Here is a 144,179-nt window from a genome sequence, read left to right as displayed (position 1 = left end):
CGGACGTCAGCGCCAGAGGCGATGCCCCTACCCATCTGACATAAAGACGCGCTATAGGTCTGCAGTGTACCACGATGCATACTACCGTCCCCCCTCCCCCCCCCAAAAGGGTTCTGACACACAAACGCTGGCGAAGCTGCCTTCTTCGTATCTCACCGTCACTTGAAATCAGCAGTTCTTAGCATTGCACCACGCAAGCTGTCGTATCAACCACCAACTGTAACTTGCTTTCTTTATTCTTCGGTTATAGTCTTGAATAAAAGTACACTTTTATTTATGTGAAAACAGCTGTGTCAGATGGGGTTGTATGGATTGATTCTGAATGCGACTGCGAGAATGAAAAGTGAATTAAAAAAAAAAAAAAAAAAGCTAACCTTTACCAGTATCATAAGTTACACCGGCTGTTACAGACTGAAATCAAATTTATGTTGTTATTCTAAAATTGTAAGAATAAGAGCAGTTCATTTCTCGAAGTGGAGCCGTGCGGGATCGAACTCGTCACCCTCTGATCCCCAGTCAGGAGCTGATACCATTACGCCACCGCAGCGGTTGTAGTAAGAATGTCAATGTGGCATGCTAACGCGGCTTTTTTTTTTTGTGCAGTTATATTTTCGAATAAAAGTGCACGTGTTCTCTTATTTGTACCTTTTGTGAAAGTGTTTCTTTGATATATGGACTTCAGGCTTCATACGTTATATAGTTTATGCCTACATTTTGTCATTTACTATTAGAATATGAAAAACGTTTCTGTTTTAAAAATGTGCTTGCACAGACTACTATAGAAACGGAACACACATGAAATGCGTGTGTTCCAAATAACACTATATTATTTCCACTCTAAAACTCCACTTCAATCCCAGATAATCAAATCAAGGCAAGCCATGAGCTAGGAGAAATTCGTTCTAAGTCGGTGGGGGGATGGAATAGCTCGCTGCTAGTAGCTTTTGTTTATCAGCACATTTAGATGACAAAGGACTCTGGTGGAGAGGTGCAAACGGATCTAAGACGCGATTTAAGGTGGGACGGATTTACGAGTTTTTTCGTAGGCTCTGGTAATTCTAGTGTTAAAGGCACAGACCCCAGACGAACTGCGTTTAAGAACAGGTCTGTTTCCGCCCGATTGGCCGGTCGTGTACACCGTGAAAAGATAAAAGAAGCTGTTCTGAGTCAAAGTTACATATTCTGTCAGCATGTCAGCCAGAATAAGCAGAAACCTACAGCCTCTCAAGGCCTTACGCCGTTGCTCTTGTCGCCGCCGTAAAATTCTTATAAACGCCTCTTCTGACGATTTAATTAATACTTTGTCCAAAATAGCCTGTAATACTTTAAAAGGTAATATACCTCTTTCGCCCAAACAGTTTAAGCTACTCAAAAAGCATAAAACATCTGTCAGAAAAATAAGTGACAGAGAACTAACCTTAAAAAGAAGAAAGCTATTCTGAACCAGAAAGGAGGCTTTTTGGGAGCTCTTTTAAGCGTCGCCGTGCCATTCATATCCAGTTTACTAGCTTCTAGAGCATAAACATTGAATACGCTCAAAAAATGTATTTGGTCCCGCAGCAACAGATGTCTCTTTTTCAGCAAAAGAGCGCTAACCCGAACGATCTCTTGAGTGCCACGGAAACTGAACTGGACAAAGAAATGAGAAACGTCCTGCAACGCTGTGATATAGGGGCTGACGAGAAGGTGAAGCTTTACACTTCTATCTTGCAGAGATATCTGACGCTAGTTAAAAAGGCCGATAAAGAAACTAGCAGTCTGACTCTCATATTACCAAAAGAAGAAAATGGCGAGGGGGGCCCTGGAACAGTCAAGGTGTCTGAGGACAAGGTTTGGCAAGAGGTTTTGAGAAGCGCGCCTGTAAAAGCAAAGAAAAATGCTGAATTTGTTTTACATAAAATGTCCATTAATCCCCATCACGCGTTTTGGAATAATCGTGGAGAGCTGTTGTTAGAAGGTAAACCTTTGGTCGGATCCAACATGGTGGATTTGGTCCGTAATCTGACCGCTTCTCACACAATACCTGAACATAGGAGACCGCGGGGTGGAAGGAATTTGTAAATGCCATGGCCGGTTTGAACATTCCATTTTCTGTCGTACCTAATGATGAAACGAGAGAACTCCTTGAAAGTTTTAAGCCACCCGCCGCCCCCCTCTCTGCTCATCAAACAGAAGTTAGCCCCTACCGACTGAAACCGAGAAAAAAAAGACTGGAATGGATTGTTAATTAATTTGTAAAATTATTTGTTTATTAAATACAATTTTATCTCATTACAGAGTGTCGTCATCCTTTAACCGTCTACTGAAATATTTATAGGTCTCTGATCTTTGCACACAAGGGTACTGATAAAAACAGAGTCCCTGTGAAGGAAACCAGGAACGAACAAATTTAGAGACCATAGAGTCATTACTGTTCATGTCCTCAGAATACTTTTTTATTACAGAGGTGTATGGGAGACCTTTTCCTCTCTGATGCAGATAGAAGAGGCAGTGTTGACCGCATTTGTCTGAGAACCAACTTTGAAGCTGTCGGTTATTGTAAATGATTTGTTTACAGTTTTTGCTTAAGAAACGGTAAATGTCATTCGGGAAGTAGATAAAGTCCAGAGGATTTCCATAGGAATCAAAAAACTCCCCATTTCCGTCTTCTGTGAGGTAAATCCCCAGCCAGTGTTCTCCGGGTTGGGTTTGACGGTGAGTATTCACTACAAACATGGCCGGCAAGCCGTTATTTTTTTCCGGTAGTTGATCACACGCCAGCACACCGCGGAAATATCTTTCGGTGTAGGGGTCTTGGGACAGTAGTTGTGTTAATTGTTTTGTATTCATGGTGTTTATTAGTAGTCATACAGAACATTACATCTCTGGTTGATTTCGATGATGTTGTCAAAGACCACATATACTATTAGATTGACGGTCCGAGGGAGAGGGACGCGGAAGCGTAATTCAAATCTCATGTTTCCAGTTTTAACTAATGAAAAATGATCACCGCATTCTTGATCGGGGGTTAGATCAAAAGCGAAAAGAGTATATCCTTGCGAGAACTCTGAATGGCTGATAGACAGAGCTTGATCCTTCAAATGCTTACCAGTGGCCAATACCAGGTTATAATATTCTCTGGCACTATTGCCGCTTACAAAGTCTGGTTGAAAAGGTTTGGCGGGAATCTGTTCACCGTCCATGTACAGAGCCAGGAACTCTACATCGTTGTGTTTGAAATTGAACGGGTTCCGTGTATAAGACCCCGAAAAGGCCTCATTATCCACCATGCCAATCACCACATACTTTGGTAGTTGACCCAGAAACAGGTTTTTTTGATTGCATACTCGGATTCCCGCGGGCATACTGAATACTTTCATATTCACCCTTTCCACAGGGTATTTAGCATTGGCTGATGTAAGGGCATGAGCGTGTCCTAATTTCACGGCCGGTGAAACTTTTACTTTTTTTACAAACAGGGAGGCTGATGTTATGATTACTCTGTAACGTTCGGCATCACCGGACATTAAGCAGAATTCATCTTTGTTCCGAACCATTTTAATCTTCACGTCTAGGCCGTTCAATAATAGTTTTTCCTGGAAAAAGAGATCTGTATGTTTGTGCCCCAGAAGTTCAACAGTCCTGTTACCGGCTGTATAGGCGCTTCTGTTATTAAAACCGATGTTTTCTCCGTCGGGGTCTGTCTCTTCCAATTTGTTAAGTGTATCTTTGTAAAAAAGTCCTGTAGCAAACTGAGAATGAAGAGTCTCTTGGCTGTAATTTAGCAGGCCCTCTAAGACCGCTCGGTAAGGATAACAATTTGAACTCTGCGATATTAGGCGGTCCCCCAGGGTGACATCAACTTGGGAAAACAAACTGGCTATAGGGTAGTTGACAAATCCAACCTTTGCACCGGCAGGTATGTTAGTCCCGTCAGCGTTCACTACGCTTTCCGCTTAGGTGTAGAAGAGTGTTATTCAAGTCCAGGTAATCTTCCCCATTTCCGGCTATGAGAAATTCTAGCGGAGCTACTTCAGAGAGGGCTGAGAGTGGTGGGACGTCAACGTATATACTTTTATCTACACTCGTTTGAGTGAAAGGCACCGTAAACAGATCCAGTTCAGATTTGACACACTCTTCGGACATTCTGTGTACGAAAGCCATCTTAAAAAATGTCTCTCTTCTTCTTTTTGCTTGCTTTAGTCTTGTTCCTCTTCTGACGACGTTTAGATAATGCTGTAAAAACAATGCGCATGGCCTTTTCAGCTGGCGGGGCCTGACGCGACCCCGGTGGTCTCTTGCGTTTTGTCTTTCTCATGACCATCAAGCCCGCCCCCTCCTGCTTTTCTAGGACTCCACCTGCAGCACTGGATATAGCCCCTGTGATCACATCTTTTACAATATTTTTAGCCATGGATTTGATATGTGGTTTTGCGATGTCAAAGCTTTTTTTCAGGAGAGGTAAAGCTCTTCTAAACAATCCTCGAAAAATACCTCCAATCCCCCCACCATACATTACAGGGGATCCAGAGAATCCCAGTAAGCCGTTACCCGCTTGGGTCTGATAATATTGGATGTAAGGTGTTGGGTCCTGGTAAGACCTCATTGTTTCAGTCGTGCATACAATGCCTGACGGGTCTGAAATGCAACTTCACTATCACCTTACCAAACTGAAATGGCACGTTTTTGTTCTGGTCCGTCTTTATTTCAATAGTCACTGTGTCAAGATGATTCTTGCTGGCAGGGGCATAATGCGGTTTGTCGTATGTGATGGTTGTAATTTTATTCGCCTGATCCTCTATATGAACACACCTCAAAAGGGGTACGTAGCTGTCTCCGACTCTCTGATGAGATACCATATCCCCGTACACGTACAAAGTGTAAAAGCCGGCCCTCATGTCGGCGGGGAAAGGAGCCTTATAAGTTAAACCCCGAGTCTGATCAGGATGCGCTCCTAATATTCGACCCAGCTGTCCTTTTAAGTGTATAGTTTCATTCTTTTCACCCGGTACCACGTAGGCTCTTCTTTCCACAGCATTATAATTGAATTTCGCAGAGCTCTCAGAAGGGACAAATCCAGCTGCAACATCTGTCAAAGTGGGCAGGCTTAAGGTTGTCGAATTCATAAAAGACAGTAGGTCGTGAATACCTTCGTAATATCCGCATGTAATGTAGTAATGTTTTTTCACCCCCGGAGCTGAAACGTAGAATTCGTTATCTGGTTTGTCTATGGTATTCCACGTATGTGGGTACTGAATTTCGGCTAGACCGACTTCCCAAGAACCTTCTAATTCTATGGGTTTAGCAAGCTTCGTCATGAAATTGGAAATTGTGTTGTTAGGGAAAATGTCTGAGGAAGCGTTGCTCGGTAGAGTCACAAAAAAACTTTTGCACTCCATCGTATACCGCTAGAGAATGAAGAGTCGATTAGGAGCGTTCTGGATTTTATTGAACATCTTGGGCTTGGCTCTCTGGTATCCAGCTGTTAAATTTTTCTGGCCAGCCGAGCCATTTGACTAAAATGAGTCGTTTTTTATTCTTAACTTTCCTAGCCAGTATTTTTTCAATCCTGTAAACATCTGTGGATCCGACTTTAATTTTCTGTAATTCAGGGTCATAAAAGGATCCTACAATCTCTTCACCATCGTAGTCTTTCAGTTTGTACACCGCCGGTTCCCTAGGTACAAGTTCAGATACGGTAAAGATTTCATCTGAAAATGTTTGTTCATAACCTTTCTCAAAAGGATGTCTGGTTTTAGACACCCTAACTGTGTCTCCAACTTTGAACTTAAACAACGGCAGACCCGGGGGGCTGGCTACGCCGTATAAGTTTTTGAAAACTTTCCAGGAATTTAACGTGTTAACATCGGAAGGAGCCATTTTTATGCTTCGATGATAACTTTTGTTGTAAGAGTATACTAGATCCTGCAATTTATCGATGTAGGTTCTCGTGTTATAAGCGCTGAAATATTTCCACATTTTAGATTTTAGTGTGCGGTTAAATCTCTCCACCACAGAGGCCTTTAATTTGTTTCCTGTGGTGAAATGTTTTATTCCGATCTTCTTTAACATCTTTTGAAAATTTCGGTTGAAAAACTCTTTGCCCTTATCGGTCTGGAGCTTCTTTGGAGTACGCCCGGCACTCAGAATGTCTTGGAAGGCTCTTGTCACTTCCTTACCTGTTTTGTTCTTCAGGGGTCGTACCCACGCGTACTTAGAAAGTATGTCGATACAGGTTAACAAATATTTATAACACAGATTATGCTCGGACACATTTGTCATGTCTGCTAAATCCATCTGCCATTGCGAATCTATATCGGATACATAAACCTTATTTCTCCTAAAATGCCTTCTAGCGAGTTTGTGAATTGTATAAGCATATTGACCGGATAACCAATCCGACACCTTTTGGTCATTACTTTTCTGACCCGAAACCTCAAGAGCTCTTTTCAAAGAGTCTTTTCCCCCAAAGCTACCAGGATTTGCCGGGTTATAATAAACTTTTTTCAAGTAACCCTCCATTGCCGACGGTGAAAGAAAAATGTCAATGGTTTAAAAATTAAATGAGGCTTTATTGGTATTTTTCAAAACATTATTAAAATTTCAAAACGGCAGTATTAAAAACATTATTAAAACATTTCATAGCACAGGCACATTGAGTTCAGACACTTCGTCTGATTTTTCTAAGTCGTACGCCCCATAAAACCCCAAAGGTGCATCAGTCATGTTTGGTACAGAAAAATGTCTTTTAGAGAAAGCATCGGCTATTTCACGTATTTTTGAGTAAGAGGGATCGTCCATGTTGTGAAAGGCTTGTACAATAGCTTTGCTAATAGAATGTTCATTTTCCAGTTCGTCGACAGCATTTTGAACAAATGAATGAACCTTGTGAAAAGGCGGAAAGATGTTGAAGCAACCCAGAGTCTTTATGACCAGGCTCCTGAGCCACGGTTTGCGAAAAACAGTCAGAACCTCTTGAAAGCGGCCAACCCAATAAACAGAGTCAGGCTCAAACAGACACGTATGCTGCGTCTGGCTGGGGTGATCTATGAAACAGCCATGACAGGTGCTTTTTAGGTCCCGATCGACTATTATGTCCAGCAGAGCCGCAATCAAACTCTTGACCAGTTTCAGAGTCTTTCGAAGTGTTTGACCCAGGGGCCCGTCAGTTTGTTCAAGGTCCATACCCTCATAATCAGCATCCCGGGACGATGGCTTCCATGCGGACAGAGCATCTACCAGTTCGTCCATGGCCTCTTCTTGCCGCATGGCCTGCACAGTTATCTCCTCAGCGCCCGTTAGGCTCCCCCAAGCATCCTCAGCAGGGACAAAAAGGGCAGGTACTGTACGGTTCTCCAGGAGACTGTCCAGCCAATACATATCATCAGGGGCGGGTAACTGAGGTTCGGGCCAATAGATCTGGTCATTTGAGGGCATCAGAAGATCCGGCCAAGACGGTGGGTCTGAAGGAGAGTTGTTAGGAGCAGAGTACCCGGAGTTAGGTACGATGTCATCGGGCCAAAACAGGCCGTCGCGGGGCGCCGTCTGTTCCATAGACCAACAGGTCTGATCAGGAGCGTAGCCGGCGGGGTGTTGGTTGTCACCCGACCAAAACACATCGTTGTCTGTCAGCATCTGGTCTGCAGCAGAGTAGCGGGGCTGTAGGTTAGTGTCCATCATCTCGTCGGGAGTAGAGTATGTGGTGTTGGCTTGAAGGTTAGCCGGCCAAAACACATCGTTGTCTGTCGGCATCTGGTCTGCAGCAGAGTAGCGGGGCTGTAGGTTAGTGTCGATCATCTCGTTGGGAGTAGAGTATGCGGTGTTGGCTTGAAGGTTAGCCGGCCAAAACAGGTAGTCAGCGGCGGACGTATGTTCCATACCTCCGGAGCTTGGTTCTTCGGAGCGCATCAAAATGTCGAGGACTTCTGCCACCTCAGAAGCCGAGAGAACAGGGAGACAACCGTCCCAGCTGGCACCAGCTTCGGTAGGGTAGGTAGTTGAAGACATCTCGATAGGGTTTTAGGTTAATGTAGACTATGGAAAAGACCTCTGTATTTATCCCCGCTCACTTAGGGGGTGGTTGCCTCCCAGTTTTCTTCCTCCTCCTCCGAGCATGAATTATTCAACATGCTAAACTCCTCCTCCAATTTTCTTTTAATTCTTTTCATCTGGTCAGACAGTTTTCCTTGATAAATAGCTTAATCAATATTTGGCATAAGAGCTTTAAAAAAAGTCCAGTCTTTTATAGAAAAATTAATTTCACTCACTTGCTCCTTTATCACATTTTCTTTATCTTCCTCCTCTTCGTGACCGGCCTCGTTATATTCGGGAAGGATAGGCTCCTTCTTGGAAACAGTGATCGTGAGCTGTCCCTCAGCATTTCTTTTCACCTCTACCCGCCACAAAGCACAGTTAGAATCGTACCAGACAGAGCTGAAGCGTGGTTCCCGTAACTCCCGTAACGTTCTTCTGGACACCCTGTTTGCTTTCAGTTTCTTAGGAGCATTCACAAGACCGTCCATTCTGTTTGCTTTTGTGTGTCGTGGCGTTTTCACTAAATGACTAGCCTCACCCCTAACCCTATAGGCGGATAGAGAGATAAAGGCGTACCTCGGGGGCGTGAGTATTGTTAATGGGGCGTGATAGGTGTCCGGTTTATGAAAGACCCACCCTAAAAGGCGTGGTTTAGAGATGATCAATTATGACAGTGGTCCAACCCCCCAGGGGCGGGGTATAGTTCATATTTTTATAGTTTCATAAATTTTCATATTTTTATATTTACATAAATTATATTTTTTATATTTCATATTTTCATAAATTATGTTTTCATATTTTTATATTTTCATATTTTCATAAATCATATTTTCATATTTGGGGGCAGGGCTTAAAGTCATCAATCAATCTAACACCTCCTTTGACAGATGCTTTCTGTATGTACTACTACTTATATATATATATATACATGCAGTGCATCTGGAAAGTATTCACAGCGCATCACTTTTCCACATTTTGTTATGTTACAGCCTTATTCCAAAATGGATTAAATTCATTTTTTTCCTCAGAATTCTACACACAACACCCCATAATGACAATGTCAAAAAAGTTTACTTGAGGTTTTTGCAAATTTATTAAAAATATAAAAACTGAGAAATCACATGTACATAAGTATTCATAGCCTTTGCTCAATACTTTGTCGATGCACCTTTGGCAGCAATTACACCCTCAAGTCTTTTTGAATATGATGCCACAAGCTTGGCACACCTATCCTTAGCCATTTTTGCCCATTCCTCTTTGCAGCACCTCTCAAGCTCCATCAGGTTGGATGGGAAGCGTCGGTGCACTGCCATTTTAAGATCTCTCCAGAGATGTTCAATCGGATTCAAGTCTGGGCTCTGGCTGGGCCACTCAAGGACATTCACAGAGTTGTCCTGAAGCCACTCCTTTGATATCTTGGCTGTGTGCTTAGGGTCGTTGTCCTGCTGAAACATGAACCGTCGCCCCAGTCTGAGGTCAAGAGCGCTCTGGAGCAGGTTTTCATCCAGGATGTCTCTGTACATTGCTGCAGTCATCTTTGATCATGCTGCCACCACCATGCTTCACTGTAGGGATGGTATTGGCCTGGTGATGAGCAGTGCCTGGTTTCCTCCAAACGTGACGCCTGGCATTCACACCAAAGAGTTCAATCTTTGTCTCATCAGATCAGAGAATTTTCTTTCTCATGGTCTGAGAGTCCTTCAGGTGCCTTTTGGCAAACTCCAGGCAGGCTGCCATGTGCCTTTTACTAAGGAGTGGCTTCCGTCTGGCCACTCTACCATACAGGCCTGATTGGTGGATTGCTGCAGAGATGGTTGTCCTTCTGGAAGATTCTCCTCTCTCCACAGAGGACCTCTGGAGCTCTGACAGAGTGACCATCAGGTTCTTGGTCACCTTCCTGACTAAGGCCCTTCTCCCCCGATCGCTCAGTTTAGATGGCCGGCCAGCTCTAGGAAGACTCCTGGTGGTTTCGAACTTCTTCCACTTACGGATGATGGAGGCCACTGTGCTCATTGGGACCTTCAAAGCAGGAGAAATTTTTCTGTAACCTTCCCCAGATTTGTGCCTCAAGACAATCCTGTCTCGGAGGTCTACCGACAATTCCTTTGACTTCATACTTGGTTTGTGCTCTGACATGAACTGTCAACTGTGGGACTTTATATAGACAGGTGTGTGCCTTTCCAAATCATGTCCAATCAACTGAATTTACCACAGGTGGACTCCAATTAAGCTGCAGAAACATCTCAAGGATCATCAGGGGAAACAGGATGCACCTGAGCTGAATTTTGAGCTTCATGGCAAAGGCTGTGAATACTTATGTACATGTGCTTTCTCAATTTTTTTATTTTTAATAAATTTGCAAAAATCTCAAGTAAACTTTTTTCACGTTGTCATTATGGGGTGTTGTGTGTAGAATTCTGAGGAAAAAAATGAATTTAATCCATTTTGGAATAAGGCTGTAACATAACAAAATGTGGAAAAAGTGATGCGCTGTGAATACTTTCCGGATGCACTGTATATATATATATATATATATATATATATATATTGTGATGGACGACCGGCTATGGACTCCGGGCGCCACCCCCAGGCCGCTAGGAGGAGCCCTCCGGACAGCAGGATGGTGCCCCGACTTCCAGCAGGGCCTCATGGACTCTGTAGTTTATACACACAGCCCTGCTGGATACCTTGGGGGCCACCGGGAGTCGCTGTAGGGGGGCTAGTGGGCTCTTGCGTGCTCTATAACCCGGGATTGCGTCACAGTCATGTGACCGGAGGAAGCGACGTGCTCCCGGGATGAAGAAGAGGACTGTTTGCCCTGACCCGGAAGTAAAACGGGCTTGTGGGTTTGGCCAGGAACCACTTCCGGGTCAGGGGCTATAAAAGGATTGTGGGAAGCCCAGAACACTGAGCTGAGCTGGGAGAGTGGAGGATTGATTATTGTGTATTGTTTATTGATTTATCATTGAGTATTGTGGAGAGGAGGGTGCTTTGTGCACTTTATTATTAAAATAAATATTCATATTTGGACTTTTACCTGGTGTCTGACGTCTAGTCTGAGGGTTCAAGGGGTCTCGGAGACCTCTATCTATCACAATATATATATACTAGCCAACCCGCGGCGTACCATACGCCGCATAATCAGGCCGCTTTTTTAATGATTTTTAAGCACAGGGAAAAAATTAACATTTGAAAAATCCGGAGGAGAGGGGAAGGACACCCATTACGCCCCATCCGTCATGCTAGTCTGCTGATTTCTCGTTCAGTAACCTGTGAGTAGTGATGGGCGGAGTGAAGCCTCACGAAGCATCAACACGTTTGAAGCAATTGTGTCGGAAATCGTATCGAAGCTTCGAAGCATTTGACACTCACCTCTCTCGTGACACCTCCTGGCCATTTTCATTAACGTTACAGAAACGTATGATACACTTCAATGACGTCTGTTAAAACTCGTATTGCTTTTATTTTTTCGTAGCTACAGACTGATAACGAAGAGAAGGGTTCGTCAGCAGCTTCTAATGTGTGATGTCTAAAAAATATAAATATAACTAACGCCGACAGGCAGAATGCACTATACGATAGCAAGAGTTAAACAAAATAAGACACCTCACCTCATGCATTCCCGTCTCTTTCAATTAGTATTTACTTTTGCACTGTATCATTATAATCGCTCCTGTTATTAATATTATAATTAACCCTGATCCTTTCTTGAGATCACATTTAATAGCCTTAAATGTTTTCTTTGGTCTGTCTTAATTAAAACGGAGTAGACAGAAAATAAAGGTTTATCCCTGTACTTTGCCATGATATAGGTAAGCACATTTGAGAAAGAAAATGTGAAATCCTTAAATCACAGATGTTATTATTCGATCAAGTATTAAAATCTGCAGTGCTTCGAAAGCTCGACACAGTGTCGAAACCTGAGTATCGAGCGGCCCATCACTACCTGTGAGTCACGTAGACTTTTCATTGTTGTTTGCGATTCTGGCCGCTTTTCACGTACTGAGTTGTTCCGGAGTCACAGTTGAGAAACAGTTTTTTAATGTCTTTTAAGCACAGGGGAAAAAATTAACATGTGTCCCGGTGCATTCTTTAACTGCCTTGTGGCGGTGTAGTAGTACGGCTGCTTTGCAGTAAGGAGACAGTGGAAGATTGTGGGTTCGCTTCCCGGTTCCTCCCTGTGTGGATAGAAAATTATCCGCGACAAACAAACTGTTTTACACGCTGCAAACCAATCCGCGCTGCTTTTTCAATGTTTTTTAAGCAGAGGGAAAAAAATGAACATTTGCAAAATCCGTAACGCTGCTTTCAGTAAGTACAATGCACATGCGTTTAGTTTGTTGGCCACTTTTTGCCAGCGGTCTTTTCTGGTTTGGGCTGTTTTTGCAGTGTTACCTCTTGTGCATATTAAATCTTGAAATCCTTCGAGTAACTAATTAACTAACACCCACCCACTCAGCTTGTGTGAAAAAAATGCGCCCGTTCTTTCATCATTTTGTTGCAGCAATATACATTGTGTTTTCACTCAGCGCGGAGGCGCGCATTCATCTCGGATTATTACATCCTGCTAATCTGCTACATGACTGCGTTTGAAAAACCGACTTATCCCTGATGAGTTTCACCGGCATTAATGATTAGGAATCTGGTTGGAACAAAACACTGCAGCCACAGGGGTTCACCAGGACCGAGTTTGGGAAACACTGCTGAACACAGACGAAACCGACTCAGGTGAGGAGTTGGGGCGGGCAAAGTAGTTGCAGCTATTGATTATTCAGTGTTGTTTGCCTGGGTGTCTGATCTGCGTTGACAGACATGGCTATTTTCTGCGTATCCCATGGTTGTCTTCCGGCAGTGTGAATGCCTCGAGAGACAGGGCGTCCTTGTGTGGTGAGTTGTTGCAGTTTGTAGAGAGCGAGGGTAGATGCGGGCCGTGAAACAAGGAGTGTTGGTGGGCGTCTTCTGTGTTCCTGCAGGACCATCTAAGAAGACGCATGTTTGTCGCGGCGAATTGCTGTATGTAGCGTGTAAAACAGTTTGCTATAGTGCACGTGGTCATGCCTCGTAACTGAAAATGCGTGTTTGTCACGGATGCGAATTGCTGTATGTAGCGTGTAAAACAGTTTGCTATGGTGCACGCGGTCATGCCTCGTAACCGAAAAGTCAACGTGGCTCAGAGGTGCATGTGTACTGTAGCCCAGCCGAACATAAATGATGTCGTTTTTTCAGAGTTGTCGCGTCCGAGTTGGTGGGCGTGGCTCTGCGAGTTGTCGTCGTATCCAATGGTCTTGAGCGTCTTACTTGTCGGCGGCTTAGTGAATCCACGCCCCTTCCGGCGTGCTTTCCATGGGTGGCTACTTGTCTTCCGGCTTAGTGAATTATATATATACTAGCCAACCCGCGGCGTAACATACGCCGCATAATTATATATTGATTGGTGAACACTTGCTGAACGACACAGTTGTCCAAATGGGGTGGGTTTGTGGATACCACTGTGAGTGAATGAAAAGATGGACCTCTGGAGAGAGCAACATACAATTGTCCGTGACTGAAAGCGGGATCGTCTGTGACGATGGAGGCCACGCTGGTGAAAGTTACTTCATCGGTAGGGATAAGTTTCAGCACTTGTTCATTAAGGTGTAGCGAGTCTTCGTTGTTGACGCTTAATATAGCTTGCGTACTGAGTTGTTCCGGAGTCACAGTTGAGAAACACTTTTTTAATGTCTTTTAAGCACAGGGAAAAAAATTAACATGTGAAACATCCGTAATGTAATAAGCCACCAAGAAAAGTAACATTGCAACAATGCACGCTACGATCCGATTGCTGTAAACAGAAGTGAAAGCAAAATCGAGGCCAGTGCATTCTTTAACTGCCTTGTAGCGCAATGGTAGTGCTGCTGTTTTGCAGTAAGGAGTCTGTGGAAGATTTTGGGTTCGCTTCCCGGTTTCTCCCTGTGTGGATAGCGCTTTGAATACTGAAAACACCGGTATATCAATGTAATGAAGTATTATTATTCTTATGCGTCCAGGACTCTCTCTCTCGCGCACCTGTATGCGTGTGTGTGTCGCTCGCTCTCTCTCGCTCGCTGCACGTGTTCCTGCAGGCATACCAGTAAGTGAATGAAAAGATGGAACTCTGGAGAGAGCAACATACAACTGTCCGTGACTGAAAACTGGTTTTGGCAGATACATTCACATCTTTTTGAAAGTTTGGCCCTGTGCCTTATTAATTGTCATTGCAAAGGCAAATCTAACAGGAAATTGTCTTTGCTCAGATGCACGCGCAGGCTCTCTCTCAGCAGCACAGGAGCCTTCCCAGCCCCAATCTCTCTCTCTCTCTCTCTCTCTCTCAGCAGCACGCGAGCTCCCTCCCCCTCTGTCTCTCAGAAGCACGTGAGCCCTCTCTCTCTCTAACATTGCAGCAGTTGTATAAACACTTTTTTTTAAAATGAGTTTTAAGCACAGGGGGAAAAAAAGGAACATTTGAACAAATCCAAACTTTATGTAAAAGCCAACCAAGATAGTAACATTGCAGGAGTTCACCATTTTTAATCAGGCGACTGACAGTAGTGGACTCAGGCACAGAGAAGGTCAGTTGCTGAGAAAGCGTCTCGACTGTTGCAGGGCGGTGAAGCAGGTGAGACGCTAATGAAAAAGAGGCACAGGGCTTATTGGTTTTTAAAGACTGCTTCCTTCATTGTGTTTTAACTTCAGTTTTAAAGGATTGCGCGGCTCTCTCTTGCGCTGCCTGTGTGTGCCTCTGTCTCTCTGTGGCGCTGCCTCTGTGTGTGTGCGTGGCTCTCTCTCGCGCGCTGCCTGTGTGTGCGCTTGTCTCTCTCTGACGTTGCCTCTGTGTGTGTGCGCAGCTCTCTCTCGCGCTGCCTCTGTGTGTGTGCGTGGCTCTCTCTCGCGCTGCCTCTGTGTGTGTGCGTGGCTCTCTCTCGCGCGCTGCCTGTGTGTGCGCTTGTCTCTCTCTGGCGTTGCCTCTGTGTGTGTGCGCGGCTCTCTCTCTCGCGCTGGCTGTGTATGCCTCTGTCTCTCTCTGGCGTTGCCTCTGTGTGTGTGTGTGCGTGTGTGTGTGTGTGTGTGTGTGTGTGTGTGCCTCTGTCTCTCTCGCGCTGCCTGTGTGTGCCTCTGTCTCTCTCTGGCGCTGCCTCTGTGTGAACCAAGATTCCACTGAGATTGACTAATGAAAAGTCAACGTGGCTCAGAGCTGCAAGTGGACTGTGGCACAGACAAACAGAAATGACGGCATGTTTTTCGAGGCGTCGCGTCCGAGTTGGTGGGCATGGCTGTGATTTTTTCATCGTATCCAATGGTCTAAGAGTTGGTGGGCGTGGCTCCTTCCTGCGTGCGCCATTGGCGTCTTACTTGTCGGCGGTTTAGTGAATCCATGCCCCTTCCGCCGTGCTTTCCATGGTCGGCTACTTGTCTTCTGGCTTAGTGAATTATATATATATATATATATATATATATATATATATATATATATATATATATATATATATATATATATATATTGTCACACATGTGCACTTGTGAGACAACTTACAGGCTTAAATAACTGTGATTATCTGCCGGGCCAGGGGATGACGCTGTGCTCTAATTCTTTCTCTCTTTCTTCCTGTGCAGAGCAGCTGACTGACCCTTCCACAGCTGATATAATTTCTGTTTTCCGTTCTACTGGACCCGACCCTTCAGGTCTATCCCCCAACTCTTCTTTTGTGTTGTTGTGTCTCTCATTCACTATATATATATACATATATACAGTATATATATATATATATATATATATATATATATATATATATATATATATATATATATATATATATATATATATATATATTGTCACGCACAAGCGATTAGAGGGCAGCCAAAAGACCTGATGTGCTGCGCAAACCCGCAAGACAGGGGAGGGAACAGTGCACTAACAACTCTCTCTTTTTTCTCACAGGAAAGACATACCGCAAAAGAGCCCAGTTCCGTGAATTTACCTCTAACCTTCCATTCAGACGGCCGGGCTACTTCCACATACCATCCCTTCCTGATGACGTCACCATCATCCCAGGATTCTCCGCTCCTCCCGACATCCTTTCTGCCGTCCCTTCCTTCATAAATACACCCATCTATCCACCAGAAGGAGGCTTGTAAATGTCTGCATTTAAAAAATCACTGTATAACCTTGACCAAGCTACACTATATGTCGACGGATCCCCAACCCTTAACGCAGTGTTTGTGTGTTTTCCTTACAATATATATATTTATATTTGTGTGTTTTCTTTACAATATATATATTTATGTGTATATATATTTATTGTGATGGATTAGTCACTGTCTTGCATCCCAAAACATAAGGCTGAGTCTCAGTACTTTAGCAAAACCAGCTTTATTCTACTTTAAACAGGAACAGCACAGTTATTTATTGTGGAAGGATCTACCACTCTCCAATAAATACTGTAGACACAGCAAACAAGGTGAGACGGGACCCGGTCAATGGCCAAGTTATACTTTCCTGGCATTTATGATATTTCTTGCATCAGCCATCAACTACAGGGGCATATTTTAGGCAACTGCAATCATCTCATAGTTACTTCCGTGGCGCTATGCTGCTGTGCTGCAAACCTACAGTTGCCTCTACAACAGACAAGCAGCCCTCCACAGATGCGGCAATTGCGGTTTGGTGTGTCGTCCTGTTGTGGGATCTAAAGATAGATAGATAGATAGATAGATAGATAGATAGATAGATAGATAGATAGATAGATAGATAGATAGATAGATAGATAGATAGATAGATAGATAGATAGATAGATAGATAGATAGATAGATAGATAGATAGATACTTTATTAATCCCAGGGGGAAATTCACATACTCCAGCAGCAAAAAATATTAAATTAAAGAGTAATAAAAAATGCAGGTAAAAAACAGACAATAACTTGAATAATGTTCAACGTTTACCCCCTCTGGTGGAATTGAAGAGTCGCATAGTTTGGGGGAGTAATGATCTTCTCAGTCTGTCAGTGTAGCAGGATAGTGACAGCAGTCTGTCGCTGAAACTGCTCCTCTGTCTGGAGATGACATTGTTTAATGGATGTAGTGGATTCTCCATAATTGATAGGAGCCTCTTGAGTGCCCATTGCTCTGCTACGGATGTCAAACCGTCCAGCTCCATGCCAACAATAGAGCCTGCCTTCCTCACCAGTTTGTCCAGACGTGAGGCGTCCTTCTTCTTAATGCTGCCTCCCCAGCACACTACTGCGTAGAAGAGGGCACTCGCCACAACCATCTGATAGAACATCTGCAGCATCTTACTTAAAAGAGTTCAGAAACCTCACTATAATATATATATATTTATATAGTCAACAAGCACTAAGGTGAGTGATCTATCACAAGATGAGGGGTTGGTTTCGGGTACTGACACCGCTCTCTTTCTTTCACCAAACCTAAAGAAGAAACATAAAAATCTCATTCACTTACCTCCACCATTTCCAGGTTCTCAAAATGGCTGTGCAACCTTATTTCCACTTCTGACTCCAGAAGATGACGTCACTTCCGGCCCAACACTGATGATGTCACTTCAGGTTGGGAATTGGACATATCTTCCCCGCATCTTCTCACAAAAGGGAGCAATGGAATGACGATTCCTTGAAATTTGCTAGAAATGCAGTAGTTTCAGTTAATGGACAGATGTCCCAAGATTCTACACCACGAATGCCCTACTTTGTCACTGAAAATGATTCTTGTATTGGGTTGCAGAGCATGAGGGGGAGGTGTTGTTAGTTCTGCTTACTTATTGGTGGCAAGTATGCGAAGTAGCTCATGCCCATCTCCTAGGTGCCCATTTGGGAACCGAAAAAACATTAGAATTAATTAAATTTGGAATTTATTGGCCTGGGATAAATGAGGAGGTCAAACGATTCTGTACTTCATGCCCTGAATGCCAGCTTCATCAGATTCCTAGGAAGGACCGCGCTCCTCTTATTCCTTTACCCCTGATTGATATTCATTAGAACATTAGAACACTCTAGATGGGGACAGGCCATTCAGCCCAACAAAGCCAGTCCTATCCACTTATTTCTTACAAAAAACATCAAGTTGAGTTTTGAAAGTCCCCAATGTCTTACTGTCTACCACACTACTTGGTAGCTTATTCCAAGTGTCTATCGTTCTTTGTGTAAAGAAAAACTTCCTAATGTTTCTACGAAATTTACCCTGAACAAGTTTCCAACTGTGTCCCTGAGTTCTTGATGAATTCATTTTAAAATAAAAGTCTCGATCCACTGTACTAATTCCCTTCATAATTTTAAACACTTCAATCATGTCACCTCTTAATCTTCTTTTGCTTAAACTGTATAGGCTCAGCTCTTTTAAACTTTCCTCATAATTCAACCCCTGTAGCCCTGGAATCAGCCTAGTCACTCTTCTCTGGACCTTTTCTAGTGCTGCTATGTCCTTTTTGTAGCCTGGAGACCAAAACTGCACTAACCTCCTTGGACTTGTACTCTACACATCATGCTATATAACCTAACATTCTGTTAGCCTTCTTAATGGCTTCTGAACACTGTTGGGGAGTCGATAGCATAGAGTCCACTATGACTCCTAAATCCTTCTCATAAGGTATACTCTCAATTTTCCGACAGCCCATTGTGTATTCAAACCTAACATTTGTACTTCCTATGTGTAATACTTTACATTTACTGACATTAAATTTCATCTGCCACAAATCTGCGAAAGCCTGTATGCTATCCAAGTCCTTCTGTAATGATATAACGGATTCCAAATTGTCTGCTAATCCACCTATCTTGGTATCATCTGCAAACTTAACCAGCTTGTTACTTGTATTCCTATCTAAATCATTTATATATATTAAAAATTGCAGCGGCCCTAGCACTGACCCCTGTGGAACACCACTTTTAATATCGTCCAGTTCTGATGAGGTTCCTTGCACCATCACCCTCTGCTTCCTGTGTCTGAGCCAATTCTGCACCCATCTAAAAACATCACCCTGAACTCCCACTTCTTTTAATTTGATGCCCAACCTCTCATGTGGCACCTTATCAAATGCTTTCTGAAAGTCAAGATAAATAATATCATATACTTTGATCGTATCCTTTTGTTGCCTCCTCATAGAATTCCAGCATGTTAGAAAAACATGACCTCCCTCTTCCGAACCCATGCTGACTGTTCAGAATAACTCCTGTCCTTGCCAGGTGTTGCTCAATCTTATCCTTAATAATTCCTTCCATTAATTTTCCTGTGATGCATGTTAAGCTTATTGGCCTATAGTTGCTTGGATCTGCCCTGTCACCCTTTTTATATAATGGGATGATATTTGCCATGCTCCAGTCCTTCGGAATCTCTCTAGTGCGCAGTGACTTCCTAAAAATATGTGTCAAGGGTTTATATATGTACTCGCTAGTCTCCTTAAGAACTCGAGGGTAAATATTATCTGGTCCTGGTGATTTGTTTGATTTCATCTTATTTAATCTGAGCAGCACTTCTCCCTCTACAATTTCCAAATCCCTCAGTACCTCCTTAGAAGTCCCGTTTACCTTTGGGAGGTTATCCACTTGCTCACTTGTAAACACCTCAGAAAAATGTAAGTTTGGGGCATCTGCTATTTCACTGTCTGTATCTTTTAATTCCCCTTTACTATTTCTGATGCCAAGACAGCCCTACAACATCCAGAGCCTTGAGGAACTTTGGACGTATCTCATCCACCCCCGGGGCCCTGCCACCAAGGAGTTTTTTTACCACCTCGGTGACCTCAGTCCCAGAGATGGGGGAGCCCACCTCCGAGTCCCCAGGCTCTGCTTCCTCATTGGAAGGCATGTTAGTGGGATTGAGGAGGTCTTCGAACTACTCCCTCCACTGACCCACAACGTCCCGAGTCAAGGTCAGCAGCGCACCATCCCCACCATACACAGTGTTGACACTGCACTGCTTCCCCCTCCTGAGACGCCGGACAGTGGCCCAGAATCTCCTCGAAGCCGTCCGAAAGTCGTTCTCCATGGCCTCCCCAAACTCCTCCCATTCCCGAGTTTTTGCCTCAGCAACCACCGAAGTCGCATTCCGCTTGGCCTGCCGGTACCTATCAGCTGCCTCCAGAGTCCCACAGGACAAAAGTGACCGGTAGGACTCCTTCTTCAGCTTGACGGCATCCTTCACTGCTGGTGTCCACCAATGGGTTCGGGGATTGCTGCCACGACAGGCACCGACCACCTTACGGCCACAGCTCCGGTCAGCTGCCTCAACAATAGAGGCCCATTCGGACTCAATGTCCCCCACCTCCCTCGGGACATGGTCGAAGTTTTGGCGGAGGTGGGAGTTGAAGCTACTTCTGACAGGGGGCTCTGCCAGACGTTCCCAGCAGACCCTCACAACACGTTTGGGCCTACCAGGTCTGACTGGCATCCTCCCCCACCATCGGAGCCAACTCACCACCAGGTGATGATCAGTTGACAGCTCCGCCCCTCTCTTCACCCGAGTGTCCAAGACATGTGGCCGCAAGTCCAACGACACGACCATAAACTCGATCATCGAACTGAGGCCTAGGGTGTCCTGGTGCCAAGTGCACATATGAACACCCCTATGCTTGAACATGGTGTTCGTTATGGACAATCCGTGACGAGCACAGAAGTCCAATAACAAAACACCACTCGGGTTCAGATCGGGGGGGTCATTCCTCCCAATCACGCCCTTCCAGGTCTCACTGTCATTGCCCACATGAGCATTGAAGTCTCCCAGCAGTACGAGGGAGTCCCCAGAAGGTGTGGGACATCAGGGACAGTGCCTCTGGATTGGCAGACTGGGGTGGTGGTCCCCTTCTTTAAAAAGGGGGACCAGAGGATGTGTTCCAACTACAGAGGGATCACACTCCTCAGCCTCCCTGGAAAAGTCTATTCGGGGGTTCTGGAGAGGAGGGTCCGTCAGATAGTCGAACCTCGGATTCAGGAGGAACAGTGTGGTTTTCATCCTGGTCACGGAACAGTGGACCAGCTCTACACCCTTAGCAGGGTCCTGGAGGGTGCATGGGAGTTCGCCCAACCAGTCTACATGTGTTTTGTGGACTTGGAAAAGGCGTTCAACCGTGTCCCTCGGGGAATCTTGTGGGGGGTGCTCCGAGAGTATGGGGTACCGGACCCCCTGATAAGAGCTGTTCGGTCCCTGTACGATCAGTGTCAGAGCTTGGTCCGCATTGCTGGCAGTAAGTCGAACCCGTTTCCAGTGACAGTTGGACTCCGCCAGGGCTGCCCTTTGTCAACGATTCTGTTCATAACTTTTATGGACAGAATTTCTAGGCGCAGCCAGAGTGTTGAGCCTGGTGGACTCAGGATTGGGTCACTGCTTTTTGCAGATGATGTTGTCCTGTTTGCTTCATCAGGCTGTGATCTTCAGCTCTCTCTGGATCGGTTCGCAGCTGAGTGTGAAGCGGCTGGGATGGAATCAGCACCTCCAAATCCGAGACCATGGTCCTCAGCCGGAAAAGGGTGGAGTGCCCTCTCAGGGTTGGGAGCAAGATCCTGCCCCAAGTGGAGGAGTTCAAGTATCTCGGGGTCTTGTTCACGAGTGAGGGAAGAATGGAGCGTGAGATCGACAGGCGGATCAGTACGGCGTCAGCAGTGATGCGGGCTCTGCATCGGTCTGTCGTGGTGAAAAAGGAGCTGAGCCATAAGACAAAGCTCTCAATTTACCAGTTGATCTATGTTCCTACCCTCACCTATGGTCATGAGCTATGGGTAGTGACCGAAAGAACGAGATTGCGAATACAAGCGGCTGAAATGAGTTTTCTCCGGAGGGTGTCTGGGCTCTCCCTTAAAGATAGGGTGAAAAGCTCAATCATCCGGGAGGGGCACAGAGTAGAGCCGCTGCTCCTCCGCATCGAGAGGAGTCAGATGAGGTGGCTCGGGCATCTGATCAGGATGCCTCCTGGACGCCTCCCTGGTGAGGTGTTCCGGGCACGTCCAACCGGGAGGAGGCCCCGGGGAAGACCCAGGACATGCTGGAGGGACTATGTCTCCCGGCTGGCCTGGGAACGCCTTGGGATTCCCCCGGAAGAGCTAGAAGAAGTGGCCGGGGAGAGGGAAGTCTGGGCATCTCTGCTCAAGCTGCTGCCCCTGCGACCCGACCTCGGATAAGTGGAAGAGGATGGATGGATGGATGGATATTTCTGATGCACTTGACCTCCTCCTTGACTGTTCTTTTACTACTAAAATACTGAAAGAATCTCTTAGGGTCGTCTTTTGCCTTATCTTCTATATTCCTCTCCAACTGTCATTTAGCCTCCCTGATATCCTTCTTAATGGTTGCCCTCATGTTCTCATACGCTCTACGATTCACTTTGCAGTCATTAGTCTTATATGCCTTATAAAGCAGTTTTTTTCTTTGCAACTTCTTTTTTAAATCTTTATTAATCCACCGTGGAGTTTTTTTTTAGTTTCCTATTAATTCCAAATTTAGGTATGTATCTGTCCTACATTACATGTAAAACATTTTTAAACCTGTTCCACTGCTCCTCGACTGTCTCTACACTTAAAAGCTTATCCCAGTGTATCCTACTTAGACATTGTCGCATCTGCTCAAAATTAGCCCTACCAAAGTTCAACTTAACAATTTTAGTCTTTGCATCTGTACTCTTACAAAATACTGAGAATTGTATTACATTATGGTCACTTGACCTTAGTGGTTCAATCACCTCTACACCCTCAATTCTATCCAGATTATTACAAAATACTAAATCCAGACAGGCTTCACCCCTTGTTGGTGCTTTAACATGCTGTGTTAAAAAACAGTCACTGATTACTTCTAAAAACTCCTGCTCTTGTGCTCCTCCATATGCAAGTTTATCCCAGTTAATATTTGGATGATTAAAGTCCCCCATGACTATAATATCTCCCTGTAAACTTTCCTTTTTGATATTACTAAAAAGATGTGTGTTGAAATTACTGTCTGAATTGGGTGGTCTATAACACACTCCTAAAATAAGACCTCTTTCCCTAATATTTTCCAGGCGAAGCCACGTGTACTCATTAAGATGGGGCTCATCATCCAACTGAAGAGGACTTACATTTAAATCCTGTTTGGCATAAACAGCAACCCCACCTCCTTTTCTGTTCTGTCTATCCTTCCTAAAAAATGTGTATCCCTCTATGTTACACTCATCTCCATCTTTGTTATTTAGCCAGGTTTCTGTTAATGCTATAATATCATAATTATGCTCTGCTACATACAACTCCAACTCACTTACCTTATTTTTGATACTATTCCCTTTGAACAAGTTGGCATTGACCTTGTAGGTCTGTTAGAACGCTCATTAAATGGCCATAAATATACTGTATATTAGTCATAGTAGATTATGCCACTCGATTTCCAGAGGCTGTTCCTTTGCGTTCAGCTACTTCCAAAATTATTGCACGGGAACTAGTAGGGATATTTGCGCATGTCGGGATCCCCAAAGAGGTGTTAAGTGACCAAGGGACTCCTTTCACTTCAGAGATGTTCAGGAAAGCAGCCAGATTACTACAAATTAAACATCTTAAAACTTCAGCCTACCACCTTCAAACAGACGGGCTGGTGGAACGATTCAATCAAACACTTAAACAGATGTTACACAAGGTAGTTAGCGAGGATGGAAGAAACTGGGATCAGTTACTTCCCCTCAATTACTTTTTCATCGTCCACTGGACATTATACGAGGCATTTGCCAAATTCTTTTTGACTTTGTTGGAGTCAATTATTTCTTCTTACAATATACAGTAAATATACATACTTTTGGAGGGAAGGAGAATACAAATCCTAGCAAACTAAATACATTATTTATTTATTTATTTCTGCGACCACACTTTAAGTCACAATGATCAATTTTGAAACAGCCTGAATAAGAATCCACAAGTACCAAGTTGTGTTGCTTGTCCCATTTAAATATGTTTTATTTTCTTTTATTGAATTTATTAAAAGCATGTACTGTTCCATACAATCAAGTCAACCTTACCAAAACTAAATTCATATTCAACCCTCACCCATGAGAAAGAGAGGAAGGCCAATAGCCAGTGTAAAACTTTGAGAGTAGTAAAAAAGGAAAGAAGCTCTTCTCCCCAATATAAATGCTTATTCTAAAATGTTATTGATTAGATCCTGACAGGTTTTTAAAAAGTTTTGAACAGATCCTCTAAGTGAGAATTTGATTTTTTCCAATTTCAAGTAGTATAGAACATCAGTTACCCACTGACTTAAAAGAGGTGGGCTAGGATTCTTCCATTGAGAAAGATAAGTCTACGTGCTAATAGTGAAGTAACAGCAATTACAGTTTGTTTGTCGTTCTCCACTTTAAGCTCATGTGGGAGTACACCAAACACAGCTGTTAGTGGATTAGGAGGGATTGTGACACCAAGGCTGTCTGATCGTCATTTAAAGATTTTTGTCCAGAATGATGTTAATTTGGTACATGCCCAAAACACGTGGCCTAGTGAGGCTGGAATTTGACTGCAACGTTCGCAGGTTGGATCTTGGTCTGGAAACATTTTGGACAATTTTCAATGAGATAGATGTGTTTGATAAAGATTTTAGGTTGAATAATTGAATGTTTTGTGCATATGGAGCTAGAGTGGATTCTGTGCATGGCTACCTTCCACTCCTTTTCTGAAATGATGAGCGAGAGATCCTTTTCCCACTGTACTCTGAGATCATTAAAAGGAAGGGTCTTTCAAATGGTTTTATATATTATAGAAATGCTGTCTGATTCTTCAAGACTGATCAGTATTTTTCTTTTGAAATAGAAATAGGTGGGAGGTGAGGAAAATTGGACAGATTTGGTTTAGCAAAGTTTCTAATTTGGAGATAGTGGAAAAATTGTATTGATGGAAAGCTACATTTGGAGTGTAATTGTTCGTAGATTGAAAAGACCATGATAAGTTGGGAACGAGAGTTCATCCTTATAGCCAAAAAGTGTTTTTACCTCCTCTGGTGTACTACATTGATATTTGGCCCAGCTTAGCTGTATTAGATGATGGAGGAACTGTAGTGTAGCATCTGTATCAGTGAGGTTCATAGCTGGTGAGGCATTGACTCCTTCAGAGTGAGATTTACAAATATATGAACCCAAAAGTGTAGCTTGTTTACTATTCAATAGGCGGCATGCACATTAACTACTGGTTATGTTTCATATCTCATCAGCATTCTTTCCACACACATAGGTAAGGTACACATTTGGCTAACAAAGAACATTACATATATAGAGGCGAGAGAGCGCGCATTTGCTCTGCACCCTCCATGTGTTTTAAATTTGCCATTGCAATTCCATAATTCATACTCATTCAATACAAATGAAAGTATAGAGAGGTGTACAAAAAATCCATCCATCCATCTTCCAACCCGCTGAATCCGAACACAGGGTCACGGGGGTCTGCTGGAGCCAATCCCAGCCAACAAAGGGCACAAGGCAAGAACCAATCCTGGGCAGGGTGCCAACCCACCGCAGGACACACACAAACACACCCACACACCAAGCACACACTAGGGCCAATTTAGAATCACCAATCCACCTAACCTGCATGTCTTTGGACTGTGGGAGGAAACCGGAGCGCTCAGAGGAAACCCACGCAGGCACAGGGAGAACATGCAAACTCCACGCAGGGAGGACCCGGGAAGCGAACCCGGGTCTCCTAACTGCGAGGCAGCAGCACTACCACTGCGCCACCGTGTACAAAAAATGAATTTCAATATTATATGTTGATTGGAATATTTAGTTGTTTTTAAAAGCTTTTAATTCTGATGCATCAATAAATCGCAATACAGACTGTTCAACAAAAGGATAACAAAAAAAACAAAAGAATATTTTACTTAAGGTCAAAATTTAGTCTTTAAATATTGGATTGCTTTTTTTTCTTAGTCTGATCCCATTTTTTATAAAATTGAAAACTGTTTATGGTCTGGTATGGTTCTGTGCGGCACGGTACTGTCTGCCTCACCTTGTGCCTTTTCACTGCGGTTTTATGTCCAATCAGAAAGGCTAAATATGTCACACACATTCATTAAAGATATTAGCCAGAGTGTGGAAAGTCAGAGTGTATAATAAACGTGTCTGCAAACATTATATTGGTGACATACAGAAAGACAGCAACAGGCATGTGCCAATTGCATGCATCAACCCCGTCTGTGAGGGAGAGCGCAGTCTGAGGTGAGGTTGGGCTCGTCGCTGCCACACCTTGCGTTTCTCCCCTGTATCTGAACAGGAAATGCGCAAATTTAATTATTGGAACCATACAGAAAACAAATTTATAGCACAGACCAGTGGACACATTTATTTTATGTTACCATTATTAGTTTTTTTACTTTTCATGATGTCAGGTGAGGCTCTGCCTCCCCTGACCGCACGTCCCTGGTGTCAGTGTGCTCTCAGAGCTCTTTCAGTTGTTGTTTTGAAATGGGCTGTATTGACATCCGTTCAAAGTCACACTTTCTGCTATGTGCAGGGTCATTTCCTTTTTTGGGGAACGTGAAAGACTGCTAGGATGCTAGTTTTAGGTGTTTCTTTCTTTTATAAACTAGGCTGAGATTGAAATTCTATGGTTTCAGCATAATTTGCTGCAGGCGAGTAGTATCTCTATGGAATGGTGTGTTGTGGATGTTTTCACTTTTACAGGTTTTCCAAAGATGTAATCATAAAATCTATGATGTGCACAAGCAACTGCTATCAACTCTTTTTCAATCCGAGCATACTGTTTATCTGTTTTTGTTAGGGTGGACAGTGCACATTCTTCTGGTTTACCATCTTGCAGATGGTCTGGCTGTTCCCAGACCAAACAGAGGTGCATCACAAGTGAAAGTTGCTGTCTTGCTGACATCATAATATAGTTGTACAAATGGGCTTGTAATAAGAACTTTCAGTTTTTGAAAAGGTTTTTACTGGTGCTCTGTCTAATTCCAGGAGAAGTCTTTGTGAAGAAGCTGACAAAGAGGTGTAGCAACCTCACTGAAATTGGGAATGAATTTGCCTTGGTAAATTGTCATGCAGAGGAAATGCTGCAGGGAAAGCTTATTCTCTGGTGTGGGCATTTTGCTGATGGCTGTGAGTTTCATGTTCCTTGTCTGTGAAAACATCCATCCATCCATCCTCCAACCCGCTGAATCCGAACACAGGGTCACGGGGGTCTGCCGGAGCCAATCCCAGCCAACACAGGGCACAAGGCAGGAACCAATCCCGGGCAGGGTGCCAACCCACCACAGGACACACCCACACACCAAGCACACACTAGGGCCAATTTAGAATCACCAATCCACCTAACCTGCATGTCTTTGGACTGTGGGAGGAAACCGGAGCGCCCGGAGGAAACCCACGCAGACATGGGGAGAACATGCAAACTCCACGCAGGGTGGACCCGGGAAGCGAACCCAGGTCCCCAGGTCTCCCAACTGCGAGGCAGCAGCGCTACCCACTGCGCCACCATGCCGCCCCTGTGAAAACATGACCTATATTATTTACTTCCTTAATCCTAAACTTGCATTTAGATGGAGTTTAAGTTTTACCTGCTTTGCTCTCTTGAACACTTTTCTGAAAATGCCATCAAGTTTTTCCACAGTTTTGCCTCCAAGCAGAATGTCATCCATGGTGATGGTACACAGGTATCCAGCAAAAAGTTGTTCCATAGATCTACAAAAAACTTGAGACAATATAGCATGTGTAATAATTTGAATCTACCCAAGGGTGTGGTAAACTGTTCTGTCAAGTTTAATTTGCCAAAAGGAGCTTTTTGCATCAATCACCGAAAATACAGGGGCACCTGACATTTGTGCTATCTCTTACTGTACTATACACATAGAATGGTGAGGATGCATGAGTGCGTTATTCAGATGTCATGGATCCATGCAGAAACAGACTCCATCTATCTTTTTCTTATGTGTGGCTAACATGTTGGAAGCAGCCATTCTGTCTAATAAAGTCTTCTCCCTGCCTTGCATCACTAGAGGAAGATGTCTTGGTGGACAAAAAACTTTCTGTATTGTAAGGTCAGCTTTCATAGAATAAATAGCAGGCAGATTGCCAATTTCATCAGTAAACAGTTCTGCAAATTCTGAATAAATGGATTTGGAGAAGCTATTTTTCCCTACCAAATAAATGTTGAGTACTTCTTTGCTAAATGTGACCATCTTCATTTTTAAACTGCCACTGAGTCCTAAAATTGACCGAACAGGTTTGTTTACGACCAGGAATTTCATTGAGCGTGACTGCTTCTCACTCTGGCAGATAAGTGTTACACTTCCAATTGGGACAGTTTCTTCACTCCAAAAAGCAACAAGTCTGAATCTCTTTTGCAGTATCCTGAGCTGATCGTCTTAAGACTTTACGTCTGTCAAGAGCAATGACACTGCAGCAAGTTCCAGTGTCAGTTTTTAGCTTTAGGTTTCTTTAATTCATTTAGATCACAACTTTTCTGTGTTTTATTAATATGGGCTAGGGGTATCATCTTCAAGCACATTCAGGCCATTAATATTGTTCCTTCAATGTCACTGCCAGTGTCTGATCCACCAATTACTGTTTTAACTTTCTTCTGTGAACATCTGTACTTTAAAGATTTACAATTCTTTAAAATGCTTTAATTTTTTGCAATCATGGTATTGTACAAAACTAGGCACTGTTCATATTTAGCTTGGTGGCTGTCTCCACAATATCTGTAATTCACCATGGACTTTAATGAATTAGTATGTTGCTTCATGTCCTGTTTCACATAATGTTTAGTTGCACTGCGGCATATCTGTGAATGGAGAATACTTTGCTATGTTGCTCAGTGATCTAGCAGATTCTGAATGCCCTGGATAGCGTAAGGTCCATTTTTCTTAATAGGATGTGTCTGACATTGTAACTTGAAATACTATTTGCACTAATTCAGGGAAATCCAAATGGACAGAAAAGGGTAAAAAGTTCAAGCTCCATGTGAGCTGCCTCAGCTAATGTTCATCTGCCACCAATAGTCCCTCGTACTATATTCAAAGATACAATAAATATTCTAAAGTTAGCAATGTTTCTGCAATTTAGCTTAACCTTAAACATTTTCACATCAATTCACATATTTAGGAGTTAAAGACAATTGTATTCAGCATTGCTAATCTGATCAAATGTGCTAAACAAGCTCTCTCTAGTTGGTGATATCTTCGTATAATAGCAACAATGAAATCAATTATTATTAAAATTAATATTCTAAATAAAGCTGTACTTGATCCAGTGCATTCTAATTTTTAATAAATAACCCTTCTTTTAAATTTTGGATACAAGTATAACATCCTGTATTTGATATGCAATGAAATCACAAAAACTTGTTAGAGACATTGTATTGATCTTTAATATATGCATTGTAAAAATATTTAAAGCAACTAAATAAAGGGGAAAAGAGATGTGACTTCCAAAACGTATCATGAATCATAAAGAAGGATGATGCCTTAACTTGCACAATGGCACTGTTGGAAATTCACCTGTAAGGAATTTTGTTAGCTTTTCAGAAGGCGTGGAAGACAGCTTCAAATCTTGATGAAAACAGGCTATGTTGAAGTGTTTTGTCAGAACTGTGAGTGCTCATGAAATTAGATTTGTAAGCATAGCTAATGATTGTAAGCATAGTTAATGATTAACATCTCTCAGGCCAAAGGTTCTTTGTTAGCATTGTGGCTGCAAAATATTGCTAAGTCTAATTTGCAAAGAGTCTTGTAAAGTAGAAATCGTGAAATACTTATATAAGTGTAAACCTTTATATAGGTATCCCCAAGACAAAAATACATTGAAGGCAGAAGAGCAGCTTCAGGTGGGTCTAAACAAACTGCTGCCTTTACTGGTTAAACTTTATATTTTGTGTCAAAGCAAGAGCTACTGTACTTAGCTGTCTGTCTGTTAATGATTTTTAATTAGGTTTATTGTTTGTTAATTTTCTTCACTTGCATTGTGGACCACTATTATGTGTGTTCTACTCTTTTGGTAACTTAAGTTTTTAATTTGAAAGGTTTAGCTTATGATATATTTAATGTATCTTTGGTGACTTTGTTAAGAGTACTCAATCTAAATACTTTTTAAGATGGTTCCCACCTTTTTGTGGTTGCAGGTAATGAGCTCTGCAGAAGAACAGATCAATCTTTGTGAATTATACATTATACTGTACATGTCAGCATTTAAGTTCAATGATTTGCTTCACCACAACGAACTATTCATCAAACATCGACGCACACAGATTGATCCTGTTGGAGCTGCCAGCCGGCTGTCACATGTTGAGAGTAAACAACGATGCTGACGTCATGTACCAAAACTTGCATACACACGACACCCATATTTTTGCTGGTACTGCAACTTGTGCACGCATCGCTTTAGGGCCCGTTTATACTTCACTCTCAGAGCGCATACACGTATGCATCATGCCTGCCACACATTCCCAGTGTTCCTTTGATGCATCCTCTCAGCACGTCCTCAGAAAATAACTCCCTTTGTCTGACTCTAATCAATGTGTTTTATAAAATAATCAACCCTGTTTGTTGACATCTGATGTATTTTTTCAGGTGCAGATAGATGCCAAAAGGGTATTCTGCTTTTCACAATGTTTACATTAAGACATTTTTTCAAAATGCTTTCCATGGATAGAGCTTTGTCCCCTAATTGAAGTATACTGGGGCCACACTATCAGTCACTATTACCATTTTTGTTAATAGATCGCTCTCAGTGATGAAGGAATTCAACACTCTTGCTGCTGACATCTGTGTTTCACTTTTCATTATCCTTCTAGGTCTGAAAGCTGTGCCTTGGTAAACATCAATGACTGAAATGCACAAAACCAGAAGAGTGGGGATTGTTGGATATGGCCATCTTGGTAAATATACTATGCATATATGCGCCACAGTGTTTGTATTGCTTGTACTGTAGGTACGTGTTTTGTCTGCCTTGGTGATACTGTGTTGTTGTGTTGAGGACACAATGTTGTAGACTATAGCATTCCGTTAATATACTGTACAGTAACATCTTATTTTTTTTACATTTATGTCTACAGCTTTAACTGTAGGGTTCAAAACTTTAATGTCTTGTTGTATACTTTAGTTATCTGTAGTGTGGCTTCTGAGTAAAAGATGTATTTTGTTGTTGTTAGTCATCTGCCAGAGCATAGGATTTCTATTTATAGTGGTACTAACTTCTTGTTACGAATCATCTCTTCAATCTAGTGATCAATAGATTACAGCATCAGAATCATTGCCATTCATTTAACAAATATTATTTTGATATCAATGCTTTATTAAAATATTTTTTAAACAAGGCTTAATTAGAAATTAATTTGATTTTAAATTAGAAATTTATGTTGAAAAGGACCTGATACAGAAAAGTAAATGCCTGCCTTAAGCTTTGTTTTGGTTGAAGGGCCTACATTTACTGTATATTCTGTACAAGTGGAACATAGTAAGTTTATAGAGGGCTGCCTGAATGGCAAAGTATTACCTGGGAGGCCTGTGTCTGTCTGGAGAATAAAAGGAAGCGACAAATAAGGCATTTTTAATATTGGTGCTGACATCAGGGTCTGTTTTAAGTCACCAAATGCAGCCTCTGTTATATCAGTCCATACCACAATGTTAGGGGCCCTCTCTGAAAACCAAGGTACAATCTGGCGGTAATACCCAGTTAAACCGAGAAATGCTTGGACTTGCCGACAGAGCACTTTATCCACCAGACGCTGGAAACTTGCAGGTGCCCCATGTAACCCGAATGGAAGGACACGATATTGCCAGTCTCCACTAGGGGTGCTAAACACGGTCTTGGCCTTCGTGGAGTCTGTTAAAGGAACTTGCCAGCACCCCCTCATCATGTCAAGTGTGGTCAAATAATTTGCCTGTCCAAGCCTCTCAAGGAGGTCATCCACTCGAGGCATTGGATAAGCATCAAATTGGGAGACCTGATTAAGTCGACGGAAGTCATTGCAAAATCTTTAACTTTCATCCGGCTTACTAACCAAGACTACTGGACTGGATCAGGGACTGTAACTCTTCTCTATAACTCCTAAGTCCAGCATGCGCTTGATTTCAAGCTCCACTTCTGCATTTTTTGCCTCGGGAAGACGATAGGGTCATTCTTGGACTATATCCCCGGTTTCTGTCACAATGTCATGGGCGATCAGAGAGGTCCTTCTGGTTTTTTTGTCTACCACCTCTGGGAAGGACAAGATAACTGCTTCGAGCTCCCGTCTCCGTCTAGGGTCTAATTCAGTACCAAAGTTAAGTACAGTGGAACCTCGGTTCACGAACGTCTCGGTACACGTACAAATCGGTTCACAACCAAAAAGTTTGCCAAACTTTTGCCTCGGTTCACGACCACACACTCGGTATACGAACAAGCCAGTTTCCCTTTTGGTTTGTACATGTTCAGTCTCTCCCTGTGCATTTTCTGTGCAGCGAGCAAGAGAGAGAGAGCGAGAGAGCGCGACACACACACACAGGCAACGTGAGAGAGAGACAGACGCACACACACACAGGCAGCGCGAGAGAGAGAGAGATGCGCACACACACACATGCAGCACGAGAGAGAGACAGACGCACACACACAGGCAGCGCGAGAGAGAGGGGGCTGGACGCATAAGGTAGAAAGGTAGTTAAAGAATGCTCATGGCTTGATTTTGTTTTCACTTCTATTTACAGCGATTGGTTTGTAGCGTGCATTGTTGCAATGTTACTTTTCTTGGTGGTAATTATTATTTTTTCCCTGTGCTTAAAACTCATTAAAAAAAGTGTTTTTAGCCAGCGGTTGGTAGCGCTATAGTGCGAACTATTGCAGTGTTAGTTTTCTCTGTTGTTCAAGGTTTTCTCAGTGTTATTCAATGTTTTTACATTTAGTTTACTATTACACTGTGCATTCTATGGTTTAATTAACTATATTTGTGCTTAAAAACTTTAAAAAATATATATTTACATACAGTTCGTATGGTCTGGAACGGATTAATTGTATTTACATACAATCCTATGGGGGAAATTGCTTCGGTTCACGACTAAATCGGTTTACGACTAGAGTTTTGGAATGAATTATGGTCGTGAACCGAGGTTCCACTGTATATTAGTCTGAGCAAAGAATGAGTGGGGCTGATCGGAGTAGGGATCAGGATCCCTTTCCTTCCACGGTTTCAGCAAGTCCACATGATGTATCTGCTCACTTGGTCGACGATTAGGTTGTTTCACCAAATAATCGACACGCCCTTTCCTCTTCTTAATTTCGTAAGGGCCTAGCCAAAAGGCTAGCAATTTGGATTGGGAGGTGCGAACCAACACCATGACACAATCCCCCAGATGGAACTCTCTGAGTGTCATGCCATGGTCATAATAGTGGGCCTGTGCTGCTTGTGCCTCCTCCATGTGACTCTTTAGTATAGGTCGGATTTTCCCAAATCTATCGCGTAACTGCGCAATATACAGTAATCCCTCACTACTTCGCGGTTCACTTTTCGCGGATTCACGACTTCACGGGTTTTTAAATACAAGTGATTGCCCGCCTATCGCGGAAGTTATGTTCCAGACCCATCAGCAACAGGAGAAAATCCGCGATATAGAAAGACCATATAAATAAACATTTTTATAGTTTAAGCCTTAAAATTCCCATCCCACATGCTTTAAACACATGTAAACTTATAAAACACACTTTGTTAACACATATGATATGTGGATGTCGGGCTAAGGATATGAGTAACATCTCACTATTATAAAACATTTTAACTTCACGCAAGACAAGACAGTGAGACAGGAAAATACAAGGCTTTAAAATTATTGACAGGCAGAGCGACAAGCAGCACAAAGCCAGCACAAAGTCCACTTCTCCTTAGCGTTCATTCAGCTCCCCACCCCCTTGACAATGCGAACTGGCAGGAGCCTACTGCGCCTCCGGGGAGGGGGGGTTTGAGCAAACGTGCGTTCAGCCCTCACACACCTCCACTCCACCCCCTCCTTCTGAACGCGCAGAGCGACAAGCAGGCATTTTGGCAGAAGCAGCACAAAGTCCATTTCTGCTCAGCATGAGTTCAGCTGCCCCCCTTCACAAAGCGAGTGCAGACACATCGACGTCTGATCGCTGCGTGCAGTGTTGGTCTGCAGTGTTTAAGAATGCAGAAAGTGTTTAAGAGCATAGGAAGTGTTTATAAGAGTGTGGGAAGGGTTTATAAAGCCTTAAAATATGTATAAATAATAAAATAAATATAGGTCGCTACTTCGCGGATTTTCACCTATCGCGGGTGGCTCTGGAACGTAAGGGTGAGGGATTACTGTATTCCAATATATTTGTAGTGGGAAGAGCCTCTCCTTCCCATCCTTCTTTTAAAATATCCAATATACCCCGGGTTCTCGTCCATATAATAATTCAAAAGGTGAGAACCCTCTAGAAGCTTAAGGGACTTCCCGATAGGCAAAGAGAACGAGGGAGAGGAGTTGATCCCAGTTGATCCCAGTTGCTCCCGTCCCCACTAACTACCTTGCGAAGCATCTGTTTGAGATTCTGATTGAACCTCTCGATGAGATCGTTGGTTTGAGGATGATACACCACGGTCTTTAAGTGCTTTATTTTAAGTAACTTGGCCGTCTCCTTAAATATCTGTGAGGTAAACAGTGTCCCTTGATCCGTAAGCACTTCCTTAGGGATCCCGACTTACGCAAAGACCCCTAATAGTTCCCGTGCAATAGCCTTAGACATAACTGAGCGCAAAGGAACAGCGACTTGGGAATCGGGTTGCATAACCCAGAAGAACTAATATATATTTATGTCCTCGGGCTGAGGGCTCTAGGGGCCCTACTATATTGACCCAAATTCTTTCAAATTGGACATCAGTCAAGGGATGGGGAACAAGAGGAGCATGGTCCCTCCTAGGAATTTGCCGTAGTTGACACTCTGGGTAAGAGATACAAAAAAGGTGAACCTCCTCATTAATTCCTGGCCAATAGAATCGGAGCTTGATACACTCTAATGTCTTTTCAGTGCCCAAATGGCCTCTTAGGAGGTGGGTGTGTGCTAATTCACAGTCCTGCCGCTGGTAGGTACGTGGGATTAACAACAACTTCCATACCTCCCCGTCATGCTCTGTGACCCGATATAATCGATCATTTTCTATTGCAAAGTGAGGACCCCATGGCATGGGCGGATGTGTGCGTTGGCCATTGATGAGTACGACAGCATTCTCAGCAAATTTCAGGGAATCGTCATTCCATTGCTCCTTCTTAAATGAAGCCGGTGTCTCTCTAAATTGGAATTGTATTTCAGAAAGAGGGTCCAGTTTGACCTCAAGGGGTGGGGAGCCATCCCGATTCTTTGAGGCACAGATTGATGACGTAATGGCCTTCAACAGTCCTGGAACCTCCCCATCCGCCTGTTGGTTTCCCATATCTCTCTGTGCCGGCTGAGTACACAGCATGAAGACATCTTGAGATGGGTCATTCCCATCTATTAATAGGCCTAAATTAGGTTGGGAAGTATTTAGTACTACACTGCATTTATTATTAGAGCAGTCCCGCCCCAGAATCACAGCAAAAGGTGGATTCGGGAGGACCTCTACGGGCAATTTTTTAAGTGATCCTCCATAACTGATGAAACATAGGCAAGTTGTATAGTGTCAGATTTCTCAATGAATACAAGTTATACTGGTCTTTATTTTTATCCATTGTCGCGGGAGTACATACCGGCAATCAACAATGGAAATGTTGATGCCGGAATCAAAGAGGGCTTCCACTTTAAACCCGTTGAGGATTATTACTCCCATATGGAATACCGGCAGGGGGTTTGAAAGTGCACACAACCCTCCTCTCTCTCCACTTACATCCCACCTTATCCCTGGGTGACTTGCATGCCCGCAGATCCAGGGACTTGGGTACAGGATCCAGTTCATATAGAGGAGGCACATTATGTGGGACATAGTCCCCATAGTGTCTGTTAAAGGACTGTTCTGCTCTCCCAGATTGAGAAGCTGTCTTTGATGACTCAACGAGATTGAATAACTCATTCATATGTTGGAAATCTCCCCAGACCAGCTGGGTGAAATGGTCGGGAAGATTCGCTACTAGTAACAAACAGGCTACTTTTTAGACTATTTTAAAGGTGGTACAATCAAATGGCCTTAGCCATGAAGCCACCATTTCTCAGAGAGCAAAGGCTTGCCCCTGGGTCGGCCATTCTGGGTCGAATTTCCAAGCCTTTAACGTTTTCACCTGCTGGTCTGTGGATGCCCCACATTTATCTGGGACCTTGGCCCCAGTGGGGAGGACAGCTCTTTCCTCCAAGAGAGCATAATAAGTCCCTGACGCTTCCCCCATAGAAACCAGCCCACTTCTGTGTGTCTCCTCCCCTCTCTAACTTAGTAATTTTACTGACCCAGATAAATATATAGGGAGCAGAGCCTGCACCGGGTCTCTCTGAACCACAGGGCGAACCTCCCACTTGGAAACTCGGCCCGGTACTCTCCCACCTGGTTATGATTCAGGTCCGGTTCCACTTACTTCTGGGCTTTCTCCGTCCTGTCGGCTATGCCACTGTCACAAATATCACACAAAGACATCAAGAAGGTTTGGGGCAGCCACCCGTATATTATGTCCTGGCTGTAAAAGATCGAAAATAAATCACAGATCTTTATAGATCGGAGTCCACAACTGAACTGATGATGTGGAGGTAAGATGGCGACTTTAAAGAACAGTGGAGGAAGTGACGTCATCAAGGCTAGAACTGGAAGTGACATCATCAGAGGCCGTGGAACCAGAAGTAGCATCATCAATAGTGGCGGAGCCGGAAGTGACATCATCAGAGGCACCAGAAAACAGGCTGAATTTTCCGAGAATGGTCAGCAAATGATTGAGAGAGACAGTTAGTGCACCTCACTGCCCCCTGGTCTGACATGGAATTACTGTTATTCAGGCCCTTTAGCTATCTCCTGTGTGACAGTGGTTAAATCTGGTCAAACACATTTTTCTCTCTCATTCTGTCTTTGAAATTATGCTAAATGATATAAGGTTTAAAGCATCAGCTGAAAGCAGTTATTTATTTATTAATTTTTGTAATTTTATGCGTAGTTCAATTTATTACATAACTAAGAAGTCTTTATCACACTTATTAATCTTGATTGATACTTAAGTGGAAGTAAATTCTTTTACACATAAGTATTCATTTTAACAAATATCATAACCTATGTTAATATCTTAATCCATTTCTGTATGTACAAAAAGATATTCTTTTGGGACATAAGTAAGGTGATGGGTGACCATGCTGCTTCTTTGCTCTGGTGCTTCCAATACTACTCCATTTGAGCCTGCAACTTTACTTGTCTTCATCCTTTTCCTCAATTGAAAACTTGCAATCTAGTCCCGTTTTCTCACAAAGAATATAATTTCACAAGTAGTTGTTCTCATTCAGCTAATCCTTAATCTTATTACTATTAATCACAGCTTTTCAAGTGATTTACACATGTTCTGTTTTCCTCTTGTTTTTTTTTCTTTTCTTATTTACTTCATGATTTTGAACATGTTCTTTTCTTCTTCATTCTTCATCTCAATTGCTAACTCCTGTCTCTTAGCTTCTTGTGCTCTCCCAACTACTTTTCCAGCATTTTGGTTGGCTTACACATTGAGCTTCTTCTTCTTCTTCTTCTTTCGGCTGCTCCCGTTAGGGGTTGCCACAGCAGATCATCTTCTTCCATACTGTTCTGTCCTCTGCATCTTGTTCTGTTACACCCATCACCTGCATGTCCTCTCTCACTACATCCATAAACCTTCGCTTAGGCCTTCCTCTTTTCCTCTTCCCTGGCAGCTCTATCCTTAGCATCCTTCTCCCAATATACCCAGCATCTCTCCTCTGCACATGTCCAAACCAACGCAATCTGGCCTCTCTGACTTTGTCTCCCAACTGTCCAACTTCAGCTGACCCTCTAATGTACTCATTTCTAATCCTATCCATCCTCGTCACACCCAGTGCAAATCTTAGCATCTTTAACTCTGCTACCTCCAGCTCTGTCTTCTGCTTTCTGGTCGGTGCCACCATCTCCAACCCATATAACATAGCTGGTCTCACTACCGTCCTGTAGACCTCCCCTTTCACTCTTGCTGATAACCGTCTGTCACAAATTACTCCTGACACTCTTCTCCACCCATTCCACCCTGCCTGCACTCTCTTTTTCACCTCTATTCCACAATCCCCATTACTCTGTACTGTTGATCCCAAGTATTTAAACTCATCCACCTTCGCCAACTCTACTCCCTGCATCCTCACCATTCCACTGACCTCCCTCTCATTTACACACATGTATTCTGTCTTGTTCCTACTGACCTTCATTCCTCTCCTCTCTAGAGCATATCTCCACCTCTCCAAGGTCTCCTCAACCTGCTCCCTACTATCGCTTCTTCTTCTTTTGGCTGCTCCCGTTAGGGGTTGCCACAGCGGATCATCTTCTTCCATATGTTTCTGTCCTCTGCATCTTGTTCTGTTACACCCATCACCTGCATGTCCTCTCTTACCACATCCATAAACCTTCTCTTAGGCCTTCCTCTTTTCCTTTTCCCTGGCAGCTCTAACCTTAGCATCCATCTCCCAATATATTCAGCATCTCTCCTCTGCACATGTCCAAACCAACGCAACCTCGCCTCTCTGACTTTGTCTCCCAACCGTCCAACTTGAACTGACCCTCTAATGTACTCATTTCTAATCCTCCTCAACCTGCTCCCTACTATCACTGCAGATCACAATGTCATCAGCAAACATCATAGTCCATGGGGACTCCTGTCTAATCTCGTCTGTCAACCTGTCCATTTCCATTGCAAATAAGAAACGGCACAGAGCCGATCCCAGATGTAATCCCACCTCCACCTTGAATGCATCCGTCACTCCTACTGCAGACCACTTCCCTCATACATATCCTGTACAACTTTTAATAATAATAATAATAATAATAATAATAATTCATTACATTTATATAGCGCTTTTCTCAGTACTCAAAGCGCTATCCACACAGGGAGGATACATACTTCTCTGCCACTCCCGACTTCCTCATACAATACCACAACTCCTCTCAAGGCACCCTGTCAAATGCTTTTTCCAGGTCCAAAAAGATGCAATGCAACTCCTTCTGGCCTTCTCTATATTTCTCCATCAACACCCTCAGAGCAAACATTGCATCTGTGGTGCTCTTTCTTGGCATGAAACCATACTGCTGCTCACTAATCATCACCTCACTTCTTAACCTAGCTTCCACTACTCTTTCCCATAACTTCATGCTGTGGCTCATCAATTTAATCCCCCTGTAGTTACTACAGTCCTGCACATCCCCCTTATTCTTAAATATCGGCAGCAGTACACTTCTTCTCCACTCCTCAGGCATCCTCTCACTTTCCAAGATTCCATTAAACAATCTGGTTAAAAACTCCACTACCATCTCTCCTAAACACCTCCATGCTTCCACAGGTATGTCATCTGGACCAACAGCTTTTCCATTCTTCATCCTTTTCATAGCTATCCTTACTTCCTCCATGCTAATCTGTTGCACTTCCTGATTCACTATCTCCACATCATCCAACCTCTTCTCTCTCTCATTCTCTTCATTCATCAGCCACTCAAAGTACTCTTTCCATGTTCTCAACACACTCTGCTCACTTGTGAGTACGTTTCCATCTTTATCCTTTATTACCCTAACCTGCTGCACATCTTTCCCAGCTCAGTCCATCTGTCTTTACCATCCTCTTCCCCTGTATACTCTCCTGTACTTCCCCATTCTATCACCAGGTTTGTTTTTCCTCCTTCCTCTGTCCAGATGTCACACCAAGCCCCCTTCTTGCTGTCACTCTTACTACATCTGCTGTAGTTTCCCAACTGTCTGGTAATTCTTCACTACCACCCAGTTCCTGTCTCACCTTTTCCCTAAACTTAACCTTGCAGTCTTCCTTTTTCGACTTCCATTATTTGATCCTTGGCTCTGCCCTCACTCTCTTCCTCTTCTTGATCTCCAACGTCATCCTACAGACCACTGTCCTATGCTGCTTAACTACACTTTCCCCTGCCACCACTTTGCAGTCTTCAATCTCCTTCAGATTGACTCTTCTGCGTAGCTAGGGTTTTCAACGCCCGGGGACAACTGAAGATTTCACGCCCCCTCCTGTTTGTCAAAATGCAATGAGGAAGGGAAAGAAACATCAATTTGGCGCCCCCTGGATGCTTCGCCTGGGGACAGATGTCCCCACTTGCACCCCCCTAGCTACGCCACTGTTCTGCATAGGATGTAATCTACCTGTGTGCATCTTCCTCCACTCTTGTACGTCACCCTATGTTCCTCCCTCTTCTTAAAATATATATTCACCACAGCCATGTCCATCCTTTTGGCAAAATCCACTATCCTCTGACCTTCTTCATTCCTCTCCTTGACACCATACCTACCCATCACCTCCTCATCTCCTCTGTTCCCTTCACCAACATGTCCATTGAAATCCGCTCCAATCACCACTTTCTGTCCCCTGGGTACACTGTTCATCATCCAACTCACTCCAAAAATCTTCTTTCTCATCCATTGCACACCCAATTTGCGGGGCATATGCACTAACAACATTCATTATCACACCTCCAATTTCCAGCTTCAAAATCATTACTCTGACACTCTTTTCACCTCCAGAACACTCTTGACACGCTGTTCCTTCAGAATAACCCCTACTCCATTTCTCCTCCTATCCACACCATGATCTAACAATTTGAATCCACCTCTGATCCACCTGACCTTACTCCCCTTCCATTTAGTCTCTTGCATGCACAATATTTAAACCTTCCTTCTCTCCATCATATCAGCTAACTCTCTCCCCTTACCAGTCATACTGCCAACATGCAAAGTTCCTACCCTCAGTTCCACTCTCTTTACCTACCTCCTCTCCTCCTGCCTCCGGACACATCTCCCCCCTCTTCTTCTCCTTCTTCTTCTTTGGCCAACAGTAGCCCAATTTCCACCAGCACCCTGTTGACTAACAGTACTGGAGGCGGTCGTTGTTAACCCAGGACTCGACCGATCTAGTATGGAAATTTGTATTGTTGTCCGCATATTGATTTGGCAAAATTTTACACTGGATGCCATTCCTGACGTAACCCTCCCCATTTATCCGGGCTTGGGACCGGCACGAAGAAGCACACTGGTTTGTGCATTCCCTGAGGCTTACATATTAAGCTTAATTGAAATAAATCCTGAAAGTCTTTGTAGATGTTACAGATAGTATAGTTATGCAATAAATAACCGGAGATACATTTTCCATGTACATTTAAAACCAAATCTCTGTTCACTGTCCATAATGAAAATGAATCTCTATTTGTTTATTTAGGTCAGTATCTTGTTGAGAAAATAAAGCAAGATGGTGATTCATTAGGCCTGGAAATTGCTTTTGTATGGAATCGAAGTGTACAGAAACTTGATGGAAAGATTCCAGACTCACTACAGCTGAAAAACCTGGAAGACTTCGAAGGCAGGTATTATGTTTGAGCATCACATTCCCTTTCAGTTAGTGCATTTTTCATTTGTTATTTCTGTACTTATTTAGTGCCACTCCAGTTACTTTTTAATCCTTAATGGCTCCTCCCAAATGTTATTCTGTTTTGTGCTTTATCGTTTGTTGTCTCATATTGCAATTTGTTAATTTGTGATTTTGTGTTCTTTGTAGAGGGTCTTGTGACTGTCACACCAATATTATACTTCTCAGTGCTATTTTATGTTTGTAAAATATTTTATTGTCTTTTAATTTATTTTTCACATACTCCACCAATGTATGCTGTTTTACAAAGACATGCACATGTCATTTACAATTGATGACAAAATATGATTAACATTATTAAGTAAAGTCACTAGTGCAGTAGTTATTTATAGTGGTGACATGCAGTTCACATTATCCTAGCTTTGGGATTACAAAAATGACAACAGAGTTTACCAGACAGTTCTTTTTGAGGCTTGGAACAAGTTACTTCTCGATTGGTTTAGGACTTCAGGCAGTTTTTTATTACATTGTTTTGAATTCCCAGTAAAGCATTTTTGCTAATTTTCCTGACTTTTATTTTGAAACATCCCTTTGGCCTCTCCTTTTCTAATTCTAAATGACAGCCAATTTTCATCATGGCTCTGATTGTGGTATTGTGGTCTGTGAAAGGTGGTAGTTAAATTATTTTTTTAATCTAATTTTGTCTAATATGGAAATCACTTGTACTTCCATTTACATCTATTCATTTAGCAGACACTTTAATCTAAAGTGACTTACAAATGAGATTAACATAATTGAGTCAATATCAGTTAGGGGTTTGTTTTGAAATGTGTTACAAAACTAAGTTACAAAAATTAACCAAAACAAGTTAAACATGTTCTAGATTTTATAAGTAAACAACCATTCTTCTTCTTCTTTCAGCTGCTCCTGTTTGGAGTTGCCACAGCAGATCATTCAAAATTGTTGTCCGCATATTGATTTGGCAACCAGTTTAACCTTAACTACAAAAAGAACTAAATATCAAGCTCACTCATTAGCATGTACTAAGGTTTTCAGGAAACTAGTTACTCTACTGTGGGAGTCAGGTGTTAAGATGTTTGTGGGCAATTCCACCAATGAGAGGCTACTTTTAAGTGTATGCCGTGCAACAAGTGACACCTCAGCACCACACTGGAACAGTGGTGGAGTGCCAGTCCTATGCCTGTGTTTTCCCTGAAAGTTGGAGTGTTTGGACTAAAATTTAATACCATGTGTAGGTGATATCATCAGACATTGCTTATTAGCAGACCTGAGTGGGTGGGAAAGAGCATAGGACCAAATACTCCAAATACAGGTACTGAACCAGTGACTTCCCTGTAGGCAAGTATTACTGAACTGAACTTGATGCATGCTACAAAAGAGAGCCAGATGAGTGACCTGAGAAGTGTTGTGACAGGCAACCATTTTGGCTGGCTGAAAATGAGACAAGCAACTGTATTTTGAAGCATCTGCAATGGATTGACAGTATAAGGCAGTACCCCTTCCATTTAGGAGTTATACTAGTCAAGGCATGTTATGAACAGTGCCTGCACAACAAGTTTAGTTGAATACCCCATCACGCCTCACAGGTAGTGTAATGGTAGTGCTTCTGCTTTGCAGTAAGGAGACTATGGAAGATTGTGGGTTCTCTTCCCGGTTCCTCCCTGTGTGGATAGCGCTTTGAGTACTGAAAAAAGCGCTATATAAATGTAATGAATTATTATTATTACATATAGTTTAATGTTATACAGTATGAATCTGGATAAATTGTAGACTGCCTCAATGTGATCAACGAAAGTTTGCTGGTCATCATTCATCATCCCAATGTTACGTGCGGCCTTTGTAGTTACTAATGATAAAGATGTTATGTAATGATAGAGATCTTATGTTCAATGAAAGGAATAGCTGGAATGAAAAGGAGCTCAGTCCTTCACAGATTGAGTTGGAGATGGTGTTTCTTCACCCAGGCTGGGATGTCACTGAGATAATATTGTAGCTGAGTCCGCATCTTTAAATGGGAATGACAATTACAGCAGAGTATCATTGTCATTGCAGTGATAAAAGAAGCCATGGGAGGTTTACATGGGGAAGTGGGGAGGTCTCAGCACAAACCCTTTGAGGCAACACCGTGCTTATCCGATGGGTTCTACCCGAGAAGTATCACTCAGACCATATGAGAGAAATCCCAGTGATGCCTATGGTGAAGAATGTCACTGAGAGGATATAATGGTTTATTGTATCAAAAGGCATAAAATAAGTCAAAAGGGTGCTCTATGCAGCTGCAGTGTGTCCTCTTTTTCCTTTGTCAAGTGGCCTTATTATTTATCAGGTGGATCCTCTCTTAGCAAATTGAATAATGAATTGAATTGAATGCATTTAATATGGAATATTGAATTTGTTTAGATCTGTTTGTGAATTCTAGAATTCTATAGGGAATGAGTTAAAGAGATAGAAATTGTACCACATTTTTAATGTGCCTTAAATTTGTTTAGTGTGCAAAATAATTAAAACATATATTCTTCACCTTTGAAAATTATTTCAGCCAAAATTAAACCAATGGAATTAAAAAAAAATTAATCAATTGAAATACTTTGATTAACAATCCAATGTTATTTGTGCAAGCCCTACCCAATATAAATCTGACTTACCAGTCTGTCAATATTTAGATTCTAGAACAGGGATGGCCAAAGTTTGTGGACTAGTGGGCCACAATTAAATTTGCAAAAACAGCTGTAAGACAGTAAATTGACAAAGACCATATGTGTCTGTAGTACATTGATTTTAATCAGTAAAATACACAAGCAAACTGAATAATTAACCACCAGAAAAGCACACAGGGTCTCTCTTTCAGTCTCTATTCAGTTTTAAAAGTGTTCTACTTTGGCAGCTGTACAATGTCTTGTGACATATTTTCCATGCGTTACATGTTATCTTTATCAGGGAATACAGTATATAGTAGCAATTGAAAGATATTTTTAAACAAATTTTATCATGAAACAAATTCCATCAGTACTGCAGTCTGCTGCATTGTACTAAGCTCTGGTATTGCTATCCTGTACAGGAGAATGTTACTACCCTGTATAACTGGCTTTGTTGTAGAAATCTGCTTTACCACAGTACTTGTTCAGGATCTAACTTGATTCCTTCCAGTGCATTATGTAGTTTGAGTGCTGAGGGTGTAGGATGATGGTTGAATAATGAAATCCTAAAACAATTTTAGCTGTAAAAAGCTTTTTAAGATTTTTCAAACTATGCTTTACTGCTTTAGGCATGCAGGCAGCCAAACAGACATTTGTCCAAAATTAGCGTGCTATATAAATAAAATGTATTATTATTATTACACTGCACAACAATTTTTTTGAAAAGTCTTGCTTCCTGAAAAGTTTTTCGCTACTAGGTATGCACAAATATAGTTTTGGTGTTACTGCATCACATAGGAACTCTGAGAAATAGACATTTATATGTTTACTGACAATAACGTATTTAGTCATGTTTATGTTTCGCAAAAGCTATTAAATTCAACAGAATTAAGTGTTTTGCTCCTGATTTTCTTTTGTATTCAATGTGTGGTGCATCACGTTGCAGTGTCCAACAGTTGTCAGCAAGCACTGACAGATTCCAGTCGTAGCAATGTCCTGGTGAAACCTTTCACCGTGTTCGTCACTGTCAGCACCGAGATTTACGGGGAAGAAGTCCATGTGTGAGTGGAGGAAATGAATCTTGAGTGACATGTTGCACTTCATTGTTTTGTATGCTTTGAGAAGTTTGTCTACCAGCTGAATGTAGTTTGGGGCTCTGTAATTGCCCAGAAAATTGTCAACAATGTCTTTGAAGGCTTTCCAGGCAATTTTTTCCGGCCCAACTAACAGATCTTCAAACCGCTTGTCACTCATAACATGTCTGATCTGGGGGCCAACAAAATGCCCTCTTTGATCTTGGCGTTAGTTATCTGTCTTAAATAACAAAAACCTTTGTCTTCCTTGTTCAGTGCTTTCACAAAATTCTTCATGAGTCCCAGTTTTATGTGAAGAGGAGGCAAAAATATCTTTGCCGGGTCGACAAGCGATTCATGTGCCACACTTTGTTGTCCTGGAACTAACTTTTTACGGAGTGGCCCGTTCTGTCCAGAATAGTGCGACTCTTTTGCATGGCTGTCCCATTCACAGATGAAACAACAGTACTTTGTATAGCCGAGTCTGCAGTCCTAGTAACTGAGCAACGATTTTAAGATCTCCGCAGATATTCCAGTTGTACCTGCTATACTGGACGTGCTTCAGCAACAGTTCTATATTCTCATACGTTTCTTTCATGTGTGCTGAATAGCCAACAGGTACTGAAGGATAAACGTTGCCATTGTGTAGCAGAACAGCTTTCAGGCTTAACATTGACAAATCAATGAAGAGACGCCACTCTTCCAAGTGATCACAACCCAAGGCCGAGAACAATCCTTCAATGTCACAAAAGAAACAGAGACTGTCAAAATTTGGTTATATCTTGATGTCGGTCTCAAAACACAGAAATGTTCGTACCTGGTGACAGCAAACACCATTCCTGCAGTCTCAAACCCAGCAGCTCAGCTTTTGCTTTTGACTGTGTTATCAGATGTGGACCGCCTCATGGGCACGGTTCAAAATCCGGGTCAATGTCACTGTCAGTACCCTGCATTGCAGTTTCTTCATCTGGTTTGTCTAAGGTCCATTCCTCTGGTGATTTCAGAATTGGAAGACTGTTGTCATGTGGCACAGGTCTCATTGCTGAAGGCAAATTAGGATATTCAATTGACTTCTTGTTTTTAGCAGAGAAACCAGACACATTAGTCAAACAGAAGTAACAGTCCGTCCCATGGTCTTTCTGTTCTTGCCATATCATCGGAACAGCAAACGGCATCGTCTTTTGAGTGCCTCTGAACCAGGCTCTCAGACTGACGGCACATGTCGCCCAGCAAATGTGAGGTGCCCATTCCTTGTCTTCATCACCAATTTTGCAGCCAAAATACAGATGATAAGCTTTCTTCACAAGAGCACTCATCCAACATCTCTGAGGCACAAGTGTATATTCGCCACAGATATATAGCAGAATGTATCGCGGCTGTTACGACATTGACGAGACATATCACCCGACACCAAAATGTCTATAGCATCAAGCTTACTGTTATATTGCTACAGATACTATATTTTACTATACTGATACTATACATACATACTGACTATCTATATTAATCAAATGAGCAGGATCGGTGTATGCAAGCCACCTTTATAGCATGCTGAGACAGCGTCAAGCTCGTTCAGACCTGCCCAGGATGTCAACTTCCACAGAACAGCTTCCAACCTGGCCTGATTCCATGCCTGGACATGCCCAAGCTGCACAAACCGTTGTTGATAAGTCTCTTTCAGGAGCAAAAATGTTTGGACACAAATATAAGAAAAAATCATGACAAAACTGAAGATTTCTCTGAAACAATACATGATGGGTAAATTTTGATGTGATATTCGTGATCATCACCCAAAAATCTATAAAAAACACCCAACAGTGTTCAAGAAACCAAAACTTTGTTGTGCAATGTTATTAATGTGAAATTAGTATTGGTGGAAGGAACTTAGAAGAGCTTTACTAATGTTAAAAATGTTCTTATAATTATGATATTAAACCAATGAAATGACAAAAGAATTATTTTCAGTTGTCCAGATGAGAAAAGAAAACAGAAATCCATGCAACCAAAAATGTGTGGTTTATCAGGTTATTTGGCCATATGAGACAATTTATAGAAGAGGCTTTTCTGTATTTATATAGCACTTTGAGAAATGTATGCTTCCATGCCTGACACATACTTTGCAGTATGGGTCTGAAGTATGTTCTTTGTGGAAGTAAGATGAAACCTTCTAAAAGTCAGCAGTAGTTTTAAAGGAATCCTTAATAACTCTACATTGTTTCATCTGTTAGCTTTTAGTTATGGTGATGAATTTTTTTCATATTTAATAATGGCCATGGTTTGGGCAAGCCTTTTGTAGATTTAAATTATGACTAGCAAAATACCCGCGCTTCGCAGCGGAGAAGTAGTGTGTTAAAGAGGTTATGTAAACATATATATACATATACATATATACATATATATACATATCTACATATACATATATATACATACATATACACATCCACATATACATATATATATACATATACAAATTTACACATCTACATATATATATACATATGTACATATATATATACATATAAATATATACATATCTACATATATATATATACACACATATATATATATATATATATATATATATATATATATATATATATATATATATATATATATATATATATATGTATATATATATATATATAAATAAATATAGACATACATATATACATACATACATACATTCACATATATATATATATAGCAAAATACCCGACGCTTCGCAGCGGAGAACTAGTGTGTTAAAGAGGTTATGTAAACATATATATACATATACATATATACACATATCTACATATACATATATATACATATATACATACATACATAGTGCATTGTAACACGGGCTGTGATTGTTACATGGGAGGGAGACGACAAATCACAGCTTCCGGCTTTCTAATCGGGCCTGTGATTGGTGCTTTGACTGATGCCCAGATCCCACAGTATCTCCCCTTAGGAGAGGCGTTAGGCAAGTGTAATTGAATAGTGGTGCTGCAAGTTTAGCTTTACACCTGTTTTTAAGGCTTATTGACTGAAAGGGGCTTTCATGAAAAAACTTAGGGCTTTGCTACAGGATACACCCTCCACAAGTTAAGGAAGTAAAAATAAAGGTATACATTTCTGTTTTATTTAAACCTTTTAAGTTTGTATGCGGGCGGCATGGTGGCGCAGTGAAAGGTGCAGGTTAGGAGACCCTGGTTCGCTTCCCTGCATGGAGTTTGAATATTCTCCCCGTGTCTGTCTGGGTTTCCTCTAGGTACTCCGGTTTCCTCCCACAGTCCAAAGACATGCAGGTTAGGTGCATGGGCGATTCTAAATTGTCCCTGGTATGTGGTGTGTGTGGGTGTGTGCGCCCTGCGGTGGGCTGGCACCTTGCCCGGGGTTTGCTTCCTGCCTTGTGCCCTGTGTTGGCAGGGATTGGCTCCTGTATTTAGGATATAGAGGGTTGGATAATGGATGGATGGACATTTGTATGCATAGCCCCATTTGCCCGTTTTCATTTTTTTTCTTTCTTCAGTAATATTTCAGCAAACCTGGATCTTGTCAGTTCAAATCCTGGTACTGACACCACTGTGTGACCCTGAGGAAGTCACTTCACCTGCCTGTGCTGCAAAAAGCAAACGTAATGTAACAAATTGTACCTCAGATGTTGCAAGTTGCTGGAATAAAGGCATAAGTAAAATAGATAAATATGTATTATACACATAGGAACTATTGATTTATTTTCAGTTAAGTCATCTGCAGCAAACCTTTATAAATGAGGGTTTCTCCTTTTTAGATAGTGCAAACTGTTTCTTCTTCATTGACGTTTTCTCTTGGGAGAGCTTTTTTCATTTCATTGAAAATGAAAGCAGCAGCTGCAAAAATATGTAGCTTTCTTATTAATTTTTCAACATTGTGTAAAATAAATTTATAAAGTAACATAAAAGGTTTAAATACTGGTTATCCTTTTACACAAAAATATTACTAAAGAGATACAAAAAAAGTAAAATGCATATGTTGTTTTTCTTTAAGGAGATTAAATATTACTGAAGAAAAAAAAAAACTAAAACAGCCAAATGGGGCTATGCATACGAACTTAAAAGGTTTAAATAAAACAGAAATATACACTTTTATTTTTACTTCCTTAACTTGTGGAGGGTGTATCCTGTAGCAAAGCCCTAACTTTTTTCGTGAAAGCCCGTTTCAGTCAAAAAGTCTTAAAAACAGGTGTAAAGATACTGACAATAAGCTACGCAAACCCACCAAGACATGGAATCGTTTAAATCAAGTATCATTACATCTTCCTTTCTTAAAGAGAAGGCAGTACTTATAAGCTTACATATATATATAGACATACATACATATATATATATATCTATATATATATCTATATCTATATATAGATATATCTATATATATATATATATATATATATATATATATATATATATATATATATATATATATATATATATGTATATATATTCACGGCATTCGAAGTCTGTGTCACAATCTGATTGTATGGGTGGTTACCTACCAGGTAACGCTTGTGGTTGGCCAGCAATCTGCTAACATCCGCCACGGTGCCCTCAGTTTGTGAGGAGCAGATCATAGAATGGTTGAAATAGTTTACTGTCAAATAAATGCAAAGAGTACGCGACACGTGTTTCGCCCTCATTCTGGGCTCATCAGGCGTACACACTCCACTGCACTCCCTCTCAGGAATCGAACCTCGGCGCCAGAGGCGATGCCCCTAACGTTGCGCCACGGTGTGTGGTTCGTTTATTTGACAGCATGTAGATAGGGGTAATTACATTCACGGCATTCGAAGTCTGTGTCACAATCTGATTGTATGGGTGGTTACCTACCAGGTAACGCTTGTGGTTGGCCAGCAATCTGCTAACATCCGCCACGGTGCCCTCAGTTTGTGAGGAGCAGATCATAGAATGGTTGAAATAGTTTACTGTCAAATAAATGCAAAGAGTAGGGGCATTGCCTCTGGCGCTGACGTCCGAGGTTCGATTCCCGAGAGGGAGTGCAGTGGAGTGTGTACGCCTGATGAGCCCAGAATGAGGGCGAAACACGTGTCGCGTACTCTTTGCATTTATTTGACAGTAAACTATTTCAACCATATATATAACTATATCTAAATCCCTGCGAAGTACTGCTTTTAAATTTTTATTAAGAAGAAAAGCTTTTTAAATTGAGGGGAAATATCCCAATAACAATTTGTTAAGGATCTGTGTTTTTGTGAAGCAGTCTTAACACAGCTTTTCCGCTGTTTTATAAACGAACGCCATATAAGGACTTCCTTTTTCGTTGCTTCGCCAAGGAAGGAGCCTTTTTATTAAATCGAAGGGTTCTTCACTCTTTTTTTTTTTTTGTTTATTACGATTGTTATAGTTCTGTTTGTGTACCACGTTGTCAGTTCAGCACTCCGGTTGTAATATGACCAAGCCGTGCAAGCTTACTGTTAAGAATGCAACATATAGTTGTACAGGAGAAAAGCAATCTTGCCTCAAATGAATGGCAACCTTCTGTAGGTCTATGAACTTAACTTAAACTTTAGGTTTACAGGTGCTTTCTTTCCGAAGTACCTGCACTCATGAATATGTCTGTATGCGTCAGTCACTCAAATCCCCGCGCTTCGCACCGGCGAAGTACTGCTTTTAAATTTTTATTAAGAAGAAAAGAAAACCTTTTAAAATCGAGTAAAATATACCAATAACAGTTTGTTAAGGATCTGTTTTTTTGTGAAGCTGCCTTCACTCGAGTGATCACTTCGAGCTGACTTGCTGGCTAACCATAAGCGTTACCTGGTAGGTAACCACCCATACAATCAGATTGTGAATCAGACTACGAATGCCGTGAATGTAATTACCCTGATCTACATGCTGTCAAATAAACGAACCACACGCCGTGGCGCAATTTTAGGGGCTTCGCCTCTAGCGCTGATGTCCGAGGTTCAATTCCCATAAGGGAGTGAAGTGAGTGGGTGGTTACCTACCAGGTAACGCTTATGGTTGGCCAGCAAGTCAGCTAACATCAGCCACGGTGCCTTCATTTGTGAGAAGCAGATCATAGAATGGTTGAAAATAGTTTACTGTCAAATAATGCAAAGAGTACGCGACACGTGTTTCCCCCTTATTCTTGGCTCATCAGGCGTACACACTCACTGCACTCGCTTACGGTAATCGAACCTCGGACGTCAGCACTAGAGGGGCTTCGCAGTGGTGAAGTATTGCTTTTAAATTTTAATTAAGAAGAAAAGAAAACCTTTTTAAATTAAGTCTTAAAAAGAGGTGTAAAGATATTGACAATAAGCTACGCAAACCCACCAAGACATGCAATCGTTTAAATCAAGGCGCGAGTCAAAAAACACTATCCCATAATATTAGTTAACGATTAACACATTTCTATATGTATTGTAAGCATACAATACAACTGATAATATGTTGCGCTTATTTATCTGGTGTACCGACATTTTTGCGCGTTTAACGGCTGAAATCTAACGTGGTTTGTGCCCTTCAGAATGAAAAGAGTTTGCATTTACCTTTTTAATAAAAGGCGAGCTTTTAAGCCTGAGAAATCACCCCGTAAATGCACACGTTTAATTGCACATGTGCTAATATGTATGCTTACACAATATTAAAAGACAGTCAACAATTACACAGTATTAAAAGACACTCAACAATTAACGTCATTTACCTTCATTCCCGCGTTTGACTCGTGCTGTAAATCTCTTCCTCTTTTTCAGTTCACGTGATTACGTAGGAGGCGTAATATGTGATGACGCGATACGTGACTCCGCCTCCTCCATTAGAGTATATGGACAAAAAACAGGTTCCAGTTATGACCATTACGCGTAGAATTTCGAAATGAAACCTGCCTAACTTTTGTAAGTAAGCTGTAAGGAATGAGCCTGCCAAATTTCAGCCTTCTACCTACACGGGAAGTTGGAGAATTAGTGATGAGTGAGTCAGTCAGTCAGTCAGTCAGTGAGTCAGTGAGGGCTTTGCCTTTTATTAGTATAGATGTAACTGAAACAAATTTCTGAAAAACCCCAGAAGAATGTTATTAGCCTATGATGAGTACTTACAATGATAGTTTGACTTACAATGATAGTCTGAGGTCCAAGAAGAAGCAGTAATGGCAGAATAAATAAACTCATGTAGTTACATACTAAAAGGCATGTAAGTTTCACAATATCTTATAACTGCTCTATTTGTCCTCCTGACATGTCATGTTAATAAAGTTGCAGCAAATAATACAATAGTTAAATAAAATTGAGAAAATGGGTGTATTTTATAATTTTCTTTCCATCTGATATTTTATATTTTTTTATAGGAAGGCTCATTTGATTGTAGAAGTGTCTCACCCTCAGATTGCGCAAGACTATGGAGAGTTGTTCTTGAGGCATGCAGATTTTATGGTACAACTTTAGATTTGATTAATGTTTAATCCAGTTTATTTTATAAATATGAAACACTGAACTGGATTACTGGGTTAGAAAATTGATGGGTGGATGCACTTTTAACGTACCTACTTCCTTCTCTACTACTTTTACAGATTGGGTCCCCAACAGCTTTGGCAGATTCCAAGCTAGAAATTACTTTACGGAATACTGCATTTAACTATGAACATACACTTTATGTTCCAACTGGAGCTTTCTGGGGAGGAGAAGATATTCAGAAAATGGCTGATACGGGAACACTTAAGGTAAGAGAACTAACTACTTGGTATTAAATCAGTCCTGAAACTAAATACAAAATAAGTGTATCTGCCTTTACTAAGAATTTCCAAATTGTTCAAATGCAGGTATCAGAAAGGCATTCCAGCACTAGTATGACTCACTATAAATAAAAAACACCACAGCCAAAGTGTCTTTGTTTCAAAGATTTTATTGAATTCAAAGCAAACAGTTCACACAAAAAATAAGGAAAAAGGTTGATAATGAATGCAAAAAAGGAAACGTCTTGTTTATGGTAAGTATCTAGGTTACATTTCTTAAGATTTCTATTTGTTATCACATACCAAGAATACTAAATACATTAGGATCTATACTATAACATACATAATGATGAGAAAACTATATGCCCTTATTACCTATCTGTCTAACAGTTCATGTTTCTTTCTAGCTGTCTAATTTTAATCTAAGGGCTTTTATACTGTAACACAGAGATACCGTATCATTAAGAACATTCCAAGTTATACAGGGTAGATTGAATCTTTCATTATTTATATTAATGCTTCATTTCAAGTTTAGAACTAAGTGGCTAAGGTATAACAAGACACTTTGTGTGAGTAAATATTGCAACCAGAAGGGGGCACCACTGACCCCCACACCTCAAACACAATTTAACCCAGTACAGTCTTAGGCTCAAATAAAGAATTTTTATTACACCAAAATATCTCACCAAGTGTGCATAATCAAGAAGGCCACAATTACAAAACAAATTAATATTCTTTCTCCCCTTCCACTCACTGCAGATGTCCTAATTGGGTTCAGCTCAGAGGAACACTACAACCTGTGCTGTGAGGAAATTAACTGTTCCTGGCATCTACCTTCCCCAAGTCCATCCAATATTCTTTGTTCCTAACCAGGATTAAGATTGCAGGATGTCCTGGTCAGGCTGGGTCTCCAGTCTCACTGTGCATCCATTATGGCATCCTGGCCAGGCAAGAAATGACCCTCCATCCCAGTTGGGAAACCTATTCATTCCTTTTAGCACTATATATTGTCACAATAAGACACAGGAAACATCAAAGGTTTAGGGCAGCCACCCGTATAATATCCCTGGCTGCAAAATTGGTATTTTTTCTATGAGTTGTGCATGGTACAATGTTCAAAACAGAACTGACTTAGGTTGAGTAAAATGCTGGTTTTAAAGGTCATGACAGGAAATGATGTCATCTGGACCTGAACCGGAAGTGATGCCACTGGAACTGGAAGTGGCATCATCAAGAACACTGGAACCGGAAGTGGCATCTTTGGAACCGGAGTGACTTCATCAGTGGCACCAGTATCGGAAGTGACATCATCAAAAGTGCTGGCACCTAGTGGGATTTCCCGAAGATAGTCTGCAGAAGACAGAGAGAAAGAGTTAGTGCAGCTCCTGGTCTGGTGTGGTATTACTATTATTTAAGCCCTCTAGCTGCCTCCCATGCGCACGTGTGTGACAATATATACCTGTAGTTGGCACTACTGATCCCCCAAACCCTCCAACACAAGTCCCGGTTCAAATCCAAATTTATTTTAACACTAGAATTACCAGAGCCTACGAAAAAACTCGTAGATCCGGCCCACCTTAAATCGTTTCTTAAAACTGTTCTCACCTCTCCGCTAGCGTCTTTTGTCATCTAAATGTACTGATAAAGACAAGCTGCCAGCAGCCGGCTATTCCATCTCCCCAACGACTTAGAACGTAAATGAGCTTTTCCCAGCTCATGCCTTGATTGATTATCTGGGAGTGAAGTGGAGTTTTAGAGTAGAAATAATAGATTGTTATTTGGAACACACGCATTTCATATGTGTTGCATTTCTACAGTAATCTGTGTAAACACATTGTTAAAGCAGAAACGTTTTACAATATTCTAGTAGCAAATGACAAAATGTAGGCATAAACTATATAATGTATGAAGCCTGAAGTCCAAATATCAAAGAAACACTTTCACAAAAGGTACAAAAAAAAAAAGCCACCGCCAAAAAAAGCCACCTTAGTGTGCGACATTGACACACATTAGCTATCACTGCTTCTGTGGCGCAACAGTATCAATCGCTGACTGGGAATCCGAAGGTCATGTGTTCGATCCTGAGCAACTCCATTTTGAGAAGTGTTCTTATTTTCACTATTTTGGAATAAAAAGATACATTTGATTTCAGTCTGTAACAGCTGGTGTAATTTATGATATTTGTAAAGGTTAGCTTTATTTTTTTTTTCAATTCACTTTTCATTGTCTCAGTCGCGTTCAGGATCCTTCCCTACCGCCCCCCACCTGACACTGCTGTTTTCACATAAAGACACTCTATAGCTCTGCAGTGTATCACGATACATACGACCATGTGTTTTTTTCCCCCAATATTGCCAGTCCCCACACGTTGCTGTATGCTGTTTCTTTTGTACTCCAGGACATGCAGTGGAAAGCATAGTAAAGAGCAGTAACTTCAGTGCTATATGCAATCATCAGACACTCCCCATCTGATGCTGTTTTCACATAAAGACGTGCTAAAGCTCTGCAGTGTACTTGTGACTGCATTGTCGTACCAATGCTTGCAAACTGAAGTGTCTGCATGCACTTTTCGTGGTATTATACGTGTATTTTTTGAGCATGCCCATGTAGCTCAAACACAGGAACATATGTTGATGTAAAAGTATAACAAAACAAGTGCACTTTTATTCAAGACTATAACCGAAGAAAAAAGAAAGCAAGTTACAGTAGGTTTAATACATGCAGTTTACATGCGTGGTGCAATGCTAAGAACTGCTGATTTCCATTCTGTGCTATATAACTGTTAACATTTGAATCTGATGATTGCATATAGCGCTGTCTTATTCATTGTGCACAAGAACATGCAGGTGGCCAGTTGCTGAGTGCTACAATGCACATTTTAAAAAAAGAAAGAGACAAATATATGTGACGTTTTGAAGAAATCATTTTATGACGCGAATAGTACCAATGAGAAAACATCGTCGAAGTAATGCAATATTATTTGAAAACGAACAGCGTCAGATTGGGTGTGAAGTTATACTGGCACTGTTTGAGTCAGATCAGAAGCTGAATAAGCAGAAAAAGCTCCTGTTCTGACTCTAAGTAAAAAAGCATGAATTAATCAACAGAAATAACCGCGATTGACATTTTAAACTTAACGATTTACAGTGCATACCAATTTATAAATTCAATGTCCGTTTGAGGAAAAAAAAAACCACTTTCTTCAAAGCTGGGAATTGAACTCACGTCTCTGTAGCACGACAGGGCTGCTGTGCCCCAAGTCAGCAAACCATAACGTTAAGCCACGGAAGCTGTTGGATCACCCTTGAACCTTTTGTGAAAGTGTTTATTTGATGTTTGGACTTCAGGCTTCACAGATTCTACAGTTTATGCCTACATTTTGTAACATTTATTACTAAAATATGAAAAAGTTTCTGTTTTAGCAATGTGTTTACACAGATTACTGTAGAAACGGAACACGCATGAAATGCATGTATTCCAAATAGTGATCTATTATTTCCATTCTAAAACTCCAGCAGTTCAGTCACTCCCAGATAATAAAACAAGGCGTGAGCTGGGAAAACTTAGTGAACGTTCTGCAATGGTGGGGGATGGAATAGCCGGCTGCTCGCTGCTCCTCTTAATCGGCATATTTAGAAGACAAAAGAGAGGTGGGCCGGATCTACGAGTTTTTTCGTAGACTCTGGTAATTCTAGTGTTAACAAACACCTTCACAGGTAATGTACAAACACAGCACTGGCACAATTCCTCCTATTCTTTGTTTCTTAATAAAGTTCAATTTAAAATTTAAAAAAAAAAATCTTCCTTCCTTCCTTCCACTCCTCAAGATAGATGAGTGTTTTCCAGTTCCTCTCCTTACTCCAACTCACCTGGATGAGGTCGAGTGGCTTCCTTTATGCCAGACCCAGGAGCACTTATGGCGTTACTGCACCACAGTTTGGATGTACTTTTGTATCAGGTGGAAGTTCCTTAAAGTGGGGACAATCTGTGCCTGCAGCTCCCCCTTGCAGCAACTGTAGAACAATGCAGGATTTGCAAATCCCAGCCTGCCCTCTAGGTATCCATGCAGACACCTTGGCCCAAGAAGATATATAAATATATATATATATATATATATATATATATATATATATATATATATATATATATATATATATATATATATATACTGACCATTTATTAATTATTTATAAAACATTGAGTCTTACTTTAAAACGTACCCGATGGTTATTTAAAATGTACATTGAAATTCACCCGCACATGTGCAAGCATCTGACATGACAATAAATTCTTGACTGTGCATGACTCTGCTGGTATTTTAATCACTTGATCAGGAACATACACAGTTTGGAATAACCTCCCACAAGGTAAATCTGAAGGAGTTAATTAATTTGTAATTAAGGTTGCACAGAATATTTTTCTTTTTTAAATAGGTCATTTTGAAAATTTATAGATGGGAGCTTTTTAAATTAAAAAAATATTTTATAGCACATTTAATTTGAGAAATTTCAATAAAAATGTAGCTTTCCCAATTAATGTCCTTAAAGAATATGTGGGACACAAGTAGTTTTGTGCGGACAGAAGGACAGATATGATAAGAAGTCATTGACCTCCTTGGTGTTTACCCTGTGTTAACTGATACTGATGAGATATGGAGCATTAAACCAGAATAACGCTCAGGACAGTATTCTACTGCCATCTTGTGGATAAAATAACATCATACAGCAAAAAAATCATGAATTTTTCTATGTATTTTGCCACTCTGTGGTATCTCTTGAATAATTATGAGTGGGGCAGAGCCTTCAATAAGAAAACACAATGGCATACAAATGAAAGCTGTAAAACTGTAAAGGCAGTTTTAGAACAAACTGTAACAGAACCATTTCTTGAATCAAGTGATAGTTATGACAATGTGAATTAATAAACGTTGACACAGATGGTAATACCAAGTGATATGCCAGGTAATTTTCTTTCCCATGAAGGTTCACTATGGTGGAAGTAGCTTTGTGTCAAAAAATGCAAAATGACTGCGGTCAAGCAGAAGAACAAGAAAGACGTTAGCACTGTTCATAATGCAGCAAATGTCAATGTTCATGTCAGGGGAAATGGGGAAGTCACTAAGCCTTGAATTGTGGTAGCCTACAATAACACAATTGGAATGTTGCTCTGTGCAGATCTGGCACTAACCCTAACCCTTACATGTGTGAGCAACACAAAAAAAATACTACTGTATAAGATTAGTGCACAAAAAACATGCATTTACTGTCCCAACTGTGACATCAGGCTGTACATTGGTGACATGAAGGATGAGTTCTAAATCTGCATTAGTACAGTAGTGGACACTAGAGATGCCTTTCCTACTATATTTATGCTGATGTGTTAACATTTACATGTTTCTGTTACACATAATAACATCTTTTTGTTAAAAAGAATTAAACATTTTTGGCTTGTTCTTCTGATATTAAACATAAGGAGGTTAATCACTCTGAAAATTATACTGTATGGTCATAGACCTTGAACAATTCATTATGACTCCTAAGTCATTTTAACAAGGTGTAATTTTAAGTTTCAGTCCTCACTATTGTGTGACTATATGTAACGTTTTTATTTTTCATGTGTAAGAGCTGTGCAATACCAAATTAGTGAAATGCAATACACAGCCTCTCCTAGCTCAGCGTCTTATATGGTATCCCACATTCCTTAAACTAATGAGGCTCTGACAACTGACATCTGGTGGTATGTCTACCATGGGAAGATGGTAGTCTTAAGTAGTAATGAAGGCAGCCCAGCTAGGAGAATGGGCGGGATCCCAGCTACAAACTGGCTGTCCACCAGTTTGGAGATTGAAGCATAGGACTAGCAACATGTACCTTAGAATAATCAAAGCTGCCACTGAAATCTCAAGATCAGTCTAGGATGAACATTCATATTGTGGTGATATACAGTATCAGAAACACTGTTTGTAACCAGAGGACAATCCTATCGTATGACAAAACCAAAAATCATAATAAAAAAGTATAGTCAGAATCCAGAGAATTAATTCAACTCTTTATCAGGAAATTGGAAACAAAAATTACACATAACAGCATTTCTTGTTTCCATACACAATCTTAAATAACCACGAAGTTCCCAGCATTGTGCAGTTATGCTGATGATGTCACTTGCCACACACTCCTGGCAATCCCTGGATAGCAGCAACACAGCGGCTGTAAACAATATTTCCACAAAACAAAATATAGTAAACAATAACAGCAAGATGTGAATTAAATATAACCTTAAGAAAAAGAATGTGAAAGTAAAATTAAATGTTAGATATGGGTTCTCCATTATTAAAAAATACAAACAGAACCTTTATCTGCCATAAAAGATCCATCCATCCATTATCCAATGTGCTATATCCTAACTACAGGATCATGGGTGTCTGCTGGAACCAATCCCAGCCAACAGAGGGTGCAAGGCAGGAAACAAACCCCGTGCAGGGCACCAGCCCACCGCAGGGTGCGCACACACACCCACACTAGGGACAATGTAGGATCGCCAATGCACCTAACCTGCATGTCTTTGGACTGTGGGAGGAAACCATAGCACCCGGAGGAAACCCACGCAGACACAGGGAGAACATGCAAACTCCACGCAGGGAGGACTCGGGAAGTAAACCTGGATCTCCTAACTGTCAGGCAGCAGCACTACCACTGCGCCACCATAAAAGATGCAGACAAAAAAAAATAAAATAAATAAACCTGATTATAATGGCAGTGAGAGTGATGGAATGAGTGGATATTGCAATAGATTTAGGAAAAGTAACACTAAATGATGGTTATATACAAGTATATGCACACTGGACTATAAGCAAATGACACAAAACATCAATCTAACTTAGCTTGGCTTTACCTGTTGCCTCTTATAAATAAAATTAAAAAATCTCTACTGGAGAAGCCAGTAAAAAGGCAACACCGAGATCAGGATTCATAGACACAAGTCTTAGTGAGCACTTTGGTGGCATCTCCAACCTGCTTCGTCCCTTTGTCTGCCCCTCTCTGCCTCAGAGACAACTCATATGCCCACTCTCCACTGGTCCTGAGAGACTCACTAGTGACCACACACCCAGGGCAGATGGACTCTAGTTGCCTGGAGACACGTCTGCAACATAGCAATCACGGAACTGCTTTTATGTCAGCTTCTCCAGGTAGTCCTGTCTTCCTCAGACAGGTCTTGACCACATGTGGAGGTTGACCCTTTCGGTTTCAGACTGAAGTGCACTGGACTATTATTTCCATGACACACTTAAGTAGCTCTCACTGTGCAGCACTGCAAAATGGTACACTGGTTGAAAAACACTGGCCTAGATAACTGTGGTTACTTTCTTGCCACTTGCATTTTTTAGAAAGATGTTTTAGGTTTCAAACCTAGTCATTGTCCACAATGCTTCGGTTCTGACACTTTGAAACAGTAAACAGGGAAAGCATAAAAAGGCATTACTTATACCACATTCAATTAGCCAACTTCGTTTGCATTAACAATAGCAGGAAAAAGTGTAAGCTCATCCTCAATCACTTGCCTGTTGTTGAAATCTTAAGTCAGGTTGGTCCAGTCCAGTCTCCTTTATCTTCTTTTTTTTCTTCAAGTGAACAATTTATGAAGGAGTGTTTCATTAATGAAATAACAAAATTTTTTTTTGATTTCTGAAGTTCCACTTGAAGGTGCCATCTCACTAAATTCACGCTCACTCATCTGTAGTTAGGCTAATTGCAGGTGTAAACTGTGAACCATTGACATGAACATGAAAAAATGTGTCGACTGTTGTCCAGTCACATTAGATTAAAAAAACTTAAAACAATACAGTACACTGCCAATAAGTGTGTAAGTGTCCAGGACGCAGAGAGCAGAGTCCCTGGAAAAATGTGAAAGCAGCCGAGTCAAGGGCAACCTCAGGTCACCTGCTTGCCAAAAAATCAAGGACTTACATATACTCTTATTTGGCTGGTATCTTTCACTTAGGAAATACGGGTATTCACACATTTATTTATTTTGAACATTATTTTAATCCATACAAGATGGGCGGTCTATAAGACCTATCCGGGAAAATGTATACACAAATGCCAGCTCATCTACATACACATATTAAGCCAACTTAGATTTGCCATCACTATCTTGTGTTTTGTGTTGCTTTTTTTTTCTTATGTTCTGGTAGGTGTTCTTTTGCGAACTCTGACTCTCTCTCTCTCTTTTTTGATTTTAATTAAAAGTAGATGACATTCCATACAATCAAGTCAAGCTTGACAAAGCAAAGTTCAACCACCACCCAAGAGAAAGAGCGGAGAGCCAGCAACCAAAGCTACTTTATAAAAGGAACAATAAAGAAAAGATATCCTTTTCCCTGAAATGGAAGCTTATTCTAAAATTTTATTGATTAGACCCTGCCATATTTTAAAAAGTTTTTATCAAATTCTATAAGTGAGAATTAGATTTTTCCAGTTTCAAGTAGTATAGAACATCAGTTACCCACTGACTTAAAAGTGGTGGGGTAGGATTCTTCCAGTTGAGTAAGATACAGGAAGTCTACATGCTAGTAGTGTAGTAAAGGAAATTACACTTTGTTTGTCCTTCTCCACTTTAAGCCCATCTGGATATACCCCAAGAACAGCTATTAATGGAACAGGAGTGATTGTGACACCAAGGCTGTTTGATAGGCACGCAAAGATTTTTGTCCAAAATTTGATGCACTCACAGAACATGTGGCCCAGTGAGGATGGAGCTAAATTGCAACATTCACAAGTTGAACCTTACCCTGGAAACATTTTGAAAAGTTTTAAATAAGATAAATGCACTTGAAAAAATATTTTAAGTTGTATGATTGAAGGCTTTGCATATATGGAGCTAGAGTGTATTATGTGCATGACTGCCTTCCACTCCTTTTCTGAATTATTAAGTGACAAATCTTTTCCCCAAGGTACTCTGGGGTCTTTGAAAGAAAAAGGACTTTTATAAAATATTTTTAAAAATTGTAGAGATAAAAAAATAGAGAAATAAAAAAGAAGTTGTCAGATATCAAAGTCACCGTGGAAAGGTGAGTCATAGCCCACCGTCTGAGTGTCATATGAAAGCTTATTAGGGTACAGAGAAAAAAAATAGGCACACAGTGGGGAAAAAACACGAAATGTCAACTTTAGTCGCGAAATGTCCACTCTAATTACGTAGTTTATTTTGTCATTAAAGTACAACATCATAAACTTCATCTTAAAATCATTTCATTTACTAGTTTCTCAAATCCCATCGCAACTAAAGTAGCACGTTACATGCTTTGTTTTGTATTTGATCTTCTATGTGCTCTATGTGTGTGAATCACTACGTGTTTCTTAAACGGGCTTTCTGTTCCTCCAACAGGACACAGAAACCATTACATTTGTGATAGCTCTCTAAATAATTAAAATACTGAGATGTATACCTGATATCATTTGCATGATGATAGGAGTTAAAGCATGTTATTAAACAAGGGAACACGGTGGCGCAGTGATTGTTCCTGCCTCCTGCAAGATGCTTGCTGCACCGTGCGTGACCTTCAATGAAATAATTTATCACAGAAGTACTGTCTCTTTCAAACGTACTAACCTCCAATTCCTGTCCTTACTTTTCTTTCTCCAAAAATCCAATCGCCACACAATCAGCTATGTAATACACGTGAAGCCATCTGTAAGCTTAGAACGCTGATTCTTCAAAACTTTTAAGGAACAGCGAAATATCTTCACAGTACATGTTTAATTACTCTATCCATCTATCCTTCCAGTGTTGCGTCAGCCCCAGCAAGAATACAGCGCAAGGCAGGAACAATCAGTGAATGGAGTGCCAGCTCCTCGCTAGCACTGCGGCACCGTGTCCTCACATGTTTAATTGTTAACAATATAAATTATTTAAATGATGTTAACATTTTATCTGTATAATATAATAAACATATTTTCCTGCATTTCATCTTAAAAATGATATCGTCATCATATGTAAATACGCACTTTATAAAGTGGCTCAGGTTGTACAATATTATAACAGTTTACAGTGAGGTGATTGTACTGATAAGTACAAACAGTTCTAACAAGGAGCACTTGATGGACTGATTGAGTGCATTTATAGTTCTTGGGATGAAACTGTTTCTGAACCGCGAGGTCCGTACAGGAAAGGCTCTGAAGCGTTTGTCGGATGAGAGCAGTTCAAATAGTGAATGGCTGAGGCAGCGTGTGCTTGATTCTGTATACAGGTAATTCTCTTTCTGCTCAGCTGCTCTGAGTGGTGCAGTGAGAGTAATATGGAAAAAGATGATCCATTGTGGCAATCCCTAACGGGAGCAGCTGAAAGTAGAAGAAGAAGGTGCAGTGAGAGTAACAACATTAAAGCAGCTATGGTATTCGGAATAGTTTGGCCATTCCGTGGACCATTATATTGTTACAGGTTAATTACAATCAGATGCCTTAAACTAATGAACAGCATTCGGTTAATTTCAGTGTATTTGATAAAGCCGGCATTGTGGATGTAAAAAAGAAAGGGAAACCACCCGGGAACAGCAGCACTGCTTTGACGCTGGGTGCCGCCAGTTTGCAAAACCAAGCGGAGAACTTGTGTATGCCAGGGTTGGAGCTACCATGAAAATGTGCGTGGCTTTATGCCAAGTTTAGATTTTATACATCGCGATTTGAGCGTGGAAACGGGCTTACGCAACATTTTTGTGCATACGCACCGTTAATACATGAGGCCCCAGAAGAGGCTAACATTTCTTTCCAGGATTGGAAATTGCTTTGATTATTGCCTGCTGTGATCAATTGTACAGCCTGAAAAATAGGAGATAAAGTTTAAGTGATATGAGCACAGAAAGTTTTTTGTGCTATTTTGAAGTTAGCAGAAATTCAAACTGAGGACCTGTGAAAAATGTATGAAGATATTGGTAACATTCTTGATTTAAACAGTGAGACAAAATGAGCAACCAAGAAAAAGGCAGAGAAAACAGATTAAGAGAGTGAATAAAAGCACAATTACCACATTACCACTGCTCCATTTGATGTAGCAGGATGTAGCAGGATCTTAGATGACTGGTATATCCCCTCACATGTCTACTGTGAGCTTCCAAGAGAACAATTGTTAAGTAAACTTTGTTAACATAATTTCCATAGCCATGCAGAAAGTTTTCCAGTTTGAAGAAGGACTAGTCAAGCATGTAAAATTGCATAAAATAATGACTTTGTGAAAGCTAAAGTTTATTATCCTCTACATCCATATAATGCCTGTTTGTGTTACAATACAAGTATATTGTGGTCTAAGTCACTACAACCATTCCATGTAAATGACTCACTGAAAACTGATGTATGTACATTTTCAACACAAATTTTCATCAGGTACGCATCAGACTTGAATTTGAACTTCAGACAATCAAGCTTGTCTCCTTATTACCATGTCAGCTTGGTAAATACAGTCCTGCTAATGTACGCAGGCAAATCAAATATTAATTGGTTATACAATAGCTGTTTCCAACAAAAGGATTGAACTGCATGAACCTTTTTATCACTTAGTACATGACATAATCCAAAAAAAGCAGATCTGAATCATCTTACGTGCAATTTACCAGAAGAACTCTTAACATTTATTTCCTTTTTATTCAGACAATTTACAGGCCCAGATACAAATGACATGTTATCTGACAGTTAGGGTCGGTGCCACCATTAAGGTGAATGCCTAGTGCGCAGATCATAAGGAAGAGCAAAAACACAAGCTCACGGGTTAGCTACTGAACAGTCGGTTGGCACACCATAACATAAGCTTGCCCTAAGGTGCAAAATAACCTAGCTACGGTACTTCTTACAGTGGAGCCGTATTTGTTCATCCAGAAAAACGTTCAGTTAACTGCAAAAACTGACTTCTTCTTAATTTGATTACATTTTACTGTGAGTTTAAAAAGACTGAAGAAACCACAATTTTGATAGGTAAACAGTTTATGGGCTGGTAAAAATTAATATTTTAGGAAATTAAAATAAAAAAAGATGAAATTCCTGGTCAGGTGTTGTGAAAATAAAACAGAATGTTTTCCTTGAACCAAATACAGTGTAATGACAGTTAAACATAACAACCTGGGAGTTTTGTTGAATGCATCTCACAGTTCAGAAAAAATCTTATGAAACTGTACACACACAAGTATGTTGAATATCTACATGTGACTGCAAATGTGTTGCTGAGGTTTTGTAATCTGCTCTTAATGGTGATATTCATTCATTTTCACAGTAGTCTTGAGGAAATCTGGTGCCAGAAATCAGAATATTTAAATGTCCAAACCAAGTACTTCTGATTGTTTTTGTTTTAAACTTAATATTACAGAGTTTCATTTTTTTCCCTTGTTCTCATTTTTTCATTAATTATTTTATTTCTCTTTGTATGTTGTTCTATTTCTTTCTATGTCTCAAGGCTCTCAAGGTTACAATGTCCAAGCATCCCTCCTGTTTTAGACTTGTGGGCTCTCTAGCATCACAGCTACCTCCTACAGGGGTTCCTGGTAGAAAGATTCTCTTCTGTGGTCCTGTACGGGATCTTTGTCCACTTGCTCCAAACAATGTCAACACTATGGCTGCTGCAGCAATAGCTGGCCACAACCTGGGCTTCAGTGGAGTCACTGGCTGTCTTGTGGCTGACCCAGAGTGAGTAGTTATTGTTCTCTGGTAATGGTTTAGAGTTTTAGAGTTTACTATCAGCTAAGAAGGGTTCAATGCAAAGCACAGGATTGTGGGTTCAATTGACTGACTGTTTACATCTGTTTGTAAAGTATTGTGCTTACTCCACTATTTTCATAATTTGGGTCCCAATATATGTCATATTTAGAAAGTGTTCTTTTTTAAGTTTTATTTGTTTTTATAATATGACAATAAAAACTAACTTTCAGTAAAACACAATTACAAGGTTTGAAAAATCTGTTCAGTCAGAAATACAATCAACGCTAAGTATTACAGAAACAAGTTAAGATGTGATATCACAAACCACACTAAATATTTTGTAAATAGTCTGTTGTTTAAATCAAGATAGTTAGTGGCGCTTTGTAGCTGAGATGCGTTTGGTCACACAAGATACAGCATCATTAAAGACAATTTCAAAAATGCTGCTCAAAGAGAAATGGGTACACGCGGGTATACATGGGTAACACATCTTTATTGTGGGAGACTCCCTTCTGGCCCGTTAAACTACATTCTTTTACGTTTACATTCTTGAATCGTGTCTGTCCTCATTTGCCTGGGCTATTTGGTTATGTTATCGATGATGTCGAGGGCAAGAGGATCCCAGAAGGGACTAGGATCATGGAGCCGACCCGCACCATCACACAATATACATACTTTAATGCATTTCATCATAAAAATGATATTAAATATGCATCCTAGTATTCAAACAGCACACAGCTCCAAGAGGATAGCTCTTGGAAATCTAAATCAACTTAGAAGCCAGTCATAATCATTTGTATATACATGCTTTCTTCTATTGAACCGAATTCCTTTATTGTCATTGTATGGTAAAATGAGATTCAATATGCACATCTTCCATAACTTATTTTTCTATAAATTAAAAAAAAATGCAATGATAATGCAATATATTGCTGTCTGCACATTGATCTGGCAAAATTTTACAATGGATGCCCTTTCTGACAAAACCCTCCCCATTTATCCGGACTTGGGACCAGCACAAAGAACCACATTGGTTTGTGCATCCCCTGTGGCTGGGTTACCACACACAAATATGATAAACAGGTTAAAATGCTCTCTTTGGTGCACTGAGAGTAACAACGCTTAAGCAGCTATCATATTTGAAGTAGTTTGGCCATTCTGTGCACCATTATATTGTTACAGAATGATTACAATCATGTGCCTTAAATTGGTAAATGATATGCAGTTAACTTTGGTGTATTTGATAAAGCCCGGTTCATGGATGTGAATGTAAAAAAGAAGAGGAGACCACAGAAACAGTAGCACTGCTTTGACGCTGGGTGCCTCCAATTTGCAAAACCGAGCAGAAAAATGCTTACGCAAGGTATGAGGCTGCCATGAAAATATGCATGGCTTTACGCCAAGCTTATTTTTTATAAATCTCCAAGTGGGTGTGGAAATGGGCTTATGCAACATTTTTGTGTGTACACACCATTTATACATAAGGCCCCCGGACTGCAGAAATTGTGGGCATAAGGATCGACAGAGTATGTAAATGCAAGAAACCTATGCAGAGAAATTATAGACATAACAGCGAAAAGTCAGCACTTAGACAAAGAAAAAAGATGTTCTCTCATGCAACCGCAAGAATTAGAAACAACAATGTAAAATGACACATCTAAAAATGAAGTGTTTTTAAATATTTTGAGTCTTGAAGGTGGCTCACAGAGACACCAGGTATCACAATTGTTGGAAGGACAAAAAGTACACGTGGAAGTAGACACAGAGGCAACTGTTTCTTTTGTGTTAGATAAAACATTCTATAAATTCCTCAGGCACTTTCCACTAAAGAAGCTTATATTGTGCTAAAAACTTACACTGGTGAACCTGTCAACGTGAGTGGCATGATAAAGGTGACTGTTCCACTGATTGGGTAGAAAACGACATTACCACTTTATGTAGTGGAAGGAGTTTACTAATCATTATCGGGGAGATCATGGTTAAATAAAATCACATTGGATTGGCCAAATGTGAATATGCTGTTCAGAGGGGAAATAAAATTGGATATAGTTCTTAGTAGACTTGCTGAGTTGCTTTTTGGTACATAACTGTCACACTTACCACAAAACCAAAATTTGTGAAGGCCTTATTCAACCATAGTTTGAAGCTAAATTGAATTCCATAGTTAACTATGGTGTTCTGGAATTTGTGATTATAAATGAATGGACTACTCCTATTGTACCTGTGATGATAAAGAGATAGATCAGTTCAAATATGCTGGGACTTTAAGGTGACCATCAATCCTGTGTTGTCTGTAGAACAGTACCCACTTCCACATATAGATGATCCATTTGCAGACCTTGGTGGGTGTTTTGTCTTGGTAGAGTAATATATTACTCTATTTTCCCATTTTGTATTATTAATGTGTAGCCTTTGTCAGAATGCCTCAAATCTCACAGACTTACCACTGTTTATAAGGTAATGTACCATATACGTTCTCCCCACCTTCCCTTCTACATTTATAACCTCAGGCAATTAGGTGTAGTAAAAGACAAGCATGGAGTTAAGTTATAAACAAACAATGTATTATTGATACTGTTCATAAATAATAACAATATGCAAAGTACATTTGAATATTGGCAACCATACAACTTGATAAATGGTGATGTGTAGTTTGAGGTGGCACACAGACTTGTTAGTTACTTAAAAATGTCTCTAGTTCATTTGTAGTCAGTTTTCTTCAGAACAGGCCTCATGCCTGTCTCAGTATGGCTGCCAAGCTGTGCTCTTCATTGTGTTGTCCTTTTCAGTTCATGGTGTGAGATGGCCTTTAATCAGTTTGGTAAGAGAGAGAGTGAGGTTAAGCAAGCAAATTTATAGATTCTTTGTCCAACCCCTAGAGCCAATAGGACGTCATGGTACTTAAAGGCTTCTGATACAAGCCAGTTCCAAACAGCCATACGTCAGACCAATGGGGGAATAGAACACCTTACACCTGCCCCCAAAACCATATGTTAAGTGAAAGCTTGGCAGTTAGACAGCCTGGCTTTCCTGCGGGAGTTAACTGAGAGACTTTAGCAGAGAAACACTTGTCAAACTGGTTTGAGGCACTTCCCACCCAAACCCTATCATAAAATTACAAAGAGACGCAGTCCTAAATATTACATTGTCTTGCCTAAGTTACAGATAAAGACATACAAAATATACAAAATACAACAGTGGGTGACAGAAATTCTGCAAAATAGACCTGTCCCAGGCATATCTTTAAATGCATGTTCAGTCGAAATCTAAAGAATTAAGTATTGTGACTCCTAATTGCCTCTGTGGTGGGCTGGCGCTCTACCCGGGGTTTGTTCCTGCCTTGTGCCCTGTGTTGGCTGGGATTGGCTCCAGCAGACCCCCGTGACCCTGTAGTTAGGATATAGCGGGTTGGATAATGGATGGAATGGATGGATGGATGGTATTCTAAAGAGCAATGGACCAGATCTTAAGTGGACTTTCAGGGTCCAATGTTATTTGGATTACATTATTGTGACTGGAAGGAATGAAGAAGGACACCTTTGACATTAAGATGCCACCTTTCATCGTTTAAAAGAATTTGGCCTGAAGGTTCATACAGAATATTTGGAACATGTAATAGACACTTGTGGACTGCCCAAGGCACCCTCAAATTTTAAGGCAATTAATGACATATCTGCTCCTGAGAATGTAAGCCAACGTTTATTTCTTGGATTGTTTTTTTTTTTTGTTCTTTATTTCGCCTTATACAATTTCTTGTATTAGGAATTTGTTAGCTTTTGCATACCCCTTGGGGTCAGAGCGCAGGGTCAGCCATTGTACAGCGCCCCTGGAGCAATTACAGGTTAAGGGCCTTGCTCAAGGGCCCAGCAGAGTAGGATCTCTTTTGGCAGTGACGGGGATTCGAACTGGCAACCTTCGGGATACCAGCGCAGATCCTTAGCCTTAGCCTCAGAGCCACCACTCCGCCCATTTCTCAACTATTATGGAAAATTCATTCCACATATGACAGCTTTTGAAGCCAATGCATCAACTGTTATGTCTAAACCATGCTTAAAAGTGAAAAAAAGAATGTAGAAAAATTTTTACTCAAGCTAAGGTCATTCTGACAGCAATAAAAATCAGTGTCCTATTATTAAGAAAAAAGTACCACCTATGGAGGTGTCAGAAACTCCATGAACCCCAATCTTTGACATTTCCTTCAACTATTTCACTTTAAACAAATGCTTACACTGAACATTGTTATCCTGTTCGACACAGATGACTTCTACCCATCTAGATTTCTACAACTCCAAGAATGGGGGTTTTGTGCATTGCCTTTTGGGAAAAAGGAGGTGTTTGTCTCTCAAGTAAAAGTAAAAAGAACATCCATCCATCCATTTTCCAACCCGCTGAATCCGAACACAGTGTCACGGGGGTCTGCTGGAGCCAATCCCAGCCAACACAGGGCACAAGGCAGGAACCAATCCCGGGCAGGGTGCCAACCCACCGCAGGGAATATTTTATTTAAAGTTCAAATAATGCTTACCGTTCATATATTAAAAAATCGTTTCATTTCGGCATATTCATCAAACCCACTGTGGTATTTTCCATGTATCATTTTGCAAATGCTTTTTTAGAAAAGCTTTTCTTTATTTACTGTATAATAGCAGGGCCACTTGCTTGCCTCATTAAAGCAACCTTGTGGAATGTGTTGTTGATTATTGGTATCTTAAATGTCATCTATAATGGCTTCTGATTTCTGTAACCCATTTAGAGTCACAGTAAGCTTTTAGTGTTTTCCATAAAAATTGCTCATGTTGTAAATAAATATGCAAGGGCCACCAAATTTAGGCAACATTCCCACTACTAGGTTCTCATGTTTCCATCCGTACAGCTATTTTCACATCATTTACAACAGTATCTTTCATTCATACTAAAATGACCAAAAACACATATGATGTAATTGTCCACCTGAACTGGGTATGCATGCACCATAAACATTTAAAATTGGGCATACATTGTGTGATTTTACCACCATTTCTAAGCCCAATTTGCAGTCACTAACTGATATTCTGAGTAGTCCTGAGTTTTACCTTTATCAGCTGTCATTTTCTATGCAGTATGAGAGGGTTTGTGATGCCCAATTTGCTATCGTGCAATCATGTCAGAAATATTTCTTGGCTGTCTTTTACCTTGAATGGTCTAACAAGCTGATTTTCTGATGTTGCGTCAACTTTTTTTAAATTCATTGTGCAGAAACCAAAGTGAGTGTGCATTGTACTGTGTACTGTGCTTACCATAGTCTGCACACTCACATTGTGGCATGTCAATCGGAGCAAGTACGCTCATGCAGTTTGAGTACAAATATGACTGGTGACCCTGTCATGCAATGTGACTAGTCACTTGACTACAGTTCCTACAACTCACACAAAACTTAATTTAGATGCATACTGATAAGGATCATAACAAATCCAATGGAAAGCAACTCTTCCATACATACTATTTTGGAATATGGTTTTCTACCATGGAGGGTGACCAATCAGGGAATAAGACATTGTAATGAGCAAGATCCAATCAGTAATGAGCCATGTAATAAGCACAAAGCAACCTGAATGAGATGTAGTCTGCATATTTTCAGAAATCTTTGTTTTCACCTGTCAACACTGAAATGCTGCACCAGCATTTTCAAATATCTCCAGTTCTGGAAAGCATTTTCAAAAGTATTCATTTTCATCAGTTGAAACCTGGGGGTAGTATAGATGAAAGACAAAAATGGAGACAAATGTTTGAGTTTTTAAATAAAAACTTACTAGTGTAGAATTGAGCCTTGGTCAGCACCACGGCAAAGTGTATTTTACAATGTTGATTTGTTAATTTTAATTCTTCATATATGTGGGACCTTATTGAATAAAAGGGCATTTATTATTACAGATTTATTTACAGCAACCAATCTATTACTTTCCCTAAAAGAGTTCATCAACAAATTGCCTGACTCCAAAAAACATGATGTATTAGCCAAAACCCTTGTTTACTCGACCAAAAAGATATGGTTTGGTTCAAGTGGACTTTCTGGCATCATGATCATCTTAAAGACAACTCAACAGCAACAAAGAAATGGCTAACTGAAAAAAATGAAGGTTTAGCAGTATTCAGATTATCTCTGGACTTTAATAAAAACCCGATATCTGACTAGAAGGGAACAAGCCATGAGCATGAGACATGACGGCATCAAAGAACTGTAAAAATACTGTATATAAGAACTACAGTATATACGATCTATGCCAGTATGTTCTTTATGTTTTTTGAGAAAAGAAATAAACATAGTGTTACATATTTAAAATTGTTTTGAAATACAGTAATTGTTTTTGAATAAAACCACCTTTTTTCCAAATCCTTAGGCATAAAATATAGTTCATTATGTATGCATTTTTAAAGGTCTTTTTCTGGGTCATCTTTGCCAGTGGTGGCAGTAGTTCTAGAAATAATGTCTGTATGTTAAGTCAAGTCAATTTATTTTTGTGTAGTGCTTTTCACTAAGTATACACCAGAGGCAGGGCTCTATTTGTGTTTTCCCTTTCTTGACTGTACAATAAAGTGGCACTTCCATTTCTAAGAAGTTAAGCAAACATGTTTTTGTTATAGTTTCTTATCATCCTAGCTCCAAGTCCATGTGATGATATAGGAATATGAAAGAAAAATGATTAATAAACTAAATAATGCCTTTCCTAACTCCTCACACTACAAGTATTTAAGTTTCAATCACTTGAAATCCAATAAGCCTAAAGAAAATGGTTCATATTAAATACTGTTTGATAGTATAAACTTTGTCATACATTGTCTGTCTCTATTTCCTTTTTTTCTCCTGCTCAGGTTAGTTGATTGGCATTTAGTAGAAATTGACGTGACAGGTCCTGAAATAGAAAATTCTGGGAAACTGTTTTCTGTTAAGACAGTGCGATCCAACCCTGCTAAACTGGGAGCAGTGACTGGGAATGCAACTTATCAGTCTTTTTGGAGCAGTTTGCTTGGTAAGTGTTAGCCAGGTTGTGATGATATGTGATTCTAAGGTTGAAGAATTAAATAAAAGAAAAACAAAGGAAGGCTCAACATCGAATTATATGCATAAAACATTTAATATTTAATCAGTGAATCATCATAATAATCAAATTTTATTATTTGCACTTTACCTGTAAGTTTCTTGGGGTGCTCTGAGTAAAGTGTGCTATGCAAAAATAATTTGAAATGAATTCAAATCCCAGTATGCTCTCTCTGCTGTGGTCTGCACATTTTGATATTGCATTCTACATCATTATAGTTTTCAAATCTATATATATAAAAGTCAATGTATGTGTGTATGTATGTATGTTCCGGCATCACTTCCGAACGGCTGGAGCAATTTTCATGAAACTTGGTACACATGTTTCTCATTGGTCGACTAAAAATACAGTAGGGTGAAATTACCCCTAACCTACCACCTTCTGTGTAGGAAGGGGGGTGATCTTACGGTCTTGTATGCATGTTATCATCCAGTTGACACTCGGAACAACCACCAGAGGGCAAACTAGAGATGACTGCCAGCATTCTTTATGGTTGAGCACCACCGCACCCCTGTTGCTTTTGAAATTAAATAGAATTGGCCGGTTCTGAGCATCAACTGGATGATAACATAAGTACAAGACCACAAGACAAGCACATTAGTGAGTCTTCATTATTTGTTAATTTATTTTGATTTTTAATGTATTTTTTTATTATATTTTTCTCCAACAATTAAAAAAAAACACTTTATTTTCCTCCCGGGCAACTCTGGGTATTTCAGGTAGTCATTGATACATTTTAATCTGCAGAGTTACACAGAATAATCATGGGCAGCAAAGATGATTCTAACTTTCACTTCAGCAGTTTGGGCTTTGAGCCTCTATAGTTCTCAGTCTGTCATTTCACCTCCTCACATTCTCCCTACAGCAAGAGTATAATTTTACCACCAAATTGGGTTTACCAAAAGTTTAATTGACTGCTTTTTGGAATAGTGCTGTGTCATTGAACCACACTTTTTAAAAATGTTATCATTATCTCTCCTTGATCATACATTTAGTATCAAATCTTTTGATTTGCTCAATAGTTACTATGAGATAGATAGATAGATAGATAGATAGATAGATAGATAGATAGATAGATAGATAGATAGATAGATAGATAGATTTCGACTTTAGTCATGAAATTTCCACTTTAATCTTGTAGTTTATTTCATATGAGTTTTTTTTTAAAACCCCATTATAACTAAAGTAGCATGTTAAATAGTTCATGTTCTAAGTGCTCCTTGACCCAGTTTTTAATCGCTTCATGCTTGTAGGTGGGCATCCTCTTGTGCTGAGAGGAGCTGCAGGCAGCAATTGCCACACAGAATACATTAAATTCATGTTACAGCTCTCTGAACATTTAGAATCCTAAGGCTGATACTTGATCCATTAACATCATGAAATGCATTAAAGAATATATATTATGTTTTCTGTGGTGGGCTAGCGCCCTGCCCGGGGTTTGTTTCCTGTCTTGCGCCCTGTGTTGGCTGGGATTGGCTCCAGCAGACCCCCGTGACCCTGTAGTTAGGATATAGCGGGCTGGATCATGGATGGATGGATGTATATTATGTTTTACAGATAATTAACTTAATTTAAATAATTTATACTGTTAATAATTAAACATATGGGGAGCATGTGGCACAGCACTGGCGCTGCTGCCTTGTAGAAAGGAGTTCACATCCTGTGTGTTCCCTGCCTGGAATCTGCATGTTTTCCCTCACCCTAACCCTAACCCTAAACCTAACCTTTTCTTAAATAGTTTCTCTGTGTTTTGAGATCTGTCCAACATGTCATTAATGTGAAACCCCAAGTACTTGTAGAAGTGGACCATCTCTACATCCACTACATGATTAGTAAGTGGACAAAGAGTCTCTTTGGTGCAGTGAAAGTCAATAACCAGTTCCTTGGATTTGTTGATGTTAAGATGCCGGCAATTTTCATTTCCATCAAGAAACAAAGTTCTCCACCTGACTTCAATATTCTGTCTCATCATCTTTAACAATACACCCCATAAGTGCAGAATCATGCTAGACCATCAATTATGTTGTCTGTTTTTTTTTTCAGAATTTACTGTCTTAATCTTCTTTATTTATTTATCTGGTTTGTACAATGCTATATACTGTATATTCTGCCTTTCTTTATTATATTCTGTAAGTGCCTTGAGCATGGGAAAGGCGCTATATAAATAAAATGTATTATTATTATTATTATCATCTAGATCCTACTGTACAAAAGGGAGTCAGACAAGAAAAAACAGAATCTGTTCTAAATATACAGTATATAGATAGACAGACAGACAGACAAACAGATAGATAGATAGATAGATAGATAGATAGATAGATAGATAGATAGATAGATAGATAGATAGATAGATAGATAGATAGATAGCGTTTTATATATGTGCATTGTGTTATTATTGAATTACAGGGTTCGATTATGCAGCCATGTGCTGTAGGTCTGCTTTTTGTGAGATGAGGTTGATTACTTTGGTCTGAGAAGTGTAAAAAAAAGAAAACAATAAAAAAGGGTTTTTTGGGTGTTGTACTTACCAGCTGTCAGCGTCTCTCTCTTAGACAAGATAGATAGATAGATAGATAGATAGATAGATAGATAGATAGATAGATAGATAGATAGATAGATAGATAGATAGATGAAAGGCAATAACAAACAACATGAAACATAATGTGGAAGAAAATTAATGAATACACACACACACACACACACACACACCACCATATCCACCCCCCCCATACCCCCCCCCGCCCCCGCCATTGGAATACCCCGATTTAAGCAATAAAACACAGGCAGGAGAAAGCGTCAATTGGTATTCTTTATCTAAATCTCCGAAGAGGCAAAAAGCATCATATCAGTGTTTTTGCAAAGGAAAAAGTGTCCTCTGCGCTATATTTATACAATCCATTGATTGGGTCACTATTCTTTAAAAGGAATTCGTTACAAATTCAGAAAACTTTTAACATGATTGGTTACACCTAGTTGCTAACAAGACATGGCAGATTTTGAAGCCTTAGATGACCACAATTTGATTGATAGTCCTGTTTGTTTAGGATGTACATGACTTTTTGAATGTATATTTTTCATTTTTATTTTGAGGAGCTGTGTGAATTTCAAGAAGAGAAAAGAACAATGGCCTATATATATATTATGATCCAGCTGGGTACAAAACAGGAAACAGTATTATTAAACAGAAAGGTTATGCCATAAATATAGCACTTCTCCTAAGGGGTTATATAAAGGACAAGAAATACATTTTATCATAGTGAATAATAAAATAACAGCGTAAGCTTTTAATCTTAAGCTCAGAAGGATATGAGACTCAGACACATGCTAGGTGCACATTGGACCAGGGTTCAAATTTAACTCTTACAATAAAATTATGAAAGTTTAGGTTAACTTTTCCTCTCCTATAGGAAAAGGCACATAACATCAATTTTATCTCTTAGCTTAGACAAAACGTTTTCTCTCTTATAAAAAAGGCACATAGCTTATAAATCTATATTTTTCAATTAATGTGTTCAGGATGGATAACTTCTTTGGCCGGTTATGAAGCTTTTATTGCCTGCAAGTGGTGTTTGCTCACAGACTCTGTTCTGGATTCTCACCAACCCCCCTACACACACTCCCTCTCTCCCTCTCTCTCTCTCTCTATGTGAGAGTATGTGTGTGTGTGAAATACTACTTCATTTTTTGACTGTTGGGAAGAAACATATAACACAGTGCCAAAATGTATCCTTCACAAGCTTGTAACCTCTTATTTACAATTACACCAATACCTTAATACGTTAACTGGGTTTTTCCTATCAGTAAATTATTATTAATAGTTCTAGGAATCAAAAAAAATTATACAATACATATGGTTTGAGGCTTTCTCCAGACATATGGAAGGATTCTCAGTGCACTTTCTTTTCTTTGTTCAGGAGGTCTCCTTCTTTACCTTTGGCTACATCGTCTGGTTGCAGGCGATACTCCAGTTTCTCTTTGAGAGTTTTGCACAGTGTGCCCTTGCATGCTAGCAAAGTTATGTCTGCTAGGTCAGCAGTCCTTGACTGTCGTTAGCAAGGGGAACACATGGTTTATGTACAGTCTCTCTCTTGCTTGTGTCTTTGCTGTTCCTTAGCAAGGTTGCACTAATGGCAACCTTGTAAACTCCAGTACAGTGTTCATCTCTTCCCATCTAGCACAGCTGCCTTCTAGGGTAAAGGGATTGCTTTGACATCTGTTGTGGCCACATCTGTTCAGCTATGGGTTCTGGTTGTTGGCAGCCAAATTATGGCTAAATTAAGCTGTAGCATGATGAGAAAAGAGCAATTAGTTAGCTTGTTACAAGGGCTCTTGTCATTGGCTCCTTGGGTGTACATAATCTCATCATCTTCGTTGACCACTGCTACAGACCTCTGTCGTTAGTGTTGCTCATCTTTGATTTATGTCTTTTGTTCAGAACTTTGGTGTCCAGTTTGTACCTTTGAGAGGGATGTCCCTGACATGGTCTGGTATTGATTGTCTTATCAGATAAGGTTACAGATGTTGCATTCCAAAGGGATGCCCAGTCAGGAAAACTGAAAAATTTTAGCTGGCAATAAAAGATTCTGGCAGAAGATCACTAAGCCAGGACTTGAGCTCTATCCAGGCAAAACTGCAATGCCAGCCTGTCCTACAAGGTCAGTCTGTCCCTCCAGATGGTCATTAATGTCTACAGATGCACAGTGGAGAGTTCACCGACTAAAGGGTTAGGCATTCTTTTCTCATCCAGTTACCTGAATGAAATATATGCACATTCCTGCTGTGTTCTACCAAGAATGCTGACAGTGTTACCTTTTATTTTAAAGGCAAGACTGAGCTTTTACTGCACGTCTAAATACAGGATTTCAAGTAGATTTTTTTAAACTTGACTACAGTATACACAAAAGTGTTATTGTATCCTTGGACTTTTACAGTATTTCAAGCCTCATACTAAACAACTTAATTCTCAGATCTGAAAAATGTCTCTTTTAAGGTGTCTGCAGAATTTTCTGTTTTCAGAACCCATTTATCTTTCCCTGAACTTGGCCTTATGGGAGACCTCTTCCACTGAACTGGATGAGCTGTTAGAAAATGAATGAAGAGTTGTACAGTATTTTTATTTCTTAGATAATGGGATAAATGTGACAGTCATGAAAGGCATTTTTGCCTTGAAAGTGCTGCAAGATTTTTCCACTTTATTAAGTTGAACCATGTAGAAATTTAAAATAATATGTGCAATACTCAGTAAAATTCAAACCCTGACATAATTGCTTAAGAGAGCTAATATTTGTGACAAATATTCCTCCATGCTGGAGAACTTCTTGGCTGTTAATTCTAACTTTCTTCTAACTCCATATACTGTATGTGTGAATGGCCTTTAAAAGGTGCTATGAGGAATTTTACTATGGTTGCAAAAGCTAATTGATATCATCAATAATAATCCATGATAAAATATTTGCTAACACATTTTGTTATCAATTACTTGCTTGTTATGTATTTCATACATCACTTCACTGACCAAGTGTAATGCTAATCACATTTTGAAATATGATGAGACAGAGGATGTAAACAGTGTGGAGGGTCAAAGACCAAAGAACTCAAAAGTGTGGAGTCATTTCACCATTTCACAATAGATTGTTGGCAACTTTAGTTGACACTTAGCAATTGATTCAACCCTCTACTGCCTTCATTTCAACTGATTATGTCTGAAAACCCCTCTTGTTGTACTTTGCTATTTGCCAGGTTAGACCAGTTCATATTTGGGTAATTAAAGACCCCATGATTATAATATCCCCCTCTAAACTTGTCATTTTAATAATACTTAAAAGATTCACATTGAACCTACTGTCTGCTTAAAATAAGACATCTATTCCCAATATTTTCTAGTTGAATCTAGACATCTTCATTATGATGTGGTTTATCATCTTTCATCAGTTTTGTTTCATATAAATGGCAACCCTGTCCTTTCTTTTTTTTTTGTCTATCCTGCTTAAAATTGTCCAGCCTGGCCATTACTATATCCACTCTTCCAAGGAGGTCTCCCACCTGTGTAGTCAAAAGGCAACACAATGTATGAGACTCTTTGCTTCTGGAGCAAACCTGCATCTCAATCCCCCTAATGACCGAGTCTCCTACTATCACTATCACTCTTACTTAGGAAACATTTTGAGGTTTGCCTTTTGGGGAATCATTTCAGAATTATTGAGCTGCTCCACAAGGTCCTGAAAATTGTTTGACACTTCAAGTTCAGGGATTGATGCTTCTGGACAGTGTGCACCCTTTATCTTATGGCTATCTTTGATTATGGTCCACTTGCCTCTCTCTATCTGGTCTGGATTTTTTTCCTGTGCCATTATAGAAGTACTGCTATGGTTTAGCCAGGGTTTTAGCACTGGGTCAAGTTTATTTTTTGTTTATTTAATTGTTTTGATATTTTTCAAATATTATTTACCTTTTTACTGTATTGACTATGTTTGTGGCATTGATTTGTTTTTTCTTTTTATGTAAGATCATGTTTGATTATTATTTCTTTAACTATTTAGTTTGCAAGTGTTGTGTTTCCATGCATTTTGTTTTGTTCTACTATGTTCATTTTACTTTGTGGAAGAAAATCCAAAAGGTGGGGCCACCCTGATGTCACAGCTAAAGGCCTTCCCTTAGCCTATCTTCAGAAACAGAGCAGATCCTTCAGTGGTCCATTGAAGTTCTATTGATTGCATTTATTGTGAGCATTGGGTTTTCTGGTTTATTGAACTTAATTCCACCTGTTCTTGGTTTATGATAATTGGATTGCATATTTGGACTTGTTTGCTCTGAATTGAAATTCAGTCAATCTGTTGGTGCCTTATTTCTGTCCTTTTTACTAATTTGTGCTTATTTGCATTTATATTGTCACGCTTGGGTCACAGATTTGCACAGAGACACAGGAGGTTGTAGAAAAGAAAGGAACTTTATTCAAAACACTGCAAACAAACATTTGTCTCTTTTCAAAAATTTAAACGTGCTCCTCCATGACAATTCAGAGATGACAGTTTCCCCAGGAGGAGAGAATGTCTGGGAGAGGGGTAAGGAGAAGCAAGAAATCAGTTTTAAGCAACTGAGAGAAGCCCGTACAGGCTTTTTGACAAGGCGGAGTACCGCGCGGGAGGCAGATTACGCGACAGAGCCGGCCAGAAGGGAAAGGAGAAATGTGAAGGTAGTCTGTCTATGTTTTCTAGGGGTTTCCTAGGGTTTTTCCCAGGGGTGTCTGTGTCTTTTTGGGGGTACGATTAGCTTCGCAGCTCACAATATAAATAAGTATCTTTATTTATAAAGATTTGGCTTTGGCCTTGCTAGCCAGAGGTTTTTTGATTCCTCTCACTGGAAGGGCCTTTTTGATATATTTTTGAAGTATTTTGAACTTTATAGGTCAGAGTTCCTTCATTTCTGAGTAGGATGAAACCAGCCTGTGGGCTTTGTTTGTGTATGTTTTTGAAGACCTTCGCCCTCTTTGCCATAGCTGTGCACACAAAACATAACAGGTGTACTTAGGACACTTACGCCAGGTCACCTCATCCTCATATTAAGTGACCCTGAGGTTGAGGTGCTGGATCAGTTGACATTTCCTGCAGGCATAGCCTTCAAGAAGGCTCCAACTCATCGAAACTACACTCAACAAAGTCCAGCATCAAACAGGACTTTAACAGGACTTTAGTTTGAGATCTACTGCTCAAGGAAGAGACCATGTCCAACACCTTCTACATGTCTTAGATAGTGCTCTATTTCTATTCCCTCCAACCACATTTTTGACTATAGTTGCAGAAAAGGTCTTGATCAAATGAGATTGGATTTTCTGTGGCAGGTCTGGTATTCAATGGGTTTTGAAGCAAGTTTCTTTAATATGATCAAAGCAATGTATTTATTACAGAGGGTGATTATTCTTACTAACTAATACCTCTCCCTCTTATTTATTTTTAAAGGTTCTAAGCAAGGATGCCGCTTTACCCCACTGCTTTTTAATCTTTCACTCAAATGCTTAGCCACTACATTGAGGGCATTTGAGTTAATTACCTCAGTCTCGGAGGAATGGCTCCAGTCACAAAATATTTCGATGCAGAGTTAATACTGTTAATTTTTAGTAATGTTCTTAGTGATCTTCCTTATATTCTGAAATGAGTCAAAATCTGCTGTCCTAAAATTGTTAATTCTCCTAAATTCCCTCAGTAAATATTAATTCACTCCTTCATCCCTTTAACAACATAAATTAAATGTTTAGATATAGACTTCTATCCCTTTGTTGCTAGATACAATAACTCATAAATATGGTTGAGTTTTCAATAGTGCTAGAAATTCAGTGCCTTACTGATTATTCATGTCTTCACCTTCCATGTCCAGACTAGCTATCATCAAAATGGATATTGTTCTCTCTCTTAATTTTGTTAGATAGATAGATAGATAGATAGATAGATAGATAGATAGATAGATAGATAGATAGATAGATAGATAGATAGATAGATAGATAGATAGATAGATAGATAGATAGATAGATAGATCTCAAAAACCCTACCTTGCCCAACCTTGTGCATTAGAGGTAATCTCATTATTTTCCAAGCCTGGGCTTATAGGGGTTTTCATACTTTTGGATATACTGTATATTTCATAACTCAAGCCTTCAAGCATTCCAATCATTAAAATCTTCCTTCACTGTCACCGCTTCTACCTTTTTCTTTAATTTACAATGTTGATCTGATTTTAATCCAAGTGGGGTTCTAAGCTTGTCTGTTCTTACATCCTACCCTATGTTCAAATTTCCACTTATGCTATCTCTCAGTTGAAAACCAGTGTCAACTTTATATTCAGTGCTATGAAAGACAGCTTAAATTAAATTATTGTGGCATTGAAATCTCCAACTATTCTTTCTGAATAATGGAGTTTAGCTTTTAAAATTGCATGTTTAACATCAATAAATCAAAACCTTCAGCAGAGCCAGTTTAAGATTGTTCACTGTTTTTATATTCCACCCCATTTAAGCAAAACATCTGACTACTGATCTCTGACTATAATTTTGCCTGTTGAATACACCCACACCTTATACCCATGTTTTGTGATTGACAGTGTTTAGTTTTTGGTTTTAGGTGTCAGATGTTTTTGCTCCTGGGAATCTACAAATCCCCAGAGGTTTACGTCATCCGTAAAACTAAAAAACGGTAATACTGTGCTATGCTGGCAACAGTTTTATCTATATCATTTAAATAACTTAGTGACAATCCTAGCATTGATGCCTGTGACAAGAAACTACTAATCTCACTCAACTCATAGAAAGGTCATTGTACCATAACACACTATTGTTTGCACTTAAGCTGATTCCCCTTTCTCTATCGTAGTTTAAAGTCTGGTGGCTATTCATGAGAATTAAGTCAAACTAGATAAAAATTAAATTAAAATCTAAAATCTGAAACAGTAAAAAGTATAAAGTGACTCTGTAGCAAGTTAAAGTGATTGAACTATTGAACTGAAATGCAAAATGACTAAAATGTGCATTAAGATTGCTCTTTATTGCTACTCTTTTATGTGTCTTTTCAGCCTGCAAGGGGCATGGTGGACGTGTATACCTGTGCTGAAGAAAACTGAATCATTTGAACTGAAAACAGCTTGTGAAGACCTGCATATAGCTACAGTAATTCTCTCTCAATCTTAAGTTATCAGTACAGCATACCCTTAAGAGGTTTGCCATTATCATTGTAATTAAATATTGTGCTTTACACAATAAACTCCTAATTAATTTCAAAAGGTTAAGAGAAAAGTGAAAACAGATATTTACATATATATATGTAAATATCTTTTTTTTGCTTCCATAAATATTCAGAGACCAAAACTGCAAATTTATAAATTTTCAGAGTTAATATTTCTTAAGTTAACTATTTCACAGGGGATTACACTGAGTTGTTTTGCAGACTTCTACTGGTTTTTATTGTGATATTAAGGGAAATTTAACATCTGAGTAGCTGCAGTTTTTTTTAAAATATCAAAGTGTATACTACATAACCAGAGGGTGACTTAAGCAGTTACTGAAATTATCCTGTTACCATCTTGGTGCCATTAAAGTTTCTTTGTAATGCTGGAATTACTATATAGTTGTGTCGTTTCTTTGTCTGTTGGAAAACCGATGCAATACTGAAATACTAATTTTGTTCTAAGAGAATAAACTAGCGATGGGTTAATTAAATTAATTACATATGATAGCCACTGTCACACACGTGGACATGGAGGACAGCTTATGGGTTTGAATACTTGTATTTCCACTCCAGGCAGGGTGTTGGTGCTGCCCTTTAACTCTTTCTCCTTTTACACTGCAGACCAACAGAAGAACCAGTGTCCTAATCTTTCTTCCGGTCCCCAGAAGTCTCCACATATCATTTCCTCTTCCATGGCACCAGATCCCAACTCTTAATGACATGACTTCCAGCTCTAAGACTACACCCATCTTTGACACAATATCAATATTTCTTAATAAGAAACTGCATTTTGAAACAGTAACATGGAAACAAAAAATGAAGATACAAACTTAGAAAACCAAGCTGGCCAAATGTCAGTATGGGAGAGACCGAATTTAGCAGGTGTAACAATTTTTCAAACTTTGGCAGGGATAAGGAATGGTTACAGACATCATATTAAATTATCCAATATAATTTTCATTTTCTTTCTCAGACCAACATATTTTGATTGTGACAACAAGCAGCCCACCACTCAGTTTCCTGCAGCATCTCATGATTTATTTCTTGATCTCTGTACATGACATAAGGAGGAGTTTTAAATGAATTAATGTTCACAATGCATCTGGGATCAGATTTATAAATCTTGCATATACATAAAAAGGGCCCAAAATGTGCACACATAGGTTTCTACACAAAGTCAGGATTTGCAAAAAAAAAACTTGACAGGACAACTTGCATATATTTATAGCAACTCTGACCCATCAGTATGCAACATTTGCACATTATTACATCCAGTCCTATATCCAATTTATATCATCCTGGCATCCTATTGTACCAATAAAGCTTCCCAGCAAACTCCTCAATTTAGGATTAGTGCCAGCCTCTGCAATTTGATATTGGACTTGCTGACCAAAGCATTCAGCATATGTGCATTGGCAACATCACTTCCTTCATGTTGACCCTCAAGATAGGCAATCCACAAGGTAAGGTGTTCATTTCACTTCTGCATTACTTGTTTACCTCTATGTGTGTGGCTAGATGCAGTTCCAAGTCTATTATTAGATTTACTGATGAAACCAAAACCATAAGCCTGATTACCCACAATAACGAGACAGCTTAGAATGGAGGTCTAATTGCTGACCTAGTGATGCAGAACAATCTCACCGTTAATTTGAGCAAAACCAAGAAGCTGATCACACACTTCAGACAGCAGAAACTAGAAGGCAGACAACACATCTATCAACATCAGAAGGAAAGCCTTTGAAAGAATCAATTATTTGCAGTGGCTGTCACTGATGAATTAAACACATTTCGACTCATGGCAAAAAGGCTCATCAATGCTTGTACTTTCTCTTACGTTTGATGGCATCTAAGATCTTTCCCATCTGTTCTCACAAGCATTTACTGGTGCACAGTGGAGTCTACTTTCACTGGCTGCACTGCAGAGTGTGGTGATGCAAGCACAGAATACGAGGGGGGACCCAAAAAAAAAAAAGAATTATCTTCTGGAGGATGGGCCCCTTTTATGCTTCCCCCCACTAGGTGAATATTCTAGAAACCCTTCTACATCAGTGTGCCAATGGCATTGTTGAGAGGTGCTGCATTCAGCATCAGTGAATTCTTTTTGATGACTCTTTCAATGCATTTGCCTATTTTGCGATGGCTTATTTATACAAACAACATGCAGCAGTGAATTTTTTTTTTCCTGTTAGGGAAAAATGCGGCAGAAATGGTTGTTATGCTACAGATAGTGAAATGGTCAACCAAAGCTTTTATCTGGAAGTTTTGAAAAGGTTGCATTAGGCTTTGTGGAAGAAACGTCCCCCTTTGTGGTAAACAGGTGACTGGTTCTTCCTTGATTACATCATGATAATGCAGCTGCCCACACCGTACTGAAACTTCGGCAGTTTTTGACCAAAAACGACATGACTTCCATTTGTCACCCTCCCTATTCACCTGATCTTGCCCCGTGTGGAAGAGGTGAAACAAAAAGCAGCAGAAGGCCTAAAAGGGATCATAATCGAGGAGTTCCAAAACTCTTCTGAGCAGTGTATTGTACTTTGAAGGTGACTGAAGTTTGAAAATGTAAAAATAAATACACCATTTTTTTATAAACAAATTCTGTTTTTTTTTTTTTTTGGGACCCCTATCGTATTACTGGCAATGACCTGGATTCTCTTCAGGACATACAAAGGCGAATATATTTCATATAGCAGCCTTTCTTTTTTGCATAACTAGATTCTGGGACAGTTTCTACCCAAAAGGCATAAGGTTGTTGAACAATTAATTATAAGAGCAAATATTGTAACATAGCAATAAATGTGCACTATATATATGGTAATAGTCAGCCGAGATGCCTTCTTAAGGGATTGACTGGGAGAAGGAACTTGCCCTGGACAGTACCTAACCCAGGACGACAGAGGGCTGCCCCCCCTGGCTTGCTACTATGCTACGGGTTTGGAGCATAGAAATCTCAGCCTTGCTAGGGCCCATGGCCACTACCAGGGGTACTCATGGGGAATGGATACATATAACTGCATGCATATATTACATTTATATATATAATTGCAAGCATATATTATACACTGTAAATAGATAGACAAATATATATATATACTGTATACCTGTATACAGTGATCCCCCGCCTATCGCGGAAGTTACATTCCAGACCCATTAGCTATAGGTGAAAATCCACAATATAGAAAGGCCATATAAATAAACATTTTTTTTATAGTTTAAGCCTTAAAATACCCCTCCCACACACTTTAAAAACATGTAAACTTATTAAAACACATTTTGCAAACCCATATGATATGTGGATGCTAAGGATATGAGTAACAATAATAATAATAATAATATAATAATAATAATAATGTAGCATACTGTCGATTCATTCAAGCCGTAATGGCGAGCGACGTCCGCGTAATGCTTTCCTTCCCTTCTTAGAAGATGCAGGACGCTTGAGAGCCATCTTAGGGCTTAAAACAAAACGAAAAGTTCATGAAAAGTTTGCTCACAACAATCAGACCACAAGCAAGGTATGCGATACGCAGAGAACGGAAATGTGTCAGGGACCCACGCTCACTGTTCTTGTGAGATTACACCACATTAGAAGCAGTCAATCAGAGCCCAAGAGAATGAAAATCCCGCTCTGATTGGTTGAGTCTCCTCTTTCAGCCAATAACGGGCCTTGTAAGAAATCATTTGGGTACTGTAACGTGAAACTCTTTGTCTACCGTAGTGACTGCTGAAAACCGTATTCTTTGTTATGAATTGGCTGCAAAGTGCACTACAGGTAGGATGTACTTATTGAATTTTTCTGCAATACAGCAGGGGATCACTGTATATATAGTGACGGATGGCCGGGGCCCATGCCTGCCCGGGACACCCCTTCACCACATCTGACAGGGGGACAAGGGTGGGAAGCCCAGTATCTCCCCCTGGACGCTAGATGGCAGCCTCCCTGGGTTGCAGCAGTGCCTTGGACTACCCCAGGGCTTCATGGGGGTTGGAGTTCTGTGCAGCTCTGTGGGGTTCTGCAGGCGCTGCCAGGGGGTGCTGCAACATGCTCCTTTTGGGCACTGATTTCGCCTTAAAAAGAAGCGCAACCACCTGGAGCACTTCCGGGTACCAAATAAAAGGGAGCCATCGACCACCACTCAGCGGCCAGAGTCGGGAGGTGGAGGACAAAGCTTGCTGAGGAGGAGTGGTGGTGAGAGAAGAAGGTGCTTGGTGACTGTACTGTGTTTTGGGACTGTGTTGTGGCTGGGGGGTTCATGGGGAAGACATGCCCTCCAGCTGAAGAAAAATAAAAGTCTTTTTATTTTATACGTGTCTCCCATGTCAATCTGTGTTGGGTCGGGAGCAATATAGCGCCTTTCTTACTATATATATATATATATATATATATATATATATATATATATATATATTGTCACAAAAACCAGACATAAGAGTCGTGAAAAGGTTTGGGGCAGCCACCCGTATAATTTGGCTTACTGGCTGCAAAGATGCTTTCAATAGAAATAGCACTGATGTGCACAAAACCGAGTCCAACACAGAACTGAGGGAACAGGGAAAAGGTGGAGACTTTTAAAGGGGAAGACAGGAAGTGAGGTCAAAGGGGTCAGGCTCATGAAGGTCTTCTGTCATTGGTGCGAGCCCGGACGTGAAATCACAGGGCCCGGCAAGGTCTCCTTCCATTGGCTCGTCCCGGAAGTGATGTCAAGAGGACCAGGTGGGATCTCTCGTGAATGGTCTGCAGGCAAGGGAGAAAAAGAGTCAGTGCACTCTGCCACATCCCAGTATGTCTCGGAACTGACCTTACTCAAGCCCTTTAGCTGCCTCCCATGCGCACGTGTGTGACATTATATACAATACTGTGCAAAAGTTTTAGGCAGGTGAGAAAAAATGCTGTAAACAAAGAATGCTTTCAAAAATGGAAATGTTAATCATTTATTTTCATCAATCAACAAAATACAGTGAATGAACAAAAGAGAAATCTAAATCAAATCAATATTTGGTGTGACCACCCTTTGCCTTCAGAACAGCATCAATTCTTCTAGGTACACTTGCATACAGTTTTTGAAGGAACTCGGCTGGTAGGTTGTTCCAGACATCTTGGAGAACTAACCAGAGATCTTCTGTGGATGTAGGCTTCCTCACATCCTTCAGTCTCTTCATGTAATCCCAGACACACTCGATGATGTTGAGATCAGGGCTCTGTGGGGGCCATAGCATCACTTCCAGGACTTCTTGTTCTTCTTTACGCTGAAGATAGTTCTTAATGACTTTGGCTGTATGTTTGGGGTTGTCCTGCTGCAGAATAAATTTGGGGCCAATCATATGCCTCCCTGATGGTATTGCATGATGGATAAGTCTGTCTGTATTTCTCAGCATTGAGAACACCATTAATCTTGACCAAATCTCCAACTCCATTTGCAGAAATGCAGCCCCAAACGTTCAAGGAACCTCCACCATGCTTCACTGTTGCCTGCAGACACTCATTATTGTATCGTTCTCAAGCCCTTCGACGAACAAACTGCCTTCTGCTACAGCCAAATATTTCAAATTTTGACTAATCAGTCCAGAGCACTTGCTGCCATTTTTCTGCACCCCAGTTCCTATGTTTTCGTGCATACTTGAGTCACCTGGCCTTGTTTCCATGTCGGAGGTATGGCTTTTTGGCTGCAACACTTCCATGAAGACCACTTCTGGCCAGACTTCTCCGGACAGTAGATGGGTGTACCTGGGTCCCACTGGTTTCTGAGCTGATGGCACTGCTGGACATCTTATGATTTCGAAGGGTAATAAGCTTGATGTGTCTTTCATCTGCTGCACTGTTTCCTTGGCCGACCACTGCGTCTACGATCCTCAATGTTGCCAGTTTCTTTGTGCTTCTTCAAAAGAGCTTGAACAGCACATCTTGAAACCCTAGTCTGCTTTGAAATCTTTGTCTGGGAGAGACCTTGCTGATGCAGTATAACTACCTTGTGTCTTGTTGTTGTGCTCAATCTTGCCATGACATGAAACTGTCTTCCACAACCTCACCTTGGTAGCAGAGTTTGGCTGTTCCTCACCCAGTTTTAAGCCTCCTACATAGCTGTTTCTGTTTCAGTTAATGACTGTGTTTCAACCTACGTGTGACATTGATGATCATTAGCACCTGTCTGGTAGAAGTGGTTGATCATACACCTGACTATAATCCTACAAAATCCCTGACTTTGTGCAAGTGTACCTATAAGAATTGATTCTGTTTTGAAGGCAAAAGGTAGTAACACCAAATATTGATTTGATTTAGATTTTTCTTTTGTTCGCTCACTTTGCATTTTGTAAATTGATAACAATAAACAATCATTATTTATATTTCTGAAAGTATTCTTTGTTTACAGCATTTTTTCACACCTGCCTAAAACTTTTGCACAGTACTGTATATATATACATATACGAGGTGTGATCAAAAAGTACAGTAAATGTTTTATAAAAGAAACATTTATTGCAGTAAAAGATTTACAACTACTAGTCACCCTCAAAATACTCTCCTCCAATTCAAACTCTTTTAGGACCACCCTCCAACGCAACAATGCGCCAAAGCTGCTTGTTCGTCACTGAGGCAAACGCAGGTTTGCAGCGAAGCAGCATAGTGCCGTGAAGACAACTACGAGGTGATCGCGGTTGTGCTATAACCGCCTGTCACCGATGGATGATGCAAGGAACATTATAAATGCAGGGAACAGTATAACTTGGCCACTGACCTGGCTCGACTATGCTCGTTTATTGTGTTTGTGTATGGGAGAGTGGTAGCTCCTGCTGCAATAAATATCCCTGCTGTACTTTTTTCAAGTGGAAAAAAAGTGGTTTTCCTAAAGTGCTGAGACTCAGCCTTGTTTTTGGGGTGCAAGACAGCGACTCACGTGTCACGATATATATAAAATGCTAAGTATATATTTATTTATTTGTATTTTTAGCAGTTGTTCTGAGTAGACATGTAAGGATGAATCTCATTGCCCATAGTGATAAACTTGACTTGAAAAATTTTTATTCTTTGCACAGTGCTTTTCTCATAACAACAGTAAATATGCTGTAAAATTTTATTTGCCAAACAGTTCATAGCAACAAGTCATGTTGCTGACTGTAAAAATAAATTACACCAAATGATGTTGGTTGAAACCATTAATTGTCAACAAATGATTCTTTGAGTGTATTGTTTATTTTTATCCTCTAATATGGCAATGAAGTTATGCAAGATGAACGGAGTGTCATGTACTTCTGTACAGTATGGCATCGTATATCAGTGTGTTAAAAAATTCTAAGACTCCCTTGTGCTTTAAGTTCATATGCAGAGCTTTCAAAATAGCCAGTGCTGCATGAAACAAATATTTAAAGGGGCCACAGCTTATTTCATGATACATTTTGCACTTAGCAGTAGTAATACTATTTTACCTGAACACCATCCGTTTGTCACCAGTAGGTTACAGAAGATCAAACATTAAGAACTGCCTTGTGCCATGTCAATGAAATTTCTTTTAAAAATATTGTTTCTTAATGGCATTACAGCTGAACAGGACTGCTTTCTTGTCATTAAATTAAAACAATTTTTAAAACTCTTTCCATGATCAGCTTTATTTTTATTTGCAGGAGAGCTACAGTAATTATAAGCAGCATCAGGGTGATTGAAAAGCATCTTCCACAAAGTACCATTTGTAAAATTAATGGATTTAAAAAAAAAAAATCAAATGTACATGTGGGTATGAGTATGTGTGTTCATATCTTTGTTTCAAATGCATTTTTCTTTTGCTATTCTCTCCTATATTATGTACTTGTGTAACACAATATGTTGCATTGTAAGCATTATGCATCTGCATTGTTAAGCACCTAACTAATCTTTCTGGAAAGTACCCCTTCTGAATGGAGTGATCAAGTTTAAATAAAAAATTTCAGTACAAGACTGTCAACTGTATTACTAAGCTAAACTCTTCTGAATTTTATAAATGTTCATCTTTAATGCTACTGCTTTATCCCCAAAAGTGTTATTACCATTGTAAAGGAAATGACAACAGGTTGGGGACAAGCTGTGATCCTGTCTAATGTGCACAAAAATGAAAAGACATTGAAAAGAAAGATTACAGTGGATGTTGGGTGTCCTTCAGTGCTTCTCTCTCAGGCTAAAGGTCTGACTTTGGTCTCTGCTGTGGAGTTTCATTCTTTTTGTCTCTAGTCCAGAAATTAATATTACATTCTAGAAATATTTTTCTTTAAATAGTCCTTGGGGTGTAAGAGGTGGAACCTTGGAGCAAAGCCAAGAGGGATGTCAGCAGTCATCATTGGACATGTCTTCTTGTCTGCAGGTAAGAAAACACATTGCTGTTAGCTGGTGTCATTGCACTTGCCTTAATATCTAGGATCTAGGAACTACAGGCTAATGTGTGGGTTTGCCTTTTTATGTATGGTCATCCATTGCAGGGGGTGTGGTCAGTCACTAAGATGAACTCCCATCCCAGAAGGTAAGACCTTAACTGCATACTGGCTCATTTGATGTCAACAACCTTCCTCTCCACTTCTACATATCTCCCCTCTTGGTCCAACAGTTTCTGGCTCAGGTACATAATGGGGAGTTCAATACTGTTGATGACTTGCATTGGTATAGCTCTTAGGCTGTCATCTGAGCCATCCACCTGGAAGACAAATAGGAAATAGAAATTAGGCGATATAAGCACTGGTGCCACAATAAGGGCTCATTTCAAGTCAAGAAATGGAGACTCGCTATTGGGCGTCCAGACCACCATAGTAGGAGTACATTTCTATGTTAGCTCGGAAAAACAGGGTGAAAACTTTCGATAGTCCCCGCCTAGTGCTAGAAAAGCTTTAACCTGCCTTGTTGTTCACAGCCAGGGGCAGTCTAACAGTGCCCTGCCCTACCAGGAAACTCAAGTACCTGGCCTCAGTGGAGGGTGGAGAGTACTACAAGTATGTGGCAAATGTGTTCCTCTCAGGAGCTGGAGAAGACAACTATTTCATCCAGACAGGCAGCACTGTATGCATCTGTGACCTCAGTAGTCTGATTGCCTGACTTTGGAAGGTGACAGGGGACTGTGTAATTTAAAGAGAACCACCAGTGTTCACTAGGGGGGTTAAACACTATTTTTTTCATTAGTGGGGACCATTAGGGAAATCTTCCAATACCCCCTAGTCATATCAATGGTGGTCAGGTAAACTGTGCCACCCAGCTTCTTGAGAAGATCGTCTCAACATGGCAAGGAGTAGGTGTCAAAATGAGAGACCTGGTTCAGGTGGTGGAAGTCATTACAGAACTTTTGAGTTCCATCTGGTTTAGGGACCAATAAAAAATGGGCTCCACCAGGGACTGTTACTCTCTTTGATGATGCCCATGTTGAGGATCCATTTTATCTCCAACTCCACCTCAGATCCCTTTGCCAACTGGAAGTAGTATGGCGGTTCCTTGACAATAACCTGGGAGTCTGTGATTATGCTGTGAGCAATCAGGAATGTTTGACAAGAGTGGGAGTTAACTATGGCCCTTGTGGAGCCAATAGCTCAGTTTAACTCTTTTCTTTGCTACCAAGTTAGGCTTGGGTGAAATTCAGTTCCAGTTTTTCCACAGTCAGCCCAACTCATGCTCAAAGGTTTTTTGGTCCGTCCATGATTTTAATAGGGTTATGTGACAAATCCTCCTCAGGAGTCTCTGGTTTGGCTGTTTAATCACATAATCCATGATCCCCCACCTTTTCTGATCCAGGTGCTTGATCCAAAGTAGTATGAGGAGTTCCCAAAATGTGTCTGATGTAAAGAGTGTCCCTTGGTCCAATGGAATACATTTATGGCCACATACTGATAGCATCAAGGGCCCCACTATATCTATACAGACTCGCTCAAATGGGATGTCGATAAGCAGTTGGGGCATCAGTAGTGTGCGCTTCTTGCATGGAGTCTGAGATAGATGTCATTCTGAGTACAAAACACAGAAGCAGTGCACCTCCAGTATCTTACTGAATCTGCACCCAAGTGAGTGAATGACCTTACAAATATCTCTGCATACGTGCATAAACTTAATGTAATTGTCAATAAAAACCTTTGAAACTTATGAAATGCTTGTAATTATACTACAGTATACCATAGAAACATCTGACAAAAAAGATCTAAAAACACTGAAGCAGCAAACTGTAAAAACCAATACTTGTGTCATTCTTAAAACTTTTGGCCACGACTGTAGATAAGAGACCTTTTGTATGAAATTTTCTTTCTTGGCAGCCTGTTGCATGGAATAACTTAAATTTCACACAACAACAGTAGACAGTCATGATTCTTAGGAAAGCTGTTTCGTTTTTGACATTTTTGATCCTAGATTTGAACTTTATGAATGCTTGTACCTTGAAACCCAAGGAAAGAAAACTTACTTGCTTTATTGAACAGAATAGCAGAAGCTTTCTCTAGTAACCAAATGGCATTTAAAAATGATTAATTAACTATATTAACTATTTGGAAATTGGAGTAATACCTGCTGAAAATGTGTCTTTGGAGTCATATGTAAATTATAAATGATAAATTAGTCATTCTAAGAAGCTATAGCTATTTGCAACATTGCTAATGTATAGGCTTTATTTTTATATCAATACAATGGATTCTAGATTATCTGCCAATCCACCTAGCCTAGTATCACCTGCAGACTTAACCAGCTTGTTACTTATATTCCTGTCCAAATCATTTATATATATTAAAAATAGCAGCACCCCTAGCACTGATCCCTGTAGAACACCACTCTTAACATCAGCCAATTCTGATAAGGTTCCTTGCATCATAACACTCTTTGTTTCAGCCAGTTTTGGACCCATCTACAACACATTACCCTGAACTCCCACTTCTTTTAGTTTGATCCCCAGCCTCTCATGTGGCACCTTATCAAATGCTTTCTGAAAGTCAAAATAAATAATATCATATGCTCCACTTTTATCATATCCTTTTGTTGCTTCCTTATAGAATTTCAGCATGTTAGTAAAACATGACCTCCCTTTTCTCAACCCACGCTTCTGTTCTGTAAAACTCTTGTTCTTAACATTTGCTGCTCAATCTTTCCCTTAATAATTCCTTCCATTAATTTACCTGTGATGCATGTTAAACTTACTGGTCTATAGTACTTGGATTTGCCCAATCACCCTTTTTATCTAATGTCAGTACCTTTCCCTCTACAATTTCCAAATTATTCAGTATCTTCTTAGAGTATCATTACTCTATTCTACTACTCTATTCAGTATCTTCTTATTATTCAGTATCTCCCTTTTATCACTGGGAGGTTATCTGATAATAATAATAATGCGAATAATGAGATTTTAGAGCATCTGCTATTTCCACTGTTTGTATTTTTAATTCCCCTTTACTGTTCCTAATGCACTTCACCTCTTCCTTGACTGTACTTTTACTACTAAAAAACTGAAAAATCTCTTGGGGTATCTTTCACCTTATTTGCTATATTTCTCTCTAACTGCCTTTTAGCCTCCCTAATATCCTTCTTAATGGTTGCCCTCTTGTTTTCATACACCCTACAATTCACATCAGAGTTATTACTCTTACACACCTCATACACCTGCTTCTTTTTCCTTGTAGCTTCTTTTTCAGCTCTTCATTAAAGCCACTGCACTTTTTTTTAATTATCTACTAAATCTAAATTTACATATGTACCTGTCATGCATTATATGTAAAACGTTTTTAAACCAGCTCCACTGCTCCTCAACTGTCTCCACACTTAAAAGCTTATCCCAAACCATCTGCTCAAAATTTGCCCTACCAATGTTATATAGTTTACGTCTCTGCATATGTACTCTACCAAAACACTGAGGATTGTATTATACTATGGTCACTTGACCCAAGCAGTTCAATCACCTCTACACTGTCAGTTCTATCCTGATTATTACAAAATACTAAATCTAGACAGTCTTCTCCCACGTTGGTGCTTTAACATACTGTGTTAAAAACAGTCAATAATGACTTGTAAAAAACTCCAGCTATTGTGCTCCGCTATTTGCAGTGTTAGTGCAGTTAATATTCAAGTGTTTAAAGTTCCCCATGACTATAATATCCCCTTTTTAACTTTACTAAAAAGATGTGCATTGAAATGCCTGTCTGCATTGGGCAGTCTATAACGCACTCCTTTTTCCCTTTAGCTTTCCAGACAAAGCCAGATGCCCTCACTAATTTGGGTCTCATCATCCAATTGAAGACGAGTTAGGTTTAAATTCTGTTTGACATAATCAGCAACCCCACCTCGTTTATTTTCTGTCTATCCTTACTAAAAATGTGTATCGCTCTATGTTCTGTTCATTTTTTACTTAGCCAAGTTTCTGTTATTGTGATTATTATCATAATTCTGCTCAGCTACACAATTGATACTTTTTGCATTAAGGCAAGCTATTTTTAATGTGTTGCTGAATTTATTTTTGCATTTAAACGTTAGGTTGTAATTTACATTACTATGCATTTTTATTTTTACACTATTGTTTGTTGTTTCATGCACAGTTCTAAACCTGGCCTATCCTAAACTCCCAACCCCAATGCCTCACATTCTTTATCCTAATTAGTTAAAGTCTCATCCCGTACTGACACTCATCCTCCTATGTACATGCAGTTTGTTAGCTAAGCATTAATTTTTCCTTATCGTTCGCAGCACAGCCTACACATCTGGCTTCTTTCAGGCAGCCTGGAGCTTGTCATTTAATTTCTGAAATGTTATAACATGCAAAGTTTGTGTTTTCTTTCACACTCACAACTTTGAGTATGAAATGCTCACACAGTTATGTCAGAGTCTGTAACAGAAAGATTGTCTACATCAAGATTAGAATTGTGGTGCTGAAGCAACATCTGGAAAGAAAAACTAGTATAAACAAAACAAGTTAATAAAGCCCTCAGAGGAGGAAGACAACAACATACAAGGAGAGCAGTAACAAAGAGATCTATGAGCAATCTGAATCTGAAAAAATAAGCACCCCAAGTAATGAACCAGCTCTCCAACCAATCTATAAAATGCCATGGCTTTTGGTCCAAATTATTTTGTAATTTATGGGTCTTCTTTTTAATCAAGTCTGGGCTTAATTACCATTTGAATTATTTCTTCACAGTCATGTGGGTGGCCATCAGTGTGAACCAGAAGCAGTCATAAAGTAGGGGTCTGCACTCCCGCTGGACTACTGCAGGAATCATGGGACCCAATGCAATTGCCTGCAATGCAGGACTTTCAGTGTGCAGATGAGAGCTAGAGTCTAGGAAATTAAAGTTAGATTTAAAACAGAATGTACATCTATATTACTAAACGAAGGTTGTATATATGCACGGATGCCAGACGCATCTAAAGCGCAAGCACACTGCGCCTCAGCGCCCCAGAGTCAAACCCAGCGGCTTCCCACAGTCAGTAGGTGGCGCCCAAACAACACAACACAACCTGTAAACTAAACTTGAGGTAAAGCGTGCCGCCATATTGTGAGTGGCACTGCTGTGGAGTGAAGTAATAAATAATGTGCTGCTTGGGATTGTACAAACCGCTGTACACTCCAAACCAGATCCCCATTTCATAGGTAAGGCTGGACAATTGTTTTGGTTACATCTGGCCATTAGAAAATCCTGTTTTATAATCTTTACATTAGCTAAGCCAGGCTAAGCTAGCAAAGCTATGCATTTATGTGCTCAAGTGAGCCTCCAAACAACGTTTTGGCTAAACGTGTTTAGTCACTACCTATGTAGATTGTTGTTAGCTGTTAACATTTCTCAAACTTGATGATGTTTTTTCTCAAGGATCACATTGAGGAAACACAGTTTGAAATTGACAACCATCATTTTATGCTCATGTCTTTAGTTGTGTCTGTCTTCCACAAACTAAGGCTGCACCATATTGCCAGACTGAATACTCTTACAGTCCCTCTCGCTCACTCAGATCGTGTAATTTAAGTCTGTAGGAGATCAGTGAGGTTGTGGAGAGCTTTAAATGTTAAGAGCAGTATTTTGTATTGTATTCTGTAGTTAACAGGGAGCCAGTGAAGTTGAGAGAGAATTGATGTTCAATTGATTTAGAACAGCAGGTTATTATCCTGGCAGCAGAATTTTGAAGAAGTTGTAAGCAATGGATAAGTTTTTGTGGGATGCCAGATAGAATAGCATTACAGTAATCTATACGTGAGGTGACTCGTGCATTAACCAATATTTCAGTACTGTGTTGCGTAAGAACAGGACGAAGTCTAGAAATGTTTCGAAGATAGAAGAAGGCAGTCCCCGAAATGTTACTTATATGGGAGGAATTATTTATTAATAATAATTATAATTATTATTATTTAATAAGTGCCATTATTAGTGTATAAATGGATATAAATAATTGCATTTAAACGATTCGCCAAAATCTGTTGTATGTAAATGATACTGTTTTAACATTATTGTTTTTTCATCAGAAAACCCGGTTTCCACGTCTACCTGTATTAGTTTAAATGGCACTTTTGACACTGGCGCTGACGCTCTGACGTATCGTGTCTACTGGGAAACACAGTGAATGCTGCGTCTATCTATATATGTCTATGTATTTAAACTTTAGGTAATGGTGACTACTGATAGTGCCAGCAGTCAGCTACTCCACAGTGCCAGCGGTCACTGTTCTCCACTCCACAGTGGCACCAGTGCTCCACTCCGCAGTGCCAGCAGTCAGTGTTCTCCACTCCAAAGTGCCAGCAGTTACTCCACTACACAGTGCCACTAGTATTCCACTCCACAGTACCAGCAGCTACTCCACTACACAGTGCCAGCAGTCAGTGTGCTCTAATCCACTGTGCCAGCACTCAGTGTGGCAGCTGTCAGTGTGGCTTATTTGAATCACATTAAGGTAATTCAGTGTTAAAAATAAGTTCAATTATGATTCCTAACAGCAAACGACTTCTAGCTAACAACACACCCATAGAAAAACAAAAACGAGACCACATGGATAAAAACAATGAACGAAGGCGCCTACAACGCGCTTCTCAAACACCAGAACCAAAGGAGTCACGGCTCCAAAAAGAAACATCTTTAGTACAAATATATTTATTTAATTAAATGAAAACTTTCCCAGGACGCTCCCATCCTCCATGATTTTTCGTCCCTACAAAGATCGGAGGGAACAGAAAGTAATTGCCATTCTTAGATTTGCGATTCTTTAGAGAATCGAGGGTTTACTGGTTTGTATATAATATACAGTATATGTTCATTTGCCTATAAATTTTCTTTTACCTTAGCAGTTAGGACACATACTGTACATATACTGTTTCATACGCTGCCTTCTCAAGACTGTACAGCCCGGAGACAGACTTACATCCGCAGTGGTGGAAACAGTATTAAAACAGGAGAGTACTAGTCTGCAAAACTCAATAAAGGGAAGACTGACATTTGGCAGTCATTTTCAATTGTTATTGATGGCAAGTGCCATTTGATTGCTGTAATAAATGTGCTAACATAAAGCGGACACAATTCAGGCATCACATGTTTAAAGCGCCACATGTGTGCAGCAGCGAAGGATCAAAATAACAGGACATTATTGCCAAACTCGTCAAAAGTAACTACTAAGGCTAAAAGTACTGGATAAATGGACGGATTTTGTTCGCAAGGATATATGACCTTACGATCAACGTTCCCTCTAAGCGTGCAGCTGGCAAAAAATTGCTGCACACAAAATTTTTGTGCTGCTTTTTTTTGGATTTATGTTTTATTGTTTATCAATGACAATTTCTTTAATCAGGTAATCTGCGAAATAGATTCGATGCCAGGGGCCTCATGTATAACGGTGTGCGTAGAACTCACACTATAACATGGCGTAAGCACAAAAGCGGGAATGTGCGTACGCACAGAAAAATCCAGATGCAGGAATCTGTGCGCACGCAAACTTTCACATTCTTCCACTACATAAATCCCGATCAGTGTGAAAAGTAACACACCTGCACGCGCCTTCTGTCCCGCCCCAACTCCTCCCAGAATTATGCCTCTTTGAATATGCAAATCTATATAAATAGCCTTCTGTGAAAAGACAATGGGAAAAGCACGGGGGAAAATATAAGAATTTCAGCGAATACCAAGTGGAGGCAAAGGAAAAATGTACTATTTGTTGGTTTAAACAGTGGTATAATCAACAAAAGAAAGTTGATCGAGTGACATAGTGTCGGAGAAACTCGAAAGCTCAAGTTCACAAAGTCGCACAGTACCCGAAATAAAAAAGAAGTTGTCACATATCAAAGTCGCCGTGAAAAGGTGACTTGTAGCAGACCGTCTGAGTGTCATATGAAAGCTTATTAGGGTACAGAGAAAAAAAATAGGCACACAGTGGGAAAAAAGCACGAAATGTTAACTTTAATCTCGAAATTTCCACTTTAATCATGTAGTTTATTTTGTCATTAAAGTAGAACATCATAAACTTCATCTTAAAATCGTTTATTTTACTAGTTTCTCAAGTAGCACGTTAAATGCTTTGTTCTGTGTTTGATCTTCTATGTGCTCTATGTGTGTGAATCACTACATGCTTCCGTTCTTTCTCTTTCTCCGACAGGACACAGAATCCATTGCATTCATGATATTACAGCTCTTTGAATAATTAAAATACTGAGATGTATACATGATATCTTTTTCATGATGATAGGAATGAAAGCATGTTATTAAACATGGGGACACAGTGGCGCAGTGATTGTTCATATCTCACGCAAGAGGCTTGCTGCGCCATGTGCGACCTTCGATGAAATAATTTATTATAGAAGTACTGTCTCTTTCAAACGTACTAACCTCCAATTACTGTCCTTACTTTTCTTTCTCCAAATACCCAATCGCCACACAATCAGCTCTGTAATAGACGTTAAGCCATCTGTAAGCTTAGAACGGCGATTCTTCAAAACTTTTAAGGAACATTGAAATATCTTCATAGTACATGTTTAATTATTCTATCCGTCTATCCTTCCAGTGTCACGTCAGCACCAGCAATAATACAGCGCAAGGCAGGAGCTATCCGTGAACTAGCTAGCGCTGCGGCACCGTGTCCTCACATGTTTAATTATTAACAATACAGATTATTTAAATGAAGTTAAAGTTTTATCTGTACAGTAATCCCTCGCTATATCGCGCTTCGCCTTTTGCGGCTTCACTCCATCGCGGATTTTATATGTAAGCATATTTAAATATATATCGCGGATTTTTCGCTGCTTCGCGGGTTTCTGCGGACAATGGGTCTTTTAATTTCTGGTACATGCTTCCTCAGTTGGTTTGCCCAGTTGATTTCATACAAGGGACACTATTGGCAGATGGCTGAGAAGCTACCCAGCTTACATTTCTCTTTCTCTTGCGCTGACTTTCTCTGATCCTGACGTAGGGGGATTGAGCAGGGGGGCTGTTCCCACACCTAGACGATACGGACGCTAGTCTAAAAATGCTGAAAGATTATCTTCACGTTGCTATCTTTTGTGCAGCTGCTTCCTGAAATGACATGCTGCACCGTGCTTTGCATACTTAAAAGCTCGAAGGGCACGTATTGATTTTTGCTTGCTTGTTTTTCTCTGTCTCTCTCTCTCTTTCTGTGCTCTTGACGGAGGGGGTGTGAGCTGCCGCCTTCAACAGCTTTGTGCCGCGGTGCTTCGCATACTTAAAAGCCAAACAGCCCTATTGATTTTCCTCTGCCTTTATGACAGTCTCTGCTCCTGACTCCTTTGAAGAGGAAGATATGTTTGCATTCTTTTAATTGTGAGACGGAACTGTCATCTCTGTCTTGTCATGGAGCACAGTTTAAACTTTTGAAAAAGAGACAAATGTTTGTTTGCAGTGTTTGAATAACATTCCTGTCTCTCTACAACCTCCTGTGTTTCTGCGCAAATCTGTGACCCAAGCATGACAATATAAAAATAACCATATAAACATATGGTTTCTACTTCACGGATTTTCTTATTTCGCGGGTGGCTCTGGAACGCAACCCCCGTGATGGAGGAGGGATTACTGTATAATATAAGCAACATATTTTGCTGCATTTCATCTTAAAAATGATATCGTCATCATACGCGCTTTATAAAGTGGCGCAGGTTGTGCAATATTATAACTGTAGTGCAAGTTTACAGTGAGGTAATTGTACTTATAAGTACAAACAGTTCTACAAGGAGCACTTGATGGACTGATTGAGTGCGTTTATAGTTCTTGGGATGAAACTGTTTCTGAAACGCGAGGTCCATACAGGAAAGGCTTTGACACGTTTTGCTGTGGTTGAGGTAGTGTGTGCTTGAAACTGTATACCGATAATTCTCTTTCCGATCAGCTGCTGCTGTGATTCCCCACTCAGATACAGTGATATAAATACTCCGAGTGGTGCAGTGAGAGTAATATAGAAAAAGATGATCCGCTGTGGCAACCCTTAACGGGAGCAGCTGAAAGAAGAAGAAGATGCAGTGAGCGTAACAACGCTAAATCAGTTATGGTATTTGGAATACTATGGCTATTCCCTGGACCATTATATTGCTACAGGTTAATTACAATCAGATGCATTACACTAATAAACAATATGCAGTTAATCCTGCCGCGTCAAGAATGTGGGTCTAAGAAAGAAAGGGTGACCACACAGGAACAGTAGCACTGCTTTGACACTGGGTGCTGCCAGTCTGCAAAACCGAGTGGAGAAATTGCGTATGCCAGGGTATGAGGTACCGTGGAAATGTGCGTGGCTTTACGCTAAGTTTAGGTTTTATACATCGCGATTTGAGCGTGGAAACGTTCGTACGCAACATTTCTGTGCATACGCACCGTTTATACATGAGGCCCCAGGTCATTTAAACTACATTTGGACCCTATGCCTGATTCTTCCGAGTTGTGTGTAGCCTTAGTGTCAGTGATTCAGTGTGTAACAGATCATACTCATCTGTCATTTGTTTAGGCTAGTGCATTTCCTCTGCTGAATGCCAATTGCGGGATAGGCCAAAGCTATACCATGTGTTTTGAGGGTGTTGGCCCAAAGTCCACACTGAAATACAGGCATCAGGGAGTCGGGTTGCAAGTTGCATCAGGAAGACCTTGGGCAGTGTCGGGCTAACAGCTGTAACACTGTGTGCGTCAATGCTGTAGCATGTTAACCACATTTCAGTAAGATACACACATGCTGTTACTTGTTTGTACAGTGTATACCGTGTGCGTTCAACAGCTGTACACTTAAACAATCGTTTTTTTCAGGACATAAAAATGCCAAAATGCCGTCGGAAGATCATTATGAAGCACAAGTCAACAAGTGAGAGAAATGCTGGAAATTTTGTAAAGAAAAAATCTACATCTAAATTTAAGCCAGAAAGGCTTAGTGAGCTCATAGAGACAGAAATGTCAACACTAACAAAAAAGCTAATAACAACAATTTGCAAAATCTTAGTTTATTGAAACGACAGTGACGACGTCGTCTGCTGATTGTGCCAAGAAAGATACATGCCTGGAGAATTTAGCACAGTCAAACGATGGGAATATTGGAAGATGGACTATTTGAAGTGTCACCTATTGCAGAAAGGTCACATGGATGCAGTTTCAAAGCTGCGTTGTCAGAAATCCGGAGGTCTGCATCGATTGTTAAACAAAACTGCAGAAGATTAACAAATGAGAATTGATTGATGACGTCTTGCTGTCCATTCGGATGAACATGTCGATGTTAGCACTGCAAGAGTTGCATGAACATATGGAAAAATATGTGATTATTCCGAGCAGTTGGTGTAGCATGAATTTTGCTTTCGAATTTGTAGAATGCATAAACAATATTCTCCAGCAGGAAATCGTAAGAGATATCCACAGCACCAGGTTCAATACTCTCATTGTTGACAAAAGCACTGACAATTCATGGGGATCATGATGTTGACGGCATGTGATAGCAGATCGATTGTCAAAACCATTAAAAAAGTTCTATTCGGACAACGCAGTAGACATGGAAAAGATGATTATGTTTACATCCAATGAAGCATCAGTCATGCTGAGTTGGGAGAATGGTGTGGCCGTTCAAGTTCGTTGTGAGATTCCACACTTGTTCGAACAACACTGTGTCGCTCACCAGGAAGACCTCGCCTTTGATGATGCCTGTAAGCATGACAGTTAATGCATAACATTGAGACGCTACTGCAAGCACTGTATACAATATATAGCAGGTCGTCGGTGAAACAAACAGAATTCACAGAACTGGCGGCAGTTCTAGACAATGATTCGGTTTCATTTCGGCCACTGAATGAAGTACGATGTCTTTCTAGGCATTTTGCAGTAAGAACTTTTACGAGAAATATTCCAGTTTTGATGGAACACCGTAAGAAGCAGGTCAAAGAATGTAATGATCCAATCAGCAAATACTGCATTAAGCAGCTGGCCAACCCGCAGATGCAAGCTGCACTAATAACATTCGACAATGTGGTTGGTGAATTAGCTGAATTGAGCAGATTATTACAGCAAAGCAACTTGACACCAATTGAAGCGTTTCAGTTTGTGAAGGCGAGAATATTAAGTTACATGCTCAGTACTTGGGCAAGAACATGCATTGGACTAAGGAAGCAAAAGCCTTTATGAATGGTGATAAGAAAGTCAATGTCACATCTATTGTCTGGTTTTTTGAACGTATCTGCTTACACATGGAGGCTTGCCTTCCTGAAAATGAATTGATAGACTGGAGGTTGTTCGAAGGCACTGTTATTTCCAGCACAGCTGACTTTGATAATGGAGAAACAGAAATTACAAAGCTGATTGAAAGGTAACATCATTTCCTTCCCCAGTCAACTGAGATGAATGAGCTGTCAAAGGCAGTGATGATGAAGTATCTCAATTTTCGATTGAAAAACTCAAAACTAGGCTTCTTTGGACATTTGTCGATATAGTTCAATATGTAATCAAAGACGAAGAATTTGCAATGTTGGCTTGCCTCACGGATATCTGTGCAACGTTTCAAACGTTAAGTGCTGATTGTGAACGCGGTTTGAGTCTCATGAATGCCATCAAGACAAAATCTCATAACCACCTTGAGGCAGAACATTTGGACATGTCGATGTGCTGTGGAGATTCAGCCCCGAACACAGACACACAGACACCAGATGTCCCAAAACACACATGTTTATTGCTGCCTCCTGTACACAGCTCCAAACACTTCACAAATCAGCACACAGTCCTCTCCTTTCACTTTCTTCTTCTCTGTTACAACTCACTCCTCCTCTCACAAGCTTTGTCTTCCTCCTCCAGACTCCGGCTCCCTTAATGGAGTGAGGCAGCCCTTTTTATAACACCCCGGATGTGCTCCAGGTGCTTCATAATGATCTTCCGACGGCACTTCTGGTTGTGGCGGAAGTGCTGCAGTCCAGGGCTCCATTATCCCCCCAGGTGCCCCCTGGTGGTGGCCACGGCCCCAACAGGGCTGAGCTTCTAAGCTCTGATCCCGTGGCCCCGATGCAGAACAGGGCTGCTGCAGTCTCGTGGTCCAGGAGAGGTATTGTCCCCTTCCCGGTCCTTCTAGGCATCCTGACTGGGCAGGATCCCAAGCCGTCTACCACAGTGCATAAAATCATATCAAAACTCTGGACGAACAGTTAATTTGGATCATGTTTATCAGCGTTGGTATGTGCACAAGGACAGGCATCAAAAACTGTAACGGTATAAGTTGTAAGTGTAACTCGTTAACTGTCAAAATTTTAAATTTTGGTGGCAATTAATCTAGCCTCATATATAAGTGTGTGTGTATGAAAAACATTACATTTTCGGTAGTCAACACTGTGTATAAATAAAAATTAGTTTCTTAACTCACGCAGATCCCTTGTGTTACTGTTCAGGCATGTAGGTGTCCTGCACACGCAGGAAAAAAATTGGAGGGAATATTGCTTACGACATGTGTCTGGTAAAGGCTACATTCAACTTGAGCAGTATCTTGTTGATACGGCAGCCAAAACTGGAAAGTCCAAAGTTCAAAGAGATACTGCCTCATCTGATAACTGTATTATGGCATGTAGACTAAAAAGCCCAAAAATGGAGAAAGGATAATGTATATAACCTTATAGAGACTGTCAATAATTATGACTGGGCTGTCACAACTGATATTTGGACCGAAAAATTTGACAAAACCTCTTTCATATCTGCTACCATCCATTATATTAATGAGAAGTACAATCTTGTGTCAAGGGTGCTTTTTGCGACCCTGTTCGAAGCAAGCTCGATTAAAATGGGTGAAAACATTTGCACTTTACTATTTGAAAAACTTAAGAGTTTTAAGACTGAGGAGCAAACATGATCACTGCCTTGTGTTGCTACACCAGATTAAACTGTAATGCCCACAGTCTTAACACAATTGTCTCAGGTGCTCAGGAATCAGCAATGATGGAGAAAGTACAGGTTGCACTGTTTCTGGCTAATATAAAAAAGGCAGGTATTTTAAACATACTGAACAGCAAGGCAAGCTTACAAGGTCACTGAAACAGTCAATGGAGATAAAATGGAACTCTAATTTTGATATGCTTGATTCAGTGCTGCAGTAATTAGACGACTGGCTGCATCAACAAAAAGATACAACTGTGGTCTCTTTTCTGAAACCATTTAAAGATCAGACAAATGATTTAGAATCAAATATTTTGACATCAGAAAGAATTTGTCAACAGACTTTACAGCACCAACTCCACTCCCATGCTATACAAAGTACCAACATTTCTCAGCTCAAACCTTCTATTTTTATATATTTTATTTAAGAGGATCACAAAGGAGCAGTAACAAGAAGAGAGTTGTAATAATTTGTAACAATCACGTCTTAATGCAATTGTATTAAATCAAAGAGTGCCGTGAAGTTCACTGGACAGCTGTTAGTAGCACCCTCTTTCCTCTCAGAGCTAGCGAGCAGACAAGGAGACGTCAGTACATTCAGAGTGGTTTGCTTGGTTACAGCATGCTTGTATTGATAAGCAAAAAGTACTGTAAGCTGTAAAGAAAAAATACTTTTTGAAAGTGGGGAGAGCTTATGTTTTAAGCAAAAATTATATGTGACTTGTATGTGGACAGCACACCTTCCGTGTCCATTCCACAATTTTGTGGAATGAATAGCAATTATTAACACAGAATTTAATTTATTTCAATATAGAATAATAACAATTGTCTACTTACAAAGCTTTAACAACACAAATTGCTTACACTGCTCTTTTTTGTTCCTTTCTGTGAAAAAGACGTGCAGACTAGTGCTCAGAAATTATTATTTAAGTCCCACTGGAGGATCTCTATTAAATACCAATGAAGCAGAATCGTCACAAAAAAAATGAAAAGCACAACTGGGCTAAAGAGGGGAAAGCTTCAGCCACCTTCTTGTACGCAAATCATGTTAAACTGGCTTATCAACCAAATATGAAATTTTTCCTAAATGGAAGCAAAATGTTTCCCTGGGAGTGAGCTTAACAAAACTGTTAGTGTGCGAGCAGGAATATGACAAATGAGGCCAAGTGTATGTGGTAGTGGGCGTGCACAGGTTTATAAAATCAGACCCATGCATAAAGATAGAAAGTTTTCCATTAATTAGGTATACCTAAGACAGGTGCTGTCATTCGTGTTTGTTATAAATCAGTAAGGGCCTTCTCAGTCCATTTTATTTTGTTGGTCAGGGCTAATTGTTTTCCATGGATCACATCTTGGAGGGGCTGTGCTCTTTCTGCAAAATCTTGGATCCATTGCCTACAGTACCCAATCATCAGTGAAAGCAGCTGCTGTTTGGTTTATGGCTTGGCATCTTCTGAATAGCCTCTACCCTTTTATCTGACAAAGACCTTTTCTCAGGAGTTAATATATGTTCCCAAATACTGGACTGTTTGCTTTACCAGCTGCAGCTTGGCTCTGGACAATTTGTGTACAATTCCTGCTAAACATTCAAGCAATTTCTTTGCACCCTTTTCGCACCCTTCTTTAGTTTATGAACAGAGTAATAGATTGTCCACATACTGGATAAGTACACTTCTCCCATCAGACAGATAGCCCTGTAAATTATGCATCACTAGGTGACTCAGTATACCCCTGTAGCATGAATGTCCAAGTTCACCTCTTATCCCAGAAAGTGAAAGCAAACCAACACTGAGAGTCTGGATGAACAGAATATGAAAAGAAAGCATTAGCTAAATCTAAAACTGAAAACCAGTTTGCACTTGAGGAGATGGTAGATAGGATGGTTTCAGGGTTGGGCACAATAGGAGCCTTTGGGTGAATTGCTGCATTCACCCCCTTAGATCCTGTACAAATCTCCAGGACCCATATACTTTCCTGATGGGTAAAATTGGGGAATTTACAGGAGTATATGCAATTTCAATAACAGCACCTTTCACAACCAATTCTGAGTGTACTCTAGCAATTCCCTCTTCTGCTTCTTTGGATAAAGGGTACTGTGCCTTGTGTGGCTTATATTGAGATTTTGGGTGGACAACAAGGGGTTCCACACCTTGTTTCCATATAAAATCATTCTTTTTTGTACTCACAAACTCTTAGTAATGTCATCTAACCACTTAAATTCTGTATTTTTATATTGTTCCCCCACACTGCTAGTTTCCACCAACCCTCTGTCTACCCCTGCTTAATATATAACATTACTAAAGACTTCCACACCCCATCTTGACACTTCCATTTTCCATTATCTGCCTGCTCCCTCTCTGTCCTCTCTTCGTTTTCTTTTACCCATCATCCTAAATTGTTCCATTTAATTCCTACTCCTCTTCCCAATGAGACATATGGAACGGAACCCCCTGAATACTGTGAAATAGTCGATTGTACAATTACTGCTGCCATGTCTGTGCCAATGCATAGGTAAGTTAACAACACATCCTCATTGCCACTGTCAGCACTTTCAGCACTGTGCTATAACAGGAGGAGAGGGCCATCCACTTTGAGTCTGATCCTTGGGGTTTTGTTGGCACTCTCATTTCCAATGACCTACTTCACTGCACAGGTGGAACTTATCTGTGTTCCCTGGGGCATATCTCCTGCCTTGCACAGCATAACCTTCCCCTTCACCTCAGCCTCCTATGACTCCTCATCCTGCACCCCTTCCTCGACACCTTCCCCATCTAGGATGTTCACCACTATAATAGGCTAACTGTGCCACCATTAGCTTTACTTGATTTTTATTCTGTTTTTTTCTTTGGTATTTCGCTCTGCATGCACGGCATGTCTCTGTATCTCTTCCACCCAGCACTCTCCCTGCCCAGACAGGTCGTCTTTCAACCGTTTTGGAGCTCAGACTTTAAGCCATTCATAAACTGAGACACCATCGCTTTCTTTCTCTTATTATACTTATCCATTCCCAAGTGACTGTCCATTAAATCTCTGAGCCACACACTAACACTCTACTCATCCTTTAGTTTACCCTGCATGTGCTTTGTTCAGTATGTGCCTTTTTTACACTTCTTTTCAATTTGCTCCTTAAATTGTGTCCACTCTGTTCAATAATCAGCATGCCCCAGGACATGGTTATTCCAGCCTTCACAGAGAATATTCCAATCTCCTTTAAGCTTCCATCTAAGAACCATAGTCCTTTCTTTCTCACTCAGCTAATAAAACTTTCTTTCTTGTACAGTAATTCTTTTGTGAATTTTGAACCTCCCACTTCTTTAGGGTTAGGCAAGCTATTGCCCACCTCTCAAAGTTCCTGTATGTCCCATTTCGTTGAACATTGTACAATAATCTGTTATTTCCCTGATCATCCGGGCCCTGATGGTTTAGGACTTGCACCAAGGGCAGGTTATAAGCGAGCCATGATTATTGTTTTATTTTTATTTTCTTATGTTTCTCCAGACAGAAGCAGCATGTTATCATCACCAAGTTCTAACTGCACTTCATCAATTTAACTCTCTCCACCTACTGCACCTAGAATATACGTTGGAGGGTTTGCTTGGGGATGGACCTGAGGGATTCAGAGGGAAGCAAGGATACAGATGGAAACTGTCATCATTGTTCTTTTTATTCTTTTTTGTTTTCCTCTTTTTTTCTCTTTTTCTTCTCCCCTTTTTGAGGGACTCCAACCCTCCAATTAACTGAGACGGGACTCCTACCCCCTCCTTATCCCGAAATAAAAGGACAAGCTTTCTTCTTACTGCAAAGTTCCCTGTTCTGTATCAAAGTATCCACCGGTTCAGGGTCTCCTGTGGCAGGGACCGACCAGTTTTAAAGTTCTCCAGAGCTGGTCCTATTGCACATAACTAGTTTGTCAGCCTTGTTCTTTCTTTTGAGATTACTTTGCTACAAGATTCCTCCCTGGTAGGCCTCCAGATTTCTGTGGTAGAAATTTAATTGATGTAAATAAGGAAGCTTGTCATTTGTCTTTATTTGTTTTCATGAACAGGGATATCCCTGTGGCTAATGGAAAAGCAGGTGAGATGGTCCCTGAGCAGAAGTACAGAGTCTTATTTATGCCCACTCAGATAACAGACATGCATATCTCAGTTATAATACAAAAAGAATATATCTTATTGGCTACGAAAATAAGGCACATTAATCACACAGTATAATGTTTCACTGATTTGTTAAACCACAAAGCTCCTGAGCTGTCCACATACGGGATGCTTCATTCTTTACTCTAATTAGTTAATGCCTCATCCCCTACTGATACTTGGCCTCCTATGTACATGCAGCTTATTAGCTAAGCATTTGTTCTCCCATATCTTTTGCAGCACAGCCTACAGTCCACAGCCGGCCTCCTTCAGGCAGCCTGAAGCTTGTCATTTATTCCCAAGTGATTTTCTGAAATGTTATAACCATATAAAGTTAGTGTTATCTTTCACATGATCAATTGATAACTGAGGAAGAGAAAGCAAAAAAAGACAGTCACCTGAGTCCCTGAAATAAATAAACCTTTGGATTCATGGTCAGTTATAACAGACAAAGTCAGATACGGTCACAAGGCTATGAAAGTATAAGATTAATAAACTCCTGTAGTAGTTCCGCAAAGTAGAGTGAATTTGTCTTAATACATTTACCTTCTACATTGGCTGATTCTATTTCAAGCAAGTATCTTTGGGATTGAGAATGATGCATTTGAGATTTTCCACAAGCTAATTTGCAACACATTGGAGCTGACATGAGTCAGCATCCTTGTGTCACACTTTCTACATCTTCCATATTTTATCCACAAGCTTATCTTAAGTCAGTTAATACTGTCAAGAAACCATGATAGTGCTTGTCATATATACATTTACTTTTATTAATATGTTAGTTTTCATTACATGATTATTGATTTGAGGCAGAGCAAAATTCTTTATAGTAAACAGATGGAAGCCTGAAAAACATGAAGTACCTATTAGGTAAGCATACTCTGACACACTGCAGAGTTAGGAATGTGTGTCTGCAAGGAGCTAAGAACATAAACACTGGAGAATATGGGACTGGAAAAAAATCTTATTTAAAATGTAATATTTTTACACTGATATCTTGTTTGCAGACTTCATCTAGGACAGGTGTACTCCACTCTCCACTCTAGTACTAGATGGCTACAGGTTTTTATTCCAACCAGTTTCATATTCAGAAGCCAGGCCTTGCAGATAATGAACCTTGGTTTTTCATTATATAGCAAGCATGTCAAACTCACTACCATTGGTGGGCCGCATCAACTGCCATACGTGCGTCAGCGGGCCGCACTGTAACAAATACTATTATTCAAAGTTACTGTAGCTTTCTTTCCAATACTGAAAACTTTAAAAAAATGTAACACTTAAAGTTTAAAGTTTAAAGAAAAGCAATTTATTTCCATACAGTCTCCATACAACAGTGTAGAATTAGAGTCTTAGCCTCTTAGCTAGGTCCTTATTATATTATATTCATTACATTATATTCATTGCTTATATAGGAGCCTTACAGTGTGAGATTTATTCTTTTGTCCCGACACTTGGCATCTCTTATTAGTAACCAGTTCGTCAATATCAGGCTTGAAATCTTGTGCAGCTGCAACTTTTATGAGGGATGAAAGGTGCTCGACAGTAAGTCTTGAGCGATGTGGGGCTTTGGTAGCTTTCATTTACGAAAACAATTGCTCACAAAGGTAAGTGCTTCCGAACATTGACAGTACTCTCGATGCCAACTTATGGATCTGCACATACGAGGGTGGCAGGTAAGCATACAAGCCTGGCACACCAACTTTGTTGTATTTGCCTTCAGAATAGCATCTGACTGCACTTCAATCAATTCCATTTGGATATTCTCAGGCGCATTCTCAACGTTGTAAGAGAACAGCGCAATGCCCTGTTTGTGTGAACTGAAATCACAAAAATGCTCACTGAATTCATTGCTCAGTAATTCAAGTTGGAAAACAAATCCTCCAAAAATCAAATTTTACTTTACTAAGTTTACTTCAAAGTTTATATTGTAAAATAAGCCGATATGCAAAAAGCCACCTGACCTACAATAATCTTACAAACTCAAAATCACAAAAATATGTTAATAAACAACTCACCAACTTCTCGCGTCCACTTCAGATCTTCAGCTGTAGTCTGCACTAACTGTTCGTTACAATACTAGCACAAAATTACATGAAACTAAGCAAAAAAACGTGAAAATATGCGGGCTATTACTACTCGTGATGGTCAGTTCTGCCCAGTGGCCAGTCTCAGCAGCCCAGTCAGTAGTGTAGCCTTAGCAGGGGCGGCTCTAGGCTCCTAGCGGCCCTGGGCAGAGAAAGAATCGGTGGCCCCTTCGCCCGTCAATGTCAATACGGTATCTTATGCACGGCGGATGGCCACATCCGTTGCGGACACTGCATAGCCACCTCGTGCTCATGACACGCTTCTATATACGCGTGTCCGTAACTTGAAAACCAAGTGGTGGTCCATGATATTCTCATTACGGCAGAACGTTATAATACTACATATAGTTTACTGCTCCGACTCTAGCGACATTTATAAATACAGCGTACTAATTAACAAGAAACAGAATGTTTTTCGGCCACATTGCCGTCAGCTGTGTCGTTATTTTCTCTTTCTGTTTTATATTCAATATATATTGGCGTGGCGGCCCCTGGGATTTGGCGGCACTGTGCAGGTGCACAGTTTGCACATGCCTAAGGCCGCCCCTGCTGCCCGCTGCTGCAGCCTAGCACTTCAGTTGTGATGCTGCGGCTCATTAACTTTGGTCAAGGCTCGTGGCTATACTAGCAGATGACGTTTCCGGTACCGTAATGCCATGGGAAAACGCGCTTTTGTCAGAAGGCAGAAGTAAGAAAAGTTAATAAGTAACACTAAAGATGCAGAATGATTCAATCACAAACGATAGTAATCATTTTGTACAAGTTCAGTGCTAACTAGGATCTGTCATGTGGGCCGCACAGTTTTCTGTTGCGGGCCGCATTCGGCACGGGGGCCGTGTGTTTGACATGCCTGTTATATAGCTTGTTAGGGCTTTCATTCTTCCAAGACAAATCTTCATCACATTTTTGACTTTTTGTTTTCTGAGAAAATTATCCATGTTCTGTGTTCCAGTACAGATTTGAACATCTTAGTCCTTCTCTTCTCTCCCATTTATTTTAAAACATTGTATTAACACAGGAAATTCATGATGCATGTAAACAGAGATGGTGGTTCTTTTGTTATTAACGTTTCATCATTAATTGATGTTCTAGCTAAGGTGTGTTCACTGGCTTATGCTTATTTTCCTTTTCTGCACATTCTTTGTTTGTTTGTAAAGTATAAGTTTTCATGTATTTTTGGTACTTCTGCATTTTGTTAACATTGTTATGTTTATCATTTATTACCTACGTATGATGTGTTCTCCTGTGTTTTGTAAGTGGAACCCCATAAGAGTAAGGGCACTGTAGACACTGTCAGTTTACAGGTTTCCAAAAAAATGTTAAATTAGAAAACACCTTTTGAAACTTCTTTAATTTATCTAATAAACAAAATTTTCCTATACCAAAGTGAAAAAGTAATTATTCCTGCTTAAATCAATCCAATTAAAGAGATAATTAGAGTCAGTTAATTAACCTGGCCATGTTTAATTACAGCAAGTCCTACTCAATTTAAATCTCACTTATCAAGACCATTACAGTCAGATTCAAGTTGCCAGTGCAAAAATACAACAAGCAAATAATGCAATGTTAAAAGGAAATTCCAGTGGCAAAAATGTTCATATGTGTTCATCTAAATAGGATATCTTTCATTCTTAACTTTCATTGTCTGAGAAACACCTGGATAGTCCCTGAGTTTTTTGGGAGAAACTTCTTTGGACAGAAGAGGTAAAAATGAATCTTCTTGGAGCACATGTGTCCCATTATGTCCAGTGTAAAACAATTACACTGTTTCACAATAAAAATATATGTACAGTCAAACATGATTTTAGATAAAGGTAAACCTATTAATCAAAGCAAATGTTTAACCGCAGCAGACTATTGACATGTTTTATCAAATGTTGAGTCATTGTTTTGTCTTGGTACAGTAATATATTACTCTATTTTCCCCTTTTGCATTATTAATATGTAGAATTTGTCAAAATGCCTCAAATCTCACAGACTTACCACTGTTTATAAGGTATTGTAGTATATAACTTCTCCCCACCTTCCGTTCTACATTTATAACTTCAGGCAATTAGGTGTAGTAAAAGACAAGCACTTAACTTACACTTTAAATAATGTATTATTGATAATATTCATAAATAATACCAATAAGCAAAGTACATTTGAATATTGGCAATCATACAACCTGATAAATGCTGATATGTAGTTTCAGGTGGCACACAGAGAATTGTTAGTTACATAAAATGTCTTTAGTTAAGTCCACATTTTTGATCAGCTTTCTTCAGAACAGGCCACGTGCCTGTCTTAATATGGCTGCAGAGCTGTGCTCTTCAATGTGTTGTCCTTTTCAGTTCATGGTGTGAGATGATCCTTTATCAGTTGGTAAGAGAAAGAGCTAGGGAAGGGTAAAGCAAGCAAATTTATAGATTTTCTGTCCAACCCCTACAGCCAATAGGGTGTCATGGTACTTAAAGGCTTTTGATACAAGCCAATTCCAAACATCCATACTTCAGACCAATGGGGCATAGAATACCTTCACACCTGCCCCCAAAACCATTTGTTAAGGTGATGCTTACCAGTTAGGTAGTCAAACTTGCCAAACTTGTTTGAGGCACTTCCCCCAACCCTGTCGTAAAATTACAAAGACTCATTCCTAAAAGGGGGTAGGGGTACTTAACCATCTAACCATTCCTATTCTTATCAATGATAGACAGTAGTGCTATAAGTTACAAATAAAGACATACAAAATATGTATCAACTTATATGTAAAATTTCACACCACAACAATCATATCTCTAGAACAGGGGTGCTCAACCCTTAATCTTTGCATAAATTGAAATGCTTTGAAGTATCACTATTTTTTGTCTGAAAGTGTTGTTATGGTGTGAACGTTTGTATGTAAGTTGATAAATATTTGTTATTTGTAAGTCAGACAAAGAAAATGTAATACTAGTGTTTTATTTCATTGATATCCTTTCATGTCTAATGTCACACACGTGCGAGTAGGAGGCAGTTGAAGGGCTTAAATAATGGTAATGCCACATCCGACCAGGGGGCGGCAGGGTGCACTAACTGTCTTTCTCAGTTCCCTGCAGACTGTTCCCGAGAAATCCTGCCAGGTTCCAATACCTCAGAAGATGTCACTTCCAGGTCCGGGGCCCTCAATGACATCACTTCCGGGTCTGATCCCCTCGATGACGTCACTTCCAGGTCTGGGGCCCTCGATGACATCACTTCCGGGCCCGGCCCCCTCGATGACGTCACTTCCTATATGGGCCTTTAAACCCGCCATCTTACCACCAAGAAAAGCAGTTCTGTTTTGGACTCAGTATTGCGAACATTTCTGTCAATTTAAAAACCTTTTGCAGCCAGAGATATTATACGGGTGGCTGCCCCAAACCTTTTTATAATGTCTGGTCTGTGTTTGTATTACACTAATCAATCCATGAGTCTTTAGGACTGATTCAGGAAGTGAATTTTATTGCAGGTTGGGCTGTGGGGAGTGCCTCAAATCAGTTTGGGAAGTGATACTGTGCAGGACATTCTTTCAACCAACCCCTGCAAAGAGACCGTTCAACTCAACAAATGGTCTTGGGTACAGATGTGAAAAGGCAGTGTGAGGCATGGAGCATCAGACCAGCATGGTAAGAGTGACTGTGTTTGGACTTCCAAGAGCCTATAAGCAAGCAACCTGGGGATTGAGTTGTGGTGGAATTCTATTGGTTGAAAATTGCCTGTTTAGGATTGGTTTTAAATCTGAGCCGATTCTGTACCACAAGACCCTATTGATGTAAGGGTTTGGACAAATTTATAAATTTGCTTGCTTTACCCCTCCCTTCCTCTCTCTTTCACACCATGGACTGAACAGAAGAACACAAGCAGAAATCACAGTTCAGCAGCCATACTGAGACAGGCCTGTCCAGAAGAAAGCTGACTAAAAATGATGACTTAAATAGAGACATTTAAGTAACTACAAGTCTGTGTGCCACCTGAAACTACACCTCAGCATTTATCAGGTTGTATGGCTACCAATATGAACTTGTACTTTGCTTATTGATATTATTTTATAATATTATCAATAATATATTATTTAAAGTTGTAACTTAACTCCTGCTTGTCTTTTATACTCTACCTAATTCCCAGAGGTTATGGATGTAGAAGGGAAGGTGGGGAGAAGTTATAAAGTACAATACCTTATAAACAGTGGTAAGTTTATAGGATCTGAGGCATTCTGATAAAGTCTACACAATAAAGAATACTAAAAATGAAAAGTAGAGTAATATAGAACTCTACCAAAACAAAACAAGTGTTAAGTACTGAATGCTTACTAGATGCAACTAATGATGATATTCCTTTAATCGGCCATTCCTAAACCTCTGCTCCAGTACGGCATTTGAGAAAATTAACAACAACAACATTTATTTATATAGCACATTTTCATACAAATAATGTAGCTCAAAGTGCTTTACATGATGAAGAAAGAGAAAAAAAAAGACAAAATAAGAATTAAAATAAGAGAACACTAATTAACATAGAATAAAAGTAAGTTCTGATGGCCAGGGAGAACAGAAAAAACAACAAAAAAAAAAAAAACTCCAGACAGCTGGAGAAAAAATAAAATCTGCAGGGGTTCCAGGCCATTTGACCGCTCAGCCCCCTCTAGGCATTCTACCTAACATAAATGACATAAATCAGTCCTCATTGTATTCAGGGTTCTCATGGAAGGACTTGATGTTGACAGTCACGTGGACTTCTGGTCTTTAATCCATCAATGAAGGGACATCACAGTGCTTTGATTAGGTGGTGGTGGTGCAGATCGCCACCACAGAGAACCGGAAAAAGAACAGAAGAGAGAGTAGGGGTTAGTACGGATTTTGGAGCCACCATCAAAAATAATGATAATTAATTGAATATACAGAGCATCAGGATTTAACTAAGATGAAGCTATGAGAAAGCCATGTTAAAGTAATGTGTTTTCAGCAGTGTTTTAAAGTGCTCCACTGTATTAGTCTGGCGAATTCTTATTGGCAAGCTATTCCAGATTTTAGGTGCTTAACAGCAGAAGGCCGCCTCACCACTTCTTTGAAGATCTAAGGTTAACAAGGGATTAAAGATAGTTTTACTGTGGATTTGCGTCTTTTTCTTATATACATTTTTTATTCTAAAAATTGTGTTGTAATATAAAATTTTAAATAGAAAGCCTAACTGTCCATAATTTTAAATCACAAAAATTATATGGTTACATATGAATTCATATCAAGCAAAGCAGGAAACTGACAAGTTTCATGACTATGTTAGATCCTGTAATGACCTGGGGGTGGAAGAGACAGAGTAATAGACATAGCATTTTGGCTACATTGGTTGTAGGTAGCCTTTAAAAAAGCAGGCATTAGCCGCCCTTTGCAGTTGGACCCACTACTTTGGCTGCTCTGAAGCGGAATTCTATGTCCCACTCAGATTAAGGTCAGAGACATTACAATATATCCATTTTATTATTAACAATTGTACACATTCATGTTTGTTTCTCAATGTATATTCTTCTGCATTCTTCTGAGAATTTCTAAAACTGTTTTAAAAATGGTGGTGCATCAGAAAAGGTTATCAAACCTAAAAAATATTGTAATGTTATTGGACTGAAGCTGACACAAAGAGAGCGAGAGAGATCACTCACCTATTAAGATGCTCTCTTTTGTAGAAATCCATCAGTCTTGGACCATGATTTCTGGCCAATGTGCCTGAGGCATGGATCCGTGGTGAAGGAGAGGGATCTGTTACCTTGGATCTCATGTGAGCAAGGGGAGACGTTGAATTGGCACAGCAGGAACATTATGAAACAGAGCAGAAGAATTGAAATGCTCAGCAGCCATGTAACCCACAGTCCTTTTTGGGCAGCTTTTTCCCAGTTATTTATTTATAATGCTTCCTTGAATATCACCTGACAGCTGCTTACGGAATTAAGTAAATTAATTAATTCTATACTTTTCCATTTACATTACACATCATTTGAATTTCAGCATGGGGCTGCAGTTACTGTTCTTAATGACATTAAAATTAAACTGGCAAAAGAGACTTTCATTATTGCCACATTTATTACCATATGGAGTTTGTTGTAAAATAAAAAGGCATGGTTTGTGTTTGCCTTGAGACCATAATGATATAACCAATCAACTGTGAAATGTAATTGATTTAACTTACATTGCTTATTTGACTGAGTGAGTCAGAAATGAAAGTAAAAGTAATTGTATTTTAATGCTCCACCACACATAACACCAATAAAGGAGTGGAGGAATTGCATTCATCCTCTGATTGTAATGAACATTGCTATACTTGAGTGTCTGGTGTCAATTCATTCTTTGACTTCACAATCTGTACCTGACAGTATTCTATAAAAGTTATGAAATTAACTGCTCCATATGCTCATTCTAACATAAATTGTATTTAGCATTTCAATATGTTCATATTAGACAGACATTCATATATCTCACCTCATAATGCTTTAAAGAATGAGGCAGACCTCTCGGACAATGTAATTGTTATCACGAAAACAGACACAGCAGCACTTAAGAAAAATCAGAGGAGAGCTACTAGGCTGATTCCAGGATTAAGAGGTATGAGCTATGAGGAAAAACTTAAGGAGCTGAACCTTTTCAATTTAAGCGAAATGAAGATTAACTGGAGACATGATTGAAGTGCTTAAGACTATGAAGTTGTACAGTGGACACCAACTTTAAATTAAATTCAATAAGAACACAGAATATGGTTGAAAACTTCTTAAGTCCAGACATTGCACACATATTAAAATTTTTCCTTCCCACAAAAAATAGCCACAACGAACAAATTAACTAGTGGAATATGGTAGAGAGTAGGAATTTAAGAACCTTCAGATCTTGACTTGATGTTGTTATAGACAATTGGTGTGAATGGGACAGACAAACGTTTTGGGCTGAATGGTCCATTTTCATCTCAATTGTTCTAATGTTTTAATATTTTAATTTCAAATGTGTTAATGGGAGCGTATAAGCACTGAGATGCATAGTTAGTGGGGCTGTTAAAACATCATACTTTAATCAGCAAACACTAAAATTTGTGATTAATATGGAAGAGATTGGGGTGTCACCTCCAGGTATGAGTAATTAAGTATGAGTTCAATGGGTAATTCTGGGTTAAAACACTAGCTAAGCAATAATAAGTCTGATTGCTAATGTGCAATACCTTCAAAACAGCACAACAAAGGCTGTTTTAAAGGAATTCTGAACCCCCCCCCCCCATCTCTCCACAAATAAAATTCACCTTCTAAAGTCAACACCTAGAAGTAGGTGAATGGTAAATCTTCCATTCAAATTCAAGAATCAAAAGCAGTACTTAGATCAAAAGAAGCAGGTGCTCCAACACCCTCAACCTACCCCAATCCTTGCACGTGCTCACATTTTTTGCTCTGAATTCTGTTCCATCAAAATGCTGGACTATGCAACAAGAGGGGAAGGTACACATTGTACCTGCCTTCTATCATCATAAGCAATGTAAGATAGCTGGTGACTAAAATGGATGAGCTGGCAACAATGATCCAGACCCAAAGGGAATACAAAATCAGCAGTCTCATGGGTTCTGTTGAGCTACTTGTAGTGTGTTTATAACATTACATGCCAAGAGAGCCTTCACATGCCATTGTGCTGGCAGTTTACGCCCCCTTCTGGTGGGTTTTAAAAACAAATGGAGGAAGTGATGTCATCAGCAGCTCCGGAACCGGAAGTGGCATCATTGCTGGTGCCGGAACCAGGCTGGATTTCCTGAGAATGGTATGTAACGGATTGAGTGAGACAGTTAGTGCACCTCACAGCTCCTATTATTCAGGCCCTTTAGTTACCTCCTAATCACACGTGTGTGACAAGGCCCCGCCTCAGCCCAGACCCATCGGGTTGGGCATCCTGCACAGACAGGTCGTGAATGTGAGAGAGAGAGCATTAGCATTGCTGTGGAGAGAGCCCTTAAGATGAATGAGTGAAAGCTTATAAGGTTGGAGGTCAAGAAACCACCTGGTAACCCGTGGGTTCGACTACTTGTGTAGGGCCATCCACTGTAAGGGTGCATGATCCATAAAAAGTGTAAACTCACAACCCAAGAGGTAGTACCTCAACTGTGTAATCACCCATTTGATTGCGAGAGCCTCTCTTTCCACCGCCACATACCTGGTCTCCCGATCCAGCAGTTTCCAGCTCAGGAACATGACAGGGTGTTCAGCACCATTGATGCTTTGGCTCAGCATTGCTCCTAGGCCTGTGTACGATGCATCCATGTGGAGAATAAAAGGAAGTGAAAAGTTAGGTGCTTTCAAGACTGGTGCTGACGTCAGGGCCTGTTTTAAGTCACTGAGTGCAGCCTCTGTCACATCAGTCCATACCACAATGTTAGGGACCCTCTTCTTTCTTAAATCACTCAAGGGAGCAGCTATTCCTGAAAACCGAGGTACAAACCGGTGGTAATACCCGGCTAAACCAAGAAATGCTTAGAATTGCCACTTGGTTCGCGGATGGGGCCATTTCAAAATGGCATCTATTTTAGAACATTGTGGCTTCACAGTACCATGACCCACCAGGTAGCCTAAATATTTGGCTTCTTTCAGCCCAGAAAAACATTTTTTGGTAAGACTGGCCTTACCAAGTGTCTGTAATACTGCTCGGAAGTGCTGTAGGTGTTCCTTCCATGCGCTGGAATAGATGACGACGTCATCCAGATGCAGCACTATACGTGTTATGGGACAGAGCACTTTATCCACCAGACGCTGGAAAGTTGCAGGTGCCCCGTGTAACCCGAATGGAAGGACACAATACTGCCAGTGTCCACTAGGGGTGCTAAACACAGTCTTGATCTTTGCGGAGTCCGTTAAAGGTGCCTGCCAGTACCCCTTTGTCATGTCAAATGTGGTCAAATAATTCGTCTGTCCAATCCTTTCAAGGAGGTTGTCCACTAGAGGCATTGGATAAGCATCAAATTGGGAGACTTGGTTAAGTCGATGGAAGTCATTGCAAAACCTCCAACTTCCGTCTGGCTTACTAACCAAGACTATTGGACTGGACCAGGGACTATAACTTTCCTCTATTACTCCTAAGTGCAGCATGCTCTTGATTTCAAGCTCCACTTCTGCCTTCTTTGCCTCAGGAAGACGATAGGGGCACTCTTGGACTATAACCTTGGGTTCGGTCACAATGTTGTGGGCGATCAGAGAGGTCCTTCCGGGTTTTTTGCCACCACCTCCGGGACGGACAAGATAACTGCTTCTCTGTCTCATGTTTAAGTCTGAACCAAAGTTAAGTATGCTGGGCTGAGCAAAGAATGAGCAAGGCTGGCTGGAGGAGGGATTGGGATCCCTTTCCTTCCACGGTTTCAGCAAATTCACATGACATATCTGCTCACTTGGCCGACGATTGGGCTGTTTCACCAAATAGTCGACAAGCCCTTTCCTCTCCTTAACTTTGTATGGACCTTGCCAATGGGCTAGCAGTTTAGAATGGGAGGTAGAAACCAACACCATGACACAATCCCCCAGCTGGAATTCCCTGAGAGTCGTGCCATGGTCATAATAGCGGCCCTGTGCTGCTTGCGCTTCCTCCATGTGACTTTTTAATATAGGTCAAATATTCCCAAATCTATTGCATAACTTTGCAATAAATTCTAATATATTAGTCAAGGGAAAGCCTCTCCTTCCCAACCTTCTTTTAAAATATCCAATATACCCCAAGGTTGTCATCCGTATAATAATTCAAAGGGCGAGAACCCCGTTGAGGCTTGAGGGACTTCCCTGTAGGCAAAGAGAACAAGGGGGAGGAGCTGATCCCAATTCCTCCCGTCCTCGCTGACCACCTTACAAAGCATTTGTTTGAGAGTCTGATTAAATCTCTCAACTAGACAGTCGGTTTGAGGATGATACACCGCGTTCTTTAAGTGCTTTATTTTAAGTAACTTGACTGTTTCCCTGAACATCTCTGAGGTAAACGCCGTCCCTTGATCCATAAGAACTTCCTTAGGAATGCCGAATCGTGCAAAGACCCCTACCAGTTCCTGTACGATAGCTTTGAAAGTAGCTGAGCGCAATGGAACAGATTCTGGATATCGGGTCACATAATCTACGAGGACTAATATATATTTATGTCCTCGCGCTGAGGGCTCTAGGGGTCCCACTATATTGACGCTTATTCTTTCAAATGGAACATTAATTAAGGGAAGAGGAACGAGAGGAATTTGCCGCAATTGGCACTCTGGGCAAGAGATACAAAAACAGTGAACCTCCTCGTTAATTCCCAGCCAACAAAATCGGAGCTTGATACACTCTGATGTCTTTTTGGTGCCCACATGGCCTCCTAGGAGATGGACGTGTGGTAATTCACAGACCTGCTACCGGTAGGTTAGTGGGATTAACAACAACTTCTGTACCTCCCCCTCCTACTCGGTGACCCAATATAATAAATCTTTTTCTATAACAAATTGGGGTCCCTGTGGCATGGGCTGATGGGTGCGTTGGCCGTTGACAAACACTACTGTATTCTTAGCAAATTTCAGGGAGTCGTCATTCCATTGCTTCCTTTTAAATGAAGCCAGCATTTCTCTAAATTGAAAACTTATTTCTGAGAGAGGATCCGGTCTGACCTCAAGGAGCAGGGAATCATCCCAATCCGTCAAGGCGCAATCTGATGACATAACAGCCTGTGACGGACCGGGGCCTCCCACATCTCTCTATGCCGGCTGATTAGACGGCGTGGAGACAACCTGACAACCTGTCACCCACATGTGTGACACAGTAAGTATACTGTACAACAAAGGAAAACAGGTCCTTGGACTTGCTACATTTAACATGTTACATGTTAAAGAGGCATATAACTCTGTTGCTTTTCCATCTTTAGGCATGTCTGATGGTAATTTGGTACAGCTCATACCTGCATAAAAGTCCATTGTCCAGCAGCCACCAGTCATCACCAGGACCTCATGTATAAAGCCTTGTGTAGAAATTCACACTAAAACATGGTACACGGACAAAACTAGAAATGTGTGTGCGCACTAAAATATTCAGATGTATAAAACTGTCCCCTTATAAATTCCAATCGATGTGAATTTTAATGCACATGCACGTTTCTACAGCTTAACCCTGACTCCTCCCAGAAATACACCTATTTGAATATACAAATCAATATAAACAGCCCCTTCCGTTCAGTATTTTGTTAAAAGATATTGGCAAAAGCATATGTAAAAAAGAAGAGTTTCAGCAAATGTGAAATGGAGACATGGGAAAATTTGGTGGCTTAAGCAGTGGTACAAGAAATACAAGAAACTTGATGGAGTGGTACAGCGTGGCGAAGGCACTCAAAAGTTCAAGTTTAGAAAGTCACACAGTCCCCTAAATTAAAAAGAAGTGGTCAGATATCAAAGTCGACGGGAAAAGGCAAGTCGCAGACCACCGTCTGAGTGTCATAAGGAAGTGTATTAGGGCCACAGAGAAGAAAACAAAAAAATAGGGACACAGTGAAGAAAAAAGGTCTATGTCGAGATTAAAGTCAAAATGTCAACATTAATCTCGAAATTTCCACTTTAACCTCAATGTTTATTTTGTCATTAAAGTAGAACATCATAAACTTAATCTTAAAATCTATGTTTATTTGTCTAGAGTTTCTCATACACCATTGTAACTAAACCAGCACATTAAATGCTTTGTATTCTAAGTGTTCCTCGACCTAGTCATTAATCACTATGTGCTTCATAAATGGGCTATTTCTTACGCTGACAGGAGTGCACAGGCAGTGATCATCACACAGAATACATTACATTCATGATATTACAGTTCTCTGAACATTTTAGATTGCTAAAATGTACTTGATATCATTTTTCTGATGAAATACATTAAAGCATGTATTAAACATGTGGATTATGGTAGCACTGCTGCTTTGCAAGGGGGTTCACATCCCAGGTGTATCCTGCCTGGAGTTTGTATGTGTTCCTGGTGGGTTTCCTCAGCATGCTTTGGTTTCTTTTTAAAGTCAAGTCATGTAGGTTAGGGGATTTGGTGATGCTAAATTAACACTACTTGTGTATGTGTGTGCTCGTATTCATCTTTCGATGTGCTGGCACCCCGTCCGGTTATTATTCCTGCCTTATGCATGATGCTTGCTGGGACTTGCTCAACCATGGATGAGACAGTTAAACATGTATAATGAATATTTTTCAATGTTCCTTAAAATTTTAGTTTTAATATCACAAAGGCATTTATTGTGTGGTGGTTGGTTATATGGAGAAAGAAAATGGAAGGATAGGAACTGGGGGTTGATACGTCTGACAAAGACAGCATTGTTGCAATAAAGAAAGACTGCACAGAAGAACATCCATTGAATTCTGTGTCTGTGTCCCCAACCATCAGCTCATGAACGGAACATTTACACATTATTTCAATTAAACCAGTGGTATACTCATTTATACACCTAGTCTCTTGTAGCCTTGTCACAACTGCCATAAATGTTCTCTGCTTTGGCAATCACTTTTTAAAGATATTGTGGCAAGGTCTCCTGGGAATTTTGCAGTAGTATTGTCTCTGTCAATCGTACCAACCCTCAATTCCTGTCCTTCCGTTTTCTTTCTTCACATAACCAATTACCACTCAATAAGTGTCTGTAATAAATGTAAAACCAGCTGTAAGTTTAGAATGCAGATTCTTCAAAGCTGAAAAATCTTTGTTACACATGTTTAATTATTCCATCCATCCATCCATCCATCCATCCATCCATCCATCCATCCAGGGTCGTGCCAGTCCCAGCAAGCATCGAGTGTAAGGCAGGAACAATCCCTAGACGGAGCACCAGCTCATCATAGGGTGAATGCAAACACACACATACTGTATACTAGTACCGTCAATATAGCATCACTAAATCCCCTAACTTGCAAGAAAACCAAAGTTAACCTACCAGGAAAACATGTGGCAGGGTAAACCCATTGTAACCCCACACAGAAGTGGGAAATGATGAAGAGGAAGAAGGAAAATTCTAAATCAGTCTTGTTTCTTTCCTTGCTCTGTATTTAGTTGTCTAAATAATTCTTTTTTTGATTGTTAGCACTACAGAATTGGTTATACTGAAAATCCTTATGCAGCAGCAAAATCTGACTGAGAATTCATAGCCGGAGAGAGAAAAAAGGCAGTGTGAACATTCATAAAGCTTCTCCAGTGTTAGCTAGATTTGTGTCTAGGGCAATGTATACAGAAAAGTTCTATACTGGTTATTAGTTCTTGGTTTGTTCAGTATAATGGTAACAAATATCAGGTTGATCTATACTATGCTTACCTTTTTACTAAGCAACTGAGAATAACTTGAGCAAATGACTGCAAGAAATACACCGGGATATATCTATTTACTTTAATCCAGGAGATGCTTAGCTACCCAGGAAAAGTTGGGCAGACAAGTTGCTGCAACTTTGGGGAAGGTAAAGTACTTTTTTAATTATTGTAATTTTTATAACACTTGACAAATAGTGTACATGACAGCCTGGATAGCTGCCAATATATTCAGCAAAACTTTGCAGTTAAGTTAACTTAGATAGAAAAATTGATTTGTCTAGGTGGATTTTTCCCACCCACTCTCTGTCTTTACACTTTATTTAGTGTCTGGTCTACCTCAATGTGATCCCCTTTGGCATTGTTATCTGACAAACGATGTTAAGTAAACTGTGAATCTTACAGAAAAATATATTGACTGTAAACTCTTTAAATTGAAACAGAAACTCATCCACTTTAGAATCAAATGAGAAAGGCCAACTCACTATATCATGCAAAGAAAATACAGAGTGCTCAGACTACATGATTCAAACATAGCAGTGCTCATCAGATATTTGTGGACAACGCAAGGATGCTAAGTCTTTGAAACAATGTTTTGTTACATACATGTTTTTTCCAACACCAAGGACTCTTAGGTTCCTTTGAAATGGGGGCATTATACACGAGATACCTTTCAGGGTAGGGTTTATCCTCAGTTCTTTTATTATTCAGGAACACATACATGAACATCTTTACTGCTGTCAGACATCCTGATCTGCGTACTTTCTTGTGCTTAAAGAATTCCTGACATAATCTTTCTTTCTTTCGTTCTTTACAAGTTATTACTTGTAAAGTGACAAAGTTTCCTGTTTCAGTTGACTTGTTACTTGCTGCGCTTAATCTGTGCCCCACCCCCCCAAAACATTGCTGCCTTGACCCCTTTCATATCATTCACCAACTGTGGCACTGCCACCCTTGTCAGCTGCTGCATGAGCCACTCCTGTGGTTTCTTCAGGCATTGTAATATTTTCTTTATACAGTATTGTCCAAGACATGGGCAGTTTTAAAACTCATTTCAGTGGAACAAAATTATCTGTCTTGCTTCTAGGCAAACATTTGGTGTAATTCAAAATGCATGAAAATACCTTCAAGCATAGAGGATACAGACAGAATGATTTGTGTAGTTTTTTTTTTTTTACTCAGCTACCTGCTCTTTTATTACTGCAATTTGGGAATTGTTTTGTGGATAATGTGAATACATAGTATCTATTTAGAAAATTAGAGTGTTTTCTTTAAGTAGTTTTTTTTTAAGATTACTGTACTGTGAATATATATGGTGGTGTGTTACAGTTGAAAATAATGGTAAGCTCTTTAATTGTCTGAGTTTTACACCTTTTGGTACCTTGAGGTGTGCTGTAATCATTTATTCATTCCTGCAGCTGGTGTTGCTTAAACATTCTGGTCTCCTTTTGTTTCCTTGCTCTTCTCTGGCAACATTATATCTCTGTTGCCAATGGTCTCTTAACTCAAAGTCCCTATTTGGGATCAATTTAGGGGTAAGATTATAATAATAATCTGCTGCTTCATGTGAACACCATCCAGGGTTTACATTCCACACATTGTCATTGCTTGTGTGGAATTTAAATGTTCTTCCTGCTGTTGCATCTATTTTTCCCTGTGAACTCTACTTTGTCTCCATACAAAAAAGGCAAATTAGATTACATTTACATTAATTTATTTGGCTGACACCTTTATGCAAAGCGACCTACAACATTTGAGATACAAGTGGTTACATTTCTTTTTATTTTTCCAACTAGAGTACAGGCAGGTAAAGTGACTTGCTCAGGATCACACAGTATCAGTGGTGGAATATGAACCCACAACCTCATGGTTTGAAGTCCAAAACCTTAACCACTGCACCACATTGCCTTCCATTGTTTTATTAGATTATTTGGACCTTTGTGATGGACTAGAGCCCTTTTCAGGGCCATTTCCTACTTTATGCGTGCTGTTGATGGGTTCAGTTCTGGCTCACCTACAATGTTAACATGGGATTGGTCAATATTGAATGGACTGAGAGAATGTGGATTCTGGGAACAGTTCATTCCCCCACACATAAGATGGCAGTGTTCCTCGAGGTTGATATCCAATCTGGACATTTGCAGGTCTGCATGGGAATTGAAATGCAGAAGTGCAGCCCTGTCAGGCTTCTTGGGTACCGCCAGAGGGCAATACTGGTTTTCATGTGACCCTGAATTGCTCCTGACAGGCAATTTGGTGATATCAGAAACAGTCTGGGTTTTGCTTGAAAAAAAGCCCGCCACCTGACATCGGAGGGGTCAGAGTCCGGAGGCAGCAGATGACACTCTTGGAGGGAGGAAGGAGGAAGAATTGACAGAATAATTGTATTTAATTACTGATCTTTTGATGGGTGAGTGTTGGCACTGGATAAATAAATATATTTTATTTAGTGCTGTCAAGCGATCAAAAAGTTTAATCGCGATTAATCGCATGACTTTGTGTAATTAATTGTGATTAATCTCAAATTTATTTTTTTTATGTTGAAATTTTACCACAAAGATTTTTAAGTGCAATCAGACCATATTAAGAAGAATTGACACAATATAATGGCATATAAATGTACTTCACATATTCAGGTAACTGGAACAAGAGGAAATAAAGACAAAACTTCAACTGTGAGGAGGCTTTATTCACTCATACTCTAGGGCTGTGCAATGCTGAACACAGAAAACAAACAATTGGGCTTATATTGTAAAATCGATGACATATTTAAGACATGTAGTCTCATACTGCAGTCCCCATGTATTTCTCAATAATGCTTAATACATCTCACTTAAAAGCCATACAAAAACTCCAGAAACAGGATTTTCTAAACAGAATACAATTCAAAATTGTTAATGTAATTAGCCAAGTTAATTTCTCAGCAGAAACAGCAGGTTGGCCTTTTGGATTATTATGAATAATACACTTTTTCTATTATATTAAACCAAGCCAGTTGCTTAAATATACAAGTTTGGTCACATTTCCAGAGGACAAGGCGGCCTGCTTTTTCTGCACAATATGCCCAAAGAGATGAAAACAACCTCTGCCAAGTACTTGCAAGCAAGGCAAGCTAGTTCTTTGTATACCAGAGCATGTGTGAACCATCACTTTAGGGGGCAATCCTCCATGCTGATGACCGGCTCTGCTTTATAGCGCGCCAGACATTTTTGAATACAGTCCTCCTCCTCCTCATCAGATTCTGACTCTGAAGCCACTAAGAGAGATGTGTTCTTCTTTGGGGGTTCTGATGTTGTAGCTTACACTGGTTGCTGTATCTCTTCTTTGAGGATGCCAGCAATCAATGACCAAACCTCATCTCTGTCAGCTCTGTGTAGGCACTTAAGGTACTTAAACCTGGGGTCAAGTGCTGTGGAAATCTTTAGCCATGTATTGTTTGTTTTTTTCCTTCAGTTTCTCCATGTCCATGGTGAAGGTTTGCTTGAACTTTATTATATAGGCTGGGTCATCCTCTGAACTTTCCATCACCTGAGACAGATGGCATAAAGCGGGCAGCACCACTGAACATGAAACAAACTTCTCTCCTCCAAGGAGTTCAGTAAAGTATCTGCCAAAATCAATTCAATATCAATTTAATATCAATTAAATTATGTATTGTCATACATAAAAAACAATACCAAAACAGCATTAAGATAGACTTGAGGATTACATAGAGGTAGTCATACATAACTATAACTGGACTTTATTAGGTCTGTACAGTGCAACAGTATTTTGTTTTTTTTTATCGAATTTGCAATTAAAAAACATTCTTTGTGGATGTACTGTAATGTAATATCACAACATTCACAGGAGAGCATAGACAACGAGTAGAGGATGGCAAGCACCCCTCCCAATCCAACTTAAACTCTGCGCTACTACTGTTGCGTCATGTGAGGAGGCGGCCCCAGCCACTAAATGTCTCATTATCTGATAGAAAAAACGTACCAGTTTAACGCACAGTGGCTAAAAGATTTCCGTTTTTTTTTATGATCAATCCAATGTTTTGCAGGTACTGATAAGCATCGGAAGAAATTTTAAAACGGAATAACGTATAAGCATAGCTTTTCAGAAAACAAAGTAAATAAAAAAACCCACATGGCATGTCGTCATCTGTGACCGCTACTAATGACACACAAAAAAATAAAAGTTAATGAGAAGGTTCTTAAAATCAAAGTGAACATTACGTACTGTATTTCAAAAGACGAACATCCCTTCACAAAATTTGTCCCACTCATATTTATTACATAAAAAAATGGCATAAACATCAATCCGACTTATGACAAACCATATGCTAAAGGACTGGTCAAATATCCAACAGTATGAAAAAAGAACTTGCCGCTAAAGTAAGAAACTCCACATTCCCACTATGTGTATTTAATGACCGATGGAGATGTACATATTTCAATAACAGCGTGCAAGATGGCTAGAAGATAAAAAAAACGTATGTATTACCTGCAGGGATCGAGTAATGCCTCCAGCTTCTGAAGTTTCTCCAGGTCAGCATTTGTTGGCATGACCACGTTAGTTTTATGTTGGGCAAGTGTTCGAAAGGCAGCTGTCCTGCAGCTGAAATTAAAATTTCATGCACTATCTGTACTGAGTGTGCTTACTTTATTCTCAACATTCCACTGCTTTGCTACATCCATAAAATGTTCGGCGCATGTTTCGGCATGATGTCTCTCCAATGTTTTCATGACTGTCAAAGCATGTGAATGCAGTTTCCACTGTTCGTCGATATAATGGGTTGTAACCCTGAGGTAGCTATGATTTCCAAGTGATGTCCAGTAGTCACCAGTAAGGGCAACCGTCTCCGTGATCTCCAACTTCTTAGCTAGTTTTGCCCACTCTGAATCATACAGCTCATGTATCCTAGTTACGACTGTGGCTCTCAAGGGTAATTCATAAGTTGGATTGTTGGACACGATCCGAATTATGTCGCGCAGACCTTCGTCCTACACTATGAAAATCGGCCTGCATGCTGTGGTTATTCATTTAGCAATTGCTACCGCTAATTTGCTGGAGGTTGACGTGTCCTTTGGTTTCTGCCAAACACTGTCAAGCGTGGCCTGTCGTATATTACCTGGGCTAATGCTATTAGTGTAAAATGGATGTTTGGCTTGCATGTCATATTGCAGGCTTCTTGTACAGTAATCCCTCGCTATATCGCGCTTTGACTTTCGTGGCTTCACTCTATCGCGGATATTATATGTAAGCATATTTAAATATATATCGCGGATTTTTTGCTGGTTCGCGGATTTCTGCGAACAATGGGTCTTTTAATTTCCGGTACATGCTTCCTCAGTTGGTTTGCCCAGTTGATTTCATACAAGGGACACTATTGGCAGATGACTGAGAAGCTACCCAACCAGAGCACGTATTACGTATTAAATAAAACTCCTCAAATATATTGTGAGCACGGGGGCTGTTCGCACCCCTAGAGGATATGGCTGCTCCTCAAAAAACGCTGAAAGATTACCATCACAATGCTCCCTTCCTTGCTGGGCTTACATGTGGCTGCTTTATCAAGCGATATGCTTCCCCCACGGTGCTTCACATACTTAAAAGATCAAACAGCACGTATTGATTTTTGATTGTTTGCTTTTCTCTCTCTCTCTCTCTTGCTCTGACATTCTCTGTTCTTGACAGAGGGGGTGTGAGCTGGGGGGGCTGTTCGCACCCCTAGACGATACGGACGCTCGTCTAAAAATGCTGAAAAATTATCTTCACATTGCTCCCTTCCATGCAGCTGCTTTGTCAAGCGACATGCTTCCCGCACTGTGCTTCGCATACTTAAAAGCTCGAATGGCACATATTGATTTTTGATTGTTTGTTTTTCTCTGTCTCTCTCACTCTCTCTGACATTCTCTGCTCCTGACGGAGGGGGTGTGAGCAGAGGGGCTGTTCGCACACTGGCCTAGAGGATATGGACGCTCCTCTAAAAAATGCTGAAAGACTACCTTCACATTGCTCCCTTCCTTGCAGCTGCTTTCTCCGGCAGTGCTTTGCATACTTAAAAGCCAAACAGCCCTATTGATTTTTGATTGTTTGCTTTTCTCTCTCTCTCTCTGACATTCTCTGCTCCTGACACGCACTCCTTTGAAGAGGAAGATATGTTTGCATTCTTTTAATTGTGAGATGGAACTGTCACCACTGTCTTGTCATGGAGCACAGTTTAAACTTTTGAAAAAGAGACAACTGTTTGTTTGCAGTGTTTGAATAAAGTTCCTGTCTCTCTACAACCTCCTGTGTTTCTGTGCAAATCTGTGACCCAAGCATGACAATATAAAAATAACCATATAAACATATGGTTTCTACTTCGTGGATTTTCACCTTTCGCCGGGGGTTCTAGAACGCAACCCCCGCAATCGAGGAGGGATTACTGTACTCCGATGATAACTGAACTCGGCTTGACAGTAACTACACACAACCTTAGTTTTATCGAGTGAGCCATAGGGCAAAGTTTTGAAATTGAAGTTCACATTTAATGGACCTTTTTCCATCGTTCAACAATTAGGAATATGGAGTGACTTCTACGAGAAATACCTTGAAGGCTAGAGTGGCACGCATTCAGTTTGCAGGGTCAAAAAGAACCTGCGTTAACGGCCCTAATTTTATTTAAACCTTTTGATCCTGGAGAGCTGCAGTGGCTGCAGGTTTTTGTTCCAACCCAGTTTCTTAATGAGAAGTCAATTATTGCTAATGAAGCACTTATTGCTCAAGTGACATTTTTCTGCTTCATGTTTGTGGTCTCACTTGCTAAGGTTCCTTACCCTTAATTGCTTATTTCAGTATTAAACAGCTGCATTCACTGTTTTAATGGCTTCTTATTAGCAATAAAATGCAAATGACAATGGAGCCAGCAGTTCTCCATCTAACTTGTTTCCATATACACCTGTGTGGATTCATCATGCACTATTTGGTTTAATAAAACACTTAAACGTGACAGATTGAAAATGACCTTTTTTTTGGTTTCAAATCATAAATGATCCATTGTCATTTGCCCTGGATCGACTTTGCCTACCTCTGGGCTAGAAGATTCTTTACAGCCTGTTGTTAAAATGGCAGAGTATTAAAATTAACTTGATATGATTTTTATGTACTCACTATAAAATAACTGCTATTGTGCAAGAAGAAAATTAAACTCATTTTAACAAGTCTATTTTGCAGAAATTAGTTAGCCTTTACTTATAAATAGATTAGAATAACCTAACAAAATAAATACCAACTGTAAAAACTCAGAACAAAAAGTAGTTGCCACTTAATCTCAAAACCTAGTGTGTCTTTCTTTGTCAGTACAATTTTATTGTAAATGTTATTTGTAAATGTGAGTTAGTTGCTTACATGTACTAACAGTATGACATTTAAGAAATTCATTCCATGTACTGTCTTTAATCTCTACACAGTGAACTGTGAATATTGCCTTTGATGAAACCCTTCCAAAATTCAACAAGTCTACTTTTTAAGTCAGTCTGTTATGAACTTGCTTTAGTATTTTGGACCATTATCCACTTGCAAGATCCATCAATGGCTCAGCTTCAGCTTTATAACAGATGGCCACACATTATTCATGGTTATCTCAATAATAGCAAGATGGTGACACCCTGAAGCAGCAGAGCAACCTCAAATTATAATTCTGCCACCATGACAATATATGCTTGGTTTATATTTCCTCTGTTTGAAGACATTTTCAGAAAAATAATTCAGTTTGAGACACCCCTCTACACCACATTATTCCAGATGTTTTGTTTTACACACATATTCCTAAGGAAACTTGAGTCATGGATTTATGAATTTCAATAATGTTACAGTCCTATGTTTGCCTAGACTATACAAATATTTGTGAAAACCAACACGTTCATCTTGATAGTGAGTGTGGCAAAAGATGCAATTAGACCTTTGTCTAATAGGTGTCTGGTCACACTTATAGGTAATCTAACCTAAACACAGATAAAATATCTGACTATGCCACCCAGTTTTATTAAGAGTCTGGGAACTCTTGAATTTTAAAGATAATAGCACACAGGTTTCTTTAAACTGGGCAGTGAGTAAACACACAATGAAAGATATGGCAGCAGTTTCAAGAGAAACAACAGTAACGTGTAATACACCAGACAATATAAAATACACTAAGAAGATTAAAGTAGATATGAGTCTAAAAAAATATCAGGAGCGAAATCCTTTTAAAAAGAGAGCACGTAGTGCACACTCTAAAAGTCAGTTAAAACATAACAATGGATGATAATAATAATTAATAATTCTTTACATTTATATAGTGCTTTTCTCACTACTCAAAACACTCAGCAATTGTAGGTTATGGGCCTTGCTCAAGGGTCCAACAGAGCAGTGTCTCTTTTGGCATTTACGGGATTCAAACCAGCAACCTTCCGATTGCCAGTGCAGATCCCTAGCCTCAGAGCTACCACTCCGATACAACCTTAGATGCTGCAGTCCAAGACACACATTGTGTTAACACAATGATTAATCTAACAAACTGTCCTACTGGAACACTCTTTTCACCAAATGCTTGTTTCCCAACAGAAGTCTTGCTTCTTCTCCACCCACTTCACTTGGTCCTCTCGTGAGTCTTCCCTCTCTTGCTGAACCCAGAGAATCCTTGGGTACCGCTGGATTGACATTGTGATGAATGAGAGGTTGCTCATGGAGTCTCAACTGAGGCACATTACCTGTATTGCTAGGGAGTGTCAGTTAAGGCACTATGGCCATCTGGCATGATTCCCTGAGCTTGTTCTGGCTCAAAGGATCCTCATTGTTGAGGACCCAAGCGACTGGACCAGGCCAAGGGGCGGTCTGCGTAACACCTGGCTACGGCAGATAGATGATCATTTCCTGGGGGGACTAGACCACATGTCTGCCTGGGGTTTGCCAACCATAATCCTGAGCTGTTTCGTTTTGTGGTAGGGGCAGCAATGTGCTGTACCAGTGCATGCTCCCCAACCTGACCTAACTTGACCATTATTTACCACCCATCGTACAAAAAATGTTCTCCCTCTGATAGATAGATAGATAGATAGATAGATAGATAGATAGATAGATAGCCTGTCATCCATCCATCTATCTATCTATCTATCTATCTATCAGAGCAGTCTGTTAATCAATTAAAAGCATAACTATTTTTTCCTTTACTATAGAGTTTTGGACTTTGTAACAAGGCATCTTCTGTATTATGCATCTACTCCTTTACTCACATGATCAAGTGTTAGTAATTTATATACTTTGCATACTTTTCTTATTGTTTGTTAATTATTCAGCTTCCAGAATGTTTCTCTTTATCTATTTGATCTTTATGAATGAATATAATATTCTAGCTGGCCCAGTTCACGATAACATGGACTATTGGTCTGACACTTAAATTAAAGTGCAGAAGTGACATCTCATTAAAATGAATTCAAAATAATGTAAATGCAGCCTGCAGTACCTACAACATCACTTGGAACATGCTCCCTCAAGAATGCAATTCTCAATACACCATTTCTAAGGTGTTTGCCTCATGTCCTAATAAAATGGACCAGAACCTGAAATACAATTCAGGGTGTATACAACCAATACTATAACCTAATAAATGAAATTTTAATTAGAAACAATAATGATAGGAAATAAACAATACTGACAGAACGATGTACTAATCCAATTGGAGCCCATTGACTGTCAAACAGTACACGTTAGTACTTCTATCATTCTTTTGTGATTTTTACTACTGTATTTAACATTTCCAGTATTAAGTTATAATGTCATTGTTTTCTTTTGCTTCAGTTGTATGCATTGCATTTAATTACTACTTGCATTACAAATATATTATACAATAAAAAAAGTGCCAGACAGACAGAAATCGGCTTATATTACATAGATTCTCAAAACCCAAGGGAGAAATAAAACTGCCCAACTAAAAAGCTCATTATATTTTTAGTATAAAAATCCTGCATTAATCAGTTTCAGTGTTTTTACTCACCATTTCTATTCAAATGTTTATTATGTTAAATAAGTAAATGCATCCAAGAATAATACAGAAAGATTAAACAAAAGTGAATTTGATTTTCAAAATGTCAGAAATACAAATATTAAATGCAGCATTAGTAACGAGTAGAATAAAAAGAAGAAAATAGAAAACAGTAAAAGAACCCATTCCAGACTCATGCCAACCTCTATAATTTCCACAGGAGACACAAATAAGGAGACTATACCCATTTTGAGAAAGGTTATTTATTAGCAGAGGAAAAGGGAGAAGGTTTGACCCCATTGTCTCAACTCCTTAAATGTGGTACAGGCCACTGGACATTTGATACTCAGCTGCATCTATTAGGTGTTGGTATTTAAGAATGTTGAGGCCAGAAGGAGGTGGTGTGGGATGTTCTTTGTCTCTATAGGCTTGTGTAACTGTTCTAGTAAGTGAATAGTCAGATTTGCCTATTTACACTCTGAGCTTTCTCTTTTCGCTTAATTTATTAATATCTTTCCCAGAAAACAAGTTAGCTTGCTTGGTCTTTGTATTGTATCTCAATCACTAAACACAGCCATTCTACAGATTAATGAAGAGACAAAACAGATTTAGATTTATGTCTCTGCATATGTTACAGAAATGAAAACAATCTATAAGCTTCAAAGGTGAAGTGAGACACTTTACCAAGACATTCATCTTTACAACTGCAAAATGATACAGATATTTTTACATTCTTAATTTTTAAGCAAGTAATGAAGCTCCAACTGCCAAAGAAGAAATCTAAGAAATAATCAAGAGTAGGTAATCACAACTCTATTACACACAAAAGATTGCACTTTAGACTTTATTTCAAAGTTGTTCTTCATATTCATGACCTAAATAATGATCTCTCACCTCTGTGGTTTTATCCAGAAAATGTGGCAGTTTTTTAAAGATTCATTGGTGGAAGGAAATTTATATGGGCACTGTCTACTCATCAGGCATTGTTTTGCTTATGCTATAGGGGTACCAGAAAACAATGAATTGATTGAATACTTTTGCAAAACAATGCCATAGTGATTCTAGTACCACTCAATAGCAAAATGGGTAAGGCCTTCAAAAATATCCACAAGAAACAAGCCAGAGTCCCAACTGACCTGCCAAAAATAGATTTCACCCCAGGGGAGCCTGACCATAGGAAACTGACAAGCTTCAGCCTAGAAGACCCCAAACAAGGAGAACTGTCAAAAAAAAAAAAATTAGGAATGCCCCAAAACTTACCAGGAATATCAAAAATATCAATAAATATGCCCCATAAGAGGGAGAACCATAAAACTTCAGCTTGAAGATATGAGTCTCAAAAGGAATCTTCGTAAATGAAAATATTTATTGACAAAAAAAATTAGCAAAAATCTCAAAAAAGTATCTAGAAGAATAATCCAATAAAAATAAAACATAATGAACACAGCAGAAAACAAAGAAATAGAAATGCTCAAGCAGCCATCCTCTAAATTACACTAATTGAACCATAAAGAACTTAGTTTCCCAGCCTGCTTTTAAGGGCTGGTGGGCAGTCCTTTAGCAGTGAGGCACAAGTAGTCGTGCCTCTTTGGTATCCACACACAAAATACAAGGAACATAGCAGAACACAGTCACACATTTAGAAACTAAATAATAAATCCTCATTTAATTGGAATTTAAAAACCACACATCCAAAGGGCAACTCTATAATGACTAACTTTCAGTTTAGGAAGCACTTTAAGACAGAGGAACTTTTCTCTGTTGCACCTCTACATGACAACCACTTTTTTCCACCCTCTCAAACATACACAGTATTTAATGCTAGGAAAATGTCTGGGATTTGCATCCTATGAGCAATTAGTCTTCAAATTCAACTTCTCATCAATACAATTCTTCCAATTTGAATTTATTGTATTGATAGTTATTTGCTTTTAACTAAAATACATAAATAAATGACAGTTCACAAATAACAAAAATAATAATACATTAAACATATCCACTAAACAATAAATAGATAGGACAATATTAACAGAAATTCACATAACAAATGAAAAATACTGGAAACTGAGTAAAAAGAAAAAAGAACATAAGCCAGAGGACGAATCCTAGCTAAAAACATAACAAATGTCACATTAACACTAGAATTACCAAAGATAACGAAAAAACTTGTAAATCCGGCCCACCTTAAATCCATTTGCACCTCTCAGTCAGCGTCTTTTGTCTTCTAAATGTGTCGATAAGCCCAAGCAGCAAGCAGCCTGCTATACCATCCCCCGCCACCGCCTGAGAACAGGCAAGATGCTCTCCCAGTTCCTGCCTTGATTGATTATCTGGGAGTGAGCTACCCAGAATTGTAAGGGGAAATAATTTGATGTGTGTCTTGTGTCTACAACAATCTATGTAAACACATCATTAAAACAGAAACGTTTATCATGTTTTAGTAATAAATGACAAAATGTAGAAATGAACTGTATGTGTGAAGACTGATGGTCAAATATCAAATAAACACTTTCACAAAAGGTGCAAGTACAATACAACAGCTTCTGTGGTGCAGTGGTTAGAACTGACGATTTATAATCCAGAGGTTGTGAGTTCGAAACCAGCTCCCTGGCAAATTTATCGTTTTGAGTAGTGAGCTGCTTTTATTGTTAATATTAGACAATAAAAACATACATTTGATTTGTGTCTGTAACAGCCGGTGTAAACTTATAGCACTTGTAAAAGTTACCATATATTTTCTCACTTTTATTCTCTCAGTCACGATCATGATACAAAACCACCCCTGCCCCAGATCTGACGTGGTTACTTTTTATCTGAATCTGGGAATAATTCAAAAGAGGATGCAACATCAACAAGCTTCTGTTCCAAGAACGCCACTCCCTCCAGCCCCTTCAGTGTAATAATAACACAGCACAGAGAGAAGTGCGTACATTGCAAAAGGTACACATGTCGTAAATGTGGAAAGGACAGTCCTTGGGTGTGTGGGAACTGTTAACATTTGAATCTGATGATTGCATATAGCGTGGAACTGACCTCTCTGTACTATTCTTTCCCCTGCATGTCCTGGAGTACAAAAGAAACAGTACCATGCACCAAAATGAGGAGACTGCATGGACAAGATCAAAAAAAATAAAACGTGGTCACTGATTACAAGAGCAAGAAGGCATGTGAATGAATATGAATAATATGAATAATTTTGCATCAGTGCCACAATGTTTTCTGAAATGTACAATACAGGTCATAAAATGAGTTATTCCAAATATCATATATACCTATGTCTCTGTTTTTTGTTAGTGAACACTCAAGAATAAAACTAAATATAAAAAATACAAGTAACAGTGAGATATGAAGAAAGCAGATTCACCAGCATTTGTGTGTCAGCTTTTATCCCTGCAGATCAGAGAATTTCCAGTTCCATTGTCTCAAAACACCACTCACATCTATAGTTATTCCCAGTTTCAAATAAAAACTAATAGCATCAGATCTTTGATTAGTTGGTTGGGGGATGGGTTGTATCATGATCGTGAGTGAGAGAATAATAGTGAAAAAAAAGCTAACTTTTACAAATACTATAAATTTACACCGGCTGTTACAGACGAAAATCAAATATATGCTTTTATTGTATAATATTAACAATAAGAGCAGCTCACTACTCAAAACAGTAAATCTGCGAGACACCCAGGATTGATGCCGCAGCCTCTTGATTACAAGTCAGCAGTTCTTACTGTTGCACCATGGAAGCTGTTGTATTGCATTTAGACCTTTTGTGAAAGTGTTTATTTCATATTTGGACTTCAGGCTTAACACATTATACAATTCATGTCTACATTTCGTCATTTATTACTAAAACATGAAAAGCTTTTCTGTTTTATCAATGTGTTTACATTGATTGTTGTAGAAATGGAACACACATGAAATGCATGTGTTCCAAATAACTATCCATTATTTCTCCTCTAAAACTCCAGTACTTCACTCCAAGATAATCAGGGCTGGAACTGGGAGAACTTCTTGCCCTTTCTGTGGCGGTGGGGTGAATGGTATAGGAGGCTGCTTGCTGCTCGCGTTGGTCAACACATTTACAAGACAAAAGACAGTGATGGAGAGCTGCGAAGGGATTTAGGGTGAACAGAGTTTACAAGTTTTTTCATAGGCTTTGGTAATTCAAGTGTTAAGTCCCACCCCAAAATATGATTTATGAAAAATATGATGTATGAAAATTATGAATTAGGAAACATGCTATATGAAATATGATTTTTGAAATATGAGCTATGAAATTTACCTCACTCTATTATTTATGAAATGTACTCCCACCCTGAAGTTTATAACCTCGGCAATCCCTCACCCCCAAAATTATCAATAATGATACTTATACCGTCCATGACACAGGGACTTGATTTTTTAAACACTAGATTCAAAACTATTAATATTAAGAAAATATATGTAATTCAAAGCCAAGCAAGTGTGTATATTTTTAAAATTCAAGGCAAATATAAAAATATAAATTTCTCTTGCTTGTATGTGGGCATCTCTTTAAAAATCAAAGTAAATAATAATAAGAGCCTAATTAAAATAATCATCCCCACTGAATAGACCTCTTTACTGTTAAAAATATGCAACCGACTCTTTGTGTGTACTAACCAAGCAACATGAAGCCAATGCAGCTTCAGTTTGATGTATATGGCCATGGTAGTGTGTGTATCTTTTTAAAATTCAAAGCAAATAGGAGCATAATTAAAGATCTTAAAATATGGACCAAGTTACACATTGTTTTATCACTAAGTAACCAGCATATCGCCACCAATTTTAAATGGAGAAAAACTGTGGGCATCCGACTCTTTGCGTGTACTAATTCTAGGACACAATTAAAGATTTTAAAGTACTGACCAAGCTACACGTTGCTTTATCACTAAGTAACCAGCATATGGCACACCAGTTTTAAATGGAGAAAAACTGTGGCCTTACCATTAAACAATCAACTGTTAAAATAGTTAAAATAGTCACAGGAAGGGCACCATTAGCGCTAAACCTGCAGCCGGTAAAACACAGGAAGCCTAATTAAACAGGCAACTGTTCAAACAATTACAGGGACAATTCAAACTTTTTTTTCAGTAGGTTTGACAGCAAATATTAAACTAACTTGATTATATCAAAATACATGTATTAAACTAAGAAATCATAAGCGCTCCTTTAAAGAAAGCCTTAAAAAAGGCTTTTATAAAAAAGGCTCTGTTTACATTCAGTGGTTTCGAAGACGAACAAAAAATAATGTAAGAATATTAGGTTGCCTTTTAAACTAATTTGATTATATCAAAATACAGTAATCCCTCGCTATATCGCGCTTCGCCTTTCATGGCTTCACTCCATCGCGGATTTTATATGTAAGCATATTTAAATATATATCGCGGATTTTTTGCTGGTTCGCGGATTTCTGCGGACAATAGGTCTTTTAATTTCTGGTACATGCTTCCTCAGTTGGTTTGCCCAGTTGATTTCATACAAGGGACGCTATTGGCAGATGGCTGAGAAGCTACCCAACTTACTTTTCTCTGTCTCTCTTGCGCTGACTTTCTCTGATCCTGACGTAGGGGGATTGAGCAGGGGGGCTGTTCGCACACCTAGATGATACGGACGCTCGTCTAAAAATGCTGAAAGATTATCTTCACGTTGCTATCTTTTGTGCAGCTGCTTCCAGAAATGACATGCTGCACGGTGCTTCGCATACTTAAAAGCTCGAAGGGCACGTATTGATTTTTGCTTGAAAAACAAACTCTGTCTCTCTCTATCTCTCTCTCTCTCTTTGTCTGCTCCTGACGGAGTGGGTGTGAGCTGCCGCCTTCAACAGCTTTGTGCCGCGGTGCTTTGCATACTTAACCCAAACAGCCCTATTGATTTGTTTGCTTTTCTCTATCTCTGTGACTTTATATGCTACTGATGCGCACTCCTTTGAAGAGGAAGATATGTTTGCATTCTTTTAATTGTGAGACGGAACTGTCATCTCTGTCTTGTCATGGAGCACAGTTTAAACTTTTGAAAAAGAGACAAATGTTTGTTTGCAGTGTTTGAATAACGTTCCTGTCTCTCTACAACCTCCTGTGTTTCTGCGCAAATCTGTGACCCAAGCATGACAATATAAAAATAACCATATAAACATATGGTTTCTACTTCGCGGATTTTCTTATTTCGCGGGTGGCTCTGGAACGCAACCCCCGCGATGGAGGAGGGATTACTGTACACATATTAAACTAAGAAATTGTAAGTGCTCGTTTACAAATTAGTGGAATCGAAAACTCATAAGACCCAGCTTATTTGTAACTATTAAGCCGTATAAATGTTTGTTTATCCTTAACATCTTTTGAAAAATTTGCTTGGATTCCTTTACATTCATAACGAAGCCCACAGCTCTTTGTGTCCCTTGTTAAAGAATGTTGTCACACCATCCGAATAAAGAACACAGCTCTTTGCAAGCTTAATTTAATCACTAGGTTGAATTTTGGCCACGTTAATCAGGTGAATGTTAAAAAAGACTTTGTTTTACATTCAGGGTTCCGTATGGCCCTACAACATTCAACTGGTTTGAAAACAGTTATTAGATTAAAATAAGTATTTCCTACTAACGAATTTAAGTTGCCTTTAAAACTAATTTGAGCGTATCTCACTTTTATATTAAAATAGACAATAAATTTTAAAAGATTTAAGAAAATTTATTAAAATACATGGGTCAATCTAAGAAATGGTTTCACACATAAAATATCTGTTGCTCACGATCAGCCCCTTATCAGCTGATGTTTGTACCTCACGTTCTCTTCAATCTCTCGGTCAAACAAAGAGACTCGAAATAAAATGAGGGTTTCATCCTATTGACAAAAGTTGACACCTGCCCTGAAAGGGATCACTATACAAAGTGTCTAGATCTTACACCTAGAGAGGGTGCCATTTGAATGAGGGTTGTTTGCTGCTACAGAGTGCCTCCACCCCTTGGAAGCAGGACATCAGAAACTTATCATCTTTGAGCTTTCTCCCAAACATACAGGGAGTATCGCTCAATCCTCCCAATGTGGGCAGAGAAAGATGGACTGCATAAAAAACTCTGCTTCAGTGGCTTACAATACCCTAACCTTTTCTGCATACAAGTCCGTCGGTGTTCTTTCCAAAAGGTAGGCGATTTCACTTTTTTCTTCTGCAATGGAAAACAAAGGAAAAAATACTTTTGTGCTCTTTGGTAAGTGTAGATTATTAAAATAGGTTTTGTTAACAATTGTGCTTCTTCAAACTTTTGAAATGATTATATTTTTAAATCCGTTTTCAAATCAGATAGTTCGGCAATTCGTCCGAATACAAGCAGTGTCCAAGATGCTTTCACCGAGAGGTGAGATTTTTTTTTTTTAAATGAACGACTGCTCCTAATTATATCGTTCCGAGTTTGAAAATGAAGTATTCTTCTTATTTCAGAGGGTTGCAGTTTCTGGTCTGTTAATTGCTCAAAAAGGGAGTTAATTCTATTACTTTTTATATCACAAATTTTCTTTATAAGTACATACAATCCTACTACTTTATATTTTAATTGTAGAAGAATCGGAGGCCGAACTTTTTCTTCTTTACATCTAACTAGCACCCAATTGGAGGACCTAATCTCTAGCACAGATTGGTGCTTTGAGACTAAAAATCCTGTCTCGTATAAGAAATGTAAAGTCTCCCCAGAGCCCCGTAAGTACTACTTTCACCTGAGGGTTTAGTGGTGTAAAAATAAGGCATTGTGGGTTGCTTTTGAAGTGTGATCAGTCTTCCCAAGGTTCCAGCTAACTTCTGGAATTGGCACAAAGACCCTTGGACAGCCTATTAATGAGCATCTCTTTCACACAGCCTGGTAAGTTGTTATTTGTTTGAGGGCGATGATGATCATTAGCTTTAAAGAGAGCTTAGTTTTGTTTCATTTTTTCTGAACCACCATTGCCAGGATTACTGAGGCAAATACTTGAGGATTCACCACAGTTTGCATCATCGCCAGGCTTTCTTACCCAAATTGTACACAAATCCAAAAGAACTGACTCCAGAGCTAAGGCTGCTGAGCTGAAGGCTGAAACTGATTTTCAAAGTGTTTTACTGACCCTTTTACCTCTTTCTCCATATTCACGTGAAAAGGTTATTTTATTGTACGCTATTTTAGAAAACTTGTTCCCGAAAAAATGGCAAGCAATATGAGTTGCAAAGGTAATGTTACAGAAGGTAAAAGCAGGAAAAGGTGTTTAAGTAAAGACTTAGACATTAGGAGTAGTTCTTAAAATGTCAGATTATTGAATGATATGGTGAATGAACTTAGTTACTCTATTCGACCACCAAAAATGCTTACTCCTCCCCCACAATATTTTAATGAATCAGAATATATTAATTGGCAAAATCAAAATATGATCCAAAAGAATAATATGATAGCTACTACGAGAGTTCCTTCACCAGTTACCACTCCCATTGACTTTCACCAGCTTGACTGCCTTTTAGAAACCCTGCGCACAGTAGCCACCCCAGATGAAATGTTAACATTAAACAATTTGTTAGAAAGGGTTCAGCGATCTTTGACTGAAAATGTGAATGTTCAAATGGGGCATGACTTAACAAACACCATTAGTTCTGCCAATGTTCAGCCTTTTGTTCCAACCCCTCAGAATGCTGTCTCCTCTCAGATTATGGTTCCCTCAGTTTCAGCTAGCCCCTTGGCCACTTCCTTTTCAGTCATACCATTTGTTGCCTCTACTTCTGCCTCCTCCTCTGCTTCAGCCACTGTATCCCAAGCCACTGTTTCATCTCCACTCATGCCAGTTGTAGCTATCCCCTCTCCTTCAGTCAATGCATCCTCAGCCACTGTTTCATCTCCAATTATGCCAGCTGTAAATATCCCCTCTGTCTTCATTGGTTCAGTCACTGCATCCTCAGCCACTGTTTCATGTCCAGTTATGACTGGCAGTTCTGTTGTGTCTGTTTCAGCTACCCCCTCAACCACCTCTACTTCAGGTGTACCAGCTGTGGCAGGTCCCTCTGTTTTGGCAGGTTATACTGTCACTGTCTTTAGTGTTGACAATCAGAAAAGTTTCCATTAAATTGATAGGCCATCGTTTAATAATACAGAAATAAGACACCCCTCAAATTTTCTGCAAGGAATTCTGCATAGTTTTTCTGCTACTTTAAATTCAAATGATGCTGTTCAGTTAGAATTGCATGCTGATTCCTTGCCTATTAGTGATTTTATACAGATGACTGGAGCTAATCTTAGTGTAAAAGAGTTACTTCAACAGATAGAGAATCTTCTTCAGAGTCACACAAGTGTGCAGATACATTTCTGATGCTGGTAATACAGATTGTTCAGTCACCTAGCGGTGGGGTTGATGGTGCTCACAAGGTATCCACTCTACTCAATCACAAAATAGTCAGAAAGAAAACAAGGCATTTAATTATTTCTTATAATTACGGGAATCAGCTCTCTTTTGCCTTTTGTCTGCTCTCCCTAATAGAAGCTCAGTACAGACAAAATCCACAGTTAGCATGCATGAAGCGTACAGCCTTCAGAGCAGGGCTACATTATTTGAGCATGCAAAAGTATCCTTTGCAGATGTTCATAAATTTGAAAACTTACTAGATATTAAAATTGTCATCTGGTACAAATGCCCAAGAAATGAATTTTTTTTTAAATTTGAAAGCTCCCGTGGTAGAAACCCTAAAATATTTTTTATATTTTTGCATGATAACCATTATTACAGTATTTTGAATTTAAAGGGTTTTCTGTGTATAAAATATATGTGTGACTACTGTTACACATGCTACCACTCAAACCTTAGCCATCACTGTGAAGGACACTGCAATGTCTGTTTTTTCCCCGATTACAGGCCAATCCCAGAAGAGATTATCAAATGTGTTGATTGCAACCATTACTGCCGGTTCCAATTTTGTTTTATACAACACACAGTCCCTAAATTTAACAACAAGACCAATGACATGGAAACGGCATACAACATTACAAAAATGAATGAATGCAGCCTCAAAACCCCATAAATATCG

General features: G+C 39.9%; 1 protein-coding gene across 1 annotated transcript; it reads left to right on the top strand.

Moving 5' to 3' along the window:
* The first annotated feature begins 29,650 nt into the window (after positions 1-29,650).
* Positions 29,651-82,762, top strand: aspdh (aspartate dehydrogenase domain containing). Its single transcript, XM_028813627.2, has 8 exons — positions 29,651-29,802; positions 30,769-30,852; positions 41,321-41,465; positions 52,527-52,611; positions 52,749-52,898; positions 65,346-65,575; positions 72,437-72,594; positions 82,222-82,762. The coding sequence occupies exons 2-8, from the start codon at positions 30,798-30,800 to the stop codon at positions 82,257-82,259; spliced, it is 861 nt and encodes a 286-aa protein (XP_028669460.2). The 5' UTR covers positions 29,651-29,802; positions 30,769-30,797; the 3' UTR covers positions 82,260-82,762.
* The last annotated feature ends 61,417 nt before the right edge of the window (positions 82,763-144,179 follow it).

The sequence above is a fragment of the Erpetoichthys calabaricus genome, chromosome 11 (genome assembly GCF_900747795.2).
Source record: "Erpetoichthys calabaricus chromosome 11, fErpCal1.3, whole genome shotgun sequence".
Taxonomy (NCBI): Eukaryota; Metazoa; Chordata; class Cladistia; order Polypteriformes; family Polypteridae; genus Erpetoichthys; species Erpetoichthys calabaricus.
Note: the sequence above shows the minus strand (reverse complement) of the source record. Positions and strands in the feature narration are given on the sequence as shown.

Coding starts and splice junctions, on each gene's coding strand:
- aspdh (XM_028813627.2), top strand. CDS start 30,798: ATGACTGAAATGCACAAAACCAGAAGAGTGGGGATTGTTGGATATGGC. Junction 41,466..52,526: donor CTGGAAGACTTCGAAGGCAG/GTATTATGTTTG, acceptor ATTTTTTTATAG/GAAGGCTCATTTGATTGTAG. Junction 65,576..72,436: donor TGTCTTGTGGCTGACCCAGA/GTGAGTAGTTAT, acceptor TCTCCTGCTCAG/GTTAGTTGATTGGCATTTAG.